Raw genomic sequence first — 144,179 nt, forward strand, 5'->3', positions numbered from 1 at the left:
CTAGGTCCATCCATGTTGTTGCAAATGGTAAGACCTCATTCTTTTTTAGGCCTGAGTGATACTCCACTGAATGTGTATTAGGTGTGTGAGAAATTAAAAACACCAGGGCGCCTGGTTGGCTAAGCATCTGATTTTGGCTCAGGTCATGATCTCATGGTCCGTGAGTTCAAGCCCTGTATCAGGCTCTGCATTAACAGTGAGGAGCCTGCCTGGGATTCTCTCTCTGCCCCTCTCCCACTCATGCTCTTTCTCTCGAAATAAATAAATAAAACTTAAAAAAAAAAAAAAGAAATTAAAAACACCCATCAATTTAGTCTCGAGCCACTAGTGTCTGTCACCCCCTCAAACCTCACAAGCCCTGGGTCATGCTTCGCACGCAGTATGGCCTCTCAGCTCCCGTTTTAGTGTTACCCATGAGTGGGCTCCGTTGTGTGGAAGGAGCTAAGTTTGTAAAGATCTGCTCTGGAGTTTTGGGTGGCTTACTTTTGGTCTTCAAATTCTCCCTTCAAGCCATCTGAGATCCAAAAGGGTCTCTACCCATCAGCCAGGCAGTTCTAGGGAAGGAGCGGCGTGTGGAGACAAGGGTAAACTGCTGGATGGTGAGCTGCCCCTTTGTCTGACATACCGCCATTCGTTCATTCAGATCCCAGGTTCAGAGGCAGGCTGGGTGGGAGGCAAGTGGAGGAGGGAATCTGGGAAGTTTGGGACCAGGGAGAGACCTCAGATGGCGATACCGTTTGGACAGTCAGAAACACCTATCACATACACGTGATGGTTTCTGGGGCTGGTAGGAAGCCGATAGACAAAGGCCAAAGTTAATCCACTGTGCATTTTTAAACAAGTATTTTAAAGGTAGGAGCAAGAAAATCAGAAATTAAGTAAGTTGACCTTACGATTTTGAATTCGTCCATCTCAGTAATGAACTCAATGGGAATTTTTAGCTTGGTGGTGGGTAGAAGCCCCAGTGCCCGGGTGAACCTTCGGCTACTGTGAACCTCTCAACATTTTTGTATGGTATTGCCGATTCATGACGTTTTTCCAGGGCCAGAGTCCTTTGCTTTCACCTAATCCGATTACTCTAACACGGATTAGTAGAATTTTTATGTGGTTTAAATTCACATCGTTTGGAAAGAAATTGAGCGCTGACAGTGTACATGATGGCCTCTAGCGGGGACAATATTTGTTTGCAAAGATGTCGGTAGAGAAAGCCTCCAACACCTGTGTGTCTGGCCACAGCTGACAGGCCTTTCATAGTTTGTGAGATAGGTCAAGGCAAAGAGAAACAAGAAGAGAGAACATCAACAAGAACTTCAAGCCAAGTAAAGGCAAACCAACTCACATATGAAGAAATAATCATAGCATGGTCCTCAGAGACCCAGTGACACATCAAGTCAGGATTGTTTTCCTATCGATTCTGTTCTCAGGAAGAGGCCCAGAAAGAATGAATATCCACGTCACAGGCTTCTCTAAATGCTCGCTGCCGGTCAGGGCTCACTTTTCCCCCCAAAAGCAGTTTTGACTTTTTGGGTCAACCCTGGTAACATCTGTAGGGAAAAACAAACAGAAAAACCCACAACTGACTTTTCTTCCCTTCTAGGCTTTTTTGGCTGGCCCGACAATTACATTGACACAAAACAGATTAATGGGAGAAAAACAAGCTTTAATTTTGTCCATATAAAAGCTCGCAGAAATATGAGATTCCCTGAAGTGACCAAAGCCAACAGCCTTTGGTATCTTTTAAACAGAGAAACACTTATTTGTGAAGAATTGAGAAGGGGTTTGGGCTTGGGGTAGCAAATAAACGAAGAAGTTACGAGGTTTGTTTATAAAGCCTTGGTGGCCCTGAATGCCCTATTTTGGGGATAAGGATGCCTTCCACCCTCCAGGTGCAGGGAGGGTAGCCTTCACATGAGGAGTTATTTCCTGCTTTCAGGGGACAAAGGAGGGTCAGAGTGTCCGTTTTGCACTGTTTCTTAAGTAACTGTATATATTTTTAAACTTTATTTACTTATTTTGAGAGAGAGAGAGAGCGAATGCACAAGTGGGGAGGGGCAGAGAGAGAGGGAGAGAATCCCAGGCAGAGGCTCAATCCCATGAACGGTGCGATCATGACCTGACCTGAAATCAAAGGGTTGGATGCTTAACCAACTGAGCCACCAGGCACCCCTGTTTCTTAAGTAACTTTGACGCAAAATGATCAACATACCAAAGTGGCATATTTTGGGGTGGCCAGCCCTGAACCCCGTCAGTTCCCTCCTCTGAAACTTCCCGGGAAGTGCACACATTAAAGCTGAGCTGGTGGTTGTAGAGAGCAGAATCAGGTTAGTAGCTGAGTGGTAAGAGGTCTGTGAAGGAAGAAAAGAGTGTAGATTAGAATCAGGATGGACAGATAAGAACAATGGAAGTAATTTTGTGCACAGCTCATTAAACCACCTCCCAGTCCTGGGACTTGATCAGTGCAAAAAAATGGCTGTGCTTCATTTAGCTGATGCACAGAGTTCATCTTCTCTTTCAATAGATGTACATTAGACGCTACTTGTCCTGTTTGATTTACATCACAGCAGCATTTTTCACCGATGATTGCATATGCTACTCCTCGCTGGACAGTGAGGGCTGGATGAACGTGGAGGACAGCAGAGGCCAAAGCTGTTAACTTCTGACTGGGTAGCTCCCAAGTTCACGTGATGGTGTTGAACTCTTGTTCTATTACCATGGAAAGGTTTAAGATCACCTTTTCCAATTCATAATTCCCACAGCTTGGGAATGAGATCTTCAATGCTACAAAGACCTTGCAGTGGTGATACCCAAGCAGATTTTCTACTCTGGGATGTTTATGTGGCCTGACTTCATGAACAAGGGGGCCCAAGTCTGCAATTTGACCAAGACTTAAAAAAATTTTTTTTAATATTTATTTTTGAGAGAGCGAGAGAGAGAGAGACACAGAGCGTGAGTGGGGGAGGGACAGAGAGAGGAAGGCACTGAATCTGAAGCAGGCTCCAGGCTCTGAGCTGTCAGTACAGACCCTGACACGGGGCTCAAACTCACGAACCATGAGATCATGACCTGAGCCGAAGTTGGACGCTCAACCGACTGAGCCACCCAGGCGTCCCGAAATCTGGCCAACATTTAAGGAAGAGTATGTAGTGGCAGAAAGAGCCAGACATTCGAGTCCATATCATGCTAACCATTTAGCTGGGAACCCTTTACGTACCTGTACCTTTACATACATACCTTTACATATATAAGATAAAAAGACCAATGTGATTCAAAGGTAAGGTCAGAGTGGAATCTGTAATATCTCAGATCTGGGGCTTTCTGTGACCTATCCTACTAGTAATGTCAGCATCCACACATCTGCGTTTTCTCAGTTTTTAAGACCAGAACATCTGACACGGGAAGCCTGTACTCTGGCTTTGGCAACTTTACTCTTGGTTTTGTCACCTGGCCAAGTTAGACTTTTGGTCCACTCCCATATAGCCTTCCATATAGTCAGCTTACCATATGATCAGGTAATCCAATCCAGGAGGAGCTAAGATACCCCAAGTCATACAAGGGTAGCCTGAGAACTACCTAAAACATTTGGTGACTTGGCAAACATCTGTGCCATGGGAGGTAGAGCTAAGAGTCATTTTCAATCTCCTTGACCTGTTGGAAGATGCCATCTATGGACTCAAACCATGGGGTTTGACTGCAACATCGTCCTGGTATGTGACCCAGGAAAGGTCCAGTGGCATGTCTTTATCTGGGAGAGGGACAGTCCTTGAGCTCCTATAGAGGTTTTCCCAGACCTAAATCACCCACCCGAAGAAGAGGCGGCGGGATCTTTTTCTCGTCATGGATACCACACCTCATCGTTCACCCATTTCCCATTACTTACTCCACCAGGTGTTCACTGGCAGGAATGAAACCAGTTCAGGTTCTTTCACACTATCTAGATGTTGACATAATGAGCGGTCATATTCATCAGTCCCTGCAGCCAGGGTTTAGTAAACCGGTTAAATCTAAGGGGACCTGACAAATGACAATAGATTATAGGGAGCTCTGCCCATCCACGCTGCGGTGCTTAATACAGCCTTATATTCAGAGAAAATCATGGCGTCTACTAAGACATTACGTACTGGACCTAACGCCTTTTTTGGCATTCCATTAGGACTTGAATCCCAAGACCAATTTACCAACACGTGGAATGGCAAACAATGGGCATTCCAGTCATTGCCCCAACAGTAGCTCCATAGCCCCATAATTTGTCATGGGATGGTGGCCAGAGATTTGAAAAAATGGACATTGCCAGAGGAAATGGTGCTTTCTTATGAGGTAGATGTCATGTTAACCTGTGATGATGTATCCTCCCTGTCTCAAGCAGCCATGTCACTCCAGGAGTCACAAGGATGGGAGGTAAATGCTGTCAAGATCCAAGGTCAGGGTCAGTCAATACAGTGCCTGGGTGTCCTTTGGTTGAGTAAGACACAGGTGATGCGGGAGGCAGTTATCCATAAGATCTGAGTCTTCCCAATCCCTACCACGGTAAGGGTATTACAGGCTTTTGTTGGCTTATTGGATTACTGGAGACCTTTTATTTCCCATGGAGAGCAGCCGTTAAGACCTTTATATACCTTGGTTAGGAAGGGAAGTTGATGGGATTGATGTGCTAACCAACAAAAGGCTTTCTTAAAGGCAAAAATGATAAAGGCCCTGGGGGTACTGATGCCACGTTCGAGTTGTGAATGAGCTGTGAGTTCATATCCAGAAGGGCTGTCTGGGGCTCGTGGCAGGGACAAAATGGGAAACGAACCTCCTTAGCTGTGGCCCATCTCAGTTACGGAAGAGAACACCAGTCAGGTATAGTCCCATCAAGAAACAACTATGAGCTGTGTATCTCGTACAGCAACAGCTAGCAGTCCTGCTGCCTGACCTGCTTGTGATGATGGCAGAAACCTCTCTGCAGATGGGAGGATGGATGAAAGACATGTTCAGCAAACCTAAGAGTGCCTGTGCCCAGGGAAGCCCCTCGCAGAAATGGCACCCTTCCCCCTAACAGACATTATTCCCCAAGGAAAGGAAGGGGGAGGCTGGCCTCCAGCACCCACATGGCACACTGATGGCGGCTGCCGGGGAAAGCCCACCCCAAATGAAGTCCCTCTGCCATCCCACTGCACTCTGATGTGCTTTGGTTCAGAGAAAGAGATTTGGGAAGGATGCGCTGAACCCGATGCAGCCGTCCAAGTATGGCAAGGGTCCACTCAGTACCCACCCACACCACCAGGTGGTCATGAGGCAGATCCACAAGCTGCTGACAAGGACTGTCCCTGATGCCACCGCCGGTGACAGCCGGGGCACGTCGGTCAGACCACATTGCAAATAGATGGCACAGGCCCTCTGCCAGTATCGGAAGGGCACAGATATGCGCAGGGCTTGTACCAAGCTTTGCCTGTAAGAGAGCCAGCCAGGCTGCAACTATAAAGGGATTAATAAACCAGAGGGCATGTGTGGGACTTGACTCAGATACATAGGAATCAAGGGACTCACTGTACCGGCTGTGAGGGTCAAGAACGGGCAGAGGCCCGGGACATATTATGGACTTTGCATCTGCCGGACACTCCATTGCTGCAGGACTAACTGAAAGGATGAATGGACTGATCACAAACATTTTCAAGACTCTGTCACCAAACGGCCTCCTCAGAGGATGGTCTCTATGACTAACGGCAATTCCACGCCGTGACACCTCACCCACAGCAGGACAGGTATCAGCGTACGGTGGGTAACCAACAGCAGCCCCACGCCTGGGCGCTCAGGTGCAGGACTCTCGGGAGGTTGAGGCCTGTCTGGTTGGAGGAGGGACTCCGTTTGCAATTGCTACAAGCCCTCCCACCTGGTAAGGCTTCCGTTCATTGGAAGTTAGCTTGGAGTGCCTCTCTAGGGAGCCTGGTGTCCTAATGCCTTGGGGCCAATGGCTCACAGCTGGTATTATTCTTTTTAAAAATTTTTTTTATCAAAAATTTTTTTAATGTTTATTTTTGAGAGAGAGAGACAGACAGACAGAGCATGAGCAGGGGAGGTGCAGAGAGAGGGAGACACAGAATTCGAAACAGGCTCCAGGCTCTGAGCTGTCAGTACAGAGCCCGACGCGGGGCTCGAACTCACAAACTGTGAGATCATGACCTGAGCCGAAGTCGGACACTCAACCGACTGAGCCACCCAGGCGCCCCACATCTCGTATTATTCTTAACCCCTGGACATTGGTCGGGGCCCAACACCTGCAAATAACTTCTCAACCTCCAACTCTTCATGATGAGGCAGGGTTGTTAGTATGGGTACCAACCAAGATGACAATATAGACACACCCTCTCATTATATTAAGGAGCGACATCTATGGTATCATCCCCCAGGGAAAATCCCTAAGCCAATGGTGGTGTTGACTCACGGGGACCAAACTGCTGTGCTGCTCTGAAATGAAGATTTGTCAAAGCTATTGTTGTAAAACATTTCTCTTATGGCCCCTACCCTCACATTTCTGATGTTCCTTTCCTATCACGTCAGGAAACCTCCTCCTGTCATGGGCCACCACTTACACTGAAGTTCGCCATCCCCCTGTGGAAAGGACCTCTTTACTGGGTCGCTGGGGAACCATTCTTTTTTTCCTTTGGGCTTAAAGGTATATTAATGTTGCTGTCGTGGCACAGGGGAGCAAGTCACATCCTGATATCTGGCTCTAGGGTCATCACAGAAGAAGGACAGGAGATTGTACGTGCTGTAAAGATGGCAGGGGTGGAGTGTAGGAGTGCTGACAACATTGACTCCATCTTGGGCCTTCCATCTTGTTCATGCCCCATGACGACCGCCCTCAGGGCCACATGTTCCAGGCCCCATGGAGGTTAATGTACACCCTGCCTGGAACGTGGGAGGGCTTGTTCTGGTCTGCCCTAAAGTGGTGCGCAGAGGGCATGTATTACTGGAGATGGCTCGTGTGCCGAAAGTCCCACTTTGGGTAACTAGTGGAGATCCTCTGGTGCATAGACGGTGCCACTTTAGAAAACTGCCCTGTGACCTCACCACCATGCCCTGCACTCCAGAAAAGCTGGGGATTCAGGTTGGTCTGGGCAGAGACGAGGGATGGAGAACGGCCACGTACCTCTTGGATCCTCCTGTCTGCCCGATCTCCACGTCAGTAAGAACCTGGAACGAAACTCTGCGTAAACGGTACGCACAGTGTCTTGCTTCAGTTTTCAGTCTCAAAGTGCCTTCTCTGTGTGGAGGATACTTTGCTGACCTTCTTCCACTTTCTATCACCGTCTGTTTCAGGAGCCTGGGGATTGGCTCTAGAAATGCTTCCTTAAAGGTCACCTGTAGGGGCTATCTTCCAATTATCTCAGAAGTGATGAGCTGGGTCTTTTCTGGCATAGCTTGCATGAATCCAGAAGGACTTTTTTTTTTTTATTTTTTTTTTTTATTGCCGTGTAGGTGGTCAGCAGTACTATGGAAGGTCCTTCCCGGTGAGGTGACAGTGCATGTTTCCTTCTACAGATCTTGTGATCTCTTGGTCTTCTGGTCAAGAGCGATGGTGAGGCTTGTCTGTCAGTGGAGGCCATGCCTCTTTACCTGCTGGTGATGCACCTCAAGGATGCTAGTTAGTTCTTATATATAGCTCGTCATAGCACACATGGTTCCCTTAATTCCCACAGTGTCCACTGAATCCAGGAATGGAAGTGTTTTTGTTTTTGTTTTGTTTTGAGAGAGAGATAGGGTACAAGTGAGTGAGGGGCAGAGAGAGAGAGAGAGAGAGGGAGGGAAACGGGGCGCACACAAAGCAGGGCACAAGCGCACCTGACGTGAGGCTCGAGTTCACGAACCATGAGATCGTGACCTGAGCTGATTGAAGTCAGATGCTTAACCGACTGAGCCACCCAGGTGCTCCAGGAATGGAAGTTTGTGTTTATCTATTTACGTATTTATAATTTTTAAAAAAAATGTGTATTTTTCAGAGAGACAGCATGTGAGTGCGGGCAGGCAGAGAGAGGGAGACACAGAATCTGAAGCAGGCTCCAGGCTCTGAGCTGTCAGCATGGAGCCTGAGGCTCTGGGCTTAAACCCACAAACCATAAGATCGTGACCTGAACTGAAGTCAGATGCTTAACCGACTGAGCCACCCAGGCGCCCCAGGAACGGAGGTTTTTAAATGTCAGGAGGCATTGGATGTCCAAGCACTCTTTCAGAAGCGATCAATCCATCTCTCCTATTTGGAGTATTCTGGATCTTTACAAGGGCCAGGGGCAGCATCTGGCCACTTAAGTCCAGTTTCTTGACTGGTCTTTTCTAGAGTCCTTTTTATGTCTCAATTTTTATGTTCCACTTGCCCTGATGATCGAGGAGTCCAAAACTGTAACGAGTATCTCCAAGTCTCTCCAAGCAGATGGTTTATCTCTGCTGTAAAAGGAATTCCTTGGTCTGACTCGATCCATAAAGGAATGACAAAACACGGATTAATCTGTTATTAGTTTTCTTACACTACTGCGGCAACAGCATATCAAGTCAGCTAGCATTCAGTCTGTCCACCAAACGTACAAAAACCAAACAGTGAGAATAGCCCATGCCTGGGGGCAAATCTATAAAATGCATTTGGAACACTCCCAAGGGCGTTGCGGCCCTGGGAGGACTTCCCAGGGAATGTCAATTTCTTCTAGAAATTTGGTGAGGCTGACAAGTGGGCACCGGGAAATAATCTGGGCAGCAATTTTGTGGATGCTGGGGCGGAATCAATTGTCTTTTAGTTCCTTACCTACACCCCACCTGCGCATGGGTCCCATTCGATGGGAGAGAAATACAAGCCAACAAGTTCAAAAGAAAGGGGCTACAAAAGTCCATTTGGCCCAATGGGGAATCCATCTGGTAACTTGTTTGCTTTGGCATCTTTTAGGATCCATTCGTCTTTTTCAGATTGGGGTGGGGAGGAGACATCAGTCGAGGAGAAAGGCGGGCTTAAAAGCTGGGCGGAGATAGGAAGGGACTTTTCTTGGGCTGCACACTTAGCAGCTCCGTCGGCCCTATTCCTTTCTAAAGATACGACATCCATTTCCTTAGTGTGGGTTGAACAGTGAACAATGGGGATTTTAGAAGGAGGGGAATAGCTTGTAACGAGGCAGCAATCATACGCACATTAGCAGCAAGAGGACTGCAGAGGTTAAGAATCCAAGGGATTTCCAAATTGCGCCAACAGCACGGCAGACCCCCAAAGCCTATCTGGAGTCCGTGTGAAAACTGGCAGTTTTCCCTTCCACCGACGTACAAGCTGTGGTGAGAGCTAGCAGTTCAACTGCTTGGGCTGATTTTATAGCAGGTAAGGAAGGAGTATGGTGCCAGTGTTTCACGTGGGGACACTATGGCATAGCCGTTTTTTACATTTCCCTGGAAATTTCATTTCTGGAAGCCATGACAAACTAGAGGTAAATCTGGGCTGCCTCTGGGGAGGGGGGGCCGGCGGGTCTAGGAGGTCCCCTGGTGGCTTTGAGACCATTTCTATAGTTGCAAGGCAACCATCATGGTAGGGGGTGCAGGGGGCGCAGTGAGCATGGTCGCTGGATTGAGAGCATCAGTCACAAGGACTTGGTCATAGGTGGTCTGTTGCTGTGTGGAGAGATGCTGTGTCTTACGAACTTGTCAGAGGGCAGACCCCTCACGGGGAACGTGGGCGAATGGGCAAGCCTAATGAAAGGCTTTGTCAATCAAGGAGGAAATGGTGGCTATAGTGGGCAAGCGGGGGAGCCATGCCTGATGCCACAGGGCCTGGCAGACATGAGCAGTAGGCCACAGGATGAGTCTGAGAGGCAGAGGCTGTCTTGGGGCCCTGTTATTTTCATGGCAGTACAGATAAAAAGGTTCGTCAGAATTAGGTAAGTGGAGAGCTGGGGGTGTGGACGATGTCTATTTTAAGGCTTCAGAGGAGGTTAATGGCTTCAAAGGCTGGTCAGCAAACTGGTTCTGGGGTGTTCTCTGGGAGGAGGACATACAGAGATTTAGCAAGGGCTGCAAAACTAAGAATCTACTGGTAGCAGTAGCTGGTTGCCCCTAGAAATTTATGTAACTGTTTTGGTTTTGGGGAGAGAGACAACATTGACTCAAGGCATTTTAGGGTGAGCTTTTGAACACCCTGAGGACATCTCATGTCCTAAGTAGGTAACAGTTGCTTGGACCCACTGAAGTTTAGATGGGGAGGCCTGATGGCCTCGTTCAGCTGGTGCCTTTAGAACGATGAGGGGGTCTGTAAGAGCGGTTGGTCTCGTGTCTTTACAGCATAACAGATCATCAACAAACTGAACAAGAGGGGGGCCTTGTGTGAAGGCTACAGAATCCCAGTCGGCTTTAAGGACTTGGGAAAATATTGAGGGAGACCCATAATATCTTTGAGGTATGCGAGTTCACGATAACTGCTTCCCTAAAGAAATCTTGAGTCAGGGCACAGTGGGATTAAAGAGAAAGCCAAGCAGAGGTCAGTCACTGTGAACCAGATGGCTTTTCTGGGAATTGAGGTAAGAGCAGTGGCCGGATCAGGGACACAGGGTAAGGAGGGGGTGCAGGACTTTATGGCTCTTTGGTGTTCCAGAGGTCGATAGATTTGGTTCCTGTCCGAGTCAAATTTACCTTCTTTCTTTACTGGCAAAATTGGAGTGTTACAGGGTGAGACAGTAAAGACCAGTACAATCTCCTCCCAACGAATCTCCTACAGGCTCAACTCCTCTCTCTGTGTATCTGGGGATAGGGTGCTCCTGGATGGAAAACGGCTTACTTTCCAAGAAACGCACCTGGCTCGGCACTCAGTGACAAGCCAGACTCACCTCCATGTGTGGCCCAGAGACAAACAGGGCGTCTTTTCAAGACCCCTCCTCTCCAGAGGAATCTAAATCAAGATGAGTTACCATGTGGTCTGAGGGCAGAGAAATGAGCACCTGTCTCGTTATGCTTTACGGTGGCGTTGAACTTCTGTAACAACTCTGTACCAGAAAGGTTTGCCAATGCGCAGTTGGACCCCAGCAAGGCATGCTGGTTGAGGTGGTTGAGACAGGGGCCATGGAATGGGTGCCCGGAGTCTCTGGTAGCTTGAATAGAATCAGGTGATAGGCAGAGATGAATCCTCGGAGGGGCTGGTAGGGCAAATCACACCAAGGTCAGTTTAAACATCCAGTCCCATAAGACGCCTGGGTCCCCGAGTTAAGCATCTGACTCTTTTGATTTGGGCTCAGGTCACGATCCCATGTTCGTGAGATCGAGCCTTGCGTTGGGCTCTGTGCTGAGTGTGGAGCTTGCTTGGGATTCTCTCTCCCTCTTCCTCCACCCGTCTCCCCAGCTTACATACACATTCTCTCTCTCTCCCTCTCTCTCGTGCGCAAGTTCTCCCTCTCTCTCTCAAATTAAAAAACAAAAATCCAATTCCAGGTCCTCTATTTTCAATTTAACAGTGGGCTTGGGTGTGACTGAGGATTGGCTGACCTATGAGTTGATGGTGAATTGTCCCACAGGAGAAAAACTGACCTTCTGGGGACACCGAGGTCCCAGAGGATTGTTTCTTTGACTTTTCTCTTAAGGGTAGGACAGTTATTGTTCCAATAGTATTTGTTATACTATCTGCGAATGTCTAGGGGCAGATAGGGAGGGTCACAGTGGCCTTTGAGTAGCTTTGAAAGTTAGATTCTGTCGCTCTAAAGATTCAAACTGCAGAGAAGGAATAGTTGATTTTAACTTTTTTTTTTTCCTGCCAGCTATTTTCAAAGAATTTAGTAGCTGCTTCTATTGTGACATTTATAGGCTGGCTGGCCCATCCAACTACATTATTTTGAACTTGCCTCTTTATATCAGGGAGAAAGTTTCCTACTAAAGTGGAAATTAAAAGGTTTTTACATTCTGGAGTTTCTGGGTTCAGTGCAGTTACACGTTTGAAGAGTTCGTATAAAGCATTCAGCCAAGGCCTCTGGATGTTCTCTTTCCCTCTGAGCTCACAATTCAACCTTAGACCAATTCACTTGAGGGAGAAAAGCCTCTAATATTGTTCCTATCAAGCCTTGAATATCAGCCTCCAGCTGAGCCACATCCTGGTCATTTGCAGAAGGGCCTTGGAGAATTCCTGGCCATCTGTTTCCTCCGAGAGGGGGTTTTTCCAGGGGGCTGTCTGGCCTGCCTAATAACCCCGGTATAATCACGGGAGGAAAGAACACTCTTAAGCAGGCAATCAAGGTCTCCGGGAGTAGGGTTGTGAATGGCCACTAATCTTCCTAATTCCTCTCTAAATTTGGTAGGATCTGCTGAAAGTGGAGGTAAAAGGCTTTATAATTTCAAAGGTTTGCTGCTGTCCAGGGGATGTGAATTCTTTGTGGTGGGTGTACCAGGATGCATCCATAAAGGACATTGATAGGAAGGCCTGAGGCTGGTAGGGTCTGCGTACAGAGCCCTGGAAAGTAGGAGGAGCTGTAAGGGACAGTAAGCGAGCCTCATTACCTGCCCCAGGTGCTTCTGCTATATATATTCCCTTCTTGACGTTCAGCATTTCCACAGATAACTTGTATACCATGGGCCGGGAAGTCAGGCCAGAGCGCCCTCAGTAAACCTTGTAGGGAAAGAGAAGTTAAAACAGGTAGCTGGGTGTTTAAGGGATTTTTCTAGGGAAGGTGGAAGAGTTTGGGAAGCTAAGGGAACTTCCTGGGGAGCTGGGGCTGGCTTCTGCGAAGGGGGATTTTGACCCAGTGCCTGGAGATCCAAATGATCTTCTGGAGGGTAGGGGACAGGGAGATGGGGAGTAAATCGGTGCACCAGAAGTTGGGGACAGGGGATTTGTGTTAGATGTGGATTTTAATCTTTGTTCCTAGTCTAATTTCTGTTCCTTCGTCTTGTTAAGGGAGCCCCTAATGTTAGGCATTGTATTCCCTGGTGTCCTGTTCTCAATCCGATCTTCCCAGAGATACCAGAAAGATAGCTCTGTAGGAGGAGAGCTCATTACATTTGTTTTTATTTTTTCATTTTAAAATTTTTAAATTTTTTTAATGCTTATTTTCCACAGAGAGAGACAGAGAGCATGAGTGGGGGAGGAACAGAGAGAGAAAGACACAGAATCTGAAGCAGGCTCCAGGCTCTGAGCTGTCAGCACAGAGCCCGACATGGGGCTGAAACCCATGAACTGTGAGATCATGACCTGAGTCAAAGTCGGATGCTTAACTGACTAAGCCACCCAGGTGTCCCACGTTTGTTTTTAAATATAGAAAATTGTCCCATTCAAAACATCCATCATCTGGCCATTGACGAGTGGGGTCTCCATTAGTATATTTATTCCAAATGTGGCTCAATCCAATAAGCCTTTTTAATGGAAAGACCTGGAGGTAACTTCCGAGGCTTAGAATAAATCAGTAAGTCTTAGTCATGGATGCAAGTGGCATCTCCAAAGTGAGTACAGAAGATAGAGCCCCCACAATCCAAAGTCTCCCGGAGTTACCCTATGAAAGCACAGACCTTTGTTGTCACAGGCGAACAGTGTAGTGAAAACGGTGTCTCTGGTCTGTCATGGGAACATGGGACGCCTGCAGTCACAGACCCGCTAATCTGTGACATGGGGCAGGTGCCCCAGGAATGGGGCTTATGGGGCTTTTCTAACATTATTTCAAAATAATGAAAGTTGGGGTGACAAAGGCCCCCTATGGGCTGGGACCCCTAATAACAAACTCCCCTGAGAGCCGGCATGGAAGGACAAAGAGACCACTGCCTGTGACCTCGTGTCTCGGATCCCCAGTCTCTTGGACTGGCCACCAGATGCACAGTGGTACACGTACCTTCTAGATGGTGGATGCCAGCAGGAATACTCTCACTGGTCACAAAGCCAGGCTCTCAGGACACAGGACAAGACAGAGGAAGACCTCATTCACTTTTTACATAGGGGACCCACAGCAAAGTCGGTCTAAAGAGACGCTGGTCTGGCGAGAACCGTGAACTTATCGGTGCCAGGCCGCTGGAACAGCCGGCCGATGGGGCCCATGTCTGTGTTCCACCGTGGGGGTTTCTTCCCTGTGACAAACAACACAAAAGACAGACAAAAGAAAGCAGTGACCATCTGTGGGAAGAAGAGAATCAACAGAGGGCAAAAGTACTCCTGACAAATCTTTACCAGAGTCGCTGTACCCAAGGAACTAGTGCACGCAGATGTTTTCTCCTAAGGAAAGGGCTCTCACTGTCTTGCTTTTAGGGGACCCTGCGGGCAGAGCTCTGGGAGGCTGGGGGTAGCAAATAATTGAAGAAGTAACGAGGTTTGTTTGCACAGCCTTGGTGGCCCTGAATGCCCTATTTTGGGGACAAGGATGCCTTCTACCCTCCAGGTGCAGGGAGGGTAGCCTTCACATGGGGAGCATTTTCTGCTTTCAGGGGACAAAGGAGGGTCAGGGTGTCCTTCTTAAGTAACTTTAATTCCAAAAAATCAATATGCCAAAGTGGCGGCCCATCCTGAACCCCATCACACACATTCACCAAGAACGTGCCCACAATCAGATACTCTGCTGGGTATTTTGCCCATGTTTGTTGAGTGCCCACAGAACCCCGGAAAGCAGAGACAGTGACTCCATTTGTCCGACGAGAAAGCTGAGGCTTGGTGAAGGCAGAGTCATGGTTTCCCAAGCACCTAATACGGGCCAGGCCCTCTGGGCTCAGAGCCCGTGAGCCCAGAGTGTGGAGGCCCCATGGCTGTCACCTCTGATGACTGTCCTGGTTGTGCCCTCTGCTCTGACTCACTCCCTCACAGTCAACTGTTTATACCAGTTACAGCAATCGCCTGCCTTCTAATTGTTTTCTCTAGTTGAGACTCTGGGGACACAGCTCTAACTTGATCATTTTTTTCATAACCCTGGAAAGTAGGAGAAGCTGTAGGGGACAGTAAGTGAGCCTCATTGCCTGCCCCAGGTGCTTCTGGCCTTTGGGCCGGACCCAAAGGAGTTCTCAGTGAATGTGGGTGGGGCCACAGAAGAGTCCAGACTGCACAAGGCAGATAGGCAGATCCCTACCTTTGAAACTACGTGACCGTTTTTTATGAGGAATCAGTGATGAAGTCCTTGAACTCTTCCTGTCCCTTCTGTGAGCCAGGCCGTGGGGCACGAAGATGAGCTGAACATTCTTTCTGCCGTTGCTGAGTTTACAGTCTGGTGGGAAGAAAATACATGGACAGGCAATACCGGCTGAGTGCTGTGACTACTGCATGGGACCAGTGCTGTGAGAGCAGAGGAGATCGAGGGGGGATGGTGAGGCCAGGCCTCAGCACCTCAGATGGCTGTTGGGAGGGTGTTGGAAGGAAGAAATAAGCCCAGAAAGGTGGGTAGAGGCCATATTCTTTAATGGTCAGGGGCTCCCAGCAACTGTGTGGCAGAGAGAGCATTCAGACTGCCTCCTACAGACCTTCAGTGGCCGTTTCTGTTTTAAGATGGCCCAGGGGTGACCCTGGGATGCACGGTTCTTTTGTCTGTGGGACCACTGCCTTCTGGGAATAGGACCTGCTGTCTTCTAGTTGTTGTCCCGTCTCCTGCTCCAACCACGGCCTTCCGTGGGAGCTGCCACAGTTCCAACACGAGCCCCGCTCCCTGCAGCCAACTGGAGGTGGGCTCATGAGTGGTTTCTTGGCATCGCTGGAAGAGCCTTGAGAAGCAGGAGATACGAGAGCCAGCAGGAGTGTTTCTTGCCTGCGGGAGTAGCAGTTGTGCGAGAAGGGAAGGAAGCAGAGGGCGCAGTGAGAGTTCTGGAAGCATGGCGTCCTACAAACCTGAGGTGCTACTCCCTTCCTGCAAGATGGCGGCGCACCTCTTCCTGCAAATAGGCCGGATATCCTGAGAGCTTCCTGGAAAATCCCCTTTGCGGTGTAAAGATAGTCCAAGTTTGGGGCTTTTGCTGCCCATGGCCAGGAGAGTCCTGATAGCACCTAATCCTAAGCAAACACCACTACCAACTGACCCGATACTGTTTCCTTAACTCTATCCATTGAACACCCCTGTGAAAACCTCCCTTCCCTCTGCCACTTCCTCCCCTCACTTCAGAGAAGCAATGCTTGAAAATTATAAAAGAGAAATTCACCTTAATGCTGGGGGACACTGTGAGGGAACAGTTTCCTCTAGAAGCCGTGGTGGCCTCAGTGCGGAGGGCTTCCAGGAAGGTTACATACGATTGTGAAGAGCTGGGCAGGAATCTTTTCATTCCTGACCTTGAGGTAAAGGCCTTACACTGTGAGGCTGGCTCCCCTGGAGAGGTTTCAATCATTTTTAGGATGAGTGCAACCAGGTGCTGAGAAAATGCAAAAGGAATTTGGACTTCTCATGAACAGTTTTCTGAGAAGATCCCGAAGTGCTTCTAACTTTTGTTAAAGCTGAAGCAAGGGTGAATTAATGAAAAGTAACAGGGGGGCACCTGGGTGGCTCAGTCGGTTAAGCTCCAGACTTCAGCTCAGGCCATGATCTTGAAGTCTGTGAGTTTGAGCCCTGTGTTGGGCTCTGTGCTGACAGCTAAGAGCCTAAAGCGTGCTTCAGATTCTGTGTCTCCCTCTCTCTCTCTCTCTGCCCCTCTTCTGCACACATTCTGTCTCTCTCTCTCAAAAATAAATAAACATTAAAAAAAAAAAAGGTAATTTACCACCCTAGGAAAGGGTGGTAAATTGAATAACAAAAAGCACTAACATAGAGAAGTTACCGCAATCGTAGAACAGAGAGGTCATAGTATAGCAGTGTCTTTCATGGTTGAAGCCTTGTTGACCATGTAGGTTTTATTATGATTCGGGTATGGTGAGGCCAACTGATCAGGAGGTGACTGCCATGGGAAAGTCTTTTGTCACAGTTCCCGAGAGGAAGGGGCACGCAGTGCCACACTGGGCCATGCAGGGCAGCACCAGGAGCCGCTGGGACACGTGGCCTTGAGGTGATTAGGGCAGGAGGAGGGTGTCCTCAAGAGTGACAGCCAAAACAGGTGGTGGCTGGGGGTGTGGAGGCTGGACCGGTTGGTTTGCATATGAAAGGTTCCCTGGCAGGCAGGTCTGGCCCCAGGATGTGAACGCATCAGAAACACATGGTTAATACAGGCCTCTGCTCCATAATCATTTATGACTTACATGAGGAAACTTGAAGTGTCTTCTAATCCTAGTGAAATACTTGATCTGTGGTTCCTTTCATATATATCATATATATATATGATATATATGATATATATATATGTCATATATATATATATGATATATATGATACTAATTTCATTGATTTAGTTTTTGTTTTGTTTTGAGAGACAGAGAGTAAGCATGGGAGGGGGGAGACACAGAATCCAAAGCAGGCTCCAGTCTCTGAGCTATCAGCACAGAGCCTGACGTGGGGCTCAAACTCATGAACTGTGAGGTCATGACCTCAGCCGAAGTCCGATGCCTAACCGACTGAGCCATTCGGTGCCCCATATTGATGCTTTAGTTTAAGAAGCTAACGGTTTATGATTGATGGACGAGTAATACTATGATAGCACTTGAATTCTTCTTTGAAAATCCTTTTCACACTTTGCACCTCAGTAATGATTTGTATTCTACTTCCTGTGAAATGACAGCAAAAATTCTTTGCTAAGACTTTGCGCACAGTAGTGATGTTCAGTAGCTTTTATAGGTCAGTGTTCAAAAATTATTTCCGGTTTTTAGTTATGCGTTGATTGTTTTAGCCAAAGGCTTAGAATAGGAGAAATTTCTGTTGTTTTTCACCACACAGTTGTTCACCAAAGGGGCAATAATTTCTGTGAGGTGATGATTTTTATTTTTATAGTTCAGTGCCTGTTAATTCTGGGGACTGTGTTACAGCCTATTAAAGGCACTTGACTTCAGTGTTTGCAAAACACAACCTACTGATCCTTCCTCGTAAACACCTCCAAGTACCTCGCCAGGTGCCCTCTACTGTGGCCCTGGGGGCTTTCCCAGGCTGAACACACCCGATGTCTGTGTGTCCCTGGATCCAGTCTGGCCTGGATCTTTTCACAGACATGGAGACACTTGTTCTGCAACATCAAATCACTCCACCACTTGTGCCATTGCGTTTCAGTTTGTTCTGGGTAGTTGGTGAACACGAGGAGGAAAACACCTACCGAATGACGTGGTCCTTCATTTTCAAGGAAACCACCTGCTGACATCACCACTTCTTCTAAGCTCGTGGGTCACCATGCACTTTGGTTAGCCAAATGACAGAGGCGAAAGAGGGATCTTTTGATGAGAGTCACAGCCAACATTTATAGAGCACTTCCTGTGGTTTCAGGACTCCTTGTGATCCTTGGACGTGTGCCACTGTTCTCCCCACTTCGCGAGTGAGCAATTGAGGGGTAAGGTGGTCAGCTTGCTCGAGGTCACAGTCACGAACTCCAGAGACTGTTCTGAAACCTCCACGGACCGCCTCAGGGTGGCCCTGCAGTTACTTGTATCATGTAACAGTGCAGAATGAGAATCCAATGTATCACCTGTGGAAGGCGTATTAAGTGGACACCCATGGACCCATCTCCCCAACCCTCTGCCCCCACCGGGTGCAGCGCCTCTCCCCAGTGTCCTACAACACCTGCTCTGCCTCACCCACTGCATTCGGGCCTGTCCCCAAAGGCCAGGCTTGTTTTCCTTAAGCAAAACAAAACAAAAACCTTCTGCCAGTGGTCCTTACCATTACAGGGAGGGACCCCTTTGGGCATCTTGTGAGAGCGATGGACTGGACCTACGCCCAGGAAAAATGACAGAGCCACAAGACCTTGGGAAGGACTGGAAGGTTTCACCTGTGCCCAGAAGTGTGGGGAGCAAAAGACAGAACTACTTAGCAGTTCTACTGAGATAACCAATTACAATGAGGGGTGGAGGCTGGGCCATCGTGCGCAAACTGGCGGGGGTCTCACCTTCCTCGGGCTCTGTCCCTGGACTGCTGTTGTCGTCCATGCCTCGCCTAGAACCTTCTCCCCAGGCATCTGGCCCACCACTGTTGTCCTAGTGATCCCATCTCGATGGCGTGGCTATGACACCCCTCTTTGGATGTGATGTAGGCTCTACGTAGGGTATAGTACAAATGCGAAGTAATCAATACTTACCAGTCCATTAGGATCTGGCGGAAGCCCCGCCTCCTCTGTCGAATCTTCTGACTGCACCAAACAATGTGGGCCGTGTGAGCACAGGTGGTCGGGGCGGCTCACGTGCTCCATCCTGTCCTGCCTCGGTGGGTTCAGAGCACACATGCTGGAGCCGATTTTCCAGATTTCAACCTGGCTTGGCTGCTTCCTCACTGTGTGACTTTGGGGAAGTTACTTACCTCCCTGGGCGATGATTTTTCTGTGTCTATCTAACAGGGTTCCCGCAGGGATTAAATTTGCCAAGTATTTAGAACAGTATCTGGCACTGAGTAGGAACTACAGAAGCCATTAGCTCTTGCTGTTATCTCGAGGCCATAATCTTGTCAAATGCCTACTTTAAGAAACTGGCTCTTGTCAGCCCTTTCCAACGCTGTCCACACACGCAGTGGGTGGGGTGTTCGGACACACTCCCCAAGTTTCCGACCAAGGTGGCTGAGAAGGTCACGAACCAGAGGCTGGAAAGCCAAGTGCCTGCTGCTCCTGCCCTAACCACTTGTTTGCGAAAGAGCCTGCCTCCAGCTGAGCAAAGAAACAAGGGCTTGGAGCCGATTTAATCCTCTTGGTCGGCTGCCCCATCCCCACACTCCGAGATGGCCCGGTGCCTGGGCTGCAGTTGGAGCAGGTTTTCCCACTTTAACTTACTTGATCCGGGCGCTGCCAGGGCAGACCGTGACCCCACCCTGACGTGAGGAAATTGAGACTCGGAGGGCAGGGTGATCTGCCGAGCACACAAACCCCCAGCACTTGCCTGGCCCGCACGGGGAAGACACCAACAGCTTCATCCCCCAGATGTCCTCCTTCTTCCACCGTCACTGGTGCTGCTTCTGGCTCTTCTCCCTACCTCAGGCTTTAAAGCCCGCGGTTATTCCCCCAGAGCGGAGTCTCTGCCTTCTTTCTGCTGTGCGTCCCTTCCAGCCCCACCGCAAATGCCCCACCATGTGACGGCCTCCCCAATAGGTCTCCAGCCTGACGCACGCAAGATCCGAAAGATCCGCAAGATCCGAGTTACAGCCTCTCGGTTCCCAAGTGTGTGCCGGGCAGCACCACTCAGCGGTCCCCAAACACCGGAAACTCCGCAAAACCCAAGCCGGCCCCTGTCGTGTCACTGTCCCCTCTGCCACCAACTGCCCCTCCCGGGTTTGTGGTTCTCTGAATTACCAGATGCCCGCTTACTCTCCTGCTTGGTATCTACAGCCCCTGCTTCCTACAGCAGTCTGTCACCTTTGTCCAGGCCATCTCTGGAACATTCCACACACCCATCCCCTTTCTGGTCACTCTGCTTGCTCCCTCAGTGTCACTGTAGTCTCCGGAGGGGTCCCGTACTTCGAGTCCCTCTTGCTCCTGCAACAACTGTGATCTGCATGAGGGACAGATTTCAGAGCGTGCTCCCTAGAGCTGCCTCACAGGAAGGTGGCACTTAACACTCATATTCTGTTATAGGATGACCCTTGTACAACATGAGGGCTCAGGGCGCTGACCCCGATGCAGGAGAAAATCCGTGTGTAACTTCTGACTCCCCCAAAACTTAACTACTAATAGCCTACTGTTGACTGGAAGCCTTCCTGATGACAAACACTTGTTTAATACATCTTATGTATATTTATTATATATTCTTATAGTCAAGCTAGAGAAAATGTTATTACGAAAAATCGTAAGATATATTCACAGTACTGTGCTTATTGAAAAGAAATCCACATGTAAGTTGGCCCGTGCAGCTCAAAGAACAACTGTACTATGTGCTATGATCCTACCTAATAGCTAAAATAAGGGAGTCGTGTGGCTAACAGTTTGAAATCCTTGTTCTAATCTCAGCCCTCGTTGCTATTCTCTCAAAGGCTATGAATCCCCCTGGGCGGTGAGCAAGGACATCTCTCCGACATTTCCCGCCGTCGCAGACCTGGCTGGGTTTCCGTGGCAACCTACCCCACCGGCAGCACCCCGGCCCTCAGGTTTCCTTCAGTTCCCCTAACATCCAAACGTCTGTGAACTTGCCTCCTGCCTGTCTCCTGCTGCCGAAGTCTGCAATCCCATGTCTTACCCCACTCCCGTCTCTGCTGGGTTTCCTGTCCTTCAGGGCCCTGGTCAGTGGCTCCATTCCCGGCTTCACTGTGACTTCACCGCTTTCCCACGAGACCTCCTCCACTTTGTCTCCTCCACTACAGCGAGGGACCTGCCAGGAGAGCTTCCGGCCGGCGCATGCGCGGTTGGCCCTGCCCATCCAGCAGGAGGGCGGCAGGTGCTAGCCCCGCGCTGGTGGCCCCACAGACACCTACAAGCCCTGAGCAGACGCGTACCGCACGGCAGGGCCACGCGTCACTTCTCTCTTGTCAAGGTGAGAGAAAGCATGCTCGGACAGGCAGGGGCTGAGCACAACCTGCCAGGGCTTCACAAGAGAAGGACTGCTGCATAGGAAAAAAAACAGAACATGTTTCCTGCGATTCCGTGGGAGATGAAAAGTGCATTGGGTCCGATGCGGTGACACGCCTCCCACGTTTCATGTTACCGTACCCTTCAAGGATCTGAAGTATGTACACGTTTCAGACCTTATCCTAGATTTTTTTAAGCCAAATTTACAAAGAAACCAGTACTAGGTAACTCTCTACAGAAGGAAAACTGAACACTGAGGGTCTAATTCTTTAAGTATTGTATTTATTAAAACAACCATATTAAAATAGATTTAAGGTACCTCTGACACCAATTACCTTTTCCCCCGCCAGAAGCCTACTGCAAAATTGCAATAAAGTTAAGATCCAAGTTTCTCAAAGAACTTCAGGAATCCTATAACCAACTCAAGTTAACATTTAGCTATGACTAAGGAGTCTGTCCAGCTGTTGGCCAAAAACCTAAATGTGATCCTTCAGACCCAACACAGGCACCAAGGCTGTACCGGGGAAGCAGCCCTCCCCGCTGCTGACCTGCGGATGGCTACTGCGCGGCCGCCCCGGGGGCGGGGAGGGGTCACCTGCAGTCAAGGACTCCACACCTGGGCCCCCACCCCTGCTCTTCCGCCTCTGAATTCCCGGCCTCCCCACCTTCCTTCAGAGCCTCTGGATCTCCTGCCTCGGACACCTCTGCTGAGACCTCTGTGGGCTGGGGGAGCACCTCCCTCCCCTGGGTTAGTCTCTTGTTTACACTATAGCAGTGATTACAGACTCTAATTCCATTTGGCTCTCTCTGCAGCTTGACTGAGGTAGAACTGACGAAGTTGTAGTAATATATTTCAGATGTACAGTGCGACGATGTGGTATCCAGTAGTCCCCCTTATCTGTGGTTTCAGATACCCGAGGTCAACCCCTGTCCGGAAGCACACGACCCTCCTGCTACTTTATCAGAAGGTCAGCAGTGGCCTTACACTATGTCCCAAGGCCCAGGGCACACACCTCACTGCATCACCTCGCGTGGGCATTTTATCATCTCATGGCAGCATGAGAAGGGGGGATACGGTGCAAAAATGTATTTTGAAGAGACCACATTCACGTAACTCTGATTACAGCACATTGTAATTATTCTATTTTATTACTGTTAATCTCTTGCTATGCCTAATTCATCAACTAGACTTTATCATGATATTTATGTGCAGGATAAAGCCCTGGTATGTACAGGGTTTGGTACCATCTGTGCTTTCAGGCATCCACTGGGCGTCTTGGAACAAATGCCCGGGGGGGGTGGGGGGTGGGGGGGGTGGCTAGTGCACATATACACGGATTGTGAAAGGGTTGCTACCATCAAGTTAATGAACCCAACCATCACCTTGCAGAGTTACGCACCCCCCCACCCCCAACCCCACCTTTTTTGGTGAGAGTGCTTCTGGTCTACTCTCTAAGCAAACTTCCATTGTACCAGTACAGTATCATCATCACCATGTTAGATCCTCGGAACTAATTCACCTTGTAGCTGAAAGCGTGTACCCGACGTGGAGAGCGTTACGCTTGGGGAAAGAAGCTGGACGAAGACCAACAGCACGCGGTGTCGCTTCTATGTAGCATCTTTACGAAGTTGAACCCATAGAAACAGGAGGATGGTGGCTGCCAGGGGCCGGTGGGAGACTGGCCTGTTGTCTGAAGCCACTCCTCTGACACCTGGCAGCCCAGCCCTCTCCGGCTCCTGACAAAGACGCTCAGAGCTTACTTCATTCTTCTGAACAAGCATCCTCACCTCTCAGTTTGAAAAATATGGGATAACAGCCTCCGTACGGGAAAACCACAGCAGCAGGAGAAGCGAGTTCTGGTCTACCTCTCTTGTTCAGTTAGCAGTGTAGCGCTGGTGGGTCCCTTCATTTTGGAGGCCGGGCCTTCTCGTCTGCAGAATGAGGTTACTTGACTAGATTTTGTTGAATGTTCCTTTCAGATCTAATATGCCAAAATTCTATGAATCATGCTTCTAAAACTACCTTCTGAAAAAGTTTAAAAAATAAAGCAGCAGAATGAAGCTAAACATGTTTTAAAAATTGTATTTACAGGGTAACCTTTACGAAGTAGCGTTTAAAAATAAACTGTCTCACAACTCAAACGCCCGATAGTGTTGCCCTCACACTGGCCGGCAAATATTTATCATATGTCTGCCGCATGCCGGGCACATATACACAGCGTTTCCTCTCCTCTCCTGTGAAAGAACACTTAGCGCTTCTTCCAGGTAAACTTTCTGCGGGCTCCCTCCTGGCCTGGCTTCTTCCGTTCTCTGACCCGTGGATCGGCAGTCAGCAGTCCAGCTGCAGTGTAGAGAGAGAGGCCTTTATGAACCATGGAAATAGCACGCTGCCTAGCCGGAAAGCAACCAGACCTGTAATAATTTACCAGCCTGGAATAAATCTCATGAGAGCAGTTTGCTTTCACTCTTTTAGGACATTCTCCCCATTTCGAGACAAACACCAGCTACGTTGTTTGAGTCTGCTCTCCTTATCCCATGAGGACCATGGGTTCTTGTAGTTTTTAAGCCTGTTCAACTTAAGTCTGCTCTTATGTGGGCGGGCACTCTTCACTGTGACTGGACTTACGTCGCCGACTTATTATTACAGGTGTGGAAGTTCGAATGGAGAAGAGGCAGAAAAGCAGCACTGTATGGTGAAGTAAGAGGGAGTATATGGGCACTATAGATTAAGAACATGAGTACACAAACACATACAGTATGACTTATCAAACATATCTTAGAAAAGAAACTTCTGGGAGCTTCCACTCTCTTAATCATCAGGAGCAATTAAGATTTCTAGGCAATTAATGAGTTATTCTCAAACATATGCCCCAAATAATGTGCCCCAGTGGTGGCTGGAACCACAGATTTCAAGAATACCAGTGATAAGAAAGCTCTTACATTGCTTTTGCAAATATGTAAACAGACCCCAGTCTTTCAGTGTCTTTCTCACTCTTCCAAAACTAGCACTTCTTGTCACTGCATACAGGTCTAGGTATCTTATTAGGAGTATGTGAATGGCCGTAAAGCAAAGGAAACTTCAATCACTTGTTATGTAAGTTTTTGCATTTACTTGTCTTTAAAAGGCATGGAATAAAACAGTATTTTGGACAAAATGCAGACATGACTTGTCTAAATTCTAGTTTGAATTATAAATAATAACACTTTATTACTTTTTAATATACACAGTAAGTCAAACTAGCAGAACTGCTAAGTAAGGTCCTACAAGTTACTTTAATGACTAGATATGAATCCCACAAATCAGTGGGTTTCTTAAAAATCAATTTGTTTATGGACTTTTAAGAGACTTAAAAACTCAACTAACTTAAGCCCTAAGCGGTGCTAATCTGCAGCACGGAGTGAGGACCCAGCGGCTCCTGTGGGAGGGCAGGGGGTGCAGAGGCCAGCTTGCGTGCCCAGAGAGGAAGTGCAGGCACAGAGGCGCTAAGTGACTCGCCCAGGCCATGCAGCCAGCTAGGAGCGCCTGCAACGCTTTCTTCCCTTTGTGAACAGTTCGAGGGTGACCTTCAGCTAGAACTGCCCTGATTTGTAGTTAAGTGTGAAAGTGGGGCCCTAATGGACATATTGACTGTGTATTCTTTCTCACACTGCACAGACTCTTGTATTCATGGTGGGGTGACAAGAGTGTTGCATTGAATAAGACAACATAAAATTCACAACCACATCACAGTGGAAAAACAAAAATCTCCAATGATGTTGGAAACAGTATGGGCTTGGTTATTACACCAAACGGTTACAAATTTCTATAACAATCACCGGGGGGCGCCTGGGTGGCTCAGTCGGTTGAGCGACCGACTTTGGCTCAGGTCATGATCTCACGGTTTGTGAGTTCGAGCCCCACATCAGACTCCGTGCTGACAGCTCAGAGCCTGGAGCCTGCTTCAGATTCTGTGTCTCCCTCTCTCTCTGCCCCTCTCCCGCTCATGCTCTGTCTCAGAAATAAATAAACATTAAAAAAATAAAAACAAAAAAACCCATCACCGGTTCACCTGTGAAACATAATGGAGTAGCGCTTGCTACACTGGATAAGAGGTTAGGCCTTAAAGGCCAAAAGAAACCTTCCTGGACGCCGGGAGGACCTCCTTTTCTTTTTTTAATTCAAACTCACCTCACAGAAATCAAAACCGTAAAACACTGTTATGATCCTGGAGCACGAAAAGAGAAGGCAGCAATCTGCGATACCAAGTACTCTCTGATTTCCAGTAACTGGTGCGGGACTCCGTGACCACTTACAGATGGCGCGGAGACAGCTGCCCCCCACCCCCAACTCCCACCTCAGAGCGTACCTTGTCTCATCCACTCGACCTCTTCCTCGGTGACAAAACTGCACAAGGCTTTGGCCATCGCCAAGCGTATGGCTCCCGCCTGCGAAGACCGCCCACCACCCGACACGGTGCAGGTCACATCGTGTTTTCCAAGCCGGTCCAGGAAGTGGAAAGGGAACATCAGCTGTTCTCTAAAACGCACCACAAGGAAAGGAAGTTTACTGTAAAGATACCCGCTTTAGGAACTGCTCATATTCTCAACATGTATACAAAGCGTATGAGGCTTGCCAGAGATCATACTTCACGGCCAAACCTATTAAGTGAAGGACGACTGGTATTTCTGATACTTGGAATGCGAGGTTGACTCCTTCTTCCTGGATACGGCGATATACGCTCTCTCACTGCTGACCCCTTTTCTCTCATGAGAACCTTGCGAAGCTCAAGGATAACCTCGTAAAGAAGTCTCAAAGTGGGGGACCTCCCCTCGTCAGCTGAATCTGTCTGGATTCGGTCGGCAAGCAACATCAAATGCCATCTGGACTCGCTGAACAAGGTGTACCATAAATACCTGTCTAGTGTATGCTGTTAATCCTGGCGTGGTTGGTTTTTAAAATTCTTGGCACCACATTCCACTCCTCTCACCCCCACGCTCCCCCCGCCGAAACACCCATTCCTATTACCAGTTCTCGAAGTGGCGGGGTCCCACTACCCGCCGGGTGCCAGGTGACGCCGCACAACCCCAGCCAGGCCTGCTTCCCGCAGCAGTCAGGGAGTGCCCACTCGGGCACGGGCAGGCACCCCCGGATTAGAGACCGGAACACAGACACGACACGACCCTGGAGCTTCTCTCGCTCAACCCAGCAAGTATCCGAACATCATTTATGTACCAGGTACAGTGTTTACCACTGCCTCTGTCGGGTACTTGGATTTTGCTATTTTTTCTTTAAAGTTTTTTAAACCTTTATTTATTTTGAGAGAGAGACAGAGTGTGAGCAAGGGAAGGGCCGAGAGAGAGGGAGACACCGAATCAGAAGCAGGCTCCAGGCTCTGAGCTTTCAGCACAGAGCCTGATGGGGGGCTCGAACTCACGAACTGCAAGATCACGGCCTGAGCCGAAGTCGGACGCTCAACCGACTGAGCCGCCCAGGCGCCCCTGCTATTTTGCCTTAATACCTCTACTGAATATTTAGCAAAGCCAATTTATATTGCATTTGCTTGCTTTATCTGACAGTGTGGCTTTCTGGACCCCAAATAAAGCTTATTGTCCCACAGTGATGCTGAAAGACTGATGCGGACGGGACATTCACACTGTACTCCTTGGACTGCATGAGCAAAATAATCGCATGCAAATAAATGGGCAGAACCTTCTCTCTGAACAAGACCTTCCAAGAACATAGTTAACTGGAGTTTGCAATAGCACTGCTTCAGTAGGGATGCTGTTTCCATCGCACACAGAAGGTCTCTGCACTGCCCAACGCAGGTAAGCGGTCAGTGACAGGTACGTGACATTAGTAAGAGAAGCTCTGGTCACCCACTTGTTTGGGAGCATAAACATTTATCTGTCTTAATTCCTAAGACTCTAAGATTCCCTAACAAATGCTTACATAAAGAAACCTAGACTAAAATTCAGAAGACATACATTCTACCATCTACTCCAGATATACTACGGTGACTGAGATGGACCGGTCAAGGTAAGACAGACCATCGTGAAGGGCCTGGACGGTTGGGAAGCTGGTGCACACGGAGGAACAAAACTAAATTTATACGCAGGTGAAAAAACACCCAAAGGGAAATGATTATCTACAGCTATCAATTTTCGCTCCTCTGGACTGCAAACGAACATAGGCAAAACCAGCCTTCATCTTCTCGCAGGCATCTCAGAGGAAATCCTGGGCTAAAAGAATCAAATTTGGGGTGCCTGGGTGGCTCAGTTGGTTGAGCGTCCGACTTCGGCTCAGGTCATGATCTCACGGCCTGTGAGTTCGAGCCCCATGTCGGGCTCTGTGCTGACAGCTCAGAGCCTGGAGCCTGCTTCAGATTCTTTGTCTCCCTCACTCTCTGCCCCTCCCCTGCTCATGCTCTGTCTCTATCTCAAAAATAAATACACATTAAAAAAAAATTTTTTTTAAAAAGAATCAAATTTGTTTTGTTCTTTGTTATATAACCAAAGTTATTTTGAAAAAAAATAAAAATAAAACGATTTCCTTTCTCTCTTCTCTGAACACTACCCCTTATGGCACCAATTCAAAAGCCTGTAACTTAGCATCTGTACAAACACATACTTTTTTTTTTCTGTAACCACTCAGAATGCTAATCTTATCTCCCCTATTACATGGCTAGTGCTGTGTGAGGAACGTGTTTCTTTTGTACAGATGATCAACTCAGAGTTGTTTTAATGGTTGGCTGATGGAGCCAAGGCCTTTCCAAATCAGAAGGGCTATTAATCCTTGTATCCCACAGTGCTAGGCACATAGTAACAAATGTGTAAGTGACACATGAACGAATGAACAAGTTTTCTGATAACCCTGGGAAGGCAACACAGTCAGTGCTCCCAATGATCTGTCTGCTATGTTTGTGCACACAGCCTGAAGAAAGGGCCCCAGAGAGACAGCTAGCAGTCCAGCGGACTTTCAGAAGAGCATCTGGGAGATGAAGTCCAACTCTCTCCTACTGACTAGCCAAGTGACCTTTAAGTATCTGGGCAAAGGTCACACAACTAGAAAACAGAACTAGAAGCAAGATCATCTGATTCTCCGTTCAGCTGTCTTCCTACTGGTCAGTGGTCGCCTCGCTGCGGAATCTGTAAGCTCTCGAGCTGCTTCCGCATGAGGAAAGGCCAGCCCACAGCTAGCACAGCTGCCCCAAATCCCTGCAACCGCTTAAAGACGAGATGGTCTGGGGGCCCATTCCCACCAAGACTAGCCTTAGGCTTCCCAGAGAAGAAGTTTCTTAATGACAGAAATCGTTATCTTCGACAGCTCTGATCTCTTCACAACGCCCAGAACAGGACTGCATACACGGACAATCCTTAGCAGATGCCTGCTGAATTCAGAGTGAAAAACAAGTTCTAAGGATTGTAAGGCTACCATTTAATTATGAGACCAAGCCATAAACTGAGACTTGTTAAATCATCGGGAGCTCTATCTGAAAGCAAACTGGCAGTCAGGGTCAAATGCCATTGCTCCAAGCAGTTCCCAATGCTCAAGTTCTGGGTCTCTCTTTGGCTTTTCTGAAGGGAAAGAAGGGCTTCCTCCACCCATCTCCCTGCAAGAGGGACGGCAGAATTAGTTTACTCCGTGAACTACAAGCTGAACGGACTTGGTTACTCTTTGACCCAGACACATATGGCAATAAAATAAACATACATTCCCTGAAGTAAGTATGCAGTCCAGAAGCTTGCACTACACTAACAGGGTTCTCTTTTCCTTACATAAGCATGGGGATCGTAAGAGCTCCTGCCCCCTTTCACCTTAAATAGCACAGTACACATTCAGGGAACAGGAGGATTAAAGAGGAGGGCCTGATCATGCAGAACTTGTGTTACCCGTGCATAAGGACAGTAACTACTAGAAAAATAATAACCGTCTCCAAAAGAGGCCTTTGGATAGTGACTCACAGAGATCAAAGAGGAGCATGTTTCCAGGACTTGAATTCTGATACCTGTTTATGATTAATGTCTGTTTCTCCATGGGCTACAAAGTTCCAAACATAAAGCTGCCATATTTAGCCCTGGGAACTAAAGCAAAGCCTGATGAGCTCCTATTTTAACACATAAACGTCAGGTTTCATTGCCTGCTCAATATATAATCAATTTCCTCTGAGTAGGAAAAAATCCAAAGTGACAAAGCAGACTTTGTCTAATATTTTCCATGTAAGGGCCAAGGTTGGTTTTTGTTGTTTTGTGTGCATCCACCACCCCCCCCCCCAAAACTAGGGAAACACAAGGTGGTAGTCTACTCTTCTTTCATTCTGGCATAGTCTGCATTCCAGAATGTGAGCTACATCCCAAATACTCCACTTCCAGTAGGAGCTGATGAAGAGAGGAGGAAGATTCAACTGATGAGGAATTCTAGAGATGCTTTTCCAAAACCTGAAAAGCTACATAAAGAATAGTGGTAGCTTCCCTCTAGCTAGTTTGATAAATTAATCACACTGGTAAAGAGAAACCATCATTCAGACATACATAATCGGAAAATCAGAAGCCCCCTTAATATAAAGAATAAAGACGAAAAGCAAACGCAAAAGCAGAAACTAACCTGTCTTGTGTCACTGGGAAGTAAAGCAGATAATCGATTCCATTTACTTTTATTCTTCCACTTCCATGCTCATAAACAATGGCTTCTGCTTTTGCACTCTTTCTTTTACCTTTAAAATATAAAATTTCTACCAGGGAAAGTCTTTTAAGATATTGGCCGTTAGGCCAATGCTTTGAGACCGATAAAACAACATTAGATTCCCCCCCCCACACCCCAGAATGACAGTATATACAGGGGGCGTAGGGAAGTTCTAGAACTACTGTAAGTCAAACAAAAACAAAACAGGTGACTACACCATAATCCATGTAGTAAAGCTTATTATGGGGTAGTTTTGTTCCTCAATTGCGTTTTAGTAATACCACAATGATTTTCAATCAGTTTCAATAAGCAGTGAGATAATTCCTATGTATTTATGTTACTTGAGAAAAACAACCAATTTACAGTGTTTGTCGTTTACAATCCATCAGAGTGTATTTAATCCGACAGCTTTTACAAATATATGAGGGGTATGAAAAAATATCATCGGTAGAAATGAAAGGATTCCTCAGGAAAGGTCCCATTTCTTTGAAATCACTCGTTTCTTCAATTTTGAAGAGCTGCAGGTCTATCATGTAACAGGGTCGGTCCTTAAAAGCAGCAGCAAAGTGAACGTCCGCCTGGCCACAAGGAAGAAGGGAGGCAAGGACCACGTTTCACGGATTCGGTATCTGACAAGCAGATTTCCCGAGCAATTTCATTTTACACAGGAAACCTTTATTAGGAACATTTTTTCTTTCTGGCAGTTGAAAAGGTGAAAATAAAAAGATTTAACATAGATCTGTGAAAATAAAGTGTTAACGTGATTGTGTAGGCACACATCCACATTTTTTCTTGGGGCCTTAAAAGGTTCAGATTTTCAAAACTTCAGTAGAGCCTTGAAAATCAGAAAATCCAATGTGGCAGCAGTGGAAAACAAAACAAAACAAAACAAAACAAAACAAAACAAAACAAAACAAAACAAAAAAAAACACAAAGAAAAAAACCCCCAAATGAACCAAATGAATACCAGGGAGCAAGAGCAAATAAAAATAACTATAGTTTCTCCATTTTCACGAAATTTATTTTCTCTCCCCAGAGTGTCATTACCTTCGCTTGTGCTGAAGGCCGTTCCTTGCCCGTCATACTGCAAGGGTTCAATCAGCTGTTTTCTTGATTGAACAGTTACACTCCTACGAAACCTCTGCACAAACTCTTCTTCTTCGGCACTGCACTCCACTGTCAATAACCTTTCTAGCAGTCGAATGAACTGTGCATACTGCAGACAATAAAATAAAAATTCATTAGAAGATGCAAGTGTAATTGCATTTGCTAAGTTTTTTCTATTTTTGTATACTTGATCTTTCCGATGTTGCTTTTCTTGATGAATTTTGACAGGATGACACCCGTGCACCTTCACATGCTGCTTTTAAACAGCATGCAGATGCAACGCTTTCCCTGCGTACCCGCCGTGCCCAGGCTTTTCTCTTAAGAAACAAAAGACACTTACCATGCAAAGAAAAGTCCATTTCTCTGTATTCTAATTACATGAAATGGAGACTTAAATTCGTTTAAAAACATATTTAGATGATCTTCAAGTGTAATTTCTACTCTTTTAATAACTGGATCAAGAGGAGGTTCCAAAATAATTTCCAGTAAGTTATGTATCGTAAAATGGGAAGAGTTTGATTTTGAGAAAATGTACCTCTTAAATTATATTTCATAATATATTTGGCAAATATATCTTTAGCTGTTCAAGCTGTGTTACTTTAATGTTTATGATTTCCTTTAAAACCGAACAATCAAGCTATTTAAAAATTCAAGAGATACTTGACTTAAAGGGCAACCTCTTGAAATAAATTATCCCTGCTACTCTGTGCGTTTTTTTTAATAGTTCTTGAACATGTGATTAGAAAGTAAACAACTTGGTATTAACCCCTTAAAATTAGAAGCCACAGTAATCACTATCTAAAGTGTTTACGCAGAAGGAGACAACTAACACCGGAGATCCTTAGTTAATGTGCAGTGTGAGACTCAATTTTTGATAACCTTATGTATGTTTTTGTCAGCCCTAAAAATCATACTCCTCTGTCACCTCTGACTTCATTGTGAACATCCGCCATTAATAATTTGAAATGTGGAGAAATCTCACCATCTCACAGATGGCTCCAATGACTGCTTCCTGTGCTGTTACCGCACAAGAGAAGGGAGTTTTCTGAGTAAGGGTGACATACTTTGCCACCTGTGGTACCCGGCCTGACAAAGCTCCGTTCTCGCCCTCCATTTACAGGCCTGCGTCCTTGGCTCTCAGCGCTTCTCTCAATCCCACCACACACTGACTGTGAACGTACAAAGGAGTACCTACAAGTACAGCATGGCCTTTCTCCAGGACCAGGGTGAAGGTTTAAGAAGTCCCTGCCTCCCTCATCTGGATACCAGCCATCCGTTTCAGGATTTCTGTTGCTATCCAGGACCCTAAAAGTATAGAAGACTATCGTATGCACTACATATACTATCTATGCATGTGATATACACGTATTATATATATATATATATATATATATATATACACACACACACATGTATATAAAATGTATCTATTTATTTTGTCTTTCCTGTTGCATACCTGTAATGAAGTCCTTGGGATGTCTTCAAAATGGGAGAAAACAAACAAAAAACTAACAACCCCAAACTTGTAGTATAAAGATCAAAGCAGCCAGAAAACAGAGGACACAATGAAATGACACGTTCAATGAAGAAGTAAAGAGAGATTTTTCAGTTAGATCCATGCAGCAATACTGACTTGGCAGTTAGGATATTAGAAATTAACTCCAGATCCCCCGCTCACCAAATGCCTGACACCTTGTTAAGCAAATTGCAACGTTTCCAAATCATTAATTTCTTCAATATGTTAAATGAGAAAAAGAGCAATTTAAGTACATGACTTAAAATCAACACGGGTGGCAAGGTACTAACAATGTTAGCCAGTGCCATGGAAGAAAAAAACCCTTCTTGGAACAATCTGTGAAATTTACATTCAAATCTTCTAGAATAATCTAAATTTGGAACACCCACATATGTAAAACATCAAATTTCCTCTGATAACATTGGCATGTATTAGAACATTTAGCAAAAGGCTCCAATTAAAACCTAATGCGGGAGCACCAACTTTATAGGGTAGAATACTCCCCAGGGAGCTGTTAAAAATAGGAATTCCAGGAGGACACCCCTAGAAATTCTGAGGTAGGTCTGAATCTTGGGAAACCGCGTTTTCTAACCGGCATTTCAAATGACTGATGCAGGTGGTGTTACAGATTCCAAGATGAAAACTACTGTCCTTACAGATCCTGCACGCGGGTCAGCCGGGGAGCAGCAAACTGCATGAAAGTAACCAACTGTGTGCTCCGTTCTTTTCTGACTTAACCTCTGAGGATTCCTTCTACTTACCATTAGCTTATACAATCAGCTATCTGCTCTACCGGAGAAAGTGAAAACTGACATCTGCCACAGTCCCCTAGAACAACTGGCCGAGCCACAAAGGCACTTACACACGAGGATCTAGACACCAGGCATGTCACTTTCCTGACCACAGTAAGGCCCTGTGGCAGAAATCAGCTGTAAATATGTTCTAGAAAGGAAAACTGTCTTAGGAACACCTGCATCTGAGAAACATTACTATGACGATCCTAAATACAGCAATTGTCTGCATTCTTATGGCACAGGTCCCCTTAAATTTAAAAGATTAATTACTCACATCTTGATCTGACAGTTTTTCCACTAACATTTCTTCTAGTTCCTCCTTAATCAGCCATCTGCTGCCAATCAGGTCTCTGTTAAAATATCACATATATTCTCTTTTAAATTAACCATGCAATTAGAGTTGTATCACAAAAGATCACACATGTAGTAGCGATTCTTGATTAGAAAACAAATTTTTGTATTCTAAAGCCTTAAAACCCAAGTAAACTATTTTTGAGAAGTGTTAGCTCATGCCCTTGTTCTACTTTAGAAAAGATACGCAGTCTAGCAAATGTTTTGTTTGAGGATTTAAACATGCCACTGTGGAACTCATGTGATACTAAAAGGTACCAGGGTTCTTAAAAATTTAAATGGTGCTTACTTTTCATAATTCACTTCAAAAGAGAAGTTATGGACACAAAGTTAGCCTGTCAATGGACTAAAGTAGTGTTAAGTCCAAAGAGCTAGGGGAAGGATTTACGACTTAAACAAGGGATGCTCAAACACTTGTCTTCTGCCTAAGAAAAAGTTAAGTGAATAGGCCAAAACAACCAGGTTGACAGATCTAATCCATCACAGTCTTTCACTGTAGATCTAATCTGATTCCACTGCCACATGGAAGTCCAAGTCTTTGTTTTTGGTATTTCAGTGAATAGGCAGCTATATAAACAAAAATTCTAAGGACATCATCTTCAAATATAGAAATTGTCATTTAATACATAAATCTGGAATGCAGATTTAACTTTAATATCTACTTCCCCCCAAACAAAAAACTCACCTATTATTCTGACTCCTAACTTGAATGATTAATGCTGAAATAGCAAACAAATTCCTAGGCTTTAAATATGCCTAAAAACACCAATGACAAGTGTCATGTTTTTCATTCAAATTTTTCATGTTATTTTTTTAATGTTTATTTATTTTGAAGAGAGGGAGAGAGTATGAGCGGGGGAGAGGCAGAGAGAGAGGGAGACACAGAATCCGAAGCAGGCTCCAGGCTCTGAGCTGTCAGCACAGAGACCAATGTGGGGCTCGAACCCAGGAACTGTGAGATCATGACCTGAGCCGAAGTCGGACGCTTAACTGACTGAGCCACCCAGGAGCCCCAAATTTTTCATATGTTTTAATGCAAGAGAAGAACTTACTTGGTTTTAGTTTTTTCTGAAAATAGACCTTTGGCTTGCAACTGATTCTGACGTTTTTCTACATCTAGTAGCTTTCCATATGCTTCCTGTGGCAAATAAAATATACACACTAAAATAAGAGATACAGTACATTATTTCTACTTCCTACCTTCCCTGTGAGCAGCCTTCATTTCAGAAGTGACCTCCTCACATAATCTAGCTGCACAGCAAATAATACTGAAAGTGCTTTTTAGTTATACTATTTCTCATTCAAACTAAAGGACAGTAATTTCAATGAGAATTCTGTATCACATGCAGTGCCATACTTTAACTGATTTTTAAATAACCCTATAAGAAATTTACTCTGTAAAGAACTCTATATAAAAAAATTCCAGTGAAGTTGGTAAAAACAAAACAAAGCTATGAACTATCTTCCTTTAAGTTCCATGAGTAGGACCAAAAATTTTCCTTTAAAAAAAAATCATAATTTATATAGCAATATGCACTTTAAACTTAGGGAATTAACCAATAAAAGTTATGGCATTTGTAGCTGAACTACTTATCTAATATTCAATATTTACATAATATTTAAGTCCTCACCATGTTAGTCTGTATCTTAAAAAGTTTGCTACTACGTTTATTTTTCATTATTTGATTTCTTTCCATTAATTTACTTTCTAACAAAGACTGAGTATTATGTCACTTGTTAAATTATAATGCAAACGGGAAAAACTGCCATTTTGTTAGAACTTGTAAAAAGCAATAATCTGGCAATGAAGATTTTCTAGAAAATACATTTTCCAAGAAATGAGTTGACAAAAGCAGAATCACACAAATTGTCTCCCAGTTTTTTTGACTGAGCAAATTTAACTGAGGACTCACATCCACTATGTGTGTACTCATTTATAATTTTTAAAAAATTTTTTAAATGTTTTACTTATTTTTGAGAGACAGAGTATGAGCTGGGAAAGGGCAGAGAGAGAGGGAGACACAGAATCTGAGGCAGGTTCCAGGCTCCAAGCCATCAGCACAGAGCCTGACACGGGGCTCAAACTCCTGAACCACGCGATCATGACCTGAGCCAAAGTTGGACGCTTACCCAGCTGAAGCACCCAGGTGCCCCCATGCATTTATAATTTACCTTCATCTACCATACGGATACCCAATGAGTAGACATTTTCAAAGCATGAGATGGAGGTGACATGACTTTTATTTTCTTTCTGGGAATGACCCCTTCCAATATCATTATCTAATGTCAGGTAATGAAGACACAGCTTATTACCAATGGATATGTCCATTCATATCTCAGTCTTGAGATATCATTATCTAATGTCAGGTAATGAAGACACAGCTTCCAATATCATTATCTAATGTCAGGTAATGAAGACACAGCTTATTACCAATGGATATGTCCATTCATATCTCAGTCTTGAGAATTCCAAATTTGTGAGATGCGACTTCTTACACACACACACACACACACACACACACACACACACACACACACAATCACAAGGTTGTTGACAGAGTCTGTTCTAGGAAAAGGGTACGTGTCCCTTTGCCCCGGTGTGTGTATGTACCGGTGTGTACATTAACAGTGTATGTGAGTATCTCAAACAGAGTGAAACCATTGCTGGGTCAGTAATTCAAAGGTAAATTCCCAGGGAAGACGCAGCAGCACACAAGCCTAGCACTGGTTAGAAATACAACCTCTCAGGTCCCAGCCCGTACTTTCAGATGAGGAACGTCTGAGGGGGCGCCCAGCGACCTGTTTTTTTGTTTTTTTGTTTTGTTGGTTTTTTTTTATTTTTTAAAAAAAAATTTTTTTTTTTAACGTTTATTTTATTTTTGAGAGAGAGAAAGACAGAGCATGAACGGGGGAGGGGCAGAGAGAGGGAAACACAGGATCGGAAGCAGGCCCCAGGCTCTGAGCCATCAGCCCAGAGCCCGACGCGGGGCTCGAACTCACGGACCGTGAGATCGTGACCTGAGCTGAAGTCGGATGCTTAACCGACTGAGCCACCCAGGCGCCCCCCAGCGACCTGTTTTAATGATGAGCCCAAGTGATAATACACTGCAGTTTGGATGTGAACGCTAGAAGTACCAAGAGTCTAGTTCAACATAATACAGCGAAGGGACAAAATCAGTTAATCGTACTCTAGTGTGCACATTAAGTGTAACAATGTCTACAACTACATCCGAAGTACAAACGTATCACCTGTAGCGGCACAACTACAGCAGTCTACCCCAAAGAAAGCAAAGGCAAATGTGAACCACCCACGTGTAGCATGTGTGCCTGCTACTCAACTTACAACAAAAGTCTACCACTTCTCTCGCAAGAATTATGGCGAAGCCTCATTTGACTGTTTGTGCTGCGGGTGCTTTTAACTCACTTTAAAAGGCTAAGATACCGGGTTGTGACCCCAGCTGGATACCACCATATCAGAATCATTTCTGTGCAACTGTTTCTAGAAAGTAATTCTCAAGTGCTCTGAACAGGTCAATAAAGGAACAGGTAAACCAAAGGAAGAAACGACAACCTACAAAACGAATCCTGCCCCACTTTACGAAGCAGAACAGACACAGTGCCGAGAGCACCTCCCCGTGCACCTGGCACGAACCCGTCAGCAGGCAGGACATGAGCCACGCTGCCGCACCTCGGCGTCTGGGAAAGGGGTGGCGCCAGTCTCTCTGGTCTGCTCCAGAGTCTGGAGATTCTGAGAATACGTAAGTCAGACACGTTGTATCTTTCAAACACAGCTAAAAAAATTGTCCAAGAGAACACCAACAATAGTAGTAACGATGCCCTCCCTGTTTGTAAGGCTCTTTTGTTATTTTCTGTAATAACTAAGGCAATAATAATAATAATAATAGGCCTGCCTCACAGTCAAATTTCAAGTCAGTGTGTAGGCTGCTAAAGTCACCACCATTTTCCAGGGACTCTGGGTCAATTTTTAGGCCCATACTCTTCTTCCCATTTTTTTTCACTATACTATTATTACCTTCCAGGGTTATATTTAGCTCCATAATAATTTGTTAAATAGTCCAAGTGAAATAATCAGACAAAAAGTGTGTAATATGAAAAAAACACCCATGAAAAGTACATGCCAAATTTCAAAGACGGTACGTTCTATTCATTTAGGGAAGATGCTTATACTTTGATGGTTGTAACCCATCGATTTACACGATTCTCATTACACCACCCCATATACTTCTTCAAACAGGAAAACACATGTCAAGTACTTAGCACAGTGCTTGACCTGTAGTAACGGTCAAGAAGTGACAGCGGGGGGCCGGGGGGAGGGAGGTGTGGCATTCAAGAGTCTAACAATTGAAACAGTTTTACTGGTGTACCATTTCTATTTATTCTTTCTCTTCTCTATATAATAAAACCGCTCTTGAGATTCTATCTTGGTTAGTTAGAGACAACAGCTCTCTGGAAAGTAGATTGTATAGCTTCAGCTCCCTGAAGAGATGTGTGCTAACGTGTATCTAAAAATCCTTGAGGGTATAAAATATGCCAGGAACTGTCAACATCACAGATTATCACTGGTAGCTTCTGGTATATTGTTAAGTTTCCACTTAATTTTTAAAGGACACTAGAGAATCAGAGTGACCCCACCTACACTAAGTTTATATACTGTATTTAATAGTATAATTTTCAAATATGACAGGAATAACCCAGATGTGAAATGCTGAATCATTAATCACAGCTATGATTAATATTTCATAAAATCAAAGCAAGCCTATCCACCCCTCGTGTCATCAGATTTCCATAATGTATGAGTCAAATTTAGAAGGTGCCTAATTTGAAAATACCAGATGCTCAGGTTGCAGAAAAAGGATACTTAAACCAAGCCCTCCCCGAGCATAAGCAATATGGTTTTTAGTATCCTTCTAAAATCTGTTTTGGCTGTATTAATCATGTAGAAATTCCAATTTTAGGCAAGGTAAACAAATAAAAATTTCTTGTGGGGGTGGTATAGGAAGTCAACTGTATTTTGATACATACAATAATAAACTAATAGTAATTACCGTCTTAGATACTAGTTAAATAACAGAAAAGTAACCAACTTAAATATGTTGTTTAAAAAAAAACCCACAGAGAATTCAATTCCCTAACTAGCAATCTTCTCCATTTTTTGGCTATTGGCATATACAAAATGAAATGAAACAAACATAATATATAATTCATTTGTCACAGTTACTGCTATTTACCTAATATTCCAGGTGACATACTACCCTAGACCCTTGCTATCACTCTGTTAACACAATAGGGCTACAGAGTCTTAAAAGAGCATGCAGAGATAATGTCAGCACCAATCCGGAGCTTTTTAAAAATCAGCACTTGGCATAGTTTTAAAGGAGTTCTTTCATAATACCTCACTGTGAGAAGGATCACTATTTTAACTCCATTTTTAAAGATAAGGACATTATACCAAAAATTTTAAATATTCACCACAGGGTTACAAAGAAGATGTAAACGACGTGAGAATTTTGTCGTACTAAGTGCCCAGGACTTTGGCTTATTGGGAGTCTGGAATCTTCACATAATGAAGCCGCATGCTTCTGGGGCTGCTGTTCTCGTGCTTTATGAACACAGAAGGTTACCGAAGTCATTTAAAATAAACCAGAGAATTTCTAAATAAGTCAGCCTTCCTTCAAAAGGCAAATGAATCCCATTTATGCATAAGTTATCAGGATTAGAATTACTTGGTTTTCTTTCAAATTTTAACCTTTTGTTTTTTTTTCACTTCAGCAGAATAGTTTAAATACATAATGATCTACTTATTCCTTAGTTTCATACTTTTTTGGGTACAAATTCCCTATGTGGCCATGTAATCCCTTCAATTTATAGAAATACTTTGAAAATCATCCATTGTTTACTCTAAACTAGTCCTGAACATGAGGTTTCTATAAGATGCACAATTCCCAGAGCCGTTTTTAGAGATGCACAATCGTATCTTAAAAATTGGGGTGAGGGGGCTCCTGTCAAAGTTCAGCAAATGCCTAATGTATCTGACACCTGTTTGCAACATCAGTGCCACCTTTCCCAAGTACTGGTCTCATGGGGCGTTAACAGGTGTTGTGGGTAGGAAGGGTTCGTGACCCATTGTTTGAGCAGCAGTGGGTCACTGCAACAGGTTTCTTTACTGAAGGACTTTATCGTGCTGTCGCGTAGCTCCTTGTTAGAGCTCCCCAGGGTGCAATACCCAGCACTGCCAAACTCACTCAGTTTCAGAACCTTTCTCATGACGAATAGTTGATAACTTGTGTTTCTCAGCAACCACTTTGGGAAAGGCTGCAGTAGACACGCCCGGACTTAACGAATCATCTTTTACAGAGGGTTCCCACTTCAGAGTCAAATAATCACCTCCCGTAATGAAATTTAAATAGTTTTCAACTCACTTTTAGTGAGCGAACTTAAAATTTTTCAAAAGCGTGTGTCTGCATTAACGAGTGACCCGGAATTCACATTTCCCTACAATTAAAGGCCCTGCCCAAACTCGACCATGACTGTCCAGGCTGCAGGTGCAGTTGTCTTGCTCATGGGTCCAGCCTTCTTTGCCACCAGCACGGTCGGCCTGGCCAGGCTCCGGCTGCTGTGGACAAGGGGTACGTAGCCCCGGCAGGCTGGCCGACCCAAAGGCAGACCGCCCTTCCGGCCCGTCCGTTAACTATGTACACGCGGTCCTCCTCATCTAGCCCTCGGCTACTCCCAGCTCAGTCGGTCCACGGTACAGCATTTTCTTTTCTGCACAAACACGTGTATTCTCTTTAAAAACTCTTCCCTTTCCTTTACACTTGGGCTTGGCTGTTTCAGGAAAGTTCTCTCATTCTCCCTTTGCTTCCTCTTGCCGCGGCTGAAACCCTAAACTGAAACTCTAAATCATGTCTGAAAAGTATACAAGTGCTACTCGTCACATGGCTATTAAGGAAATGGAAAGCCATCCATTTTGGGTGAAAAAAGACAGATGAGCCAGTGCCAAGCAAGCGTGCAGCTCCCTTTTCAGTACTCAACCATCCTTGGAGAAACTCCCTGAGTGTCTTATTTCTTCTTCCTTAAACCACTTTTTACTGCTTAAGACACAACCTGTTTGTACTGTTCTATACTTTTTGCATTACATAGGTACACCTTATTCACTACTGGGTAAAAGAAGTGTTGTTTTTTTTTTTTTTTTACTTTCCCAGGAACCTGAGGACATACATTGTCTCTGTAGGAAAAAGGGAGTTCCAACGAAGGGGGTAACATCCTTTAGAACGTAAAACACATCTACAAAGTCTGAGACTGCCACGGATCGGCACGTTTCCTCCACTTTACGCTTTCCTATCATGCTTCACTTCTGGGAACAATAAATTGCTTTCTTCTCGTCCTCATCTTCCCTCAAAATCCTCCCGCGTCTCCACAAAGCCCGGATGGACTAATGATAGGCCAGTGGGAGACAGTGTTCACTAAAGCATTATATGTTCTCCCTCACCGTAAGCCACACCAGGACTCTCTCGTATTAGCCGCTGTAAGGTAATAGATAAGCTTCATACACATACAAACGGCGACCAAATACTCAAAACAGGAACGGGCATTATTACAGACGATAAAAAGGTTAACTGATGTCAGAAAGGTCTCCTGGCAGAACTGCATACAGGATCTAGATCTGTGGGGAGTTTTTTTGAGTTCTGTTTCTGCTTTGTTTTGACTGCCATGCCTCACACAATTACAGTTGGCCAAGGATGAAAACCGAGACTGGCTTAGGGTCTTTTTACCTGGTCACATGGTAAGAAATTACACCAAAGGGACACGGTAACGACGACGATACATTTCCAAGTGTTTAGTGCCTGCCTTGGTCTCTGGGGGCCAAGTCCTTGATGCGTGGGACAGCAGCACGGGGCTCGCTCTCCCACAGAATGGAACACCATCCATCCCCCTCCAAGAGAAGGCAGAACAAAGGAGCCGGCAAACACACGAAGCGGCTTCAAGTTGGAACCTTTTACTTTATACCCAGTGCGGCCTTCCCCCACAGAACCACTTCTGTAAAGTGGCCAGTCAGTGAGTATTCATTCAGTCACGTACTGTTTCGAAGCAACAAAGGGTATCTGGCATGATCTGGAAAACGAGGCTGGTAGGACTGCAGTTGTGAATTCATAATAAAACTGGCCACACATGACGCTGAAGTGACTGGCGTATGTTTAGGAAAGCATTTATCCTTTCTTCCCTACAGAAGTTCACCTTAAAACTCCATTCGCGAAAGTTTGGGAGATACAAGGTTTTACTAATTAGCTGAACTAAACGCTCAAGTTAAGCCCGAAGATCTGTGATTCGCGGGTGTAAGCGAAGCCCCACGCTGCGAGGGGAGTCAAACCCCCCGACGAAATAAACCGGACCGAAACTACTGAATTTAACTGACACAGAAAAGCCCAAAGAACTCTGCTCTCTGCGACACAAACTGTATTACTCAAAAAGAAAAAAACAAACAAAAAAAACAACCAAAAAAACACATTTATTAATGTAATTCGACCTTGGAGTCAGACTATGGTAGTGTTTCATCTACGGAGAAACCGACCGGTTTCCGGAGCGGTACCTTTCCAAAACACACACGGCAGCCAAAATAAAAGTTGGGCCTCTTTTGCAATGTGTAATTTCTTCATTATGATGGAATGCAACAAAATATCTTGCCCTTGGGTCGCTCAGTTTCAGCCCAAACAAATGCAAATGGCTTGTCAGATGACAGCTGTTTGATAAGGCTCCTCTACAAGACCTGCATGCTTTACTTTTTTCCGTGAAACTTGGGATGAAAGGCAGAAGGCAGGAAGAGAATTAATGTAGCATACAGTCTAAAGGCAATGCTACAACCGTGATTAAGTAGAAAAGTTAAAAGGCACAGATTTTCCACAGCTTCGCTGCGTGCAACCCATCCGTGTAACAAGTTGACAGGCCGAGCGCGTCAGCTCCATCATCCCCTCCGACAGCTAAAACGCGGCACCGCATCCCTTTTCAGAGAAAATTTGCGTCTGCACCATGAAGCGTTGTACATTATTTCTTAGCACTGCAGGGGGCTCAAGTCCATATGGAACCTTCACAAATATTACCACAGATCAAACCAGCGGCGTTGGGAGGCAGATTTGACATACCTATTTAAATGAACAGCAGGGGTCCTCGGGCAGCCTCGGGCGGCGCGGAGGAGCTCGGCGGAGCGCCAGCCGCGGCTCCATTACTCAGCAAAGACACCCTCTACATTTATCATTCATTTCATTTCTGCCAGGGCAAGAAGCTCATTTGCCCAAGGTCAACAAAGAGCGAAAAGAAGGTTTTCTTTTTTTTTCTTTTTCCCCAAGAAATAAATGTACCTGACAAGGGGGGATTTTTGTCCTGGGGTTTGTGGCGCACAAATAAACACCGGGGCGTCCTGAAACAGCAGAGTGAATGTGTGCCTGGGAGTCAAGCAACCTGAAATCTGACGGGGGACGGGGGAAGCCCGGTGAATGTTTTCGCAACTTTTAAAAATCACATAATGAAGAAAATAAAACTTGACATCGTGTTCTTATGGTGAAACGGGTTCTGCTGTTGAAAACTGGATATTAGCATCCAGGCCTTTCATTCGTGGTACCCTAGGGACTTCCCAAATCTGCCATCAGACACCTCTAGCTCTGAAACAAAATAAAAGCGGGTCCCAGTACACTCAAATGTGGTTGCAAGTCAAAATGTAATAAAATCATTTCTTAGGTCTTGTGGAGTCACAAATTCTAGATTCCTACACTGCCTTCGCTTCTGAAAAGCAAAAATTATGTACGAATAAACAAAAAGCACAGACAACAATTGGACTCTCTCCCACGGTAAAGGCCTTACAGCCCCTGACAGCAGCATATACTTGTCCTCTTTCCTGCTTCGCCCTTTACCTTCGACGCACACGCGGGCCTTATTACTGAGCTGAGCACCTATCCCCTAAAATGATCTTAATTTGGAAGTAACAGCCTTTGAAGGTCAAACCGCCCTGATATAAATTCTGTGATGTTTACCATTAGCAAAAACGAATTAATAAAATATAAAGCTTTTCAACACACTGCCTTACCTCAGACGTCTTAGTTTTAGTTCAATATGAAACATACAAGGTAAGTTCTGACGCTGACTAATCTCTGATATAATTAGTCACTTACCTTATGGTTCATATTATTAATCATAAATGTAATATACTTACGTGCATTAGTGAATAATACGACTGTTTGCCAGTATAGAAGAGAAAATGAAATGGACGGCCATCTTCTCCCCACTGGATTGCTAGTGAAAAGCCAGATGGAAAAAAAATAAACAAAAATAAAAATATACACGGAGAGAGCCCAAAGAGCTGTATTTAACTGAAGGTAAGACATGTCTATAATTCCGATTAACTTTTAAAATAACAAAACAGCATTAATATATAGTATTTTAATATGTAGTTCAGCATGTTTAACATGTAAATATTCAGGATATTTAAAATTCCATATTCGTTAACATAAAACAACGTTTATATCTGGTAACATATTCCTATATATTTCACCATGAGAATTTCTAGAACTTGTTTTAAATAAACACATATAAAATAGCCCAAATCTTCTTGTTAGAACAAAAAAATTTAAGTTTGGCTGTAAATACAGTACGCCCCCATATTCCTTAAAAGGAAAACGGATAAAGTCAATGACATCGTACATTCAGGACATTAGGAAAAAGCACACTATAACAAAGGAAAACACTAAATGGATTTTTCCATGCCACATTATTTGTTCCAACTCTGTGGTGACATACCTCTGAGAGTTTAAACGTCTAAAACAGAAGGGGCCCCTGAAGGTGTTATGTGTAATTCCTTTTGAAATACAGATGGTCATTCACATCTAATAAACACCAAATAAACTGAGGAATGGAGTCCCTGCACTACATAAACCAAACCTAACTCCACGCCCTTTGCCCTTATTTCTACTGAGTTGTTTCTTGGTTAACCATTTGTGGGAACACCAATATGTTAAAGGTACACTCCTTTGTCCATTACATAAGTTGAAAACTCTTTTCTCCCAATCTGTCACCCACCTTTTAATTTGGTTTACAGGTCTTTCATAACCAGTAAGTTTAAAATGTACATATATGTGTGTGTCTATAGCATGTGTACATATAGCATGTGTGAAACATAGCACGTGTGACACAGTCACTTCCTCCATGGCACCATTTCTTGACTGTTTTTCACTATCACCTCTACTAAGAAGTCTTGTTAGACATTTCCCGCTCTAACTGCCTCTGTCTCCATGAAATTTCAATACCACAAATACACTGCATATTTGTTGATGTACATGGTGGTCCTCTGGAGGACCATAAACATTGTAACAGCTCAGACTTTTCTCACCTCCTATGCACCCTTTTATGCCACCTCAGGGACAACATCAATCCTATTGAGCGAGCATGCTTCAAGACTTTGGCTTCCTAAAAACTATTTTCCTATATTTTCTTCTGGAATTTTTATTTTTTTCATGTGCAGAAATTTCACCTCTATGAAATTTGTGCTCGTGAGGCAGAAATCCAAGTTATTACTTTGTCCAGCAAAGAGTCATTATCCCATTACTCTTCTGATACTATGCTTTGTTGAAATACCACCTGTACAATAAGTAGGATATTTTTGTCTTCTGAGGATAGCTGACATTACACATAGGCCACTTTAAGTGAACATACGTAAAATGAAGACCAAAATTTCTAATAAATTATGAAGGAAAGTCTTGATAGGGATCTCAGCTTGAAAAAGAAAACCAAATTCTTATTTGTCAATGGCTATGGATGAATTAAATACTTCTCCCACATCATTTTCATAGACTTCATGAAATCCTGCATATCTTCCAAGATTTAGAACTTTACTCTGCAATCCGTTTTCACTGTGTCGCTAAAGCATTCAAGTCAGAATGTGCCCTAGAAAGATAAATCTCATGGCTGCAGATACGACTCTACTGTAAAACTTGGAGGGGTTTCTGAATTGGGTCTCATTTCATGAGTGTGAGTGCGTATGTATGTGCATGCATGTATATATATTTGATTTCATGATATTTCATTCAATCTAAAGATGTCCCAGATTTTAAGATGCCCTATCCTGTATGTTCTATAAAGAGAGAAGGAAAAAAAGCTGATCATCATAGTTTACGTTAATTGTAAAATGAATCCCGCTGTCAAAGATCTTAAAATTGAAAAACTGTCTTAGAATTCACATCAACAAGCATGCTGACGCTGAGTCCTCTAATCTGGTCCACTGGTCTGTCTGTCAGAATACTGCACCACTACCCCACACGATTCAAAGAAGCTTTTGCTGCATTTTGATAGCTGGTAGGGTAAGTTTCCTTCATTATTCTTATTTCTTTTTCAACACTTCTCGCTGCTTCTTGCACATTTACTCTTTCGAATAAAGTTTCTGAGTTTCCCCCAAAGTCCTACCAGGACTCTGATGAAAATTACGCTAATTAATACTTTGAAAAGAAGCAACCTTGCAATCTTTCCTTACAACAACATGAAGTCTTTCTTCCCAGCTATTCAGATTTTCACTTATGATCTTGAAGCTGCATAATTTTCAACATAAATCTCTTGCATGTTTTTGTTAACTTGTGTCTGTGTTTAAGTTTCTGTTGTTCTGGACACTGCCCCCTCCCTCATTTAACTATGTTTTCTATAAAATTAACTTTACACAATATACTCTCCTTTCACTATTTTCTTAGTAGACTTTTTGGTTTAGAATATTTCACAGCAACAGTGAGAGGAAGGTAGAGATTTCCCATATACTATCTTTGCCCCCACCTATGCATAGCCACCTTCATTATAAACATCCCCCCCCCCCCCCACTAGTGTGGTATCTTGTTACAAGTGAACGTACTCAGTCTGGCCATAGTTTACATTAGGTTCATTCTTGGTGTTGTATACTCAGTGGGGTCTGGATCCACCAGTATAATATCATAGAGTAGTTTCAATGCCCTAAAAATCCTCTGTGCTCCACATACTCCCCTCAATCCCCAGGAGCCACTGACCTTTTCACGGTCTCCATAGTTCAGCTTTTTCCAGCATGTCCTATACTTAGAATCATACAGTAGGTAGCCTTTTCAGTCTGGCTTCTTTCACTCAGTAATTTGCATTTAAGTCTCCTCAAGGCTTGACAGCACCTTTCTTTTCAAAAGTGCTGAATAATATTCCGTTGTCTGTACCTACCACAGTTTATCCATACACATACCAAAGGACATCTCACTTACTTCCGAGTTTGGGCAATTACAGATGAAGCTGCTTTAAACATCTGTATGCAGGTTTTTGTGTGGTCTTAAGTTTTCAAGCCCTCTGGATAAATACCAAAGAATACAACTGCTGGGATCACAGGGGAAGAGGATGCTTAATTTTGTAAGAACCTGCCAAACTATATCTTTCAGGGTGGCTGTCCCATTTTTGCATTTCCACCAGCGAAGAACGAGAGCTCCTGCTGCTCAACATCCTTGGCATAATTTGATAATGTCAGTGTTCCGGGTTTTGGCCATTCTAAAAGGTGTGTAGTGGTATCTTAGGGTTGCTTTAATTTGCATTTCGCTGATGCGAAGCATCTTTTTATATGCTTATGTGCCACGCATAGATCTTCTGTGGTATCTACTAAGAACTTAGGCTCGTATTTAAATTGGGTCATCAACAGTAAGAAATTACTGTTGAGTTGAAGAGTTCTCTGTGTATTTTAGGTAACTGTACTTTATCAGATAGGTCTTTTCCAAATATCTTCTACAACCTCTTTGTGGCTTTTCATTCTCTTGACAGTGTCTTTCTCACAGCAGACAATTTTAATTTTAATGGAATCCAGCTTATCCTTTGGTGTTGTATATAAAAAGCCATGGCCAAACCCAAGGTCTTCTAGGATATTAATTACTGATTCAATTTTCTTAACTGACATAGGCCTATTCAAAGTGTCTACTTCCGGAGTAAGTTTTGGCAGATTGTATTTTTCAAGGAATCGGTCCGTTTCACATAGGTTATCCAGTTTGTAGGTATGGAGTTGTTCATAGTATTCCTTGATTATCCTTTGAATGTCCTGGTATCTGTAGTGGTATCCTCTCTTTCAGTTGTGGTATTTGTAATCCGTATCCTCGCTCCTTTCTTTTAGTTAGCCTGATTAGAGGCTCATCGATTTTACCGATAACATAAAACGGATGTATACAATCTATGATCAAAGAACCAGCTTTTGTTGATTTTCTCCACTGATTTCCTGTGTTCAACTTCAATGACTCCTGCTGTAATTTTTATCATTCTTTTTCCTTTACTTACTTTGGATTTAATTTGCTCTTTGTCTAGTTTCCTAAGATGGAAACTTAGATAAGTGATTTTAGATCTTCTTTTCTAACATATGCATTCGATGCTATAAATTTCCCTCTGAACATTTCTTTTACTCACTCCTCTCATACAGATTAAATATTAGAATTCTCTTGCCAGAGGCAAGGTTAAAGTTTACAGCTCTGGACTCTCTCAGTATGTGTATGTGTATGTGTGTGTGTGTGTGTGTGTGTGTGTGTGTGTGTGTGTACACACACACACACACACACACACACACACATACATATATATACACACACCTACTGAAATAGAACTGTCTGCATGTTTTTTTTAAAAACATGAGTGATATTAAGCTGTATTTACCCTACATACTTGCTATAGACTCTTTGTCTTCCCCTGCCCCCCAAATTCATGTTGGAACCTAATCCTCAATGTGCTGGTATCTCAGTGTGGGGCTTTTGGGAGGTAATCAGGTCATAAGGGCAAAGCCCTCATAAATAGAATGAGGAGTGCCCTCACAGAAAGAACCCCAGAGATCCCTGGTCCTTTCACCATGTGAGGACATAGGGAAAGACAGTGGTCTATGAACCAGGAAGCAGGCCTTCACTAGAGTGAGATTTTGATTTCCCAGCTTCTAGAACTGGGAGAAATAAATTTCTGTGATTTGTAAGCCACCTGGTATGTGGTAGCCTGAATGGACTAAGACAATACTACAGCATTTTCACTTGCTTTTCTCACCCAACAGTGTGTCTTATCTGTACTAACACAACTAGAACTACCTCTCTCGATCATCAGCATATTACTCCACAGTAGGATTCTCTGACGGTTTAGTTAGCTATCCTGAATTGATGAACATTTAGATTGTTTCTAGTTTTTTGCCGACACATAATACTTACAGCTTCCAATCTGATAAGGGATAATGGTTTCTTCTCATTGTTTTATAGAGCATGGTTTCTGATCTGATAGTTTCCTATGTTTACTGGTTGCTTGTATTTTCATTAATGAATCGACTATTTTTCTCTTAAGCTGTTTTTAACTTTAAGAGTACTTATTCTAGATAACAGACCTCTGTCTTGTTTCAAATTTTCTCTAGTTTGTTGCTTGCTTTTCTTTCTTTTTTTTTTTTTAAGCTTATTTATTTTGAGGGGGTGGGGAGGAGCAAAAAGAGAGGAAGAGAGAGAATCCCAAGCAGGCTCCATGCTGTCAGGGCAGAACCCGATGTGGGGCTCGATCTAATAAACCATGAGGTCATGACCTGAGCCCAAATCAAGAGTCTGACACTTAACTGAGATACCTAGGCACTCTAGTTGCTTTTTATTTTTTATTTTTATTTTTATTTATTTTTTTTTTCAGCGTTTTTAATTTTTATTTTTGGGACAGAGAGAGACAGAGCATGAACGGGGGAGGGGCAGAGAGAGAGGGAGACACAGAACCGGAAACAGGCTCCAGGCTCCGAGCCATCAGCCCAGAGCCTGACGCGGGGCTCGAACTCACGGACCGCGAGATCGTGACCTGGCTGAAGTCGGACGCTCAACCGACTGCGCCACCCAGGCGCCCCTCTAGTTGCTTTTTAAATTTATAGTGTCTTTTTTCCAATTCAGAAGTTCTGAATTTTAAAATAGTTTATTGATCTCTCTCCTTTGCTTTTCTTGTGACTTACTGGTATAATCTTACCCATTATTTGATAGTTGTATGTTTATCCTTCAACTAGCCACTTTAATTCTATTCTAGAATCTAAATCTCTTAATTCATAATGAACTTTTTAAGTCTTGACCCAATTCTGTCATCTTATGGATACAATTTTTTTTTAATTCCGTTGAGTGGATTAAGAAATAGGACACTTCTGTCCACAGAAATGCAGACACCTATTTCCATCTATTTTTTAAAGACTGCTACAAAGTTAAAACAGAAAATGAGAATAATCCAAATGTTCAGCTCAAGAAATTTTGTGTCTATGAGCCCTCTTTGAAGAATCTACTAGAAAATGAACTCCATTCAACCAAGAGATGACAAAGGAAACTGTAGCAAAAGCAGTTATGGGCAGCTTTTAATAATTTAATTATAGATGTAAGATTAGAACAAAGATGAGTAAGAGGTATACAGAATAAAATGTTACCCAAACCAAAGGCAAAACAGAAGGAAAGGGTGTAATGCAACACTCTAAACTGAATTAAGTATCCTCAAACAAGCATTTGGGTTTACTGGAACATACCCTGAATCAAATCTTCGAAACATGGGATCATAATGGACAAAAAACTAAAAGAAATGAAACAACTTAATCAGAGAAGAAACAGAAGAAAAAGCTAAAATCATCAGAAATGTAGGGGCACCTGGGTGGCTCAGTCAGTTGAGCGTCCGACTTCGGCTCGGGTCATGATCTCACAGCTTTTGAGTTCAAGCCCCGTGTCAGGCTCTGTGCTGACAGCTCGGAGCCTGGAGCCTGCTTCCGATTCTGTGTCTCCCTCTCTCTCTCTGCCCCTAACCCATTGACATCCTGTCTCTGTCTCTCTCAAAAAATAAATAAAAATTAAAAAAAAAAATTTAAATCATCAGAAATGTAGACTGACTTATATGTTACTCAAAGAAGAATTAGATTAAAATATAATAAAGGACATTGGGGGAAAAAGTAGAAAAACAATCAAGAAAATGAAAATGAGACAAAGGAAGAAGAGGAGTCAGACCACGACTGATGTGGGAAGCAACCAAAGAAGGAATAACATTTATATAATTGGAGACCCAAAGGACAAAAAAAAAAAAATGGAACAGAACTAACATCTATAAAACTTTCTGGATGTAAAGGACCAGAATCTACATACTGAAAGAGCTCATCAGCAGCACAGTAAGCTAACCTTTACTAGTCAATTCAATGACATACTCTCATAAAGTTACTAAACAAAGATAAGGAATCTCTAGGACCACCAGGGGAAGAGGTTAAATGACTCCTAAGGAGAGATAACTAGACTGATATGAGACTTCTCAAGAACAACAGCCAAAGCAAAGCAACAACAGAGCAGCACTTTCAAGAAACTCAAGAAAAGAAAGCGTGAACCAAAGATTTTTCCCTCCAGCCTCGCTGTCCTTAAGTATCAAGGCTATAGGAAAACAATTTAAACACATAAGAGCTCTAAAATTTTTGTATCTATGAGCCCTCTTTGAAGAATCGACTAGAAAACGAACTCCTTTCAATCAAGAGATGACAAAGGAAACTTTAGCAAAAGGAGTTATGGGCAGCCTTTAACAATTTAATTATAGATGGAAGATTAGAACAAAGATGAGTAAGAAGTATACAGAAGAAAAATATTTAAAAAAATAGAATACACACAGACACATATTTTTGTATGTGTACACACAGACATGAATTTATTTGTAATGTTGCAATTTGGTGTTTTTAAAACAGCTCCTGTCCACCAAAATACATACAAGCAGAGAAAAAAAAAAATCGCAATTTATTTGTTACCAATGAGACCATCATGTTACTTATTAGATCATCCTCACACTGGTTTGTGTGGTTTCATCATCCTCGTCATCAACTGGCAGGATGCTCATATCATCTCTGCATGCTTAGCATTTCATCCTTCACTGATGCTGCGGCATGTTTTTGTAACAGAGTATCATTTTCAAAAATTAGAATAATTGATAATTTGAATGTTTCCAATATTCAGATATTTAAATAATGATATTCTACTGTAAATCTAATGTAGTTTTTAAGTTTGTGGCTTTGTATTTTCTAAGTGGGCAGTCCTAACCTCTATAAATAATTGACTTATTCCTAATTTCGATGCCTTTTTTAACCCTACTGCTCAAGCCTTTCAAAACAATACCGAGTACCAGGGCCAAGTGGACACGTACTTATTTCTGAACTTAAGGTAAAGGAATCCAATGACAGGTTTTTTTCATTTAATGTGTTTCTGTTTCTCAACCTGAGAAAGTTTCTGTTTAGTTCCGGTTTAAGAGTTTCATCAAAAAATAAATGCTGGGGGTGCCTGGGTGGCTCAGTCAGTTAAGCATCCCATTCTTGGTTTCAGTTTAGGTCACGATCTCACAGTGTGTGAGATCAAGCCTCGGGTCAGGCTCTGCGCTGACAGCAAGGAGCCTACTTGGGATTCTCCCTCCCTCTCTCTCTCTGCCCCTCCCCAGCTCATGCATGCGTACATTCCTTCTCTCTCTCAAAATAAACATTAAAAAAAAACCCAAAACGCTGAATTTTGTTAAATTACCTTTTTTCATCTATGAAAATGTTTTTTCCCCTGACTCAAATAACACATTAATAAATTCCTAATATTAAGCCATCCTTATATTCCTGGGGATAAAAAGGTTCTGGCACATTTTTCATATAATGCTTTATTTGGTTTGCTATCATTTTATTTAGTGAGAACAGACTACAGGTATTTATGCAATTCATGTCTAGATCTAATAATTGTGTGAGCCTTTAAAGTGACTCTGCAAGCTTTCATTCTTTTTTTCTGCTCTGCAACATGTTAAAAAGTTCAAGCTTTAGCCAAGGTATGACAGACTTCACGGACATAACCTCTGGGCTTTGCTCCTCTCTGACTACCTGTGACTTCTCTAGCTTTGAGTCTAACCAGTATTCTCCTGATTAGGACAATTTGGGGAATCATATTTTTCTTTAAACTACCTGTGTGAGAGTCAGTGGGGTGTGGCAGTGTTTTGGAGCAACGACTGCTGGGGCCTGTGCACATTCTGCTTCAGTCGCTTCCTAGCTGTGTGTCCTTGGTGTTTCAATTCCTTCGTCTGTAAGATGAGGAACACGATGGTATCTACTTAACAAGACTGTTGTGAAGATTAGGAGGACATACATACAAAGCACTAAGAGCTGGGCCTGACTTGCTCTATGTTTCGATAAATACTGGTCATTTTTATTAATTAGGATACTCTTCAAATTAGAATAAAGCTACCCAAAAACAATCTTACACTGTAATAATACGCTCTGAATATTATTTAAAAATTTTCATACTGTCCTTTTATGTTTTCCTTTCTCCTTGACCAGACTTGCCAGAAGTTGATCAATTTTCGAAGAACCAGTTGGTTTTATTTATCCTACCTCTTCTTTCAAATTTCTTCCTTCAATAGAGTTCTTTTCCTGCATTCTTGAACTGAATACTTAGTTCATTTACTTCTAGTCTTTCTTAATGTCTGCCAAATACATGTTTGCCTCTGTATAACACCTGCCCATATCCCACTGGGTTTGCTATGAACCGTTCTCGTTGTTCTACATTTCTAAATAATCTGTAATCTCAATTTGGATTTCCTCCTTAATCCAACAGTTTTATGGTTCTGTTGATTTTAAGTCAGAAAATCTAATCTATATAAATTCTTGGAATTTGTTAGATTTTTCTCTATGACCTATATAATTCTATTAATATTCCATTAGCATCCATACAGAAAAATGTATTCTTTGTACTTGTATGTGTAGCTATAAAATCATGCTGTGTTATTCAAATTCTTTAGAGCCTTAGTTAACAGCTTTTGCTATGAACATTTCAATGCTAAATGCTTGGTACAAAAAGGTTCATGGTCGTCAAAACCACTTAATGGATATTAGATCCTATCAATATAAATTAACATTCTTGTCTCATCGAACCATTCCCCGACCTCCTTGAATTCCATTTCATCTAGTATTAGGTGCTATTCCTTGAGCCTGTCACCAATCTGGTATATATCTTTGTTTTTTCCGATATTTTTATCACTTGCCTGTAACAGCAGAGCAGGATTTTTATGTTAACTCAATCTGGAAGCTTCCATCTTTTAATAAAGAGGTGGCACTTTCCAAACATCATAGTCTAGTCAAATCTAAATTTCCCTGGTATTTTTAAACATAAAAAAATCAGTTTGCCTATGTTTACAAAGTACAGCAACACTGGTAGGTAGGTGGCAAAAGGAAATTTGCTAATTCTCAAGGAGTCCTGTTTAAATACAGTTAACTGCAGTGTAATAAAATCCTACTGCTACTGACACAGTTCCAAAATAACAAGCATTCTGCAGGGATCTCTAGAAGTTTCAGTGTTGCATTCCAAGTGATGTAATAACAAACTTTTAATACTGAGAAGCTGGTGAGATTTGAAAGAAACAGCCTCAGAGGGGCGGATGCATAAGAGATGCAAAGAGTAGAGATACACAGAACAAAGAGAAGAAGACACGTAAGTGAGGAGCCTGTGAGGTTGAAAAATAGACAAGCCACTAAAAATAAGAAAAAAAAGTTACACATTTTTGGGTGTGTATGCCTTGTATATGCAGTTTTATTTCTAAAGCGAGCTGCATCTTTAAATTTGACCTGTACTTGTAACACAGCCTTCACGTATGCTGTCTCCAAGAGCTATTAACTGAATTGGTGTTATAGTTTACAATCAACCACGTCAAAAAAATGAGAAAATATAAAAAGACAGAATGTATTTATAAAAAGACCCCTAATACTTGTAACGGGATTCAAAATACAAGTTCTCATTTCGAAGAGAGAAGGGAAGCAGCAGAATGAAAGAAGGCCTGGCTCTGCACACAGGTTAAGACTTAGCAGAAGTATCAAGGCAACGCAAATACATTTTTTATAGAAATATCTGCTCTCCTACCAATCTCTATTTAATCAGCTCTAATTAGATACTGAGTAATGAATGCTGCCTGCACATCGAGCATCTGCGGCTACCGGGCTCTTCTCTACCGGGCACATTTTTGCTGCCGAGTTACATGCTTACTAAGAGTCAGTTGTGTTCGTTCCCAAGCCCGTTTATTACAATTGTACCTCCTTCTGTAGTTACGTGAGTTAAGTATTACATAAATGGATGAAATATGAGTGGAAACAGAAAAGAGTTTTCGCATCTATGAAAACGAAGTTGAATGCTTTAGAAAAACTGAAAGGCAGGTTACCAAAAAACCAAGTTTGTCCATCTTCAGTGTGGTTAGAGAAAAAGTCTGCAGAAGTGAAGAAATATTTTGCACTCAGATTTCTTGGAAAGTCTAAGTTCTTTGCTCCACCGTGAGGAAACCAAACCTAAAACACTTTGATGATACGTCAACGACAGCAGGGTTATGCCAGAGAAACAGGGAGAAACAGATACCTACTCAAAGAAAACTACCCTCTAGGGTTATAGGAAAAGATTGATGAATAAATGTAAATTTATAGCAAGTGTTTTTAAGAAGTGATTTCTGGCTTTAGTACTTTTTAAATTAATTGACAACTACCACCAGTCCACACAGGGGAACAGGCTTTTAATGTAAATTAGACAACAGTAAATACATGATTTCCTGGTTTGTATGTCTTCTTCAAGATTTAATTTTACACATTTAAAAAATAAAGAGAAAAGCTTAAAAGAAGCCAGAGAAAACAGAGGGCCAGGCAAGAATGATGGCTAACTGCTCATCAGAAACAATGCAAGACAAAAGACAATGGAATTATATCGATAAAGTAAGGAAAGATCAAAAGGGGGGGGGGAGGATCTATATTCAGTGAAAATATGCTTCCAAAATGAACAAAAGTTTTAAGTTTTCAAGTAAAAAAAAAAACTGCATTAGGCTTCAGCAGATCTGTTCCCCACTCTTCCTCAAAAAAGCATATTAGAATGCAAAGAGATTAGTATGACATCAGTATAGGCATGAACTCTAACCTGACCTGATTGTAATGTAACTTACTTTAAGAAAACAGTTTGCAAATTGCAGTCATTTCTCATTAGGTATAAAATATCACTGGCTGACTTCACAATGGCCATGACACAGGAGCGCATCTCCACCGTGTGCGAGCGGCTGCAGATACGCAACGTAACACTGCAGTACGGGAAGAGCTGTTCATTCATTCTTGAGCCAACTTACCTCTCTGTTTGGGAAAAATCTGTTCAGGATGCTGTAAAATAAATTAAAGTACATTAGGTAAATTACTGTAACATAGAAACCGAAGTGAAATTTTTAAAAAATATTAAGATAACTACCTTCATTATTGGCCTGGCTTGCTTCTCAAACAAACCACTTGGAAAAAGGTAAGCAATAGCTCTCTGAAAAGACACACAAAGGTTCATTAACAGTTAATATAAACACAAGTGACTGAGTGCTTACTACATGCCAGATTGCAAACTAAGAGTTTCATACACATTATCTCATCTCATAATCTTTTCAATGGGATAGTAAAATCACCACATCCACATCCCCCCAAAGAAAAATAACTTGTAACTATTAAACTAGTTATTAACAACTTTGAAACACAGAGGTGATACTGCAAACTTCTCTTTTTTGAAAGCAAACGAGAGGCACTCGTCTATAACCTCTGTGCTCAAGAGCACCCCTTCGAACTCCCCGCTGGCGGTGCAAATATCAAAGACCGAACACCGAAAAGAGCAGGCTCTAAGTCTCATCCACCGTGACAGCCCCGACGTTTTCTGACACTCTTTGAACTCTTCCTAGAAGTTGTGAGAGGCTTTTAAGCTACATTTTTTCCAGCCAAGTTCTCCTAAATGTCTGTTTCTCAATGGGGATGCTACTGGCATTTTGAGTGGGACAGCTCTGGTGCAGGCAGCCCTCCCCTTCCCCTGGACTGCAGGTCACTCAGCACGCCGGCCCTTCTCCACAACCTATGCCAGTAACATCCCCGGTGCCTGTGACAAATCTCACCCCCACGTTTCCAAATGCCCCTCGCCTCCCCGTACGCCGCCACCTTGACAACTGCATAAGCCATTCATTCCAGCGTCGTCTTCTCCAGCACCGCTCCTCACAATGAAAAGCAAACCACGTGCATTGTCATTTCTGTTGAAGGGTGTCGGATGAGAAGTCTGTGGCCTTGGATCTTATTAGCTCTGTATCTGAACTCTAAATGATCTGGCAGCTCATGGGAACACAGTGCTGCTCTTTTAGAGAGGCTGTTCTCACGATGGGCCTCTCTGCCCACCCTCACAGGAAATGTGCTAGACCAGATTCTGCCCCCGAAAGTAGGGGCCTGTAATTTGGGGCTTGTAAATTCCATTATATTAGGGAGCCCGTCTGTGACTCTGGGTCGAGCTTCATTCTCCCATTCGGCCTCTTGGCAATAAAACCGACACTGAAGACACTCTTAGATCAAACATCAGAGGGCTCATTTTGTGAACTTTTTTTCTTTCTAAAACCAGAGACTCCTCTGCCTTCCTTCTCTGAAGGAGAAAAGGTGGACTTTTTAATAAGTGATGTTGAGAGAACTGACTGCCATTTGGAAAATGATAAAAGTGGATGCAAACCCAACAGCATACACAAGAATAAACTTCAAATGAGTCAGACGGCTAAACACAGAGAATCAAATCAAACAAGTACTAGAAGAAAAAACATGGTGAATTCCTTTACAAGCTACACCCCCACAGGCAAAACCAACATACAGCTTATTCATGGATTTATAACAATAAAATATGAGAAACACTCAGCACCGCCCCCCCACCCCCCGCCAAGGTTCGTTGCATAAATGATGGCACACCCTTGCCATCAAGCACTCCAGCCATAAAAAAAAAAAAAAAAAAGACAGGTAAAAGCAAGATGCAAAAGAAATGTACTTAGAGTGTGACCTTTGGTGTAAGAAAAAGAAATAAGATAATACACACAGGAACGGGGGGGGGGGGGATATACATCGGCTTCTTTTCACACGGAAAGGTAAAGTGGAAACTAAAAAAAAACATCATCTATTAAGGGGTGGGCAGCAGCAGGTGAGGGGCACAGGGACGAGTCCTCTGAAGCGTGAATATGTCATATACATTAAAGACTAAAATTTTCAAAACAAACTCTAAAACTTAATGCAGACATAAACAAATAAACCTAACTTCTAATGACAAAAACAATTGCAAAGAAATCCCCAACTTTATTTGGAAGGCTTAGCGTCAGGAATATTAATACTAAAATTCTGAAATATTATGTGTATCTTACATAGCATAAAGTAAATACATATGTTAATTTTACAGTGACCAAAATTTTACTGTAGAGGAGATACAAATATAAAAGAAATGTCAGTTTGAATGAGACAAATCAATACACACTCATGATCTTTAAAAAATATTATTTCCTACATTATTACTCTAATATTTAAAAGATACTAGTTTTTAGTTGTGTCCCCTGAAAGCGCATAGAAGCAATGAAACTCTAGGAACAATGGGTGGCCCCTAGCATCCAGATCTTAGTTTCTAAATACAATTTCTTAGTACAAGGAACAGCGTATGGCAGAGAAATGGTTAGGCCTTAGGCAGGAAAAGTATAAAATAAGCCTGAGACACTTTCCTGTGCCAGAAAACAAGGAAGTGCTCAAAAAGACAGAGAAGCCAGCTTCAAGGAGCTCCCACTGGCCATACCTGGGACAACAACGCGAACATCAAAAAGAACAATGACTATGCCTTGTAACATGCTCAATATGTACATGTTGAAGAGTGTGCTTGTGAACACACACACACACACACACACACACACACACACACACAGGCTCACTGGCTTTCTCTTTTTTCCAGAGTTCTGAAGTAGGGGGCGAGGAGAAAAGGAAAGCCTCTGTATGAAAGAATACCAGTTAAATAAAAATAGAAGGAATGGCGGAAGTAGAAAATCATTGTTTTATAACTTTCAAGGTAATCACCAATTTCAGCCAAGGATCACCAGTGGATGCTAAAATCATTGGCTGAAAGGTTACTGGGGAATGGAATATTCAAATGAATCCAAAGTATCACCCTAGAGATTACCTGCCAGTTACAAGGCGGGGAAGAAGTTCCTTTTACAATAAAGAGGTCTAGCAGTTACTAGTTTTAACCAAGGGATAAGATGTACAATCAATAGTGGGACAAACTCACGATGTACCTCCCGGTGTGAGGGAACAAGAAGTACACAATATCATGGGAGAACTATCTGTATATACTCTAAATCTAATCACAAGGAAGTAGAAAGCCAGAATGTGGGATAACTGTAGAAGACAAATAGTCTGAGTTCTACAAAACTAGCTGGCTATAAAGGCATTTGGGAGAAAATTGAGAAAATTTAAGTATAGACTATATAATGCATGACATTATAGAATTATTATAATTGCATTTAGGTACAATAGTGGTATTGTGGAAAAAATGGTATAAAGGTTGTATGTATTTAGCGGTACATGCTGAACCATTTAGGGGTTAAGTGTTATATCTGCATTTTCAATGGCTTATTCAAAAAAAGCTTTAATGTATAGAGAGAAAGGGAACGTGGCAAAACGTTAACTGGCAAATCTATGTGAAAAGTATACGTATATATGTATGTGCATGTTTGTATTCGTTGAATATTCAAATTTCCTGGAAATTTGAAAAATGTAAAATAAAAAAACTGAGGAAAATGTTAAAAATTAAAAATTAAGTCAGCCAGATCTTTCCAAATCTAACCAGTCTCAGCAGGGCCACCAAGAGCCTACAGCACGTGTGGGCCACCTAGACTTCAGGCCTGGTTCCCACAGTCGGACACAAGGCTGGTCAGACATCTTGGCCAAGGGGCTACTGACTCCAGGCCTGGGGGAGAGTATTAGCGGGGAGGACTAAAGGACAGCTCTTCAGCTGGGGGTGAGCGCTCCATAATTACAGGGAGGAAATCCAACCAACTTTCAAATTCGGTTCAAGCTGTTACTGGCATCATTTTCAAATATAAAACTTACCATTAACTTAGAAGTCCAAGAAGAGAATGAAAATGTAAAGAATTCCATCCCACAGCTGGATTTCTCATGAAAACTAAGACTCAGATAAGTCACGAGGAAGTTAATTGGCAGAACTTGAAAATAAAGTGTTGACTGCAAGGGGTGTCTACGTCTTACAGGCAATCTCAGTTTTAAAAAAAATAAAAGCAAGCCAATAAAGAATCTGCTAGATATACTCTGCAATTTCCTGAAAGGATGAGGAAAAGTAGCACTGTCTTAAAAAAAAAAAATCTCAGCTAAAAGCAAATTAACATATATTTACTAATTCATAATTCCTCACCATATTATTAGGTGATAATATAGTCTGAGATGATAAAATACCTACACGATGGGATGAGTGAGGTGAGGGATGTAGACACTGTAACGTAGTATTAGGCTACTAATGACCTTCTGATATGGCAGAGAGAGGATCATGTGCTTCTGGACTGGGACTCACCACAGATCACTGGAACCACAGAAAGCAAAACCACAGACAGAAGGGTAACACTGTACTCAAGGGATAAATCAAGAACCAAATTGACTGCACAGTCCTCAAGTGAATCAACTAGAAAATAGAACATTTTATAGACAATTGGGGAAACTGAAATACAGATTAATATATAAATGTTCTCACACCCTGCTACAGACTATATTCAAATTAATTTTGTTAAACGTGATAATGGTATTGTGGTTGTACGGGAAAACATCCCAATTTTTTGGAGATATGCACTCATGCATGAAGGGCTAAAGTACCCTAATGTTTGTAATTGACTTGAAGAGAAAGTAGTTCAGCCACAAAATAGGAAGGTGAAGTAAATATGGCAAAATGTCAAGTTATTTAAACTAGGTGACGGTCATCGGGTATGCACTGTACAATGATGTCTCCTTTTCTGTATGACTGAAGTTTTCACAAGAAAAAGTATACAAATTCATGTTTACTGCTATTGCTATTAGCCTAGAATATTTCGCTTTTTCAGTTCTGGTTCCTACCCCCATGTTTAACAAACCTACATAAATACATAGATGTGTGTGTGTGTGTGTGTGTGTGTGTGTGTGTGTGTGTGTGTATACACAGATACATACACACATACAAGTGATGAATCTTATTCTTTTACAATTGAACTGAAATTGTTTTCAGTTCAGATATAAGCAACTATTGTCAGATATAAGCAACTGCTGTTTCAGTCAGATATAAGCAACTATTGTCTACACTTCTAAATTTCTATTGATTCTTTCGGTGTATTTTTGAACTGTTTTCAAAACCAATATTTCAGGTATTTTGAATTGTTTTAATGAAAGACAATATAAAATGAAATCACAGAATGATATTACTTATACTTCCAAAGTGTTCTCTTTCTTTCAAATAAGACAAGGCAAAAAATACAAATTCTCACTTGGGGGGAAATGACGGAGCAATCTTCTGGTCAACACAGTCCAAAGGAAGTCTCTCCGATAATGGAAATATTCTATAATCTGTGCTGGCTGATACAACAGCCAGTAGCCCACGCGGCCATGATGCACTTGACACGTGGCAAGTGTGACTGAGGAACTAAACTTTAACGTTAGTTCATTTTAATGAACTTGATAGCCATTCCTAGTCTTCTCTTCTGTGAGGTGAGGGCATTTTAATACTCTGGATCTGTGATTTGATTCCTTGGGGGCTTGGATGGGGAACTCAGCATCAGGGAAAGCTGTAGAAAGTCGAATTTCCTGACATTTCTCTTGATACCACTGAGGCCCTCTGCTACTAACCAGAATGACTTTAACTTAACTGTGTCTCAGAACTTGGATTCTATACCCCATTTCTGCCTGAATTTAAATGCTGGGGACAGGAGGCAGAAACATTTATATACAGTAAGTGGCAGGAAAACCTAGGCATATACATACACACACGAACACTCACGTGAGGTGAAAATGAAAGTAATATCACAAGACTCGACAGATACCCAATTAGTCCTCTTGTGATGTTTATTAATTCAGGGGCCCTTATTACAGTTGGCGGCTCCTGCCACCCCCGTCTGTTCCTTTCCAGTTAATCTTAACTTGCTACTGGAAAGAAAAAGATGTAAATACCGAGTTGTGACCAACACTGAAAACTCCTGCTTATTTTGCACCTCTTTCCTCCTAGGAACAAAGCAAAAGGAAGAAAAAAACAACCAAAATGACAAGCATCCCCTTCTTTCTTGTGGCCTCGGAACGCCCACCTGATGGAACAAGGTCATCCTCCAGAGCCCATGAGAACAGAGCCTCGTCTGCAACATGCCCTCCAGGGAACCCTCTCCCAGTGTCTGCAGCGCATTCAGTCCAGGTCCCCACCGCCACCTTAAAGGCAGAAATGGTGAGAGGAGGCAGGCACCCATCAGCTTTCTCTACCGCTGCTGGTAGTGACACAGCTCCTGGACACTGTGCACGTTTGCAAAGTATGAGACCGTGCGTGTGTGCTACAGTCTGCTGTGCCAGCACCAACCTCCGAGCACGGTGTCACCCAAGTCATTGCCATCTCGTTACAGAAGCTCTGCCATCAGCTGTAAGGGTACTGGCCCCTGCAATGAGAGCGAGACCCACCAGGGAACACGACAGCTTTCCTGCTTCCTGCCTTTCAGACTGTCTCCTTACCCAGGGATAAGATTTCACTTTCCTTGACCAGGATGACTTGTGTGTAATCAAGGCCAGGCAGGCACATCCCAAACCCCTACGGGGGTCTGTTAGGGCACGGGGACCTGACACTTTAGCAAAAAGGGATTTGTGCAAGCCCTTCCAAATACGGCATCTACCTCTCCACCTCTCTCCATACTGCCACTAATTTGCCCCTTTGGCTTCCTCAATCAGTTTCTCTCCAAAGCCACAGGCTCGAGAGACTTCCCCAAGCTCTCCCTGCAGATGGCATACAGCTTCACCCTCACTCCTTACAACGACAGCCTCTGCCCCGCACCTGAAAAACATCTCATAGAAGATAAAGTCTTCCACGGACTCATGCCTTGAGTCCTCGGGGCTTCCCAAAATGCACAATACCTAACAATAGTATTCCTAATTCAACATAAGGCTAAGGACCGTATTTCAAATAAGTATAACAAAGAAGCAGCAGCAAGAATGGTTACGGGCAGAAGGGCTTTTTCACACAAAATTTTGAATTAAGGTGGGGCGCCAGTGTGGCTCAGTCAGTTGAGCACCTGACTTCGGCTCAGGTCATGATCTCGCGGTTCGGGAGTTCAAGCCCCGCATAGGGCTCTGTGCTGACAGGTCAGAGCCTGGAGCCTGGTTCGGATTCTGTGTCTCACTCTCTCTTTGCCCCATCCCTGCTTGTCCTCTGTCTATCTTTCAAAAATGAATAAACATTGAAAAAAATTTCTTTTAATTTTAAATTAAGGTAAAGATTTGGTTGGGAAAGTTTTAGAAGTACCAGAAATGAAAATGAGAAACAAAGGCAAAGAAAGTGTTAAAATACTTTTTAAAAAAAGTTTTCCTGATGTTATTCAGAAATATCTATATTAGCATGATAAAAAACGGAGAATTGAAATATTAAGATAGGTGAGGTTAAGTCAACCAGAAAATCAGTGAAGGAAGGCAGTGAGAGAAATATTTGACTCTCTGCTAATGTAAACTCGTCACCTGTAATGTTCCAGGGTTCCTGGCACATGTGTGGCACTTACTGGGCACTAGAGAAAAAGCACCAGCAGGACATGGCCTAGGACCTCAAGTATCTTAAAATTAGAGGAGAACTGGCAGTTCACATCTGAACTGTGGTTTAGCCCACTTGAACCACATGTATCAACTACAGTAGAATTAACAGAAGTTTTCTAATCATCTGAAATAAGCATTGTTTCACTTCTAAGCAATCTACATAAAAAACTATTACATAAACTAAGAAACAGCCAATTCTTCCATAGAAACAAAAAACAGAAATATATGCATTTGACCAGTGAACGACACAGGTTTCAATTCCTGTGAGTCCCTGGTACGCGCTGAGTTGTGTTCTAATAAACGCAGTGCAGTACTTGTAAATGTATTTTCCTTGTGATTTTCTTAACACTCTCTTTTTTCTAGTTTGCTTTATTGTAACTGCATAGCGTATAATACGCACAACATACAAGGTATGTGCTAATCAACTGTATCGATACAAGGTATTGATAAAGCTTCTGGTCAACAGTAGGCCATTAATAAGTAGCTAAGTGACATTTAGGGGAGTCAGAAGTTCTCTGAGGATTTTCGACTCTACAGGGGGTTGGCACTCCTGAACCCTGTGTTGTGGAAAGGCCAACTGTGTATCAGTAGGGGATCAATTTTCTTCAAGAAGCTTGAAAACAATATTACTAGCTCAGTATCGGTATTTGTCTTAGGTTAGCATTTGGGTTTCAAGAGAACCTTTTCTTAGTAGGAACCAGATTCTGGGTGTAGCTTGTAGTTAACACTCGTGTGCAAACATCATCAATGTCTACGATTATATACCTGAAGTAGATGCCAAATCACTGCCTTACTCTGATTTAAGGTTGCTGATGACTTAATCTTTCAGACTTAAGTTCACTCAGAAGAAACTCTGAGCCATAGGGATAGGGGAAAAAAAAAGTATTTTCTTATAATAAGTTCTAGATTAACATTTCCTATATTAAGTTCTGGAATTCAACTTGGCAAAGTTCTTAGGTATTTTAAATCTTAGGTGTTACGTCAAATTTGAAAACAATGTTATATACGTGATGCAGGTTCAATAGCTGGTTGTCACAAAAACAAAAAAACAAACCACAAAAATTCTGCTTCTTTTGGAGATAAAAAAAGTGGAGCATACATTTAATGATAAGTACAGAAACCTTTAAAAGTTTAGAGGCACCTAAGTGGCTCCATCGATTAAGTCAACTCTTGATTTCGGCTCAGCTCATGACCTCACGGTTTGTGAGATCGGGCTCTGTGCTGACAGTGCAGAGCCTGCTTAGGATTCTCTCTCACTCTCACTCTCACTCTCACTCACTCTCTCTCTCTCTCTCTCCCCCTGCCTTTCCGCCCTCCCCCTCGAAATAAAATAAAGATTTAAAAATATTTATTGGACGACAGCATGGTTTACCTGAATCTAAAACAAAAAAATACTGACAAAAATAAAGAATGTAAATTTTTAAAAAATTCATCCACATAAGTCACGGGGTAAGGTAATTCTCATCTCGTAAATATGTTTCTTACATTTCTAGGTGTCTAACTAGAATACTGGGTAATTCAAGCGTTCTCTAAAACGAAGGCAAAGTATTTAACTACATTCTTAGGCTTAAATCAAAGTATAAAAGGACTGCAGGCTCAACCCAGGAGGAGCACCGGGTCAGCAATGCAATCTCTATTAATTAGGTATCCCAGCTGGGCAGTGGGTTTGCAGCTGTTAACTTGATCAATGACTTACCTAAATGTCATCTCTACTGATTCGCTTATAAATTACCAGCAAGTGAGACTAATGTACAGGTGCTAATTTATTTAAACTGTTCTCTACAGTTCTACATAGCTTTATAAACTGCATCTGGCACCTAATGTTAGCTGTCAGTTGTACTTAGACATGCCTGTCCTAACGACTCTGTTCATTAGAAGTGAGCACAAATTATGAAATATTGTGAAAAATGATACATCAAATGGAATGGGCACAGCAAATCAATTAGAGAAACTTCATACAGCATATTCACACTTAGGAGAATAAAACATTCTGGTTTCAGAATGAGGTCTATAATACCAATTAAAAAGTAATTGGTAGACTTCAGCAGTGTTATATATCAATTTGCTGGCTTTTTTCCTGAAATGCTATAGTAATGTAGAACTTAACTTTTAATTCCCAAATAAAGACATTAGTAAATGCAAGTGCAATTCTGTATCCATAACGTTTAACACAACCGAAATGTCTCCAACTTAAAACTGGTAAGTGATACTACTTAATTCAAAACGGGAAATGTAAATAGCAGTGGTCCTCAACTTCTTTGGGTGCTGATAGCATGATTTTGAAATAACTGTAACTCACTGTCTACTCTAGCATAACAATGTGTTACAATGTCACTGGACGAGCCTTTTGCCTTGGGTCACTAAGGAAAACGGATGCAGCCCTGCCTCCGTTACACGCTGGGGGCTTATTTCTTTACAGTCTCCGTACACATAGTCTTCTCTTGGCCAAGTTGGAACCGTTTCACATTGAATACAGAACCCACTCGGTTCACTATTCAATCTGACAGTTCAATCCTCCTCATGGTAACCGTACGGTTATAGACCAAAATATGTTTTACATGTTGATCAACATTTGGCAGTAATCTGTGAAAGGTTTAAGGAACAGGAGTTGAGAACCACAGGATTAAGACAGATTTTCAAAACATTCAGCATAGCATTTAAGTATTTCCAGCAAGTGACCATATACACTACTGACTGTGAGAGGGGACCGACCCTCTCAGATCTGCTGGAGGTAAAGCAGCATCACAGTGGTTCAGTGGGGAAGTGCAACGAGTGGCTTCTTCCTTTTCAAAAGAACTTAAAATAGTAGGCAAAAATTAAACTATCTCGAAATGCAGAAAATCTACTTTGCCCATGACTAATTTCTTTCTAGTTAATTTGTTATTTCACAAACTAAAAATTTTTGTCACATCAATACAATACCAAGATTGAGCATTAAATACAGCAAAGTAATTTTGCACCCACACAAAAAAATGCTAGCCAATATACAGTGCTGTAGCTTTAATAATAAACTTCTAAATAATGTAACTTTTAAGTAAATATTAAAAGTGACAAGAATTATTTTTATTCAGAAAATTTTATAACATATATACCTCTTTTTATTTTGCAAATCCACAACTGTAATCTTTTTTTAAAATATTTTTTAAGTTTATTTGAGAGAGAGAGAGAGAACATGCAAGTAGGGGAGGGGCAGAGAGAGAGAATTCCAAGCAGGCTCTGCACTGTCAGTGCAGAGCCCAATGTAGGGCTCGAACTCACAAACCGTGAGATCATGACCTGAGCTAAATCAGGTGGACACTCAAGTGAGTAGACACTCAAGCGAATGAGGCACCCGGGGGCCCCTGTACTCTTTTTATTTAAAAAAAATTTTTTTTTAACGTTTATTTATTTTTGAGACAGAGAGAGACAGAGCATGAACGGGGGAGGGTCAGAGAGAGAGGGAGACACAGAATCCGAAACAGGCTCCAGGCTCTGCGTGGTCAGCACAGAGCCCGACGCGGGGCTCGAACTCACGGACAGCGAGATCATGACCTGAGCCGAAGTCGGCTGCCCAACCGACTGAGCCACCCAGGCGCCCCAGCCCTGTACTCTTTTTAAAAGCCTTTATACACGTTATACATACATAGCATGTAAGATTAGCAAGGTATAATTTCACATATTCTATATGCTGCACTCAGTAGGGCCAGATTTCTCTTCAAGTTCAGCCTTCTGCAATCAAGTTCTAAACCTAGAAATCCACAGAAAAATGCCTACAAAGAGCTGAATTAGCCTACATAAATTCACGATTTTACTTCGTAGGAAGGACACGCAGGTCCTCACGCCAAGTTCAGTGGCTGTTAGTTTTAATTCTCAGGCCTAACAAGTTTAGTTATGCCAGAAGGCTGGAGGGGAGAGCAGCCAGAGGCAGACTCACAGACATCTTGACAGGAAAGGAGATGGCAGGGATCAGCAATAAAGCATAGCCAGGCCATTCAGTACAGGGACAAACAGGAACGACGAGCCACAGTCAGGGTTATCAGAGCTCAACAACCATGCTAAAAGGAAAATCCTGAGGCATAGTAAGGTTAAATTACACTCCCTATACTCTGCTAAATAAGGCTGGGGAGACCATCATTTATTTTAGAAAATGTTACCCAAAAAATTAATCTTCGAAAGTGTGGAAAAACCGGCTTTGCATACAGAAAGACCTGGCCAGCTCTGGATTCCTGAACAGTAAATACTGACCCCATAAGGTTTTTATAAAGATTGAATGTGGTAATGTATACCAGGCTCCCAGACAGCATCTTGCACATACATAGGAGGTTTTTGATAAGTGGTGGTATTTTTCATTACAGATAATAATTAAAAATAGTTTCCCTTATCTGGAAACTTCACTTTTGCAGATTATCTAATTTCCTCATCATATAAAATAAGAGAAAAATTACTGTACCTGGTTTTCAATTCTTAAACACATTACAAAAAAGCATTACAACTTCTAAATATGTAAAAGCAATCACAGTTTTCTTCCAAAAGATTATCTGGAAGTTTAAAGCATTTTCCTGATTTTGGGTATCTGAAATTTATTTGGTTTTGTCTTTAGAAATAATTAAGCACTGTGTCAGTATGGAAACGCTACATAAGACTCATCAGCTATATACTCTTTCAGGTTATATATACAGCCAAATCTCAAACACAAATAATAGGTTTGAAAACACACACACAAACAGGAACTGCAATAGGTATATATACTTTTAATTCTTTGGTTAAAGAATTGAGCTGGTTGTCTGTCCTTTTTTGCTTTTACATCTACTTAGATGCCAAAGACAGTCCACTAAATTTAATAAAATGCCCAGAGCTAATTGATTTAAATGTGAGACTTAGTGAGGCAGATCAATCACTTGCAGGGAAGTCCAACACGGCAGAATTATGTCACTGGGGTCACCATTCACTTCCACACGGGCATTTAGGCAGTGTGCTAGGTGAGACCAAATCCCAACCTGTGGCTACAACGTAATCTCTTGTTCCATTCACTCAGTGATAAATCAATATACTCAACGGCACTTCCTATTATTCTCCTCGACATCCAGTCTTAGGTGGGATGGGAGATGTGTGTGACAAAGGTAATTAGAGAACTAGTGAATGATTCAAATTATAGTAGATTTTACTTATGACATTTAACAGTAATGAGAACAATAACACGCTGCATTAATCTCATACTCTACTTATATTCTGAGGTAGGCAAACAGGTATTATTTTAGAGATGAGAAAATCAAGTGACAGAGTGCTGTGACTTGCCAAACATTATAGTGGTTAGTGACACTGCAAGGAATCTCCTGATTCCAGGTTCTGCATCTTGCAAAAGCATCACTTCAACTACAATGAATCTCTTTAAAAAAAAAAAAAAAATCAACTTAAATTTAACAAAGTCCTATATATTCCGTAGATATATGTATTCCTTACAACACAAGAAATTCCGCTTCATTTTAGAAAATTTTAAAGAAGGAATTGGATGGCTTTCATGTTAATTCATGATTTTATCACTCTATTGGCTAAATCTAAGGGAGATTTTTACTATATTCTATTAGCAAAAGGACACAAAATAACATCAAGTTACCTTCACCACCTGCATACACACATGCAGTTTTAAAAGTACAGAGAAGCTGTCACCTCTCACATTCACATACTGATTTTAAATACCTCTTCTCCGGAAAGCAATTCTATATTGTAAGAACCAGAACAAAACATATTGTTTCAACCTGACTGAATGATAGGATCCTTTTAGATTCCTCTAATAATACAAAAAGAATACGCTAGATAGAGACACCCATGTGTGTCTGTGGCGAACACCTTAACAAATTTTAAAGATATCTTCATATATGAAAGTTGTTTTCAATCTTAAGTATTTTTGCTTAAGTACATTTTACAGATAGTTTCAGCTATCATTATTTTAGCAATTGGACTAGTACGGAAAAACCAATTTCTAAAATATATAAAATAACAAATCGTTTAATCTGAATATAATGGCACCTAATTTACCAATGTGAAAATTACACAGTGAGTCTAGACTTTCAAGCAGGTAAATGAATTAAATTATAGACTGTGTCTGCTACCTAGAAGTTAAATCCTCTTGAAAGTATTTTTAACATCCCAAACTAATATTCTGATTAAGTATCTAAGCAATGAAATAACCACTCCAAACAACACAGTTAATTTTTAATACTAACAGTGTGAAAATGGTTATCTTCTCAGACAGAATTACAAAGCCACTGAAGGAATTTATTTCTTTCAATAAGCTAAATATGCCCCATATGCCCAGAAAGGTAGTAAAGATCCTCAAAAATGCCATAGTGGTAAACTCAGTTGGGTAGTGGGATCCTCTTGCTGACAACAGTTACTCAGGGGCACACAGGTCCCAAGAAGAGAGAGGAGAACCAGTTTTATTGTTTTTTTTTCTTAATTTTTTTTTGGAATCTTTATTTTTGAGAGAGAGAGAGAGAGAGAGAGAGCGAGCGCGCACATGAGTGGAGGAGGGGCAGAGAGAGAGAGAGACACACACACAGAGTCAAAAGCAGGCTCCAGGCTCTGAGCTGTCAGCACAGAGCCCGATGCGGGGCTTGAACTCATGAGTGGTGAGATCATGACCTGAGCTGAAGTCAGAAGCTTAACCGACTGAGCCACCCAGGTGCCCCGAGGAGAACCAGTTTTAAATGCAAACAGCAGTAAAAAGAAAACCAACCACAAAGAAATCCCAGGCCCAAATGAATTCAACCAAACATTTAAATACCAACTCTTCACAAACTCTTGTGAAAACAGAAGAAAACACCCACCAACTCTTTCAATGAAGCCAAATATTACCCTGAATTCAAAATGAGACGAAGACATTACAAGAAAACCACAGATCAGTATCAATCAGATACAAAAATCCTCCACAAAATGCTAGCAAACTAACTCCAGAAACACATAAAAAAGATGACCCACACAAAGTGAGATTTATTCCAGGAACACAAGGTTAGTTTAACATCCACATCAATTTATGTAAATAAAATAATAATAATAATAATTAGAAAATCAGCATTTGTTTCCATCAAGTCCAGAACAAATCTGTCGGTAAAATGAGACCCTCCTTTATGACTGACTTTGCGATTTGCTATGTCATAATATTTTTTTTTGCTTATGCTTATCTCTTCAGTTTTACAACATGAAAGTAGCTGTTACTACTCTAACTTAATAATGATAAAAACATAAAAAAGTCAACTACAGTGACATACCACACCAATAAAAGGCATGATCGTCTCAATAAAAGCAAAAAATAAAAATAAAAACCATTTGACAATATCCAGTACCTCTTTACAATAAAAATATTTAATAAATTGGGTATGGAATTTCCTATGCCTGATAAGAGTATCTGCAAAAAGCCCATTGCTAATGTATTTATTGGTGAAAGACCGAATGCTTTTCCCCTAAGATCAGAAACAAGATGAGGATGTCTACCCTTGCCATTTCTGTTCAACATTACTGGAATGTCTAGACGTGGCAATTAGAGAAGAAAAAGAAATAAAATGGATCCAGACTAGAAGGAAAGAAGTTAAGCTGTTTCTATTTGCAAGTGAGAGCATACTGCGTGCAGAAAACTACATGAACCACCACAAAACAAGTAACAAAATGGCAATAAATACATATCTATCAATAATTACTTTGAATGTAAATGGACTAAGTGCTCCAATCAAAAGACATACAGTGACAGAGTGGATAAAACAAGACCCATCTATATGATGCCTATAAGACACTCATTTCAGACCTAAGGACACCTGCAGACTGAAAGTGAGGGGGAAGAAACTTCATGTAAATGGATGTCAAAAAAAAAAGAGCTGGATTAGCAATACTTACATTGGACAAAAACAGACCATTTTTTTAAGGTTATTTACTTATTTATGAGAGAGTGTAAGCAAGCGGGAGAGGGGCGGGGGGGAGGGTGGGGTGGGGAGAGAGACAGAGAGAGAGAGAGAGAGAATCCAAAGCAGGCTCTGTCTGCACAGTCAGGACAGAGCCTAATGGCAGAGGTTGAACTCATGAACCGTGAGATCATGACCTGAGCCAAAATCAAGAATCAGACACTTAACTGACTGAGCCACCCAGGCACTCCACAAAAACAGACTTTAAAACAAAGTCTATGAAGAGAGACAAAGAAAGACATCATATAATAATGAAGGGGACAATCCAACAAGACAATATAACAACTGTAAATATATATATGTACCCAACATGAGAGCATCCAAATACACAAAATGCTTAATAACAAACATAAAAGAGCTAATTGATAATAACACAGTAATAGTAGCAGATTTTAACACCCCCACTCATAGCGATGGATAGATCATCCAAACAGAAAATCAACAAGGAAAACAGCAGCTTTGAATGATACACTGGAACGGATGGATTTAACAGATGTATTCAGAACATTCCATCCTCAAACAGAATAAACATTCTTTTCAAGTGAATGTGGAACATTCTCCAGAACAGATCACATATTAGGCCACATAACAAGCTTCAGCAAATTCAAAAGGATCAAAGTCATACCATACATCTTTTCTGACCAAAATACTATAAATTTAGAAACCAACCACAAGAAAAAACTGGTAAGAGCACAAATAAATGGAGGTTAAATAACACGCTACTAAACACTGAATGGGTCAACCAAGAAATCAAAGAAGAAATCAAACAGTACATGGAAATAAATGAAAATGAAACACAACAGCCTGAAACCTTTGGCATGCAGCAAAAGCTGTTCTGAGAGGAAAGTTTATAGCAACACAGGCCTACTTCAAAAGCAAGAAAAATCACAAATAAACAATCTACTCTTACACCTAAAGGAACTAGAAAATGAAGAACAAATACAACCTCAAACGAGCAGAAGTAAGGAAATGACAAAGATCAGAGCAGAAATAAATGATATACAAACTAAAAAACAATAGATCAATGAAACCAGGAGTTGATTTGTTGAAAAAAATCAACAAAATTGATTAAACTCTACCCAGACTCATCAAAAACAAACATACAAACAAAACCCAAAAAATTCAGATAAACAAAATTACCCATGAAAGAGGAGAAATAACAACCAACACCACAGAAATACAAACAATTGTAAGAGAGTATTATGAAAAACTATATGCCAACAAATTGGACAATCTAGAAGAAATGGAAAAATTCCTAGAAACATATAACTTACCAAAACTGAAGAAACAGGAAATAGAAAATCTGAGCAGACTGATTACCAGCAAGAAGACTGAATCTGTAATCAAAAAACTCCTAACAAACAAAAAGTCCAGGGCCAGAGGGCTCCAGAGACAAATTCTACTAAATATTTAAAGAAGAGTTAAGACCTGTTCTACTCAAACTATTCCAAAAAACAGAGGGAAAATTTCCAAATTCATTTTATAAAGAGAGTATCACTCTGATACCAAAACCAGATAAAGACACCACAAAAAAGGAGAACTATAGGCAAATATCTCTGATAAACATCGATGCAAATATCTCTGATAAACATCCTTGCAAAAATCCTCAACAAAATACTGGCAAACAGAATCCAACAATACCTTAAAAAAAAAAATCATTTACCACAATCAAGTGGGATTTATTCCCAGGATGCAAAGGTGGTTCAATATTTGCAAATCAATCAATGTGATACATCACATCAATAACAGAAAGGATCATCTCAGCAGATGCATAAGAAGTATTTGACAAATTATAACATCCATTCAAGATAAAAGCCCTTAACAAAGTAGATTTAAATGAAATATACCTCAATATAATAAAGGCCATAAAAGAAAAACCCACAGCTAACATCATACTCAATGGGGAAAAACTGAGAGCTTTCCCCCTAAGGTTAGGAACAAGACAAGGATGTCCACTCTCACCACTTTTATTCAACGTAGTACCAGAAGTCGTTGCCACGGCAATTAGACAACAGGAAGGAAAAAAAAAAAAAGGCATCCAAAGTAAAACTTTCACTATTTGTAGATGACATGATACTACATATAAAAAACCCTAAAGACTCCACCAAAAAACTAGAATAAATGAATTCAGTAAGGTCACAGGATACAAAATCAATGTGCAGGAATCTGCTGCATTTCTACACACTAATAATGAAGCAGCAGAAAGAGAAATTAATACAGTCCCATTTACAATTGCACCAAAAACAATAAGATATCTAGGAATAAACCTAACCAAAGAGGTAAAAGACTTATATTCTGAAAATTATAAAACATTGATGAAAGAAATTGAAGAAGACACAAAGAAATGGAAAGACATTCCATGCTCATGGATTGGGAGAACGAGTATTGTTAACTATACTACCCAAAGCAACCTACACATTTAATGCAATCCCTATCAAAATACCAACAGAATTTTTCACAGAACAAAAAAGTCCTAAAATGTATAAGGAACCACAAAAGACCCTGAATAGTCAAAGCCAAGTTTAAAAAAGCAAAGCAAAGTTGGAGGTTTCACAATTCCAGACTTCAGATTATATTACAAAGTGGTAGTGATCAAGATCATATGGTACTGCCACAAAAACAGACACACAGATCAATGGAATAGAAAACCCAGAAACAAACTCACAATTATATGGTCAATTAATCTTCAACAAAGCAGGAAAGAATATCCAATAGGAAAAAGTCCCTTCAACAAATGGCGTTGGGAAAACTGGACAGCTACATACAAAAGGATCACTTTCTTTCACCATATACAAAAATAAATTCAAATGCATTAAAAGGGTGCCTGGGTGGCTCAGTCGGTTAAGCATCTGACTTTGGCTCAGGTCATGATCTCACGATTTGTGAGTTCGAGCCCCACTTTGGGTGAGCATGAGCCCTGCTCTGGTGAACACAAGCCTGCTTTGGGTGAGCCCTTCTCCCTCTCTCCTAATCTCTCTCTGTCTCTCCCTCATGAGATTCTCTCTTCCTCTCTGTCTCTCCCACTTTCTGCCCCTCGCTCACTTGGGCCCCCTCTCTCTTAAAATAAAACAATAACAAAACAAATAAAACAAAACACCCAAAATGGACTAAAGACCTGAATGTGAGAATTGAAACCATAAAAATCCAAGAAGAGAACCAAGCACAGGCAGTAATTTCTCAGACATTGGCCACAGAAACATTTTTCTAGATATGTCTCCTGGGGCAAGGGAAAGGAAAGCAAAAATAAACCACTGGGGCTATATCAAAATAAAAGCTTCTGCACAGTGAAGGAAATAACAAAGCTGAAAGGCAACCTATGGAATGGGAGGAGATATTTGCAATTCATTAGTATCCAAAATAATAAAGAACTTCTATAACTCAACATTCAAAAAGCAAATAATACGATTAAAAATGGGCAGAAGACATGAACAGACATTCCTCCAAAGAAGACCTCCAGACGGCCAACAGACATGAAAACAGGGAAATGCAAATCAAAACTATAATGAGATATCTATCACCTCGTGCCTGTCAGAATTGCTAACACCAACAACACAAGAAACAGCAGGTGTTGGGAGAGGATGTGGAGAAAAAGAAGCCTACTTGTACTGTTGGTGGGAATGCAAACTGGTGCAGCCACTCTGGAAAACAGTATGGAGGTTTCTCAAAAAGTTAAAAATAGAACCACCCTACGACCCAGCAATAGCACTACTAGGAATTTATCCAAAGGATACAGGAGTGCTGATTCATAGGGGCACATGTACCACAATGTTTATAGCAGTGCTTTCAACAACAGCCAAATTATGGAAAGAGCCCAAATGTCCATCAACCGATGAATGGATAAAGAAGATGTGGTTTACATATACAATGGAATATTACTTGGCAATGAGAAGGAATGAAATCCTGCCATTTGCAACAATGTGGATGGAACTGGAGGGTATTACGCTGTGTGAAAGAAGTCAGTCAGAGAAAGGGAGATAAATGCTTTTACTCATATGTGGAACTTGAGAAACTTAACAAAAGACCATGGGGGAAGGGAAGGGGAAAAATAGTTTCAAACAGAGAGGGAGGCAAACCATAGGAGACTCTTAAATACAGTGAACAAACTGAGGGTTAATGGCGGGGTAGGGGGAAATGGGTGATGGTCACTGAGGAGGGCACTTGTTGGGATGAGCGCTGGGTGTCATATGTAAGTGATGAATCAAGGGAATCTGCCCCTGAAACCAAGAGCATACTGTATACACTGTATGTTAGCTAACTTCACGATAAATTATTTATATCTATATATCTATATCTATCTATGTATCTATCTATCTATCTATAATAGAACTACCCTATGATCCAGCAATGACACAACTGAGTATTTACCCAGAAAATACTAAAACGCTAATTCAAAGGGATACACACATCCCTATGTTTATAGCAGCATTATCTATAACAGCCAAATCATGGAAGCAGAGCAAGTGTCCATGGATAGATGAATGGATAAAGAAGATATGATACACACATACACACAGAAGAATATTATTCAGCCATTAAAAAGTATGAAATCTTGCCATTTGCAATGGCATGGATGGAGCTAGAGAGTATAATGCTACGTGAAATAAGTCAGAGAAAGACAAATACTATATGATTTCATCTATATGGAATTTAAGAAACAAAACAAAATGAGCAAAGGAAACAAAGAGAAAGGCAAACCAAAAACCAAACTCTTAACTATAAGGAACAAACTGATGGTTACCAGACGGGAGGTTGGTAGGAGGATGGAGTTAAATAAGTGATGAAGGAGTGCACTTGTGATGAGCACCGGGTGTTGTATGGTGTTGAATCACTATATTGTACACCTGAAACTAATATAACACTATGTTAACTATAATGGAATGCAAAATAGAATAAAAAAAACTTAGAACAAGTTACAAAGTTGTTAAATTTTAAGTATCTTTGTTAACTATGTTGGGACATGTCTAGCAAAAATGTATCATTACTACTTTTATGAGAGTTAGAACAACTCAAGAGTGGAACAATAATAGAGTTCTAACTCTCAACTCTCAAATCATTTAGAACATGCCCTGACTTTGAAAATTTATGTATAGTTAAGATAATAAAAAACACTTGACTCAGGTTTACTTATGGAATTTCCTGTATACTTGACTATATTTCCATCATCATTTTGCAAGAAAGTGGAGTTTAAGACTACACAACTGGATAAATGTTTCCAAATTGTGTATAAGCATTCATAGTGACTCCTAGGACCTTGAAACAATAAAGTTATCCATTTCTCGTTAAAATCTAAAACTCACTCGGCTTTATAATGCTTGAAATACACAGTAGCATCTCTCTCTTCGAAAGCCTGGTTCCAACATGCAACGCATAGTGGTATTTGTCCTTATTCTGACAGTTTGATTAAAATTTACACAGAGCTAAAGAATTCAAGCTGGAGAAAAGTAATTTCAACAGTTAAAACTACAGTAATTAGTTTCCCAACAGAGTAACTGTACTTACATCAATATCCTCTTGCGTAAAAGTTTCTGGATCTTCTCCCATCATGTTGGCTAAATGTCTCTTTCCTATGTTGAACTCTTCAATCTGCTTTTTAATAAAATCCACTGTGTAAGTTTCACGTCTTAAGGCTGCAACATTTTTCTTTGCTGTTACACCTGTGGTGTGTCTTAGCCTTAATATCTAGCAGAAAATATAAACAAAAAGAAAAAAGGTTTTAAAACAAATAATGATCTTGTAGGCCACTGTCTCTAGATAAAACAGGATGTTCAAACAGTTGTCTTTATTACAGTACTCAGTTGGCAAGAGTCTGGAAACAGGTAAAAGGCCTGTTAAGAAAGCTACTAGAAATTGTTCCCCACTCAAAAGCTTGCTTTTTAAAAGCTTCTGCTTACATAGCAGTTTAAACTACTAGCATTTCAACACATTAAAACCCAAAATACCTATAAGTGATATGCCACCTCCTTATCTATGACAAACATCCACATTTGATACTGATTGGTCAAAGACAACTAGTTGTGGTATCTGACACACAGGGAATAAAGAGTAAAATGCCACTCCCTTAAAAAGAAGCAAATGTAGAGGCACCTGAGTGGCTCAGTCAGTTAAGTGTCCGACTCCTGACCTCAGCTCAGGTCACGATCTCAGGGTCCTGAGTGCAATCCCTGCATTGGGCTCTGTGCTGGGTGTGAAGCCTACTTAAAAAAAAAAAAAAAAAAAAAAGGCAAATGCACATGCAGGCAGAAACTAGCAAGCAGAAGACATGGGAGGGAAGGGACATGCACTTGGGAATAGCATACTTAGACCAGTCACCTGGTTCAAGGGTACAAATACAGCCCATCTTTCAATGCCTTAAAACAGTTTAGCTTAGCTGGAGACTCTTCTGCGGTCCTTATTTTAGGCTGATACAGTGAAGAGACTGCTTCACTAAACACCAAGATTTATCATTAATTTGGTTCCACATGCGGGTTTTGGAAGTCATATGACAAAATGTTTCTGTCCATAGCTAAAACAACCCATGTGTAATACAGGTGAACCCACTACACTTCCCACCAATCACCAACCACAGCCCGTATGAGAAATGGAAGTCTCCCGGATTCACTAGGAGACTCATTCACTGAAGTAATGAGTTCTACAGGAAGAGTAAGATTAGGGAAGAAAGTGATGAGTTCAATTTGGGGCATGACAGGTTTGAGATGCTTGATGGGCATCTCCAAAGAGATAGGTGTCCGCGAGGCAGATGGCTCTGTGGGTGTGTGCACAGGAAAGATCTGAGCTAGAGATGCCGTCTGTTAATAATCAGCATGGGACATGATGTGACACCATCAATGGAGGGGAAATGCAGGCATTAGTGTTAGAATAAGAAACATCTATTCTACTATGCAAAGAAACAACACAGTATGTGAGAGAAGGCAGGCAGAAAGGTAAGATTACTTATGCCTTACGGCCATTATTTTTATAAAACGGGACGCGAGATGGGTCTGCAGAGTAAGGAGTGACAGGTTTGACGGACTGAATACCTCATATTCAAAGAGCAACAATACAGCAGTTATAAAGGAGGAAGGACAATTAAAGGAAGAAAATTAGAAAAAGAAATTTAAGTACCCCTTTATACTGGATGTGTGCCAGGAATATAATACCAAAGAAACAGTTATGAATCTACATCTATACAACAGCTACAATATTTTGTCAATTACCTTTTTGTTTCCTATAGATTTCCTTTGTATGTTTCAGTGGAATATTCAATGCACTACTTGGCTCAGGAGAGTTCCATCTTAGGGCAGACTGTACCCTTCAGCATTATAAAGTGTTCCATTCCCAGGCAATACTTTTATTTTTAACTTAATTCTACTGGATCATAATATTGCAACCCTTTCAAAGTTCAATTTGTATTTCCCTGGAATGTCACTGCCAGTACTTTTCATTTAAATTTTGAATAATTTTAGTTTTTTTTGACCCAATCTGAGTTTTTAATACATTTAAATGGATTTCATAGATATTCTGTCTCATTTTTCATCTGATTTTATCTTTATTGTTTGTTATGCTTTCATTCCTGTTTTCTTTCTTTTACTAGATGGTCTGTAGATTTTTATATCTGTTTTTTGATATGGCAATTTGGATATTATAGAGCCTGCCTTTATTTCAGTAGTGATTACCTATGTCTCTGAATAAAATGTTTAAATGTATTTCTTCTATCAACTTCAGAAAGTAATACTCATTCAATTCTCACCTATTTATCTTTTCTTTTTCGACCATAAGAATTATGTTTTTCTGTCCTCCAACCGTATCAGCTTCACTTCTTTCTTACTTTTTGCTCCGCATTCTGTATGATTTTTAAACCTTTATTCCTTGGAGACGTGTGTGTGTGTGTGTGTGTGTTACAGTGTCAACTGTGCAGCCACTCTGAATTTTTAGCTTCTTAAATCACTGATCTATCTTCAAAAATCTTTCCTTAACTATTTAACTGTATATTCTTGTCTTATCCCCTGTTTCATACAGCTCTCTCTCACCCAACATTTTTAAAGTGTCCTTGACATGGGGCGCCTGGGTGGCTCAGTTGGTTAAGCGTCCGACTTCAGCTCAGGTCACGATCTCGCGGTCCGTGAGTTCGAGCCCCGCGTCGGGCTCTGGGCTGACGGCTCAGAGCCTGGAGCCTGTTTCCGATTCTGTGCCTCCCTCTCTCTGCCCCTCCCCCGTTCATGCTCTGTCTCTCTCTGTCTCAAAAATAAATAAACGTTAAAGTGTCCTTGACAGTGTGAAGGAGTTATAGCAAAAAAATTCTTCCATGTTGCTGAGTAAATATTCTTTGTTTTCTTCATCTCTCTCTCCTATTCGGTTCCTTTTCTTATTTTGTTCTGACAACATTTTAGTATCACCTCAAGCAAAAGAGTTGATTATTGGCTGGAAGACTCATTTTTTCACTTGATCTTCACTTGATCTTGTGTCTGTCTATATTCTTCGAGTTTGTGACAGCTGGCAGCTTTCTTAGTTTTAACATGAGTCTTAAAAGACTGTCAAAAAAATTTTATTGTTGTTCATTTAGAAAGAACTTTTTAAAAAAGTCCCTACTTTGTTATTTTTCATAAAAATCTCTTTAGGATCTTTTCAAAGACAAGTGTACTGCCTAAGAATATGGCATTCTGGAAATTCATATTTATTAAAGTTACAAAGCCATTACAGCATCAGTACCAGAGTACTGAATATATTTATAAATGTTCTAAGTTATTCTAGCAATGACTCACACAAAAGTATTTACATTCAAAAGAGACCATTATTCATTAGTACAATCCACTAAGTCAGATGAGGCTGAATCTGAATCAACTAGATCTTTAGCTATGAGCAGTCAGAATTCCGGGAGAGAATGTGCTTTGCTACTGGTAAGTACAAATCCCCAACTAAATATTCTATAGGTTCTATTTCCGACTGAAAAGCTGTGGCAGAGAATTTTCCTCACACTCTGTTTTTACGGAATGGTATAGATACAAGTTGACAGATTTGTTTCTTTTTTAAGATAATCAGTGGGTCAGACAACTATAATTTCAATCAAGCAAGTTTGCCAAAGAAGCAGACACATCCTGACAGAGCAGTGATGTTCCAAATTTGGCCAAATGCCAGTGCCACACACTACTCTAATGATACTACAAGAGTATTGAGGAGTTTCCTTTTCGTTCAATTGGATAAAAATGGAACAAAGAAGAATGCACCGCTAATCTGAACAGAAAAGGCAAAAAAAGAAATACTTCGAGGAATAAAAGATAAAGACTGAAGTCAGATTAGAGAAAAGGTGGAAAGAAACAATATAAGGACACCAAGAGAGAAATGATAGTAACCTTTCTGAATGAGTTTTTATTTTCATCAAGTAGAGGTCTCTGGATGCAAGCAAAAGAAAATATAGTCCTGCTATAGACTAGCAGGACTATAGTTGAAGCAGGCAGCTAAAAAGCAGGAACTCCAATGATCCACAGCATGCTCAATGAAGTCTTGGCCACTAAGATAAAATGCTATTCCAACGGTCCTTCTCTCTCTGCTCAAGATCTCAAGGGAAGGACTATCTAATGGGGCTACCTTGGGTCAGATGCCCCAGATGATGGTTCTTCCAGGCTGTATCTAGTGGGGAAGAACTCATTACTCCTGAGAAAATAGGAGTGCCCTGATGAAGGGGAAATGGACACCAGGTTAGACAAACAAGGAAATGTCCTACACTACTCGAGCAAAATTCACCATTTATATTCACTCCACAAACTTATAGATTTAGAGCCTTAACATATTTACCAAATAAAATATATGGAATTTGTTGGAATCATGATTTAAACAAACCAACTATAAAAGATTACTGTTGGAACAACCAAGGAAATTTGAACACGTAATAGGTAATAGATGATATTAAAAAATTATTGTTTTTTCTGTTAGATATGTGCATAGTGGCATGGAAGCTATGTTCTTTTATTTATTTAAGAAACTTTTTTAATGTTTATTTTTGAGAGAGACAGAGAGAGAACGCAAGCAGGGGAGGGGCAGAAAGAGAGGGAGACAGAATCCAAAGCAGGCTCCAGGCTCTGAGCTGTCAACACAGAGCCCGATGCAGGGCTCGAACCCATGAACCACGAGATCATGACCTGAATCGACGTCGGGCACTTAACCGACTGAGCCACCCAGGTGCCCCAAGGAAGCTATGGTCTTTAAAAAAAAAATCTACCTGTTAAAAAAAAATCAAGTATATATATATAAGTAATATAACAAAAAGCCTGAGATTTACACAAAAACCTACAGAAAAAAAAAGGTAGGAAGATAAACAGGATTGGTAAAACATTAATAATTGTTGAAGCTGATTGACATATACATGGGTTCCTTACAGTATTTTATTTTTGCAAATGCTTGAATGTGCTTTAATTTTTATAATAAAATTCTAAAAAGTAAACTATTTTACAAGTTCACTGAAGAAATTTAAGGAACTACTATGGGCCAGGCTATACACTGAATTTTAACAGAAATAACTGTCAAGCAGAATTGAGTGGTGTTAAAATGAGAATGTTGCCATACTGAGAAAAGCAAACATGAAACAAGGTAAAAATGCAGTTTTCTTATTTAAGCTACTATCTATCTGGCAAAAAAGAATGTGGCAGGTGTTCACACATATACAAATGTGCAAACACACATGTACACATGCACATATCCCTACATGTAAGAACTCCTTACATGTTTAAATTTTTAAAAAACGTTTATTTACTTTTGAGAGAGAGAGAGAGAGAGAGAGAGAGAGAGAGAGAACATGAGTGGGGGAGGGGCAGAGAGTGAGGGAGACACAGAATCCGAAGCAGGCTCCAGGCTCCGAGCTGTCAGCACAGAGCCCCACGCTGGGCTCGAACCCACAAACTGTGAGATCATGACCTGAGCTGAAGTCAGATGCTTAACCAACTGAGCCACCCAGGTGCCCCTAGAACTCCTCACATTTAATTCAAGAAATGATCCATGAGCATCTAGGAGGTGTCTGTGGCCACTGCAGGAAGCATCAGAGTAGGAATACAAAGGTTATGCTATTTTTCTCAAGAGGTTTAAAAAACCAACTGTAAGGGAAAGACCTAAACACACGAGATATTGAGATAATAAAAAAGAAGTAAATGTGGGTCTTTCACAGTTGTAGGCAGCTTCCAAGATGGCTTCCAGCGAGTCTACTGATTGATATTCATCCTGTTCAATCCCCTCGAATGCGCACTTGAGTAACTTGCTTCTGACGGATAGAACACTACTAAAGTAATAGAACGTCGCCTCTAAGATTAGGTTACAAAAAGATGGTCTTCCCTCTTTCCCCCCACTCTGTTGATCAACTGATGGAAGCCAGATGTGGTGAGCTGCCCTACAGAGGCCCACGTGGCAAGAACTGAGGGTGGCCTCCAACCAACAGCCGGCCCAACAGCCTGCCAAGATATAAATCCTGCTAACACCTACAAAGAGTGAGCTGGAAGGTAGATTTCCACCCTCCAGCCTGGAGAGGACTAAAGCCACAGCCAACACCTGGACTGCTGCTTTATGGGAGACTGTGAGCACAAAACCCAGTTAAGCTGTGTGTGGAATCCTGACCCCCAGAAACGACGACGTAACAAATGTCTGTTGTTTTAAGCTGCTAAGTTTGGGGGTAACTTGTTCCACGGCAATAAATAATGGGTGCATCATCCTAATTACAACAATGAAGCACAGTACAAGGAAACTTACTTATTTGCTTTATAAGGACAAAATAGGTGGGAATGATGGTAGCATCTATTATCAGCCTCTCTTTAAGTAAGAAACTACTACATGAGGAAAATGCTACTTTTAATGTCAATATTTTACTTTTAATGTCAATATTTTTCATAATGGAGTAATGAGGAACACACTAAATCTATCCTTTAAAGGACAGGGTGAGATCTCAAAAGAAACAACTTATCCCACCAAGGGGTTTTTATCTCCATTGCTAACAAAATGGGATTTTTAAAAAATTCAAAGTTACCTGGGCAAAAACATAACTAATTTACAGAACTGCATACAGCATTTGATACAAATGCAAGTCGATTTTTAAATTTGTTTTTCAAAGAGTTTTTAAGCAATTTATCAATAAAGTTTATTAAGACCCTACCGTAAACCAACTGGATGCTGTGATAAATACAGGATAAGAACAGATACTTAAGACAAGGACAACAACGTTTTTCCAATAAAACCAAAATCTACAAGGGCTAAGCTCCCAAACTGCCACTGATTGTGCCTGTCATTCTTCGGCAGATAGTCCAATCCCACAAGGGAAGTATACTGGCTCAATAAAAACAGAAAGTGTAAGCACTAAGCGTTTAGTAGAAAATAAAGAGGGCATCTCCTTGATATTTGGCAATACTAGCTTTCAAAATAGAAACTGGGTGGCTCAATCGGTTAAGCATCCGACTCTTGATTTTGGCTCAGATCGTGATCTCACAGTAGCGAGATCGAGCCCTGCGCTGGGGCTCCGCGCCAGCCACGGAGCCTGCTTGGGCTCTCTCTCTCCCTCTGCCCCTCGCCAGCTCGTGCTTGTTCTTGCTCTCTCTCAAAAATAAATCATAAGTAAAATAAAAAATAGGAATTGGCCTACTGGTTTACTTATTATGAAAGTCACAAATAAATAATACTTCGGGAAACTAAATCAGTATTCTTGTCTTATACTGATAGAGGGTTTAAGAATTCACGGGTAACCTTTGCAGGACACCATGACTGTCAACTGCTTATAATAATGCCAGTGCTACTCTCATTAGCGAAAGATAAAAAGAAAAAAAGAAAAATTCAAGTACCTTAGTACAGCAAAACTGACCATAACCTGGGCCCTGCCAAACTTTCCCGTCTCTCACCATTCTTGTAACTACACCAACTGTAACTGCTAGAAGAACCAATTATTTGTTGTTGGCAAGAGTCCACACACTCTGTACACATCTGGCCCCTTCTGTAACCTATTTCATCTTCCTAGAACAGAATACCTCTCTTTTATCATGTAATTCCTCACTGCTCCTGAAGACTCTATCATCTCCTTTGAGAAACTGCCCACCGCACCACTCTACGTGTTACAACTCATTTGCATTAGGCACTGCACATCTGGGCTCTTCTGTATTTACCTCTGCAAATCTCAGTACACTGTATGTAAGTCCCTGATATTCGGGGGTTCATAATCTGAACTTTTGCCATTCACACGTAAGACTCCTTCTTCCACCCCAAATTTGCAGTTGTAGAGAAATTAATATGAAATGCGTATACCACAAGAGTGGTATGCAAGAGGAAGTCTGCTGGTGAGGGTCCCAATTGAGCCCACAGGAATCCTAGTTTACCAAAACTTGTTTCTTTTTCCTTGTGGCATCAGTGCTCCTCAAACTTTTCTGACTGTGACCCACAGTAATAGCTATTTATATCACCACCTCGTCACACTTTTACATATAAAAAAAAACTGCAAAAATACCCTGTACGAGATGTTTTTATTATTATTCTATTGTTTTATGAAACATGGCCCCTAAGAGAAATACAACTATTAATGTTGGAGACAGAAGTGAAGAAACATTAATATTTAATTAAGACAGACAAGTTCTGTGCCAGAAAAAAGCTTCATAAATGTCTTTAACCATATATATGGTAACAGTAAGGGTCTGACTGGGGTCAGTTAAGTCTTTCAGTTATGTCTGAGTCCTACTTCACGTGGTAAAACATGAGCTGTGATACTATTCACGAATTTGGGGATTTGGCAGTCTCAGGATCATCCCTGGAGAGTGCTATGGGTCAATACTGTCTGGGTAATTATTCGATAATGATTTGTTTACTTCACAGTGCCTGGCTCAAGTAAAGTGCTCAGTAAACATTTGCCATATGGGGGGAAAAAACCTTGAAGAGTGGTCAGGGAGATGAAAATTAAATTTTTCACTCATCTTAATGGAAAACATACCTGATGGCAGTAGAAAAGGGGGCACTCTCATACATGAAAGATAGAGCATGGATTGCTACAGCCTTCCTGGAAAGCTATGTGGAAATACCTATTAAAATTTAAGATGTATTACACATACTTTGTAACAAGAATCTCACAACTGGAACTCTCTACTACACAATTAAAAGCAACAGTACCAAGAATTATGCCAGGATGTTTACTGAACTCTTTATTCGTGGGAAGAAAATGGGAACAAAATAAATGGCCATCAAATATTAACTCTGACACATTCATAATAAAATATTATATAGCAGTTAGATACATAACAGGTGACCTGAAGGAATTTCTACTATATATGTAAGTTGGAGAAGCAAAATGTAGAATGGAATCTACTTTTTTGGAAAGCATGCATGTGCATGGATGTTTGCATGCAATAAAAAGAACATAGAGAAAGACACAGGAGGATACGCATATTCCAGAGTTTGAGGGAGAGAAAGTGAGCATTCTCCCCCAGACACATATTAAGTGTCAGCAAAAAAACATTATATATGCAACAGTCCCTTTTATAGATGACTATGCATACACAGGAAAAATATATTCAAATAAGATGCAGGAAAAAAATAAAAACTTCCAACATATTTTTCACCGAGAAAGTATTAAAAAACAAATGATGGACAAATGAATAGGTGGACTGGTTGATTTACGTTAAAATAGACTATTCTTTTTTTCAAGTTTTTTTTTTTTTTTTTTTCACGTTTGTTTATTTTTGAGAGAGAGAGAGCTCAAGCAGGGCAGGGGCAGAGAGAGGAGGACAGAGGATCCAAGGCAGGCTCTGCGCTGACAGAAGCAAGCCCAACGTGGGGCTCGAACTCAGGAACGGGAAGATCATGACTTGAGCTGAAGTGCAAGGCTCAACCAACTGAGCCACCCAGGCACCCCTTTCAGTAGTTTCTATATCATAATAATTGACTTCTTCACAATACTTGGTACTTCTTTATCACTTTCCCTACTTCAAACATTCACCTGTTTTCCATGACACCACACTGTCTGGTTTTCCCCCTACTTCTCTGGCAGCTCATTCTCAATCTCTGGGAGGCTCTTCTTCCTTGACTGTTGTCCTTCAGGGCCCTGTACCTCTACTTATTCCAATTCAGTACACCTTTACCAGGTGTTTGAATTCACTCTTAAGGCCTCAATTACCATCTACAAGGTAACAGAGGATTGTAAATCAGTACTCTTCTTGACCTACAAACTTGCCAATCTTTGAGCCCAGTGGAAATCTCCACTTGGACATCCCAATTATAATTGTATAATAAATATAATTCTATCCAAAACTGAACTCGTTTTCTACCCTCTCAAATCTTGCCCCTCCTGTTGGGATCCCATATCAGTAAATGGCATCATCACTCAACCAGCTGTGAAGCTAGAATCTTGGCTTTTCACTGCCCCCAGGATGAGCGGAAACGTTCAAGTTCTGGGCTCCACCTCTCCAGAGACAAGGTGTCGGGAAAATTAAGAAAACAGAAACTGCACAGATGCAAGGCACTTTTAAAGTCGCTATCAATCCTATCCACTGTGTGACTTTCTCCGTGAAGTCTTCCAGACCACTCACTGCAGGAGTCCAGTTCTCATTCACCGCCTCCGGCGCGGCCCTCCTTCCCACTGGACCGCGGGGAAGGCGGGAGGGACCGGACCCTACTCCACACCTAGGCACAGACTCCCCTTTGCCTGGCAGCCAACTCAAGAAAGGAGGTCGCTCTAGTTCCGTCTGCAGGTAACTTCCTCACTGCACACCCCGCGAAAACCAGACACAACCCCAAGTGGCCGCTGCAAGCCAATACCCATTCCTCTCTCAACCGCACAACTCTACTAAATACCCAAGACCCTAGGGTCCCCGTCGGAAGGCACGCGAGACGCCAGGGGAAGGTAGCGGCGCCGGCTCCACATCCTCGCGCTACAACGGACCAGTGTTTCCACTTCTCCACTTCTCTCCGGTACCTACCTGCAACTCAGCAGCCGCGGCTTTCCAGACTCCCTGTCTGAGGGCAAGGCTAACCCTACCTCCGAGAAACAGCCGGTAGGAAACCGCTGCGCCCCAGAACACACAGGGAGCCGCCATCTTGGCTGCTGGAGACCAGGGCTGGAGGGTGAAGGGGCGGGGCCTGACGGCTGCGCAGGCGCCTGTGGGAGACGGGGGATCCCGAGGGTGTAGGGAAGGAGGAGGGGGCGTGCCCCGTGGGGCGGGGAGGCTCGTCGCTGATTGGGTGTGTGAACCCCCCGAGGGGCGTGTCCGGCTCCACCCCCTGGAGTAGCCAGGTCGTAGTATCCCCTAGTTCGTAGTAACCACAAGCTGAAAGAGTATTGGCCTCTTTCCGAAGGAGGCCTCTTGGTCTCTTTCACCTACTGCAGCTGTTGAATTCTGTCGTTGTCTAAGTCTGGGTACGACTTCCATGTGGTTCTTTAACCCACCCTTCCTTCCCTGGCCCAGTGCTGCACCTCTAGCAGGCTCTTCCGGAACGCGAGAACGGGCGCATCCCGCCCGCATCTCCCTCTGCAGTCTGTCTTCACCACGCTCCAACCCGGATCCTGCTCTCCTTGCTCACGCAAGAATGGATTTCAGACCTTGGCTCCTATCTATCTTACTAGTAGGGTTTTCCCCTCCTGTATACCTTTCCACGTTTTTCAGGGTCCAGGGTCTCCACCCTCCTGAGCAGCTGCCAAACCACTCTACGTTCCAGGGCACACACTTCTAATTGTATAACGTGCAGACCATTAACAGGTAGGGATGAAACAGTCTTACCCATCTTTGCACACCACTTCCCATAGTGTTAGTCCTAAGCCTTACTTGCAACCAATCAATTATATCCACAGTCATGGAATAGAAATGAGTATACCTTGCTTTATGAGACTTGTGTGCTCTTGAGAGTAACTCCCAGGGTGCTTCCTACAAAATGCATTTTAAATAATGCACTGAACTGCTCTGAAAGGACTTCCACACATTTAGACTTCAAGGATTAGTAAAATTAAAACACAAACATACACACACAAAATCTGAGTTCAGACAGAGTAGTCAAACAAATAAAGACACCATAATTTCTTAAAACACATTTTGCCATTAAAAAGGTAGAAATGACATAATCTCAGGGGGGAAATGCGGGGGTGTTCCTTTAAATGAAATGCATTTCATTGTATTGAAAAGCTCACTCTGTTGTTTTTCTGTTAGTACCTTTTAGGCTAATAACTTCCATCAGAAATTGGCAGAGGTCCGCAAACTAGCGTTTGGGAACCAAAACTTTATAGCTCATTAAAATAGATGTCTTTAAATAGCAATTCCTACACATTGTCACAAAAAATGGTTTTAACTGTGGAAATTAAGTATAAAACAATCAAATAAGTATGTGAATGCAGAATTTTTACTATTTTTTTTTTTTTTTACAAAATGACATGTTGGAACATATAAGAATGAAGTAGGTTATGTAATTAAGGTTAGGAATTATGGAGGTTTTTTCTTCTATTTTTTTTTTTTTTGGTCTAAATTCATGTTACAGTCTTTTACTAGATTACAGTAAGGTGAATGTAGTACATTTCCTACCTCTAGGGGCAACACTTGGACTGCTGCCTTAAATTTCCTGCGTAACCTTTGAGTTTAGAAAAAATATACCACTAATGGTTGACATTAGGTACATAGTTTGGAGTCAGAAAGAATGATTGGAATCAGGAATGTGCTGATAAACATTTAAAATGAAAGAAAAAGTGTGGTTTTGCCAAACAGCTAAAGCATAAGATTCATTTAATTTTTCTCTCATTTACTGAGCACCTATTATGTCAGAGGCATCAGGCATTCTAGGCATGAGGATCATAACGTCCCCAAAAAGTCCAATATGGTGGTGTCACATCTAATGTGAGGGTTTGGTTCTAAAGTCAGCTTGTAGGGTAGACATCAGGCAAGTCAAAATATTGAACTAATAATAAGTGCTGCTGAGCTGTGAGCTAGCAATAAGTTAGGTGCTCCTGGTGGGAGTGTTCTAGTACAACCCTCCTGAAATCTACCAACCAATCAGTGATGCTAAGGGGAGTACACCCTGCACTCCATCAGTTACATTCCTAGGCATATACCCTGCAGAAATTCTTACACAGTGTATCAAGAGACATGTAAAAGTGTCATCAGCGAGACCCCTGCACTCAGGAAACTCCTAGAAGCTTCTGCCTAACTACAGATTTTATCTTTTAGCAACTAACAGATTGCTGGAACAAGAAAAGAAACCTTTGAATATGACCACCCCCCCCCCCCCAGGACAGATGCCTGGGGAGATGAATCAGGAATCATAAAGTGACTGACAGTTACCTGAGCTTCATGATAATGTTAAAAATCCCCACCCAGGGAGGGACATAAGCCTCATTAGATGACATGTAATATATGTATAGGCGTGTTTTCTGAGTGGGAATGTGTAACTTGATGCCTGCCCATTACATTCAGTGATGAGACCTGCCCCTCTGAAGATTCATCCAAACCCCAATAAAAAGAACCTGCTGACCCTTGTTGCAGGAGTCACAGCTTTGGAAATTATTCCCCCGATCTCCTTGGTTTGCTGCAAATAAAGATGGCCTTGTGAGGCAACTCCCCCTGGTATCGTCTCTGTGTCTAACTCACCAAGGAGTGCACACATATTGATACACTAACATAAGAGTGTTCATAACATTCTTTTGTGTGTGACAGCAAAAGTAACCTATCTATGGATCAGAGGATGGGTGGACATCAATGACAGTGAATGAACCACAGCCACACAATATGGTTGGGTTTAACCAGGTGGAGGAAAAAAATAGAAAGTCACGTATGCTCACCTAGACTGATTCCATTTATGTAAAGTTCAAAAACAGGTAAAACTAGGCAAGATATTGTTTAAGGGTCTATCTGTATGTAGTAAAACCATAATGAAAACCAAGAAAATGATAGACACAAACGTGGGACTAGGAAATAACCCAGGAAGGAGGGAGAGGGTGCTGTGAGCTGTGCACACAGAGGCGTTGGTGCCCCTGCCACTGTTCTTTGTTTTTAGATGACTGGCAGATACACAGGTGTTCATTTTCTTCTTGAATTTCTAAAAATATAGATACATATAACAGTAAGTTGATTACATATAACAGTAAGTAAGGTGAGTTGATTTTATCTCACCTCCCACCCTGCCTTACACTGGATGATGTAGCAGGATATGGTAGGAGTCTAAATTGGTACAATATTTCTTTTTCCTGTATTTCTCATATCTCATTTCCTTACTCCTTTCTTCTTCATTATCTCCTCTTCATCTCCTACCCTCTCTCTTCTCCTTCCCAGTGTAAATAGCTTAAATGATGAATGATGTGGTTTCCAGAAAATTCACACACACACACACACACACACACACACACACACACCTTTAAAGGATTCCTGGAACTTCAGAGCTTTGTGAGTCAATATGAAGAACCTAGAACCTATAAAAAACACAAAGGTTTCATGGGTCCACAGATAACAGAGATCCGAAAAACCTACATTTCTCATTGGAGTAACCAAGGAGTGGATTAGACCAGTGACTCTCGAAAGTATTGTCCCCAGAGCAGGAACCTCAGTATTATCTGATTGTATTGTGTGTTAAATTGTATCCAATTCAAAAGATGTTGAGGTCCTAACACCCAGGACTTCATAACGTGAACTTTTTTGGAAGTAGGGTTATTATAAAGGTAATCGGGTAAAAATGAGGTCATTACAGTGGGTCTCCATCCAATATGACAGTAGTACTTGTAAAAAAAAGGAAATTTTGATTTAGAGATAGACATGTATAGAGGGAAAACAATGTAAAGACACAGGGAGAAGATGGTCATCTGTAAGCCATGGAAAGCGTGAGGTTACCAGAAGCAAGGACAGAGCTCTGAAACAAAATTTCCCCCCTAAGCCTCAGAAGAAACCAGCCCTACTGACATCTTGATCTTGGACTCTCAGCCTCCAGAATTGTGAGACAACAAATTTCTGGTGTTTAAGTCACCCAGTTTACAGTACTTTCTTATAGCAGCCCCAGGAATACATCCAGGGTATTGGCTTTTAAAATTGGTTTTTCAGTACTCCTCCTTTTGAAAGGTTGAGCCCCTCCTTTTGAATATGAGCTGCATTTAATGACCTATCTCTGAAAAATAGAATTTGGATACTAGTCACAAAAGCTGGCTTCCTGCTTGCTCTCACTCTCTTGAAGCATCCACTCTGGGAAACTCAGATGCCCTGTGGTGAGACAGACATATGGAGAGACCAACCTAGTAGGGAATTAAACCTCTTGCTAACAGGGAGTGAATCATCCTGAAACTGGGTCCTGCCCGCCAAGTCTTCACATGACTTCAGCCTCCATCAACAGTTTGACTGTCACCTCATGACAGATCCTGAGCCAGAACCACTAGACTCCTGGACCACAGAAATTTTGACATAAAAAAATATGTTCTCGTAAGCCACTAAAATTTGGGATAATTCGTTATGCAGCATTAAAAAACAAATACCCCAGGGAATTTGTTAGAAATGCAGATTGTTGGGTACCAGTCCAGACCTATTACATCTGAGAGGGGGACCCAGCATAAAACCGTCCAAATAATTCATGATTCTTTTTTTTTTTCTTTTTTAACGTTTTTGTTTATTTTTGAGACAGAGAGAGACAGAGCATGAACGGGGGAGGGGCAGAGAGAGAGGGAGACACAGAATCTGAAGCAGGCTCCAGGCTCTGAGCCATCAGCCCAGAGCCTGACGCGGGGCTCAAACTCACGGACCGTGAGATCGTGACCTGAGCTGAAGTCGGATGCTTAACCGACTGAGCCACCCAGGTGCCCCATCATGATTCTTATTTAGGTCAGACTCCATTACATTTCATCTGTGTCAATACTCCTTCAACTTGACCATCTGGACTGACCATACATGTCAGATTCCTACATGTCTTTTGTGTGTGTGCATGGTTAAAAAATACATACCTTAAAATTTACCATTTTAACACTTTTTAAAGTATACAATTCAGTGGCATTAAGTATATTCACAGTGTTGTGCAGCCACAACTGCCATTCATCTCCAAACTGTCAATCTTCCCACACAGAAACTTGAGCCCCATGAAACACCTCCCAGCCACCCTCTTCCCGACCCCTGGTAACTGCCATTCTATTTTCTGTCTTTATGAACTTGACTATTTTAAGTACCTCTTGTAAGTTGAATCACACAATGTTTGTCCCTTTGGGCCTGGCTTAATTAACTTAGCGTTATGTTTTCACGTGTCACCCATGCGGTACCATGTTTCAGGGTTTCGTCCCATTTTAAGGATAAATAATATTCCATTGCATGTATATACCACATTTTGTTTGTCCGGCATTCATTAAGGGACACATGAGCTGCTTCCACGTTCTGGCTATTGTGAATAATGGTGCTATGAATGTGAGGGCACGAGAATCTGTTTGAATCCCTGCTTCCGATGCTTTTGGGTGCATACCCAGAAGTGGCATTGCAGGATTCTTTTTAATGGGGCCAGATTTTTAACGTACCCTCCACAGGCAGGTGCCCACACAACTTCAGCGATGTTTAGATCTACAACTTAAAAAGTTTTAATGACCTAGACCACTCCCAGCTAAATAAGCAGTGTACGTGGGGTAAGGAAGTGCAAATTTCACTGAAGTGTAAAAACATTTATGAGAGGTAATTTTAGTACATAATTGCTATATAAGAAGCTTCTATAGCAGCTTAAAAACTGAATCTGTCTCAGCCTACAAGTGAATCTATTCTCCCAGGATGCATATATTTTACCATGTTAATTGAATTTTAATTAATAAAAAATAGAACAAATTTCTTCTTTGGTGTTTTCCCCCACTGTGTTCAATGTGGGCTCAATCCGTCTACATATGCTCTTTACCTATGAGCTGTCAATTACGGTTGCTATAAAAGACACGGCACTTAGGGAGCTGTCAGTCAATGCTGTTATGATGCTTCGAGAATCATTTCTCCAGGCTTCATTATCAAAAACAAAACAAATTTACAGGGAACATAAAGGTGGATCAGTCAGACCTTTTGCTGTGCCTTGAAAATGATTTCCAACATACACAGGTGCAGGGGCAGTGTGCTTGGGGCCAGGGTCTTCTCGACCATATTTGTAATTATTTTGCATAGATTAAGTCATTTTTTTAAGTGCATGTAGACAGTGGAAGTAGTTATTCCAATTGGGTGGTGGAATTATAAGTGTTTTTCCCTATTGGAAATAATAGCGTGTGGAAAATGTCCTATGACATTATGTGTATTTCTTTCATCCATGAGCTAAGGATGCATTCGGGCTCCAAACAGGACTTTCTTGTGATGAACGCCAAGTGGAGGTAAAGAAGGTCTAGAAAAAAGGAGTTGTTTGACTGAATATAGTTGAGATACTAGGATGTCAGAGCAAAAATAATAATAATAATAATGAACGTTAAGAATATAATCAAATAACGACGTTTTGAGTATAATCAAAATCAATAAAATCAGTGCAGGCCCGGTTAAAACAAATACAGACTTAATAATCAAATTCCAGAAAACTAGAGCAAAATAAACTTGAGGCAGAAAGAGACCATTTTAGGACAAACAGGAAGTGCCACTTTACCCAGCAGGGAGGCGCCTTAAAAAGTGCATTGCTGGGGCGCCTGGGTGGCTCAGTCGGCTAAGCGTCCGACTTCGGCTCAGGTCACGATCTCACTGTCCGTGGGTTCGAGCCCCGCGTCGGGCTCTGTGCTGACGGCTCAGAGCCTGGAGCCTGTTTCAGATTCTGTGTCTCCCTCTCTCTGACCCTCCCCCGTTCATGCTCTGTCTCTCTCTGTCTCAAGAATAAATAAACGTTACAAAAAAAAAAAAAAAGTGCGTTGCTACTAAGACATTGATCCAGCCTAACGATGTAAATAAGCAGAAGAAGATTTCATCTGGACCTGAAAAAAGAAAAAGAAGAAGAAGAAGAAGAAGAAGAAGAAGAAGAAGAAGAGTTCTGAGGTGTAATTTTCATTCTGACGCTGTTGAGGAAGCAAAGGGAAGAGCAACATGTTTCTAACCTATCAGAGAAAGCGGATGGGTTGAGATGGACCATGAGATGCGATTCTAAGAAACGTAAAAGAGAGTTATAGAAGTTATACATCATATGCAAATGAACACGCACAAAATGTTAATTTAGGGAGCATTATACAACATTATATGGCATTAGCTGGGGGCTGTTCTGGCTTTCTGCCTCATTGAATCATAGCATCCTTATGAGGGAGGCACTATTATTTTCCTCATATTAGACATAAGGAAGCTGGGGCGGGGGTGTGTTCGGTAACTTGCATAGTGTTCCACAACTAGGAAGGCATGGAACCAGGCACCATGGCGCCCAAGGACACACACGCAACCACTCTTCCAGATTATGCCCGGTCCTGGAAGAACCGTGAGTTCGTCAACAAGGGTGTCTTTAGAACCCTCACTCTCCCCTTTATACATTGTATCTGCTTGCTGTTAACCATTCTCTTTAGGGACCCCGTTCACTGGTCCTCTTGCGTTAGCATCCTACCCCACTTAATTCTGTCTGCTGCTTTCATACTTCCCACGCATCCCATCTCCTGTGGAAGGACATGAGAATACACCGGTTTAGATTGCTCTTCAGAGGTCGAAAACTGGTCACCCTTCACGTACGTTTTCCTTGGTCTGCACAGGGGTGTGTGTGTGTGAAGTTTAAATATGGATGCTTTAAGTTGACCACATACCCTCCATTCACCATGTCCCCTCCACTCTTGGGACCCCACTCAGGCTGTTCCCATGCATGTTCATCCTCTACCCTGCTTCCTACAGTGCCCACCCTGAGTGCTACCCACATGCACTCGTTAAGTGTTTCCTGACGTAAACATGAACCCCAGAACTATTCAGATTTTGCCTACTCAGAGATAGCAAGGGCTCTAGGGCCCACAGGATTCTTCCAGATAGGCCAACCAGGAAACTGGATATTTCATATTTTGGAGACATAGATAAATCTGCCCAGTATGTCTTCTGACTCGACTGCCCAGCTGAAAAGTGGAAATTTGGTACTTTAGGAATTGCAGTAAGAATTTAATCTGCACAAAAAACTATTTTAGCTTTATCACCCGATATTTATTGATACATACTTTGAAATTCTCTTTGATAGGAACCGTCTGGGTATTAATATGATACCTGCCTTTCAAGGGCTTATCAACACATATAAAGAAAAAGATATTTACACAAATATGATCATTCTAGAAAGATTGTGATACAGTCATGAAAGAATTGCAAAGTAATTTGGGACTTTGAGAAGGAAAACATTACTTCCTGCCAAATGGATCAAGATGGTTTTATTTCCTAAATGTTTTATAGAGCTGCAAATCAAAATAAGAAAACCATCTAACTCATTTCTTTACCATTATGCAGAACCACTTCCAAACCCTCTCTGAAAGCAATTAACCTACCCCATTTTATAATACCTACAAAGTAGAATTTTCCATCTCAATTTATCAAATCAGGCGATTAAAAATTATTCTTCAATATCCTTAAATGACTCTTAAGCATTTGCATGCCACCTTTCCGATTTCCACTGAAGACACATTGCTGGCCCATTTTCCAAGTGTTTTCCAAAATCAAGTATCATATCTGAAACCTGAAATTGTGTCCAATTTCAAGAAGCATATCACAGCCTGGTGTCTGATTAAACTATCTCATCTCTTTATGAATAGTTTGCTGTGATTAGATTGTAAACACCTGCATGGTGTTATTCTGGCTTTAGACTCAAAGGAACATTTTATCCTGGGAAATACAGATTCCTGAAATAAGCATATCAGTTTTTGAACCAAACTGTTAGAGTTACATTCTTAAAGACCCAATTTGAAACTGACAAATATTTAGGCTTGTGTGGTAAACCCATGGTTTCCTGTCATCTTATTTAGATGTCCGGCACTTTTTAGTTGTAGATCTCTGAACTCAAGGCACAAACTTGCCAAATATTCATATTCCTTACAACTTCTTATCCAGTCAGTGCAATGTGTTTCTTTACGTCGTTAGATTCAAGAGTTCAACTGAAGAATTCAACAACTCATGCAGTTATGTCAAAGGTAAGATTGATGGCATGAGGTAGCACTACTTCCAGATTTTTTTTTTTATACACATTTGGCCTATTGTTGAAAAGAGAGAATGTGAGAAAAGAAACGAGATTTCGGTTTTCGTCTTCTGTCTTTTGTGGGTCCATAATCAGTAGTGTAGATTCATAGCTTCCCAGCAGCAGGGAGGAATTCTTGCCAGACAATGGGTCCAAGCATCGTGTTAATAACACTGTGTCAGTTTGTGTTCACTTTCAGGCAATTGAATCCACTCTAACTGGTTTCGGTAGAAAGGGATTTATTACCAGGTATTTAAAAATCATTGAAAGGGAAAGTGGATCAAGCTGTAGCCGTACTTTGAGGAACATCTCTCCAAGGACGACTGCTATTACGAGCATCAGCCAACTGGATATGCCTCTTGCTCTGCTCGTCTTTTCCACTCAAACCAGTTACTGACTTAAGTTTCACATGGATCCCTCTGATTGGTAGAAACTAATCCATACCTGGAACTCAAGCTGCAAGGGAGTCTTTAGCTTTCCTGCTTTCATAGTGGATGCTTACATGAGATGAATCTGAAGTCCTTTTATAAATAAATCCCTTGAGGGCAGGGTCCATGTCTGTTTTGTTCATATTGTATCCCAAAGCTGGACTGTGCCTGGCACAATGCTAGGCAATCAGTAAATGCTTGTTGGCTAAATGAATGATCACATGAAACATAAATTGTCTTTTTCTCCTATCTCCACCATCCTTCAATGCTCAAGGTTCATATACTGGTTATTCTCCAATTTTTGTTTGATGTCATATAGATATTTTTGATAACTTTGTCACTTGATTTCCTTTTCCTAAATTAAGGATGTAGTACAAACTGAGAATTTGGGAACATGTTTGGGTGCACCTTCTCTTTATTCTGGCAACTAAATTTATTTTGATGCTTACTTGGCTCCGTGTAAGATTGGCCATTACAGTAACAGTGTGGTGGCCCGATGGGCCCATTTTTACTTTTATTATGCAGAAAAGTATCATTGATGATTTTTACGCTTCAGAAAATGCCTTCCTTCTATGTTTGGAAAGTGGCATCTTGGACCTTGAAGCAAGGCAAATGCAACATGATTAGTCAGAAAACAATGACCATCAGGTCAGTTTTCCAAACAGCGTGTCCTTGATGTGGCTTTGTTTCTGTGATTTGAGGTGAAGGATGTAATAAGAAGACCTGCCAGTTTCTTGGCAAATGCCTCTCTCCTTTGTTTCATATACGTAATAGGGTTGTTTTTTTTTTTAACTTATTTTTAATTCCTGAGTTTAGAAACGCTGATTGTTTCATTTCCCAAAAAATTTCACTGGTGTTTCTTTTTCTGTTCAGACATCTCCATTTCGTGTTGTGTGCAGACCCAGCATGCACATATCTCTATAAGTGAATTATTGTAATGATTATTTAATTGAGGTACCCAAAGCTCAGCACCTTTAGGAATTAATTAAAATGAATGTATTGCACATGATACACAACTCCATGTTTTATTTTACAAATTTCCATTTTGTGAGATTTGTTTTTCTCCATAATTAGATTTATTACCGTGTCTAAAACAAAATGTAGACCTTAACTTCATTCAATAATCTACATTTTCCAAAGCATTTTTTATATATTTTACCTCGTTTGATTCACATAACAGTCTAATTAGATTTTAAGCATACCAGAAATGGTCAAGTTCAGATACACTGGCTTGCATATTTTAAATGTTAAAAGCACATATTAACAATGGGAAGGTGTTATTTTATCTTTAGATAGAAAAAAAAACCACCTATTAACACTATGAAAATAAAATACCTCAAAGGAAAAATAAAACATTAACTAGGTAGATTGGTTGTGAAAAATGAAATTACCGTTTAAGTTTCTTAGATGTTCTTAATTTATTCAGAGAGAGAGAGAGAGAGAGAGAGGGAGAGAGAGAGAAGGAATCAAAATACCCTGACTAATGTGAAAAAATCCTTTAATGATTTCTGACATAATTTCATCACTGAAAACACTAATTTGCGCTAAATACTGGTATCCAGGTTTCATGAAATACCCCGTTAGCCGGGGATTCAAGCTGATTCTCCAAAATCAGAGTAAGAATGAATAAATAAGGATTTAGAAATACAACTGGGTGAGGTATCCCTTCTGTCTTTTCCTTGCCATTTTCCTTCTTTAACTTACAATCCTTTCCACATAAACCCTCTCTCTCTTAGCTTGATATTAATGTGTCTTTTTTCTTGTTGTGGTAAAACACACATAACATAATATTTACCATCTTAAGCATTGTGGGGTACCGTCTAATGGCATTAAGTACCGCTGTTGTGGCAACCATCACCGCTGTCCGTCCCCAGAACTCTTTTCATCTTGCAAGCCTGAAACCAGGAACTCTCAATTCACCCCCTCTCCCATCCCCTGACAACCACCATTCTGTTTTCTGTCCTTATGCATTTGACTACTTAAGGAACCTTATATAAGTGGAATCTGACAGTATATGCCTTCTGGTGACTGGCTTATCTCACATAGCATAATCTTCTCCAGATTAATCCATGTTGTCGCATGTGTCAGAATTTCCTTTTTTTTTTTTTTTTTTTTGTAAATGTTTATTTATTTGGGGGAGGAGGGAGATGAGGGGCAGAGAGAGGGAGAAGAGGATGTGAAGCGGGCTTTGTGCTGACAGCAGAGAACCCGATGTGGGGCTCGAACTCATGACCTTCAAGATCATGACCTGAGTTGAAGTCGGACGCTTAACTGACTGAGCCAGGCACCCTGAAATTTCCTTTATTTTTAAGGTGGAATAAATTCCATTTTATGAATATACCACATTTTGCTTGTCACTTCACCTGCCAGTGGACACGGGTTGCTTCTACATTTTTGCTATTGTGAATAATGTGCTATGTGGTTACTATTTGCATGGACTATCTCTGTCCATTCTTTCACTTTCAACCTGTTCGTGTCTTTGAGCTAAAGTGAGTCTCTTGTAGACAGCATATATTGGGATCATGTTTTTAAAGCTATTCTGCCAATCTGTCTTTTGACTGGAGAGTTTAATCCATTTACATTTAAAGTAATTACTGATGTGGTGCCCGGGGGGCTCAGTCAGTTGAGCGTCTGACTCTTGATTTTGGCTCAGGTCATGATCTCACAGTTTGTGGGATCGAGCCCCACATCTCCCTCTCTCTCTGCCCCTTCCCCACTTGTGCGCTCACACCTTCTCTCTCAAAATAAATAAATTAATTAAAAAAATTATTGAGGAGAGACTTCTGTCATTTTACTATTTGTTTTCTGCCTGCTTTATTACTTTTTGTCTCTCATTTCCCACGTTACCGTATTATTTTGTGTTTAGCTGATGTTTTCACAGTGAAATGTACTAATTTCCTTTTGTGTGCATTCCATAGATATTTTCTTTGTGATCACCATGATTACATGTAACATCCTAAAGTCAAAACACTCCAATTTGAATTTATACCGTCTTAACTTCAGTAACGCCGAAAACTTCTCCTATACAGATCTATCCCCACTACTTTCAGTTATTGATGTCAAATTATGTTTTTACATATGTGTGTCCAAAATGTAAACTAATAATTGCATTTTTTTTATGCATTAGTTTGTAACTAGGGTCACAAACCAAAGTTAGAGTAACACTAGCTTTTAGACCAATGATTTTTTTAAATGTATTTGTCTCTTAAATCATGTAGAAAACAAAAAACTGGAGTTACCAATCAAAATTACATTAATACTGGCTTTTATAACCGCCCATGTATTTACCTTTACTGAGGTCCTTATTTCTTCATATGGCTTTGAGTTGTCTCATGTCCAGTTATTTCAACCTTCAGGATTCCTTCTAGCATTTCTTACAGGGCAGGTCTAGTGGTAACAGACTCCCTCGGCTTTCGTTTATCTGGAAATGTCTTACTATCCTCCCTCACTTCTCAAGGACAGTTATGCTGAATCTTGGACTCTTGATTGATGTTTTTTTCTTTCAGCACATGAATGTATCAGCCACTGCCTCAGGTTCCAAAGTTCCTGATGACAAGTCTGCTGATTATTCTATTGAGGATTTTTATTTGTTGAGAACCACTTCTCTCTTGCTGCTGTCAAGATTCTCTCTTCATCTTTGGCTTTCAACAGCTTGATTGCAATGGGTCTTGGTGTGGGTCCCTTGGAGTTTATTATGCTTGGAGTTCATTGAGCTTCTCGTTTATATTCACGTCCTTCATCAAATTTGGGGAGTTGGGGGCCATTATTTCTTTAATCTTTCTTCCCCTTTCTCTCTTTTTTAAATTTTTTTTTTTAACGTTTATTTATTTTTGAGACAGAGAGAGACAGAGCATGAACAGGGGAGGGACAGAGAGAGAGGAAGACACAGGCTCCGAGCTGTCAGCACAGAGCCCGATGTGGGGCTTGAACTCACGGACAGTGAGATCATGACCTGAGCCGAAGTTGGACGCTTAACTGACCGAGCCACCCAGGCGCCCCTCTCTTCTCTCTTTTGAGATTTCCACAATGTGTATGCTGATTGGCTTACGGTGTCCCACCTGTCCCATAGACTCTGTTAACTTTTCTTCAATCTTTTCTCTTTCCTCAGATTTGATATTTTCAATTTTTCCATATGCGGGTTTGCTGATTCTTTCTCCTGCCTGCTCAAATCTGCCTCAGAATCCCTCTGATCCCTCTAGTGAATTTTTCATTGTAGTCACTGTATTTTTCAGGTCCAGAATTTCTGATTCTTTCTTTCTTTCTTTTTTTTTTTTTAGGTTTTTAAATCTCTTTCTTGTTATTTTCATTTTGTTTATACAGCATTTTCTTGATTTTTCTCCCTGTCTGCTTTAGTTCTTTGAGCATCTTTAAAACAGATGTTTTAGAGTCTTTGCCTAGTAGGTCCATCGTGTGTTCTTCTCAGAGACAGTCGCTGTTGTTTTTTTCCCCTGCTTTAAATGAGCCACCCTTTTCTGTTTCATTGAATGTCTTGTGTTTTTTTATTGACAACTGGGCATTTTTATCTAATAATGCGGTAACCCTGGAATCAGATTCTCCCTTTTCCTCAGGGTTTGCCAACTTTTGGTTTTGTTTTTATATTTTGATTGCTGTAGACTGTATCTGTGCTGGGGATCAGCCTGAGGTATAAACTAAAGGACTTCTCAATTCCTCGCTGAGGCTGCAACTTTCCCTGGGCATGCCTGATGATTTTCTAAATTTCCCCATATGTGTGGTTACTTTTGAATATCCTAGACCTTAACTATCTGGCTGCCAAAAGAGGGAAATGAGAGGGAACAGAAAACAAAAGAAAATTTTGAAAGACACTGGCCCTTTAAATCCTCTGACAGTCATTTCAGCCTAAAGAGGAAAGGCTTCTAACAGCAGAGTAAGGAAGGCAACAATGCTTCTGTGTCTGCGCTCAGCTCCAGCAATCAGTGATCAGAGCAAAGATCCCTGGTATTTGGAGGCAGAGTCCTTATTATCCACCCTGGCTCCCTCAAGCTGTATGCAAGCTGCTCCTGAGACATGTGCACAGCTGTCTTTGTGGGGCCAGAGGATGGGAGATGGGTAGTTGCTACAATGAAATTGACTGAAATTAAGTGCAATTTACCATCCAGAAAATTTACTTCCCCTGGAAGTAGCAAGCCTTCAATAGACTCCAGAGTTCCAAAATGGTTATATGAGACAGATCCTGCCAGTGCAATTACTGTCTAGGTGGGGAGACTGATTCCTACTCTGACATCTTCCCAGAGTCCTCCCTTTATTTTTATAAGGTAAAAGGTAGCTGTCTCATTATTTGTTAAAATAGTTCTCTTTGTTTTGCATTTTTAAAAAATTACAATGTTTCCCCATAGATTTCTGCAAAACTCTTAATAGCTTGTCCCTGAACCAATTAAACAATTTTAAAATAAGTACCAAACCCTATATTAATAGGGAAATAGACTGATATTTTTGCCAAAGGCAAGACATTTTCCCACTAACATGTTATCTATCACATTAAGGAGCCCGATTGTTGTTTGTTTGTTCTGTTTTGTTGTTTTACAGGTTATGAGCAAAACCCGTTTTAGGAAAGGCGACGACAAACTTTGGCAAGGGTCATCAATATCTAGACCATATTTCTATGCCGAAGGTCCTTAACACTGAAAAAAACGCTGATGTCTGGCACCAGGCCCAGAGATGGTGATTGAATGGTCTGGGGTATGTCCTGGGCTTTGGGAGTTCTGAAAGCTCCCAGGTGATTCTAATGAGCATGGGAATCTCTGCTCTGTGCTTTCTTTGTCTCGTGGCCATGAGCATGCTACTCAAAATGACTGCACATTTTTGTACTCTACCAGGACGGAGCTCATGAGTTCTGAATGAGCTCTTATCCTCACTTTACAATTCCAGGCATATTGTCTAATGTTCCTATGTGTATTGGACACTGCTGGGGCTCAGCCAGATTCAGCTGGATCTCTTTTATTCTTATACACCCCTCGTTTGGCTTTGGTATGCTTTTGCTTGTAACTGTCCACACCTGTGTCTTTCTTTGGAGGTCTGCCCAAGGTCTGCCGAAGTCACTTTGGGCACAAGTACAGAAAGCAGGAAATGCCTGGGAATTCTTGCCTCCTCAGGGGAAGCCCCTGGCCAATGGCTGACTGGTGCGGCCAACAAAAGCCCAGCTCTCTTGCCTCCGGTTCGGATACACTGAGGCAAAATTTGTAATCCAGTTCCCCTGCCGGATCAGGCTCGTTCTTCTCTCCAGGGACTTTTGCCTGAGATCATACCCTGGCTTGCACTTTGCCTTTCCGTGTCTTGCTTCCTCAGTCCCATATTAGTTTCTCCTGGGAGGCACTTCCTGAATAAATCATTTGCACACATATCTTTGTCTTGGTATCTGCTTCTGGTGGCTCCATGGTAACTAACCCTAGAAGTAGGTTAGTTAAGAGAGGAAAGAGAAAGTAATAAAGACGGAAACACTGATTGGAAACAAACAAACTTATTCCACAATGCTTGAAGAAATTTCAGGGTCAACAAAGAGGACTTTCTATGTTTAATCATTTGAAAGTTAAAAGATGATTTTGTGTGTTTTTGAAAAACTGCCCAGGGATATCACGCTATGACTGCTGATGTTTTCATCTATTAGGGAACAGCCCCAATAGCAAAATGTTTTCATATATGCAATCATCAGTATCGAGTTTGCAGAGATGAGTATATGTGTTCTGCCAGCATGACTTAACCAGGCAGACTTTTGCAAACTTAACGTACCCTCATCATGTTCTTTCGTTACTGGCATGAAAAATTGACATGCTCACACAGGGACATGGTTCCATGAAAAGTCAGAGCAGACAGGCTTTGTCTCCCATTCATGCAAAGAAAACACTGGCTTATTTTTAAGTAGGTCATGATAGGACAGGAATCATATGGACCAGTTGCGGATAGAAAGACATAGCGGTCTTCAGCCTTGTTTCGGACACGTGACGCTCTGGAAAGCACCACAATTACAGATGCTCATTTTTCCCCCCAAAGGTGGCAACCTTAGCAAAGAAGCAAATGCTCCATGAAGGTTAAAAGTGACCTGAGCCTTCTAGTTTCGGTACGCAACTGAGGCCCATAGCAGCATAAAGGGAGCTGTTTTCCGAATACACAGATTCTGAGCCTGAATAAAAGGCTTCGTTTTCCAGAGCTGTCAGTCTGATGCAATTCCCAACAATTAGATTTACTAACGAATTTTATAGAGCAAAAAAAGAAAGAAATCAAGCAAAATGTCCAGATGTCATCTGTTAAAAATGTTTTATTGAGACAATAAACAAATAACATCAACAAGTACTAAAATTTTAATTAAAATATGATTTACAATGTTGCTATATACCATCAGAAGCATTCTTATTGACGGGAAATAAGATTGCATTGCTTGTATCCTTAGGACACTCAAACATCCCATTTGACTTTGTGGGTTTTCCCCCCCCCCCCAAGTAGTGTGCTCTTAAGATGTACTTTCCATGCCCATGAGCATGAAGATTTTCTTCAACACTTTAAAACACAATGGGAGTATCAATCGTTGCCTTTCATTGCTGGCTACATCACTAAATAGATGTATATTATGTTCTCGAGCCTTCTGCTCAGAAAAATCTAAGTATTGCATTTCTGTCAATTCATTGATTGAAGAGCTTCCCCCTCAAAATGTTGACAGCTGTTTCAGACGTTTATAAAATAACTTGGATAACAGCTGCAAACGGATTGGCTAAAGAAGATTTGGAACCATGCAATTAGCATTCATCAAATGCACACATTTCCATTGAAAAACCTCTTCAACCCAAAAGTTGACTATCAGGAAGCTGATGACTCTTGTTAAATCTGGGAACAGGCCTTGCTAACACTTAACTTTCCATTAGCTGATTTAAAAAGGAGCATATTAATATAGTTACTATTGAATACCATTGAATAAGTTATTGGTGAATGCTGTCTGTAAGTAACACTGCTTTGATTTTTGTCCTTTATCTTTCAGACAAGCATCCGTGTGAGAACGGCAGGCCATGTCTTAATAACGTAATTCACTGGTAAATTCCTCGTACTTGAGCAGATATATTTTCCAGAGACAAAGTAGAAATAAACCCAGCTAATTAATTACCTTATGGACAAAAAAAAACATTCTTCGCAAGAAACAATAATGTATACATCTTGTAGTCACCACTGTGTTAGAAAGTGTAGTAAAAGCCTCAAAAAGTTAACAGTGGATGGGTAGTGTGGCATGACTGTGGCAGATTTTCCCTTCTGTGTATTGTAGGTATTTTATTTGAACATGTAATTCTGATATGATTGAAAAATAAAATGTGTATTAAAATACTTTGAGTACTTCAAGGATGATACAACTGTACTTTCAGAGCCAAAAGGAGCACTAGCCTTACTCAACTCTCTTGAAAGGAACTTCAGTTTAAAAAGAACTTCCCCAGGGGGCGCCTGACTAGCTCAGTGGTTAAGCGTCCAATGTCAGCTCAGGTCATGATCTCACGGTTCATGGGTTCGAGCCCAGTGTCAGGCTCTGTGATGATATCTCAGAGCCCAGAGACTGCTTCAGGTTCTACGTCTCCCTCTCTCTCTGTCCCTCCTGTGCTTGTGCTCTGTCTTTCAAAAATAAGCAATGTACGGTAAAAAAAAAAGTAATTTAATAAAAAATTAAAAAAATAATTAAACCTAGAGTGGCAGAGTGGTCAAAAAAGGCTTTTACCCTCTTGTGCTGTTGGTGGGAATGCAAACTGATACAGCCACTCTGGAAAACAGTATGGAGGTTCCTCAAAAAGTTAAAAATAGAACTACCTTACAATCCAGAGATAGCATTACTAGGTATTTACCCAAAGAATACAAAAACACTAATTCAAAGGGATATATGTACCCCAATGTTTACAACAGCATTATCTACAATAGCGAAATTATGGAAACAGCTCAAGTGTCTATTGACTGATGAATGCATAAAGAAGATGGGGTATATATATGTTATATTATATATATGTATATATATAATATAACATAATATATATAATATAATATATATATATAACATAACATATATATATAACATATATATAATGGAATATTATTCAACCATAAGAAAGAATGAAATATTGTCATTTGTAATGATGTGGATGGAGCTAGAGAGTATTATGCTAAGCAAAATAAGTCAGAGAAAGACAAATATCATATGATTTCACTCATATGTAGAATTTAAGAAACAAAACAAACGAGCAAAGGGGAAAAGAGAGAGAGAGAGGCAAACCAAGAAACAGACTCTTAACTCTACAGAGCAAACAGATGGTTACCAGAGAGGAGGTGGGTGGGGGCATGGGTGATGGGGATTAAGAAATCCACTTGTCATGATGACCCAGTAATGTATGGAATTGTTGAATCACTATATTGTACACCTGGAACTAATATTACATGGTATGTTAATTAACTGAAATTTAAATAAAAACTTTTTTAAAAGGCTTTTTTTAAGTTTATTTATTTTGAGAGAGAGCAGGGGAGGAGCAGAGAGAGAGAATCCCAAACAGGCTCTGCACTTTCAGCATGGAACCCAACGCGGGGCTCAATCTCATGACCCATGGGATCATGACCTGAACCGAAACCAAGAGTCAGACACTTAACCAACTGAGCCACCCAGGCGCTCCTAAAAAAGGCTTTTAACAATAGGAATGGTTCATAAGCAATTTAACAATTTTGCTACGTAATATATATGGAGAACCCCTTGCTATAACCATAAGACCTTATAAAATTTATATTCTCATGAGTATGGGCTAACTTATGTTATCTGTAAATTCATATTGAAGGGGGAGTTGAAGTTCTAACCCTCCATTACCTCAGAATAGGACTGTATTTAAGACCGGATCTTTTAGAAAGTAAATTAAAATGGGGTCATTAGAGTCGTTCAGGTCCAAAATGACTGGTGTCTTTGTAAGAAGGGGGCTAGGACACAGACACATACGGAGGGAAGGCCACGTGAAGACACAGGGAGCAGATGACGACCAGTTGCAAGCCAAAGAGAGAGGCCTCAGAAGAATCGAACCCTGCCGGCCCCTTGATCTTGGACTTCCAGCCTCCAGAATTTTGAGAAGATAAATGTCTGTTGTTTAAGCTACCGGTCTGTGGTACTTTGTTACAGCAGCCCTAGTAAAATGATAACAGTCATCAAAATATCGTGTGGATGGTTCAGGAAGTCAGTGAATGGCTTATATACATAAATCAGGGCAGATCAGGTACACGACAGAGGCAACTCACACAAAAGCCAAAGTCTAGAGCTAAAATTCACCTTGAGAAATCTTGAAATCTGCAAAAACCTTGGGGGAGGGATTGGACACCGACAGGGAGATCGGGCCAATATTCCCCAGGCCTTTGCTATACTTAACATCCTGGAGGAGTGTGGGGGGGGGGGTTCATCTTGGCAAGTGCTTGCTTACATCAAAAGAAGGCGTGTGGGCCAACTCCTTTCCACTGCCTGTTTTTGTCAATAAAATGTTACTGGAACACAGCCACAACTATTTGTTTACATATCATCTATGGCTGCTTTCGTGCAAAATGGCAGAACTACATGGTTGCTACGGAGGCCATATGGCCTGCGAAATCGAAAATAGTTACGAAACTTTACAGAAGAAGTTGGAAAAGTTTGAAATGAAGTGAATATTACAACAAAGTCCCCCTTCTTTCCAAACACATGGTGAATCTGCAGCCATTCGGGCCCCTTGAGTTCAAGGTGATTCATGTGTACCTGAGAGGGAACTCTGCCAGCCACGGCTTCCGGGCTCACCTCCTGGATCAGCGAGCTCGGGAAAGCAGAAGGGGAGTGCTTGGGAACCCTTGGAAAATGCCGTTTCCACAAAAGGAAGGAAGGAAAGGCAAGCTAATGAGGAAGACAGGCGGAGTACGAGGGAGCAAACTGAGGAAGTTGTACGAGCCCAGAGATAGCGAGGACATTTATCAGGGAATTCATACAGAAAGATCCCAAGGCTGGGGCTTCTGGGTGGCTCAGTTGGTTAAGCTTCTGCCTCTTGATATCATCTCAGGTCATGATCTCACAGGTTTCTGAGTTCGAGCCCTGCAGTGGGCTCTGCACTGATAGCACTGAGCCTGCTTGGGATTCTCTCTCTTGCTTGCTCTCTCTCTCTGCCTCTCTGCCGCTAGTGTGCACATGCTCACACACACTCTCTCTCTCTCAAATAAACATTAAAAAAAAAAAAAAAGAACCCAGGTGCAGGAACCACCGTGGAGAGCACAGTTTTGTTCTGGAAGTAGAAGTGCTCTGTCGCCCAGATGTCAGCTGGAATGAAGTCCCCCAGACCCTGGCTGTCCAGGTGGGCTTGACTCAAACCTTTGTGGATGTCCTGCCCTCCTTGCCTTTGAAGATTTCTAAAAATTCCTAGGAGCTTACACCCTTTTGATCACCTTTGTCTCCAAGCTCCTCATTTCAGAGAAGCTGTCTTATTTATTACACATCAATCCAGATGGTACATTCAACCCCTTCTGTGAATGTTTCATGTGCGTGCACACACACACACACACACACACACACACACACACTCATAGAAAGCATTCATCAGAAGAAAATATTCTACTATAAATTTCTGAGCCATGGCTCATATAGTTCCTCAAAATTGTTGTCCTTAAAAATACTCTTTGGCTATTTCACCAACTGGGACATTTCTTGTGATTGCATGTGGTGGCATCCTGTCCAGCCTCAGACCAGCTCACTCTCCCCAACTAACTTGTCTCTACACATCTTTCCTCTCTCCTCTTCCTGCCTCTCAGAGATGAGGATGCAATCCCATTTAGCCAATCTCTTTGGGGGTCTTCAATGTCTTACCACACCGCCTTCTTGATGCCAGTGGTATTGTTGAAAGCCTGATTTATTTTGGTCCTTTGTATGTGATTTGCTTTTTCTCTGTAAAGTTCTGAGAATTTCCACTAATTATAATTTATTTATATATATATATATATGTGTGTGTGTGTGTGTGTGTGTGTGTGTGTGTGTATTTGGAGTGCAAGCAGGAGAGGGGGCAGAAAGAGGGAGAGAGAAAGAATCCCAAGCAGGCTCTGCAATGTTTGTGCAGAGCCCAACTCAGGACTTGAACTCATGAACTTGTGAGATCATGACCTGAGCTGAGATCAAGAGTCGTACACTTAATCTACTGAGCCACCCAGGCACCCCTATCATTTCTTTGTCAAATGCTTCCTCCCCTCTGTTTTCCCCTGTCCTTTTGGTGCTCCTGTTACCAGCACATTGATCCTTTACTACTTGCTGATGAGAGGATTTCTCGACCTGATCTTCAGCTCATAAAATCTGCTTCCGGTGGAATCCATGCTGACATTCACCCCTTCCATTCAGTTGTTTCAGCAATTACAGTTCTGAATTATTATTTCCACTTGGTTTCTTGTTAAAAATAATTGCCTGTTATTAGATAGAATTTAATATTCCATGTTCTAGAAGGAAAGAAATAATGAAAGACCTCAGGTTGGAAAAGTTCACAGGCTGGGTAATAAAATGAATCCTTCCTCTGAGTACAGTACCATAAAATTGAAGAATCTCAAAGACAAGGAGAAAGTTTATGTATCAATTCTATCATACTTATTTTAAATTCTCATAGCCCATAAATTAATTTGGTAGAGTTATTCAGTGTATCTTCTTGGTTTTACTTTCAATGGGAGTAATTTGTAGATAGCAGCCATTTTTGACCTCTTCTTTACTTAATGATAATCTCTTGGGTGATTTGTGAAAGTATGGTGTTGGCTATTGTTTTAACTTAGATATTCTTTATTGTAAAAAGTTTTATTTTATTCTTTTTTAGTAATCTCAGTACCCAACATGGGGCTTGAACTCACGACCCTGAGATCAAGAGTCACACACTCTTCCAACAGAGCCAGCCAGGTATGCCTTATGTTAGATGCTCCAGGAGGGAGCATTTTGTTTAGTTTTCCAAGAGTTTTTATTTTTCCACTGTATTTAGATGTTAGTGTCAACCATATACTGTCTAAAGCATATAAAACCCACATATAATGTAGTTTGCAAGTACCGTTGGTCCTGATTGCTTGCCATGAGCAACTTTTAGTTCACACTCAATTTACTAGGAAATAAATGTCCTGAATTCTCTTGTAGGAAAGTGCAGAGACCCTTAACTTAGTCTGCCTTTTCTCTTGAAGGCTGATTGAAACTTGAAAGTTGTCACATTCATATCTTAAAAGCAATGCAAATATAAGATTACTCCCACCCTAGGGACCACGGCCGAATCCAATATTGTTAACAGCCTATTCAGACCCTCTGCTCCTCTGGTGTGGAGAGAAGCTTCTGGTCTCTCTGGTCCTGTGTTCCTTTCTAGGAATGCTGCTGTAGGCTCACCATACCCACCTTTTTACCTTCACCCTTTGCTGTGACTTCTATCCTTTGTTGGGTGACCATGGCCTGAAGGCCACATTTCTCCTTTATAATTTTGGACTTCTCTGTGGGTGCAGTGCTCAATATGTATACATTAATTGGGTTGTATTAATTGTAGGTGTCATTCAAGCATTTAAAAATGTTTCCTTTACATCATGAAATATGCAACACATGCATATTCACTCAGTGCATCACGAAGTCTTTAAATCTGCCTTTCATCCTCGTCTCCTTTATGTCTCCGTGCTTCGTTCCATACTATTCTTTGGTTCTGTCTTTCAGGTAACTCATTCTTTCCTTGGCTATGTCCATCGGGTCTACTGCTAAATGGATCAATTGAATTTTAAATTCCAGTTGCCATATTTTTCATTTCTGAAAGCCCTGCTTGGCTTTATTCAAAATTGTTCACTCTTTTGTCATGTTTTCAAGCCTCTCTTGAGAAACACATCAAATATATTTGCACCATACGTTGGGTTTTTAAATTTAATATTTAAGCAAAGGTTCCCAAACTTGAGTGTGCATCAGAATTACCTGAGAACTCGTTAAAACACACATGGCTGGGCGTCACGCCTAGGACCTGTGATTAGCAGGTCAGGGCAGAGCCTAGGAATGTGCAGTTTCAACAACTTCCCTGGTGATGCTGATGTTGCTTAGTTTAGGGACTATGTTTTGAGAATAACTCATCTAAAGTATTTGTAGGTCAGATTTTTCAGCTATTGTTGGTGCTATGCTCAATCATCGTGCTTGTGTTTTTGTGGTTTGTTTTGTCTTGATTGAAAACATTCATTTTCTTTGGATTTTCTTTCCTTTCCCTTCCTTTCCCTTCCTTTCCTTTCTTTCCTTTCCTTTCCTTTCCTTTCCTTTCCTTTCCTTTCCTTTCCTTTCCTTTCCTTTCCCTTCCCTTCCCTTCCCTTCCCTTCCCTTCCCTTCCCTTCCTTTCCTTTCCTTTCCTTTCCTTTCCTTTCCTTTCCTTTCCTCTTTCTTTCTTTCTTTCTTTTTTTTGGAGAGGGAGGGAAATACTTGGGACCTTGGATAAAGGTGCATTTCTGAAGAAAGGATTTATGTTTGCTCTTGCCAAATGTTTGGGAACACTCCCAGAGCATTCTAGGTTAAATTCTTGCCTTGAGGTTTTTTGAAACCCCTAGTTAAGTTGAATTCAGGGTATTTCATTGCCTTAAGGATGGGTTATAGTTTTGCTACTTAATAACCGGTTTGAGATTGGTCATGTCTTTCTAGACCAATGGAGTAGGGGAAGTGTCTTTTCTAGTTTAACTTTACTGTGAGAGTGTAGTCCTTTGATGTTCCAGGTTTGTGGGGTGGCGAACAGGGTCCTACTTACTCCCATTTTGGGCCTTTTCTTCTACTCCTGTTCTCCCGAGCTGTTGAAAATTGATGATGAGGCTCACCAGGTCACCACAACTCTCAAGTTGAAAGCAGACTGAAGCTCCCTGCTGGCCCCTCTGTGTGTTCTGAGTTGCAAACATTCTCTCTTAATCCATTTCATCTTTTTACTTTTGTCGATGGTATTTTTTTCAACATAGAGCAAATTTAAATTTTAGTAGGAAAATCTAGGAATTATGTCCAATTTTGTCTGGTTTCTGGACTTTATGTAGAAGGTCATTCTCCAATAAAGATTTTTTTAAACTTTCTTAAAATTTTTCTCTGTTGGTTTTGTAAACCATCACTGATAAACAATTGTATATATGCATATACATACATATACATGTACATATACATATATATATCTCATAATGCAGGAAGCTAAGTTTGATTTACTCAAAATGGATATTCAGTTGTTCCATTATCCAAATACTGAATAATTCATTCTTTACCTACTGATTTAAAATGTCACATTTTTCATGTATTAAATAGATACATATTTCTGGATTATATTCTGCTATAACAAGCTATTTGTCTATTCCTGGTATAATAATATGGCACTTTAATTATAATAGTTTTCAAGGACATTTTCATATCTGATAAGACATGCCTCTACTCATTATTCTGTTTTTCAAATATTTCTTGGCAATTCTGATGGAATTATTGTTCCAGATGAAATTTAGAATCAATTTATTATGTTCCTTCAAAATCCCTTTGATATTCTGACTGAAAAAGCACAATGTTTATATATGACTTTGGGAGGACTGACATTTTTATGTTATTTGAATCTTCCTGTCTAGGAGAATGGTATGTTTTCCCATTCAGTTGGGGCTTTATTTCACGTTTGTCATTAATGCCGCATAGTTTTTTTTTTTTACAAGTATATATACATATATATATATATACATATGTATATATATATGTATATATACTTTTTTCTTGATGAATTTTGAGTTGTCATTTTTGCAAATGGAATTTTATTTTCAATTCATTTCTAACTAGTTATGGCTAGTTAGAAACAAAGATATTAATTTGTAAATCTTTATTTTTTTATTGAGATACAATTGATGTGTAATATTATATTTGTTTCAGGTGGTTTTTCTCTATGTATACAATCATATCGTATGTAAATATTGCCACCTAACTCTTTCCTCTCATTTTGTTTTCTAGATTTATTCCATTAAATAGACTGTCCAAAGTACCGTAGCAGTGAATAATACAGATAGTAAACATACTTGTCTTGTTCCTGACAGTCAGAATACCTGTAAATTTTCAGAATTGTTTACTATTGATTTCTGAGAAATACTGTTCAAAATATTTGAGAAAAATTCTTTACTTTTATTAAACATTTTGGTAATAGGTATAGAATTTTGTTCATATTTTGTACCTATAAAAAATCACCACGAGTTATTTGGCATTTATTTATTTATTTATTTATTTATTCATTCATTCATTCATTTATTTATTTTTATTTTATTTACAGAGAGAGAGGGTATGAGCAGGGGAGAGGGGCAGAGGGAGATAGAATCTTAAGCAGGCTCCACACTCAATGCGGAGCCAGATTCAGGGCTCAATCCCACGACTCTGGGATCCTGACCTGAGCCCAAATAGAGTCAGACGCTTAGCCAACTGAGCCACCCAGACACCCCTGGCTTTTATTTTTGATTTATTAACATAATATTTGAATATTTTAATGTTGAAGCATCTTATCAATCCAAAAATAAATCCTATTTATTTATTTTATATCATTATAAAATGTACTGCTTGACTGTATATGATTAATATCTTTCTTAGAATTTTGGTTATTTATTCTTATGCTATTGCTTTCTCACGTAGAACATGGTATGTATCTGCATATAATTTATGGCAAATTCATTTTGGATTGTTGCTCATCTTCAAATGAGATGAGTTCTTCCTGGACAAGTTGTCTATGGGAGGTGCAGGTCAGACATCAGGCAGGATCACGCCCCAGGCTGGCAAGGATTCCTGTGACAGAACCCTGTATGACTGTTCTCTCGGCTGTGACTTCTCCCTAGACAAGAAATATAAGTCCTGCAGTCAGTTCGTGAGGCTCAGCACACTGTCCTCCCCTCCCACTTTACCAAGACACCTCTTTCTGCAATGGTGCTCTATGTGATGGTTTATGCAGCATCACCCTCTCTGCTTCTGGAAGCTCCCCCATCAAACCAAGGCCAGGGACATTAGATCAACCAGCCCTCAAGAATGATTAATTTTTCCCCTCTCAGTGGGTCACTTACTTCTGAGGATAGTGATTTTATATCTGTCAGGGTCCAGTCAGGAAAACAGAACTCCACAAGTTATTTTAGCAGTGAGTTTCATATAAGAGCTGGATTAAACAGATCCTGGGCAGATGGAAAATGGGGAAAGGGACGCTAACTTAACAGAGCGATAGGAACTGCAGGAGGCCCCCACCACTCTTAGCTCTGGAGGAAATCGGAGGAGAGCCTAAGGTCATTATAACCTAGAGGCTTGGTGGGCGGGAGACACAGACCTCCATGGAGAAGCAGTTGTCAGCTATTTCAGAGGGGATAGGATGATGCTCTGGGACTGTAGAAGAAAACCAACAACTGGAAACTGGAATTAACTGTGGCACCAGTGGTCACCATTCCTTCTTCCTTCTGGTCCTTCTCTAGCACCCCCTACTGGCAGACTCCAGCAGGAGAAATGTGGTTTGCAGAGTACCAGCTAAGGGAAGTGTGGCTGAGAAGCAGGCTGAGAGCAGATTCATGATGGGCTTGGGTCACCAGAGTCTACCTGCAGACACCTCTACTGGGCAGCTTCACACTTCTGTTTGACCTTCCCCACTCTTGCCAGCCCTTCCTCACAGGTGCACGGTTACAGATGTCTCCTCATTTCAGTGGAAACGGATTTTGCTTCTGTTTCTTCTTTTAATACTCTTATAGGTACCTATTCTCTTAGTACTCCAGCATGATTTTTGAGAAGGGGAAAGGGCAATCCTCTTTACCCCACCATTTAAAAACTTGAAGAAGTCATCAGGGCGCTTGGGTGGCTCAGTCAGTTAAGCGTCAAACTCAATTTCAGCTCAGGTCATGATCTCACAGTTTCATGAATTTCAGCCCCATGTGGGGCTCTATGCTGACCCTTAGAATCTGCTTGAAATTCTCTCTGTCTCTCTGTCCTTCCCCTGCTTATTCTCTCTCTGTCTCTATCAAAATAAACTTTAAAAATTATTTTAAAAAAATTGAAGTCATAAATGAGCTAGTGGCTATGTAAGTTCCTTAAACAATTATTTATCTCTCTGAGACTTCTTAATAGCATTTTATTAGGACTTTCTTTTTCTTATGTCATTGAGAACATGATTGTCTTTTCTCAGTCTAATCAGATGCATAAGCGTTAAACTTTCTTCTGATTTCTATAGACATTTCCAGAAATAGGTTTTTCTTTTATACTTTGAGAATGATGCTCTATATCCCCTGATGAGTCATAAAGAAGTATACACACACACACACACACACACACACACACACACACACACACTAAACTAGAATGAGGCAGAATCCATCTAAGACTTGATTTCCACCAGTTAGCAGGGTGTGTAGATTTCCCCAGGCTCCAGGCATTGGTCATTTTTATTTTGCTAGAATCTCATTCTCATTTGTACTTCAGAGTTCAGATTGAATTCACGGCACAGCCCTGCTCCGAGTGTGTGGCGGCTATCTGTAAATGTCACTGTGTGGTATTGCGACGGCTGAAGGCTGGGGAGCAGCTGGTCAGGTGGCCTTTCCTCTAGCTTCCCCTAGGGACGCCAGAGGTGTGGATTGCACACCCTTTCCAACACTCACATAGGAATCCGTTAGGAGGAGGCTTAGATGAGATGCAAGGCAAATAGATTTCAGCCTAGGTCTACGTGCCTGGGCTAGCACCCCGGCCGCGCTGTTGAGTAATGAGTGACTGGTATTGATGAAATGGAGAATGAGAGGCACGCGCCTAACCAGCTGAAGGTGGCCGGGAGCCACACCCACTCAGCCCCATCTCAGATGACCCATCCTGAATGAATGACCGGTGTCTGGGAACCTGTACCGGGTCATGAGACTCATCTTTGCTGTTAACGCGTGTGCTGTATCGTCCGTCCCGCATCCTTCTTTGTTAGTTTCGTTTAACATTTTTATTTTGAAACCCTTATAAAGAGTAGCCCCCAAATAAGATATAATTACAGATTAAACATTACAAGATTCAGAATAGTTATAAAGAGTTGCAGGCTGAAGTCGCAGTTGCAAAATTAAAAACGTTCTTGCGGGTTTCATGTACCCCTCAGTCAGTTCCCCTCAATGGCAACATCTTGCATAATTACAGAGCAACGTGACACGGGGAAATCGACAATCCACAGAGCTTATCAGTTTTTACCAGTTCTCTGGCAAAGTTCTGCTGTAAAGTTCTACAGCGCTTTGTTGGGGGGGGGGGATCTGGGGAGGAAGAGAGACAGAGACAGAGACTGACAGAGGGAGAGAAAGAGAGAGAGAGTGTGTCCAGATTTATCTCCCATGTAGATTCATTCATGTACTCATCACCATGGTCAAGATACCCAAGAGTTCCATAATTATAAAGGCTCTCTGATGCTCTCTCTCTCTCTCTTAAGATTATTTAAGAGAAAGCACAAGTGAGTCAGGGAGGAGCAGGAAGAGAGAGAATCCCAAGCAAGCTCCATGCTGTCAGCGCAGAGCCAAGATGCAGAACTGGAACTCAAGAATCGTGAGATCATGACCTGAGCCAAAGTCAAGAGGTGGATGCTTAACCGACTGAGCCACCCAGACACCCCTCATGCTATCTCTTTATAGCCTCTTCTCACAGCTACCAACCCCCTAACCTCTGGCAACTTCCAATCTAGTCTGTCTCTGTGATTACATTATTTTAAGAATGTTAATATAAATGTAATGACACAAACATCTTGAGTTTTGTTTTTCTTTTTACTCGGCATGATTCCCTGGAGGTTTATGCAGGAGGATGTATGGGTCAAAAGTTTGTTCCTTGTCACTGCTGAGTAGCACCCCATGGCGTGGATGTACCACAGGTCGTTTACCATTTGTTTGTTGAAGGTCCTCTGGTTTGTTTCCAGTTTTCAGCTATTATGAATAAAACAACTAACAGGGGCGCCTGGGTGGCTCAGTCAGATAAGTGTTCGACTTCAGCTCAGGTCATGATCTCACGGCTTGTGGGTTCGAGCCTCGCATCAGAGCCTGGAGTCTGCTTCCGATTCTGTCTCCTTCTCTCTCGGCCCCTCCCCCACTTGCGCTCTGTCTCTGTCTCTGTCTCTCAAAAATAAATAAACGTTAAAAAAATTTTTTAAAAAAGTATTTTTGTATGGGTTTTTGCGCAGACATACATTTTTCTCTCTCTGGGATCAATGCTGGTTGTATTATAGTTACCGATTTCGTTTTATTAAAAACTGCCAAACTGTTTTCCAGAGCAGTCATACCATTTTTCATGACCACCAGCAATGTATGAGTGACCCAGTTTCTCTACATCCTCACCGGTGTTTCGTGTTAGCTCTGTTTTTTTTTTTTAATTATTTTAGCCATTCTAATAGGTGTGCAATGGTATTTTGTGGTGATTTCAATTTGCATTCCCCTGATGACTAATGAAATTGAACAGTTTTCCACCTGTTTATTTGCCATCTATGTATCCTTTTCAGGAAAATGTTCCTGTTTTTGTCTATTTGCCAACAAGAATTTTTTTTAAAGATTTATTTATTTTTGAGAGAGAGAGAGAGTGTGCAAGTGGGGAAGGGGCAGAGAGAGAGGGCGACAGAAGATATAAAGCAGGCTCTGTGCTGACAACAGTGAGCCTGATGCAGGGCTTGAACTCACGAGCCAAGAGATCATGACCTGAGCCAAAGTCGGACACTCAACTGACTGAACCACTCAGGAGCCCCAAGAATTTTTTTTAACAATGAGTTTTGAGACTTCCCTACATATTCCAGATAGAAGTTCTTTGTTGGGTATGTGGTTTTCAAATATTTTCTCCTGCTTGGTGTTCATCTTTTTATACTCTTAATGGGGTTTTTCACAGAACAAATGTTTAAAAAAATTTTTTTGACGTTTGTTTATTATTGAGAGACAGAGAAAGACAGAGCATGAGCAGGGGAGGGGCAGAGAGAGAGGGAGACACAGAATATAAAGCAGGCTCCAGGCTCTGAGCTGTCAGCACAGAGCCCGACGCGGGGCTTGAACTCACAAACTGCGAGATCATAACCTAAGCCAAAGTCGGAGGCTTAATGGACTGAGCCACTCAGGCACCCCATAGAACTAATGTTTTTAATTTTGTTGAGCTCTAATCTACAAAATTTTCCTTTTGTAGATCATACTTTTGTTGTCCAGTATAAAAACTTGTGTTGTTTTTTTCCCTCGAAGTGTTACATTTAATTTCAGGTTTGTGATCCATTTGTATCTTTTGTAAAGAACTGAATCTGGTGTTTAGTGATGCCTATTCTGTCTTGTCAGTTATGTCACGAACACCAGCTCATGACTATTCCTGCTAGTAGAACATACTGGGCATCCACAATGTCCTCTTCCTCTTACTGCCTGGTTCTCTGACATGTATGTGATATGATGTGATATATGTGATATGATGTGATATGATGTGATATATAGCCCCTAGGAACATTTTACAGACTACTAAGCTCAGAAATAATTTACCATCTATGAGCCAGGTGATTTTCTGATTCTTCTTCTTCTTTTTTTTTAATGTTTGTTTATTTTTGAGAGAGAGAGAGAGAGAAAGAGAGCATGAGCAGGAGAGGGGCAAAGAGAGAGAGGGAGACACAGAATCTGAAGCAGACTCCAAGCTCTGAGCTGTCAGCACAGAGCCCGATGCCAGGCTCCAACTCACGAACCACGAGATAGTGACCTGAGCCGAAGTTGGACGCTTAACCGACTGAGGGCCCCAGGCGCCCCATGATTCATTTTAAATTACATTTTTTTAGGACGCCAAAAGCAAAAGTTAAGTCAAAGTGGTTAGCATGCCAGTTTTCTCTTTCTGAATGCAAGACCACAGTCGTACCTGGTTATCACCTACTCGAATTATGGCCTTCTACAGGGAAGCTTGTAGCTTCAAGCTGAGTATGAGATCCCTCTGATGTACCTCCCTTTCTACAATAATCAAGGCTTTAAACTTGATTTGGGTGAAAACTGCTTCCCCGCCCAGCTGGTGTCTTCTGTAGGAAGGCCAAGGAAACGGAGCATGGCCCTTTCTCTCTTCCCTGGGCTTGGCTCCCCATTTGCCGGTCAGAGCAGAGAGCACCAGAGAGCAGGAGAGTGGTAAGTGAGGAGAAATGTCTTACTGGTACTTTCCTAAGATGGTATTGTGCCCCCGAGCCTGGTAGAGTTGTCAAAGTTAATCTTTATGTTGGTGGCATTTCTGTCGATTCTTTGGATATTCGTGTCATTGGGGACCTTCGACTTATAGTTCTTTCAACCTAGGGCAATGCTTTCCTTTTGGCTTGATTTGTACAATAGACTAGAGTTAATTTCTTTGTTGGCCAGCCCACCCTATCCAGAGAAACCTTTCGATTTTCACAATGAAGCTTGTCTTCTTAAGTCATATAAGGCAGTTGTTGATATAATCACCTTTGGCAGATAAAGATCTGTTAGAAACAATCTAACCTCCCTTCAGGGGAAAGGACTGAGCAAAGGGAATCACTGTTAAGAGGGCTGTTATGGCCTATAGGGCTTGTAACAGTCACCTATAGCTGTGTAATAAGGAACCCCAAACTCAGACAACTTGGGCTGAGCTCACTGGGCTGCCTCTGTGGTCTGTTCCCAGCCTGACTTTTCTTGGCAAGCTTTCCTCACCTGTCCCAGGCCTCGACTGGGAACATCTGTGATGCCAGTTCCGTGTGGTGTTTCTTTGTCCAGCAGGCCAGGCCGGGCTTGTCCACATTGTGCCAAAAGGATTCCCAGAAGCAGCAGCAGCAAGGCTTCTGGACGCCTGGGCTCAGAGCACAGCCAACCTCACTTCCACTGCTTTCTGCTCTTCAGAGAAGGTCACAAAGGTCTCCAGACACAAAAAGTCTCTGGAGAAAGAGACTCCACTCTGGATGAGTGGAGTTACAAATTACGGCTGCATTTAGAGATCTACCATAATGCTTTAACCTGTATGCCTCCTTCTCAACGCGCCCAAGAGAATCAGCCAAGGACCAGAAAATAGGGGGCCAGCAGTAGCCAAGTCAATGTACAGGACAGGTCATTAACATCACTTCTTTGACCACTTACAACCATCCTGAGCAAGAGTGCCCAGACCATGAAGACAGTGCGGCTTGGGACCAGGGGAGTTAGGACAGAAGGATAGCAGGTTCATGCCACGTATCTCTTCTCCTTTCGGTCCACACTGTCAGAAAAATAGGCCCTTCGTTTCCTTTTGTAAGTATCACATTCGAAGACTGGTTAATTTGGGCTCAGGAGGACTGAAATAGGCTTTCGGTAAATAGCGCCCGCTGGGACCAAAGCCATTCTGCAATGAAATTCAGGGTCAATTAGTGATATGGTAGGCCGATGTATATCCTACTTCCCATTTGTCTGATCCTCCGTGTGGGTAGAGAAGGTGTACAGAGCACGGTCCCCATCTCCCACCCGTGTTTTTTTGGAAATTCTGTGGTTGCCACAAATGTATTGGGCTTGAGTTTAAGAAGATACTTGCTTTTTTCCTGACCTCGCATCCACAGCAAGTAACTTTTTGAAAAGACATGTGCCAAATGTACTGAAATGACCTTAATCTCATTTTCCTGTGTACAAGCGAAGGTTCAATGCAAAACAGTAAGTATGAGAAAACTTTCGGCCTATTAGCCTAACTATTTAGGGCTGTTTATTTTGAACTGTTTTCAAGGTTTCAATAACATAAACATATCAGCTGGGAATGATACATTTCTACCCATTTCCATCCGCCCACTGAGGTGGAAAAGCCAGTATATTTTTATAACTTAAAAAAATCAGTTATTTTCCCAGGCAAATGCACATGTGGAATTTTCAAGGCATTTTCCAATGTTACACCTGCATTCTGGAGAACAGAATAAGCTTCTTTGTGTCTCAGGAAGGGGGAAAATACCAACCACAGAATACCTCTTGGCTTTGCACAATGACACTATTTAGTATGATATGTATTTAAATCGTAGCTGTGAACCAGGATTTGGGCACTTAGCCAATATCTAATTACTGACATTATTGCTGAAATGGCAATATAATGTGGTGCAATATGATGATGGAAACTTGACCCAATCTGTCTAGATTTTTGGCACGCTGCTGAATATTATCGATGCTTGTTTCTCTGGGTGGATGACAGAATCATGCAAAGTGTTAAAAAAAATATGGCAAAGGCACACTTCACTCCTTTGGCTACAGTCGCACGTTGTGGTAATTGTAGGATGAAACTGGATACCTATAATCTTATCAGCTGAGTTCATAAAGTATTTGAACTTCTCTGGTCAACCACTATCTCTGGGACCTCCTTTAAGCCGTTTTATATTCTCTAGAAAGAACAGAATGCATTCAACACTACAGACTGCTGAATTACCCTTGTCCATTTTCCTTTAGAGTAGCAGTTTATTGTTTTCCTTTTAATGTTTATTTTTGAGAGAGAGAGAGACAGAGCGTGAGCAGGGGAGGGGCAGAGAGAGAGGAGGGAGACACAGAATCCGAAGCAGGCTCCAGGCTCCGAGCTGGCAGCACAGAGCCCAGCGCGGGGCTCGAATTCGTGAACCACGAGATCATGACCTGAGCCAAAGTCAGACACTCACCCGACTGAGCCACCCAGGCGCCCCAGCATTTTATTCTTAAATGTGCAATTCCTATTTTTCCCAGGAAGATTTTTGTGAGTCATGGAGAGAACGTTACTGACTCCTGTGTTTTTTGTTTGTTTGTTTCTTTTTCCGGCAAGGTGTCCCGGTGCCAGTGAAAACAACGTGGGCTTTGCTGTCAGATACCAACGATTCAGTTCAGAATCCACCACGGCCACTTTCTAGCTTTTCAGTTACAACCCCCCTGGTACTTCAGCCTCTACCTTGGGACAATAGCCCCAACAATGGGGGTGGGGGGTGGGAGCAACAAGGAATGCTGAAACCTTAGCAGAGAGAAGGCGTGTTCCACATAGTAGATATTGTTACAATTGTACTTCACGCAGAGCGTGTCTGTGTTTGTGTGTTCTTCTTTTCGTTGTGTCCTTTGAAATGTTCATCTACTACATAAAGCATTTTGTTTGCCCGTTGAACTGGTTCCCACATTCTGTTAGGCTTGTTAGTATTCCTGATAGCTCCTTAGCCAGCAGCACTTTACAGCAGTTTGACACCTAAGTGCATTCTGTGGGGACAGAGCACGGTTAACAGTGTTGAGTACTCACGGGATGGTGTCGGGGCAGGGGGAGGGGAAGCACTGCCCTTGGAGGCAGGACCTGTGTACTTTTGTTTTTGAAATTATAAACTCTAGTGGATAATATGTCTCCCGATTAGCCCACAGAACAGTGTATGATAAAATACGACCACTTTTTAAAATGTTGTTATTTTGAGTGCCACCTTAACTTATTTAAAAATGTTTTTAATTACTGAAAAACAAGGCTTTGAATATTATTACTTTAGGAACCTCTTGTCGGTGGAACTATACAGTATTTGTCTTTTTGGAACTGGCTTATTTCACTCAGCATCGTGTCCTTAGGGTTCATCTACATGGTGGCGTAGGGCAAGATTTCCTTCTTTTTAAGGCTAATAAGTATTCCATTGTATGTATATACCAGCTTTTCTTTATCCATTCATTCAATCGGTGGACATTTAGGCTTTTTCCACATCTTGGCCTTTGTGCTGCAATGGGTCACCACTTAGGGATCTTGATTTCAATTTGGGGGAATATATATACCCGGAAGTGGGATTGCTGGATCATATGAAAGTTCTATTTTTTAAAATATTTTTTGGGGGGGAGAGCACAAGCAGGGGAGGGGCAGAGAGAGGGGGACAGAGGGTCAGAAGTGGGCTCTGCGCTGACAGACTGACAGCAGTGAGCCCGACATGGGACTCGAACTCACAGACCGTGAGATCATGACCTGAGCCGAAGTCGGATGCTCAACTGACTGAGCCTGGAAGTTCTATTTTTAATTTATTTCTACAGTTTATTTATTTAGTTTGAGAGAGAGAAAGAGAGAGCACGAGCAGAGGAGGGGCATAGAGAGAGAGAGAGGGAGAGACAGAATCCCAAGCAGCCCCTACACGGCCAGCGCAAAACCCGACGTGGGACTTGATCCCAGGAACGGTGAGATCATGACCTGAGCTGAGATCAAGAGTCGGATGCTACACCACCTGAGCCACCCAGGTGCCCCTTCAATTTTTTTAGAAAACCTTCGTACCGTTTTCCACAAAGGCTGCACCCTTGTACATTCCCACCAACTGTATACGAAGGCTCCAGTCTCTCCACATCCTTGCCAATATTTGTCATCTTTTATATTTTGGTAATAGTCAAACTCCTAGAAACAGAGCGGAATGGTGGTTGTCATGGCTGGGGGGAAGAGGGAATGGGGAGTTGTCGCATAATGGTGAAAAGTTTGAGTTATGCAAGATGAATAAATTCTAGCTCTCTGCCCTACAATATTGTACATACTGTACTGTGCACTTAAAAATTTATGGGGTGCCTGGGTGGCTTGGTCGGTTGGGCGTCCGACTTTGGCTCAGGTCATGATCTCACAGCCCGTGAGTTCGAGCCCCGTGTCGGGCTCTGTGCTGACGGCTCAGAGCCTGGAGCCTGTTTCAGATTCTGTGTCTCCTTCTCTCTCTGCTCCTCCCCCGTTCATGCTCTGTCTCTCTCTGTCTCAAAAATAAATAAAACGTTAAAAAAAAAAATTTTTTTTTTTTTAATTTAAGAGGGTGGGGGCGCCAGGGCGGCTCCGTGGGTTAAGGGTCCAACTGTTGATTTCAGCTCAGATCATGATCTTACTCATTAGATGGAGCCCGGTGTGGGGCTGCTTGCACACAGCCTGCTTGGGATTCTCTCTCTCCCTCTCTCTCTCTCTCTGCCCCCCCCCCCCCGCTCATGCTCGCTCTCTCTCTCTCTCTCTCTCAAAATAAATAAATAGACATTAAATTTTTTAAAAAATATTTAAGAAGCTACATTTCATGTTAAGTGTTCTTACTATGGTAAAAAAGTCATTGTCACACAAATTTATTCTAAATTATGTAAAATATTAGTACACTGGTGAAAAACCCATCGATGTACAACACCAAGAGCGAACCCAGATGTCAACTAGGGATTTGGGGTGATAATGCATTGGGGTAGGTGCCTTGATTGTAACAAATGGGCCATAGGGTGTGGGGTGTTAATAGTGGAGAGGCTGTGCATTATGTGGGGGCAGAAGTATGTGGAAACTCTGTACTTTCTTATTAATTTTGTTGTGAACCTAAAACTGCACTGAAGAATAAAGTCTATATTTATTTATTATTTTTTTAAGCATATTGATTTATTTTGAGACTGACAGAGAGCACCCATGGATGTGTTGAGACTGACAGAGAGCACCCATGCATGCGGGGGTGGGGGCGGGGCAGAGAGACAGAATCCCAAGTGGGCTCTGTATCGTCAGGGCAGAGCCCAGTTCGAGGCTCAAACCCATGAGCCATGGTGTCATGACCCGAGCTGAAACCAAGAGTCACAGGCTTAAACATCAGAGCCACCCAGGAGCCCCTAAAGTCCGTATTTAAAAAATGTTAGGGGCCCCTGGGTGGCTCCGTCAGTTAAGCGTCCGACTTAAGCTCAGGTCATGATCTCCCGCTCCGTGAGTGCGAGCCCCGCGTCGGGCTCTGTGCTGATGCCTCAGAGCCTGGAGCCTCCTTCGGATTCTGTGTCTCCCTCTCTCTCTGCCCCTCCCCTGCTCATGCTCTGTCTCTCTCTGTCTCAAAAATAAATAAAAACATGAAAAGAAATTAAAAATGTTATTAGGACATCAATTCCTTGGCTCCGCCCATGTCAGAGTACCCTACTGAAGTCAGTGTCACATATTATTTTGTACAATCCCCTGCCTTGGTTCCACTTCCCTTTGAGCCATGGTGCCATTTTCCTGCTCTCTTTCACTGGGTAATTTGGCAAATGCTCTCCTCCTATCCTGTCTTAAACCCAGTCTGCTGACAAGGCCAATGAGGATTTCCGCTTGGCTAAATGCAGCACTGATTCTCAGTGGTTACACATAGCCGTCTGTCACCGCTGATTGGTCCACCCCTGAAACACGTCCTTCGTCGGGCTCCTAGCTTGCCACAAGTTCCCGATCTTCCTCCTACTTTTGCCCATTCTTCTTCATCTCTCTGCTTCTTGAGGTTGGCGTGCTCGGAGCGTAGTCCTGGGACCTCCATGCCTTTCAGCCTGCACTCACCTCCCTTGAAAATCTCATGCAGTTTTAGGGCTTCACATTTCAAATTGGAATCTTCAGTTCTGAACGCTCTTGAATGATAGCCTGGTAAATCCCACTGCCTGCTTGACCCCTCCATTCGGGTGTCCAGTATTCATCTCTTACTTACCATTCCCCAGAGTGAACCAATGACCTCAGCCTTTCCCCCAGTCCTGCGGCACTGCCACCCTTTCCTGCCTTTCCGGCATTCAGACCAGAAACCTGCAGGTGCTCTTGACTTCTTGTCGTAGCCCATATCCAACCCAAGTGGAAATCCTGTGGAGTCTACCTCAAAAATGTACCTAGAATAGGGGCCCCCTGGGTGGCTCAGTCGGTGAAGTGACCCACTCTTAATCTTGGCTCAGGTCATGATCTCATGGTTCATGGGATCTGGCCATGGCAGAGCAGAACCTACTTGGGATTCTCTCTCTCTCTGCCCAGCACCTCACTCCCACCCCCCCAAATTGATAAATAAACTTTGAAAATATGTATAGATATACTTAGAATAGACTCATGACTCATCACCTCCATGCTCCCAGCCTGGCTCAAGCGACTATCTTATCTCATCTGGACCGTTTTAATAACTTCCTGAGTCACCTCCCTGCTTCCACTTCTGCTGTCTAGAAATGTCAGTCGGGTCCTGTCATTCCTGTACTCAAAATCTTCCAGTGGCTCCCATCTCACTCAGGGTAAAAGGAAGGTCTTTGCAATGTCTACAAAAGCCCCACAGGATCTGCCTGCTTACCAACCCTCCCTTTCCTCTCTAACCTTAGCTCCTTCTGGGTCCCCTTGCTTCTCCAGTCTCACTGGCTCTTTTTTGCTTTTTCTCAAATATGCCAAGTATGCTCCCATGTAGGACCTTGCCCTTGCTCCTCCCACGCCCTGGGTCCCGCACACCCCAGACACTCACCCCTCACCACAGTTACTCATATGACACCCCCCAAGAATATTTGCAAATGTCCCCTTTTCAGTGACACACCCTTGACCACGTTGTTTAAATTGCAGCCCTTATTCTCCTTCTCCTCTTCATGTTTCTCCAAAACACTCATCATCATCTCCTTATTATATCCTTGTTTGCTTTGTTTCTTGCCTGTCTCCTCATCTAGGATGTAGGGCACTAGACCGTGAATGTCCATGATATTTTCCCCACTGCTATGGCCTTAGTGCCTGAAACCCATAGTAGACACTCAACTAATACATGAATGAACGGATTTAGTGAATGAAAGCCTATGTTTCCTTTGACGGAAGTGTTAGCCCCTCCTGGTGCGAATGACAGAGAAGTACATAGTTGCTCTTGAAAATGTTTCCAATGCTAAAATTTTTAGAACGATCGTTGCTGTAAATATCACGGGCATATCATGCTACTGCTCAAAATGTAAACATTATTTCATCAGAAAGAAAGGTAGTGATTTGCCCTAAACCCTTGCTCACCTAGGTGTTGAAGGGTAATTAAAGAGCCACGTGCAATATGTCTGTAGAAACTGAAAGTCAAACTAAGTCTTATTTTTGAGTTTATGGCTTGATTATATCAATTTGTCTTCCTTCTACTTTTATTACTTAGTGAATGAAAAATGAGTGGAAACGTTTTTTTTTTTTTTTTACACAATCCCTTAAAGGAAGTTTTTAAGGTTAGGAAGATGTGTCTTAATTTTTCAAAGCTTTCCCTGAGCATAGAATTCTTAATTTTATGTTAAGTTGAGTTCAGAATGGAATTTCAATGATGCTATTAGTGTTGAAGGCAAGGTGTTCTGGTGGAAAGGAATTTTTGTTTGTTTGTGTTGGTCTTATCCCCTTCGGCCTTTGTCAATAACGGGCTCTGAAATTTCAAGGAACTCCCATCACTCTTAAGTTTTCGGGCTGCAAAACAGGAAGAAGAAAAATTACTGCTCTTTTATAAGAAGGTTGCCATTTTTATAAATGGATGTTAAGGCAGGTAAAAATACTTTAAAATCTAAGAAGTTTACAGTTTTGTGTAACGTGTACTCAATCTGTATTATGTGTTCGGCACGCGAATGGAAGAGTAGTCTTTGGGACTAACAGCGTAAATGCGCTTCTGCAGGGAACATCTCCACAATGTGCCACCCTGTCCACGCTGCCGTCCAGATCTAACCTCTACCGGTTCAGTGAGGCAGTCTGGCTCCACGCTAAAGGCCCAGCTTTAAATGAATGAGTAAATATCGTAAGACCCAGCTTCCGGGACTCCATATTTTTACGTATTTTAGAAATGGGTAGAGAATTAAATCATCAGGAAAGGAAGCACACAGACAAAAGCATTTTTAAATGATTCTTTTAAAACTGAGTAAACTAACTAAACTAACCGGAAGTTTCTGAATAATGAAGACATGCTTTATATTTGACACAAGTAGGCTGATTTTTTTTTTTTTTTTGACGTTTATTTATTATTGAGAGAAAGAGAGAGACAGAGCATGAGCATGGGAGGGGCAGAGAGAGGAGGAGACACAGAATCCGAAGCAGGCCCCAGGCTGTGCCTGTCAACACAGAGCCGGAGGCAGGGCTTTAAGTCATTGACTGCAAGATCATGACCCGAACCGAAGTGGACGCTTAACCGACTGAACCACCCAGGAGCCCCTGATTTTTTTTTTTTTTACATCCCCATTCATTCTTTTTCTCTCTCATTTCCTTTTACTTACTCTCCTCTTCTCTGTCTCATATACTGAGTGATAAGGAATAAACTGATGTCGATAAAATTTGCCTCTTATCTCATCCGCTTGATCAGTGCATATTCTCCCCTGCTCAGTGTGCCTTGTGGGGTTTTAGCTGTCAAAAGCCTTCCCCATCAGTCTGTTCTGAAGTGCTTCATTCTCCTGTGCATGGGCCAAGATATGGATATTATTTAAGTTTATATAGGCTGAGAAGTAGCTATTATCTCAATCTGGCAGTAAAACAGTTGATTACTTCCTGAAGTACCTCTTTAGATCAAGAATCCTCCTGATATAAAAAAAAAATCTTTAAAACATGGTTTTAAGTTGCAGAAAGTGAAATTAACCAGCCTCAGCGTACCGCTCCGGCCTCTTCCGGGCTCCGTTCCCAAAGGCTCCTTTTTTCTCCCAGAATGCCACAGAATTGGGGAATGCAGGTTCAGTGTATAAGCGCCGATGTGTTTGCTTAAAGATGAAAAGCTGCGGGTTCAGGCTGTCCCCAATGACCCGGGAAAGACCACTGTTTTTTTCTCCGCTCATCTTTCCCACATAGAGCTCAGCATAGCATTAAGAGAGCAAAGAAGCCTTGGAAAAAAAGGCGCTTATATGGACGTTCCGACTATGATTATCCATTCGGATCATAGGTCTCTGTTTTAAGTATTTGAACTTTAAAAAAAAAAAAAGTCAAACTGCTTACAATTGGTAGGAGTGAAAACTCCCTGCCTTTTTTTTTTTTTTTTTTTTTTATGTTGCTTCACCAAACGTTCCTATTTTATAGAGGTTTAATGATGGCACATCCTTTCTCTGTTTTTAGGTATGACCAATTCCATCGCTGTCTTTGCTCTTCTTAGGATCTGGGACCACAGCAGTCACACTGGCAGATGTCTCACGGAGGGACGTGCTCATATCACTGCTTGCACAAGACTGCATTCCATTTGAGACGGTGCAACGTCATGGTGGTCAGCAGAGGAAAACATCTGATTCTCGCCGAAGTGATTATTACTAGTTTAGTGTTAGTTAATACTGAGATTATAATTCTGCCTCGGCTACTAACTTATAAAACCTTAAGCTCAATGACCTCCAACTCTTCCTTCTGGAAGTATATTCGTACTGCTGCCCACCTATAGAATCAGGGATGTTGCTATCGTTGTTAAGGTAATAAAGGGCCTCTTGGGTGTTTTCGGTATTTTTCCTTTACGTGTATGTCTGAAAATGTAAATCTCCCTATCTAGTGTAAAATATTCTTCACCGCCTCTGTATGAGCCAGAATATTTGAAAATAAGAAGTAAAATATTCATGACATAAAGCATAGGGCCCTTAATTTTTAAATATTTTGGCATGTTTTAGGGAATATTAACAATGAGGTCAATTCCTTGCTGAAAACGAGTATTTCTATTTTTGTCAGGTCCCCGGGGAAGGGAAGGTTTCTCTTCTGGTTCCATCACCCACTAGAACACATGGTGCATGTGACAGCAGCCAGGTCTGTTTGCTTTATCAGCATTGTGCCTGGCATCTGAGTGAGCCCAGACTCCGCCTTCAAATGGCTAAGCTTTTCTCAGTTCAGAGACAAAATTCCTGTCCTCTGACCATAACCTAGCGGTCTGGGTTTAGACACCACCCACAGACCACGCGTGTAATGGGAAGTAATATTTTTTCATGATTTTAGGAGTTTGCTCTGGAGATTGAAAAAGGAAAAGATCTTTTTAAAAAAAAAACAGGGGTGCCTGGTGATTCATTCGATTGAGCGTCTGACTTTGGCTCAGGTCATGATCTCACGGTCTGTGAGTTGGAGCCCCACATCAGGCTCTGTGCTGACAGCTCGGAGCCTAGAGCTTTCTTTGCATTCTCTCTCTTTCTCTACCCCTCCCTCACTTGTGCTTTCTCTCTCTCTCTCAAAAATAAGCACTAAAAACAACCACCACCACCACCGATTTCCCCTTTACTTACAGAAACAGTGTTAGAGGGGCCTTGGCGAAAAGGACAAACTGTCAGTGGGCAGGTTCCCAGCGCTGGTAAGGGGTTGAGGCCAGAAGAGTAAGTTGTTAACTTGGCAAATCACCTTCATCAACTTAGGAATGTGGAAAGGCCGATCTGGCGCTTTGGGTCGGCTTCGGTTCCATGCAAACCTTATCTGAGGCAGAGAATAAATTAGTATGACTTTGGATGTTAGCAGACGGCAGCCAGTGAGGAGAGGCAAGACGTCAGGAATGCCTGAGTGGGAAAGTGGTTTGAGAAGATACCAACATGATGGGCCCAAAGGGATAAATTTGGCCTTTTCTATGTCAGTGGATGACAAAACTTTCGAGGACAGCTAAGTCAGGCTGTATGGTAGTGTACCAATAATTCACTTAGTGAATTAGGTATTTATTGATTACCCTTGCCTGTGGGGCCCTGGGTTAGGTACCTGGAATACAATAATCAATTAAAAAAAGAAAAAGACAAGGTGTTTACCTTCCAGGGACTTACCTTCTGGTGGGAAGCAGGATACTAACTAGATAAATTCATTGGGATGGTGAGTTATAATTAAGATGAGGGGGATCTTCTCTAAATTGGGTAAAAGGTGAAAGAAACAAGGGAGGCTTTTCTGAGTAGTGACATCTGAGCTCAAGGATGAAGAATGCATAAAAGTCATATGCACAAGACATGGAACAAAGAACATTCTGGAAAGCTGGGAAGGGGGCGGGGCAACAGGCACAAAGCTAGAACAGACTAAGCAAGGAGAATAGCACTGAATGAGGTCATCAGGTTGAACAGGGATAAGATCATGCAGGGCTTTGGAAGTTCTGCTAAAAATTTTTTTATTTCAGCCAAAGTGAAATGGAAACTTCTGAAAGATTTTTTTTTTTTAAGTTTATTTTGAGAGAGAGAGAGAGAGAGAGAGAGAGAGAGCAGGGGAGGGGCAGAGAGAGAGGGAGACAAAGGATCTCAAGCAGGCTCCACACTGGCAGTGTGGAGCCTGATGTGGTGTTCACACTCACAAACCATAAGATCATGACCTGAGCCGAAATCAAGAGTTGGTCGCTTAACTGACTGAGTCACCAAGGTGCCCCAAAACTTCTGAAAGCTTTTATTTTTATGTGTTTAAAATTTTATAAATGTTTATTTATTTTTGAGAGAGAGAGACAGACAGAGCATGCATGGGGGAGAGACAGAGAGAGAGGGAAACACTGAATCAGAAGCAGGCTCCAGGCTCTGAGCTGTCGGCACAGAGCCCGACGAGGGGCTCGAGCTTACGAACTGTGAGATGGTGACCTGAGTGGAGATCATGACCTGAGTGGAAATCAAGAGTCGGTCGCTAAACGGACTGAGCTACCCAGGCGCCTGCCCCTTCTGAAAGCTTTTAAATAAGAGAAGGGGTGATCCAAAGCTCGCTCTGACTGCTTTAATGGAGAATAATTGGAAGGGGACAAGAACAGGCTGATGATGTAGTAATAGGCAAAAGTAATTACACCTGGACTGGGTTGTGGCAGTGGACGCAGACAGAGGGCTTAGGGGTGCACGTGTTCCTACATAACCGACTAGAAGCAAATGAGAAGAGCCGCCCACACCTTGATAACGCCCTGCAGATCTCGTATGATCTGAGGAGGCACATCCCATCACCGACGTGCTGATCAGAGGAGAGACCGCAGACAGGAGTCCAGTCATCCGAGTGATGAGTGAGTCAATACAGCTGTCTTCCTTTCTGATGAGCCCGTGTTCATGGAGATCATTGTCCCCATGTTCTTTTAGAACAGAAGCACCCGGAGAATGACTGTGATTGGTAGATCCATTTCAACTTGGCACTTTTGAGCCACTCCGCTGGCCTACACCGTCTTCCTCAACACCTTTCCAGGAACCACCCACATTCTAGCACCACCTTCCAGGCTGGCATAGGCGTGTGTGTGGTTCCCAAGGCTCGGCCCCCTTCCGCTCCCATCGCGCCTCGAGTTTCCCTTTCGGTATTGACCCAGGGAGGTCAAAAAGATTCCACTCTGAGAATTTGGAATTGAAGGCAGGGAGAAGTCAGAGTGAGGCTGTGAAAATACCCTGCTAATAGTAGGAGAAATGTAAATGAAAAACACTTACCAAAAGATGACTTTTATAGTATCTACATTATTATACTAACAGAAGTAAATTGTATTTTGATTGTGGCCGGTTGAAAACCACATCCTACATGTATGAGGTATATAATCAGCTTAATCAGTTGCTGATCCCAGGACAATTTCATCCCAGTGTATTGGGAGAGTGCAAATAACATAGAGTTTATTCCATTCTTCTTAGTAATTTAAATGTCACTTTGTTAAATGAACTTGAAGACAGATTTGCATTACTTCAATGCAGGGTTTCCAATAATAATGTAACACTTTTTCCCCCCTCTTCCCGTACCAAGGCAATGGCTTAATATAAAAAGCAAGTGATTAAATTCAAAACATTTTCCCAAATGAGTGTCTGTTAGTGTTGTGATTTTTGGGGGGGCGGGGGGGGGCGTAAGGGATGGCATTCTGGGGTCAACTGTATTTTCGAAGTCTCACTAAATGTGCCAGTTATTAAGCTATTGTTTCTTGATCCATTCTCTAGAACCCACTTGCATAATATTTACGATACCGGGGCTGGGAATCAGCAAATCACACTCTGCCAGTTGGGGGTGCTAGTCGAGGGAGGTGCGCTTTGGAGGTGGAGGGGGTTACTGGTCCTTTTGCGGTTGCCTCCCGCTCCTGTAACCTTGCCAGGCTCACCTCTCCGCTCACACAAGCAGTGTTCATTCAAATGGTGGCGTTGAACCAAGTCAGTGGCTGTGCCGAGGCTCCCAGGACCAGCTTTGTGCCCCGCAGTGGGCGGTGCCCGCACCTTCTCAGACCATCAGGGCCCAGCTCTGCCCAGCCTCTTCTTCCGGCTTCTAGCTGGGGGAAGGGGCTGCTTCCTGCACCTGCTACCCCTGTCGTATCTTACTGTTTCCCTTTTGCCCTTGCAACTCTCGATATCTAGCCAGCGGTTCTTTATGTTCGATTATCTCTGTGAATGTGAAATGACCTCTGATGTGGTTTCCCTCTGCCGGCTGGACACCGAGGGATGCATACGCATGGTGCCGTAAAGTCACAAAGATGACTACCTCGCGTGGGGCTTTGAGATTTCAGCCTCCTTCTGATGCCCGAGACGACATGGACCAGGACTTGGTGTCGCTGAGATGTGACCTGTGAAGATAGAGACAGACACTGCAGCCTGGTGTGGTTGCTGCTGGCTGAGAAACTCTGTTCCCCCCAAACCTTGCTTTATATCGAACAGGTTGAAAAAGTCCGTGCAATACGAGCCCTATAGGAATGATAGAAATGGGAGCCACAGAGGTGGCATTTGCTGATTTTTTTTTTGTTTTTCCAGCTGGGCACTGCTGAGGATTCTTAAATTCTCTGATGATAGAAGAGAATTTTTAGCTCTGGGTTTGAGTGACTGCAGCTCAAAGCCCCAGATTAGCTTTTAGAAGCCGTTACTATACTTCTTGTGGCCAGAGTTGCATCTGGAATTCAGGGAACTATGGTCAGCTGTAAGGTCCTTTCCTTCTTCATTTATAAACACTCTGGCAACAGAACGCTAAAGAGGAGCTTATAAAAAACCCGTATAGGGACACCTGGGTGGCTCAGTCGGTTAAGCCTCTGACTCCTGATTTCAGCTCAGGTCATGATCTCATCGTTTGTGAGTTCGAGCCCCATGTCGGGCTCTGTGCTGACAGCGCAGAGCCTGGAGCCTGCTTCCGATTCTGTGTCTGCCTCTCTCCCACTTGTGGTTTACATTTTGCGTAGTTGGTTTCACATTCCACTTTGTTTCCAACTGTTCTCCATTTCTTGGCTTCCTCTGGGACATTAGGAAGTGACACTGCGATGTGGTAGAGAGAATTTAATCATACTGAAGCCTCTCCATCCCAGCAGCGCTGACTGCCCCATTTATATGGGCCAAGACTTTCTGCTTTGGGGGCCACGGGGTTTCCAGCCCTGAGCCTTCTCTGGGCATTTCAGAGATCTCCAAGCCTCCCCATATAACCACGGTGTCACCCAGAAGAGAAACAGGCTTCTGATCTCGTCCACTGATCCCTCCCGATCTCGTCCCCTCGTCCCAGAATCAGTGTTTTAAACAAAGCTCAAATGCAATCCCGCTCCTGTTTAAAAGCCTCCCATGATGCCACATTACCTGTAAGGTAATATCTAGGCTATCATCTGATCTTCCGAGATGTCGCCCACGTCGGCCATGTCTCCTGGTAGCCATGCCCTTTTATGGGCCCTTTGGTGCTGAATCTGGGTTGCCAGCAAGCCTTTTAAGGCGAGGTCATAAGAAGCCTTGAAGCTTCTATCTTCTCCTTTTGGGACACCCACTCTGGGGGAAGATAGCTGCCGTGGAAAAAGTCCAACTCCCCTGATGCCACCGTCCTATGAGGAAGGCAAGGGTAGCTGCGTGGAAAGGCCCTGATATTTGCAAGGAGAGGGAGAGAGGCCGGCCACCCCCCGTGTTTCTGTCAAGCCTTCGGATGACTCCAGCGCCAGCTACCTACCGACTGCAAGTATAGAGAAATTCCAGCGAGACAAACGGAATAAGGAGTGGTTGCAGATGGAAGCGTGAAGGACAGAGAGGTGGGGGCACTGGCCAGCATATCTCGCTCTTCCTCTCCTCTCAAGTCTGAAGGCCTCCCAATTCACGTGCTTTCTCTAGGAGGGCTACTTTGGGCTTCCTCCAGGCACGGTATCAGCTTCGAACAGCAAGCGACATCAGAGGCAAGCAACGGAAGCTACCAGTTCCTTAAGGCTTGGGAACCGGCCGTGTCACTTTCACCACAGTCTCTATCAATCAAGTAGTCCCAGAGCCCATTTTCAAGGGCAGGGGACACAGACATCTGCTCTCACTGAAAGAAGTCTCAGGATTCGGGGCCACATTTACAGACTGCCACAGTCTGACCCGTGGCCGCAAGTTATTTCTGTTTCTCTTGTGCCCAAAATACTTTCCCCCTTCTCTCTTTTGCACACACCCTACCCTCGTCGCAAGCTTTTAATTAGTGGTTTACGTGTTCGCCTGCCCTCCGAACTTTCTTCAAGACAGATAAGGTGTCTAATTCATCTCTGGATCCCTTGTGGCTGCTATGCTTATTACCCAGCATACAATCTATATCCAGTAAAGGTTGAACCACCATAAATTACTTGTCCACACATACAGTAAGTGGATTGTAATCAACATAAATTGAGAAAGGAGAATATCAGCTAATGGTTAGATTAAGTCCTGCATTTAATTACATATTTCCCAAACAGGTATCTCCTTCTTTTCAACTCATTATGATCATCGTGAAAACGAAAAGTAAATTTGAAAAGCTTGGGGAATGTAAACGGAAGCTACAGAAGGCTGTTCGTAAGCCTTGCTAGGGGAATGAATAATTATCTTAATATTCACCATCGTGTTCTTACTGCTCATGCTTTATCTTTATTTTTGCCTTCCTCTCCTACTGAGCAAGGTCAAGGAAAGGGCAAGAGTCAGAACGGTCCAACCACCTGGTGTGACTTTACTCAGTAGGCAGGTAGTTCACCAGCTCCTTCAACCTCTCCCAATCAAAAGCACTTCGATCTAACATATCAGAAGTACACTGAAGACAGCAGGTCAGTCCTGGCTCTGAGCCATTGTGGACAAGGGGCAGGAAAGGAATGAGGGAGTAGAAGTGGGGTTGGGGGAGAAGCTTTGATTTAGAGTAAAAAAAGTCAAACCAAACCTAACTCAGGAAGATGTCCCCATGGGCAATGGGTCTTCTCTAAATGGATAGCAAAGGGAACTCAGGGAGAAGTTTTGCTCTCCAAATGTTGTGATGTCCGCCCCACATCTGCATTCTGGAATTTCTTAACCAGTCAATGCAGAACCTGGTGCAGGATTGAGTTTCCAGGAGGACCCTGGAAGGGGATAAGGGTTCAGTGATGAGGGCAAGGAGATAGCCAGGAGGGAGCCATTATTCATTCATTCCTTTTGTCACAAACAAGTATCGTTGTGCAGCCCTACTCTGTGCCAGGCACCGAGCCAGGCTCTAGGAATAAGATAGAGTCCAAGACAGTCAGGGTTTCCAGCATTGAAGAGCTTGAGCTCCAGTGAGGGAGACACACGATAAGGGTTAAGTTAAAAATCCACGCACTGCTTGTGTTGTGGTGAGTTCCGTAAAGGAAATCAACAAGGGGATATTCTGGACAGTAAGCGGAGGGGGTGGTATTTTAGGCAAGAGAGTCGAGAGAGATCCTTCTGAAGAGGAAACATTTCAGTTAACATATGAGGGGCAAGAAGGAATCCGCCATACACAGCTCTGGGGAAGGAGACCCTGAAGCTAGAAAGAGTCCTGTGGGTTCTAGGAACTGACAGAGGTGGGCAGGGCCAGATCCTGCTGCCCTCATAAGCCAGGCTAGAGAGTGTGGGGTTTATTTTTATTTTTATTTTTTTTTAATGTTTTTACTTATTTTTGAGACAGAGACAGACAGAGCATGAGCAGGGGAGGGGCAGAGAGAGAGGGAGACACAGGATCCGAAGCAGGCTCCAGGCTCCGAGCTGTCAGCCCAGAGCCTGACACGGGGCTCGAACTCACAGACTGTGAGATCATGACCTGAGCTGAAGTCGGACACTTAACCAACTGAGCCACCCAGGTACCCCTGGGGTTTATTTTTAAATGCAATAAGTAATCATCATAGGATTTTAAGCTGGGGAGTAAAATAATTATGTTTTAATAACATCAGCCTGGATGCCATATGAATAGACTTGGAGAGGCCAGTTGTCAGACGATTCCAATGGTCCAGACAGGATACGAAGGTGGCTTAGTCACAAGTGTGACAATAGGGATGGAGAGAAATGAATGGATTTAAGGACTTCAGAACTGTGTGGCCCTTTCTTGAGAGCCAGTTTGGGTGGGATAATCTTAAAATCCATATGGAAATGTCCAGGCAGGGGGACCTGGGTGTTTAGGTCAGTTGAGCGTCCGATTTAAGCTCAGGTCATGATCTCACGGTTCATGGGTTCAAGTCCCAGGTCAGGCTCTGTGCTGGCAGCTGATAACCTGGAGACTGCTTCGGATTCTGAGTCTCCCCTCTCTCTCTCTCTCTGTCCCTCCCTAGCTTGTGATTGTCTCTCTCTCAAAAAGAAATAAATAAAACTTAAAAAAAAATTTTTTTTTTAAAAGAAATGTCCAGGCAATGGTTAGATAATAAGCCTGGAGCACAGAAGAGAGTTCTGGAGATACCAACACAGAGGTTTAAATGCACAAAATCAGGGGCGCCTGGGTGGCTCAGTCGGTTAAGCCTCCGACTTCAGCTCAGGTCACGATCTCGCGGTCTGTGAGTTTGAGCCCCGCGTCAGGCTCTGGGCTGATGGCTCAGAGCCTGGAGCCTGCTTCCGATTCTGTGTCTCCCTCTCTCTCTGCCCCTCCCCTGTTCATGCTCTGTCTCTCTCTGTCTCAAAAATAAATAAACGTTAAAAAAATTATAAAAAAAAAAATAAATGCACAAAATCAGATGAGCTTACTGATGAGAATATGTGATAGAGGAGAGAAGAAAACTCAAGACCCAGGCCCAAGGTCCAAAAGCCTCCAATGTTTGGAGGTTATAAAAGATAAAGACCAGGGGTAGGTTGGCTGAGGCAAATCTTTGTCTTTGTTCATACTGTTCCCTTGGTCTGGAACGCCCTTGTCTCCTTTCTTTGCCTAGTAAAATCCCGAGTACCTTTCAAGACCCAATTAAAATGTCACCACCTCTGAGAGCGTTTTCTGACTCCCTATCCCCAGCCCCACCATGGCAGAATTGGTTGCTCTCTTTCCTGTCCCCCCACTGCTCTTTGTTCCTGGGCTCTCTGGGTGCTAAGAACACTGTGCTCCAGGCAATTGTTGACTTTTCCATTTCTTGAAGAGAGTTGGAGCTCTTTGGGGCATATACCGTGGCTTTATTAATCCTTATAAATAAGTACAGTTCCAGTACCTAGCTAGCCACAAATATTTGTCAAGTGAGTAAACGAGTGGAAGAACGGTCTACATCGTGTACTTTAAAACAATATCTGCAATCACCTGGTGGCTCTGGGCTACTTGAAGAGATTGCCTAATGTAGGTTAGAAAGAACGTACTGAGAGAAAGCTCATTCATCTGTTGATGAATGCTCACCGCTGAGTCATTGACCTCATGTAAGAGCTCTAAGGTGTCTTGTAGAAGTCCCCGCAGAGGCACTGGAGAGTCCTGTTGAACGTGAGGCAGTCAATGATGTGCCAACCTCCAGCAGAGATCCAGATTCTAGAATGTAAAGATGCAGAAGGATGCCGGAAGAGGTTGTCCTTCTCTGACCTGCAGATCCTTTCCACGGAGCTGACTTCCCGCATGCAGGTGATTGCTGGTGGCCGGGAACCCACCCTCCCAGGAAGAGGGAGAAAGAGTTTTGCCAAAGACGGCTCGAACAGGTCATGCAAAAGCAGCAACAGATCGTGGTTCTGCTCACTCTTAAGTTGTTGCTGTTCTCCGCACTTCCTGCAAAACTGAGCCCCACCCTCTCCATGACCTCGCTGTTGCTGTCCCACTGAAACAGCTTTGAGGCAGGAATGGACCGGCCTGGCCACAGCAGTGTGTATGCACACCTCCTGGTGACGCGTGTCCAGGCTGATTTTTCTTGTTAGCACCATGGCACGGTGCAGAGGCAGGGGGTCGTGGCCCTCTGCTCAGCCTGCAATCACTGCCACCCACTGACTCCCACAGGGGGGTCATCTTGCCCTTTCTTCTTCATCACAAGCCAGGAGATTGCCTTACCAACTCCTCTAAGACTTCATCCTGCAAGCAAAGAAACAAAAAACCAAGTTTATTGACGGTGGTTAGCACGGAGCCGTAAGAATCCCGTGTAATGGCACATCCAGAATTGAGAAACGGAGCGGAGCTTCATAAAAGGATTCTTTACCACCACGCGGGCAAAGTTTAGGAAAAGCAATAAGGGCCGGTGCAGTATCTGTGGCTACGAACAGCAGGAGCTTCACCACACCTGAACTTGACCAGGGGCAAGGGGAAGGAATGATCGTCAGATGTGTGTGTATGCATGCGTCCATGTGTGTGTGTGTGTGTGTGTGTGTGTGTGTGTGTGTGTGTGTGTGATGGGGGCGCATAGGAAGTATGGGTGTGAGTTGGCTGAATGGAGTGTGCTGGGAGAAGTTGTGGCCTTTCTCAGAAGACAGGGACTTAGGGAATAAATGCCTTTCCTCCACGCTCTGCCTTCCCTCTGACCTCCTACCAGCATCCTCTCGTGGCTGAACCAACCAGAAGCCAGAAGCCAATGGGGCCCGTGGGTACAGTCCATACAGGTGAACCTCCCTGGCCGTGGGGCAGGTTGAAGGAGGAGCAGCGAATTTGGAGGGGCACGTGGAAGATTTCCCAGCCCAGACCTAGCTAAACGCTTTGTCACATTTGCCAGGAATTTCACAGACCAATCCCATACGTGTTCTCGCCTTAAGGATTTCAGGGTGAAAAGCTATCTGCTCTAGTCAACGTCCAGGACTTTAAGGCTGAGAGAGAGGCACTTGTAAGTGTCGGTGCCTTCACGGGTGGTCCTCTGGCAAATAGGCCTCCGTAGCACTTACCTGTTCTGACGGAGGTAATACTGATCCTTGCCCTTTTTCTTGCTAGGGCCCAATGACCTTGATCTTACCTTTCCCCTGGACCTTGTCTTAAGATCATTCTTGTAAGGATTTGGCTCCCTCTAGTTGGTCATTTGAGTCGTTAGCCCCTTCCTGCATCCCTTCTGTCACTGAACTTTGGCTGCTGTCTTGCTCTCCTGGTGTCTGACACGGGCAGTCTCATGTCCACCCCCCTAAATGGCTTGACTCTACTAAACAGGGAGACAGGAACTTTCTACCCATAGACTTCATGCTCGGGGAGGCTTGACTCATCCCAGGCCTCACCCGTTCCTACACTGACCGCCTTTTGTAGGTCACGCTGGGCCCGGATCCCGGAAAGCAAGGCCGTTTTCTTGGGTGTCCAAGATAATCACACTGGGGTCAGGTAAAATCGATTTCAATCTTAGAGCCGCTTCCTCATCTTTTCTGGGCCTCCGTCTGTTAACCCCATTCACCGTATCTCCCGGGACCAAACATGAACCCTTTCCTCTTTCTCAAGACATCTTGGATGATGGGTCCTACGTTCGGTCTTTGATTCGATTTGTTCCGGGGATGCTGGGGTCGGTTTTTGTGCTTCATCTATGGAGCCAAGGCCTGGTTCCTACCCCCGCATTTTGCCCTCCATTTTTTTTACATTCACGTCCACAACTCTATCCTGGTTTGACCCTTTCTCTTCACGTGGATGAGGTCCCTCCCGGCACGGAGACGGATTGTAATGTTTTCTGCTGGGTGGCAGTTTCCGGTGCACCACTCCGTCCAGCCTGGCCTCTAAGACTGAGGCCCCGTAATAGTATTTTGGAGGTCTAAGCATTTCCTGAAGAGCTTTTAGTGTCATTCTCTCCCATTCTCCCAAGTACACAATTTTACATCGCAATCTAAGACGAGGGGATGTCGTGTATATGTTAGATGCAAGCTTTTGTGTAGACAGGGTATTTCTGGGACTTCAAGACATCTTCTAGAAGATACGGTATTTTGTGTTCTAAAAAGAAATTTTTTTCAAATGAGAAAGGCATTGCACATTCCAAAGTACCTTTGGCAGTGCCTTATGAGCTGTGGGTGGGAAGTCACAATATGGGGAAGTCATCTAGCAGTTTCCTAAGGTGCAGCTGAAGTTAATGCTTCGGGTAAAGTTATTACCCTTCAAAGAGACTTCAAGATTTAAAGAGTAGAGAGGATACCCAATTCAAGAAGGACCATGAAGTCATTTGCTGATACCATTTCCCGGAGTGGAAATCAGTCCTGACATCTTTTACCTAGGAATTATGCGTATGTCATTTCTGGAAGTCTCTCTGCTTAAAATTATACTAGCATTTTGTACAGGGCTTTATACAGAATCCATATACAGTCAGTGTTGACTAACATTGAGTGTTTACACGCTTAAATTCTACTCCACACCTCTAATACTCACTTCTGCTCAGTGCTTTTCTTACACTGCTATATTCACCACCATCACCGCCATGGTCATTCCTGACCTTCTTTACTAGCTAGGATGATTTTTCGTTGCAACAGAAACTCCAACTCAAACTGGCCATCAACAATACATATGCTATGTCTCCTCAGGAGATTCTGCAGATGGCTGGCAGGGTTGACTGACTCAGCAAATTAATAGTGTCGCCAAGGATCCAGGCGCTCACCATCTCTCCTCAGTGGGGTAGCAAATAACGGCACCCATTCCAGGTGACGTTCCAGATATGACGTTGTTTAGGGGAAAAAAAGAGCTACCCTCCCTGCCTGTGGCTCCATCTGAGAAGAAAGGACCTCTCCCCAGAGCTTCTTGGGACGCTTCTCCTCACGACTCATCCATAGGGTGGAGTCACAAGCCCATTCCCAAGTCAGTGACCAGCATGACTATTGTTTATGCTTCCTCTAAAGTGGAATGGCTCCGGGCGCCTGGGTGGCTCAGTCGGTTAAGCGGCAGACTTCGGCTCAGGTCATGATCTCGTGGTCCGTGAGTTCGAGCCCTGCGTCGGGCTCTGTGCTGATAGCTCAGAGCCTGCAGCCTGTTTCAGAATCTGTGTCTCCCTCTCTCTGACCCTCCCCCGTTCATGCTCTGTCTCTCTCTGTCTCAAAAATAAAAATAAAACGTTAAAAAAAAATTAAAAACAAAATAAAGTGGAATGGCTCTTGGGGGGATCAGCCATGATGTCTACCACACATTTGTATAGTGACTTCTGTTTACCTCATGCTTCATGTACCTACCCAATAGCATCTCTGTGAGGTAGGTAAAGCGGGTATTATTGTCCTCACTTTACATATATGTAGATGCTCATAGAATAGTAACTTGTTTTTAAAAAACGTCTTTTCTGGGGTGCCTGGGAGGCTCAGTCGGTTGGGCATCCGACTTCTGCTCAGGTCATGATCTCGCGGTCCGTGGGTTCAAGCCCCGCGTCGGGCTCTGTGCCGACAGCTCGGAGCCTGGAGCCTGCTTCGGATTCTGTGTCTCCCTCTCTCTCTCCCCGACCCTCCCTTGCTCAAGCTCTGTCTCTGTCTCAAAAATAAGTAATCATTAAAAAAAATTTTTTTTAATGTCTTTTCACAAGAAATGGCAGAAATAAAATATCACTATTTTAAAACCCCAGATAAAAGAATGGATCTAGCTAGTTGATCGCTAATGGTGGCTAAATCACTAGGTCAATAGCTGGTGACAAACATTCCAATGGACAGATCAGTTTGACGATGCCTGAACCTATTAATCGCTCTTAATATCACAAAAAAAGAGAGACAGCCAGATAGCATCGCCTCCTGATGTGACATAATAGGAAGTACACAACATGAACCTGAGTCTCACCAAGCCTCCAATTCTACTCACCGGTTAATGGGAGATACAGGAGACAGAAGAGTACATTGAGATCCCGTTGGAATGCAACGAAAACCCAAAATGTAGGCAACTCTACAAAACAACCAACATGTTTTCTTCAAGAGATACAGTGTATTAAAAGAAATTTAGGAGACGCATCAGCTAAATGCAGATTGGATTGTGTTTCAATCTTAAACAGAGTTTTTTTTTTTTAAGTTAAATGTTTTATTTATTGTTTTCCTTTTTAAATTACTAACTACCAGTGTTATATTAGTGTCAGGTGTACAATATAGCGATTCAATAATTCTACACATTTTATAACATTACACACGCAAAATTTTAATAAAAATTATGAGACCATGTGGGAAACCGTAATGGTGGTTGAGAATTTGATAGTATAAAGGAGTTTTTGTTAATTTAGTTGCATATCATAATAATAATAGGGGCATATTCTGAAATATTTATGGATACAATTATACAATGTCTGGAATTTGCTTTCAAATAATCCAGTGCAGGTTGAGGAGTGGTGAGTGAGTGGGAAGCAGATGTTTGGCTTTGTGTAAATAACCATCGAGCCTGGGTGATGTGCACGTTGGGGGCTATTGTTTCTACTTTTGTATATATTTAGATATTCTCATAATAAAAAGTAGACTTATAAAAAGAAAAGAAACATTCTCCTGCCAATATTCTTCTACCCACTGTCAACAAGGGAGGTTTACTGCAAGTTTGTTTTTCTCTTAATGGCATTTGCAGATCTGGATTTATGAATTGACTGGCCTAGAAAGGGTACGGTCCTTCTTTTATTCTAAAAAATTTTTGAATGTTTTTATTTGTTTTTGAGACAGAGAGAGACACAGAGCATGAGCAGGGGAGGGGCAAAGAGAGAGGGAGACACAGAATCCGAAACAGGCTCCAGGCTCCGAGCTGTCAGCACAGAGCCCGACGCAGGGCTCGAACTCACGGAGTGTGAGATCATGACCTGACCTGAAGTCAGATGCTTAACTGACTGAGCCACCCAGGCACCCCAGGGTATAGCCCTTCTAATAGTGTTTTTCTTTGTGTGACTTACTTGATTGACATGTAGATTTCATCATTTTTACCCCTCCGTTCATTTGTAGACTTACGCTCACTTATGAAATAAATATTTACTGAGTCTCTCCTCTGTTCCAGTTAAAAACTAATCATTGGGCATACAGTAGTGAGGTAAATATGCAAGAGTGAGCCCTCTTAAAATCTACAGTCCCAATCCTGAAGCAGTGGGTGGGTGAGAAGGACATAGCAGGGCCCAGTGTAGTGCTGGGAAGTTTGTATTTCACCAGTCTCCTGAAATAGGCCCCCGATTTGTCTTCCTACCCATAGCCCAATCTCAACTCAAATACCAGATGGGAACTGACGATCAGACCTGAGTTTGCTGAAATCACGCATCTATTGAGGATTAGAGAGTAGATGATATAAAAATGCCCTTTTACAAATGGTCCAGATGTTTTCCCATTTATAATCCCTCACCAGAGGCTGTAGGTTAACTCCTATAACATAAGAAAAGTTGTATATTTTGCTAAAAGTTGTATCACATGCTAATGTGCCAGGAGGTTTTAACAATTTGATCAGAGTAAGACCCGGAAATTCAATTACTGGCTTGTATTTTGTGGAGGGAGGATAACAGAACTGAAGTCTGGGATGTTCTGTTGATAAAATTAAACTACAAACAAAATCAAAATACCAAACTGTATAACCTCGCTTATTATAGTAGCATTGTTTACAACAATGGATCATTTCATTAATGTTCCATATCTTGTGTTACACATGTATTCAAGTCTTTGCTACCAGATTCATTTATCTATATATCTATCTCTAGGCTAGAGACTAGTTTTTTTGTTGACTACATAAGTTTCTCTCTGTTCTTTTTCTCCCCACCTGGCCACTTGTCGCTTCCCATGTGGAATGATCTCTCAGAAAGTTTTGGTAAGAGGGGCAACTGAGTAGCTCAGTCAGTTAAGCATCTGACTCTTGATTTCAGCTCAGGTCA

General features: G+C 42.3%; 1 protein-coding gene across 1 annotated transcript; it reads right to left on the reverse strand.

The window, feature by feature from the left end:
• Positions 1–23,550: 23,550 nt before the first annotated feature.
• Positions 23,551–87,533, reverse strand: MRPS9 (mitochondrial ribosomal protein S9). The gene is made up of 11 exons (XM_007097771.3): positions 87,370–87,533; positions 76,970–77,149; positions 56,167–56,229; positions 56,051–56,081; positions 44,133–44,212; positions 34,963–35,048; positions 33,834–33,909; positions 31,190–31,358; positions 30,065–30,173; positions 25,830–25,999; positions 23,551–23,824 (listed from the first exon to the last, which is right to left on the reverse strand). Exons 1-11 carry the CDS (start codon positions 87,484–87,486, stop codon positions 23,733–23,735), a joined length of 1,173 nt encoding a protein of 390 aa, XP_007097833.2. The 5' UTR covers positions 87,487–87,533; the 3' UTR covers positions 23,551–23,732.
• Between the last annotated feature and the right edge of the window lie 56,646 nt (positions 87,534–144,179).

Source organism: Panthera tigris, chromosome A3 (genome assembly GCF_018350195.1).
Source record: "Panthera tigris isolate Pti1 chromosome A3, P.tigris_Pti1_mat1.1, whole genome shotgun sequence".
NCBI lineage: Eukaryota > Metazoa > Chordata > Mammalia > Carnivora > Felidae > Panthera > Panthera tigris.

Coding starts and splice junctions, on each gene's coding strand:
- MRPS9 (XM_007097771.3), bottom strand. CDS start 87,486: ATGGCGGCTCCCTGTGTGTTCTGGGGCGCAGCGGTTTCCTACCGGCTG. Junction 33,910..34,962: donor TCAGAAAAAACTAAAACCAA/GTAAGTTCTTCT, acceptor ATATTTTAACAG/AGACCTGATTGGCAGCAGAT. Junction 26,000..30,064: donor TTCCCAGTGACACAAGACAG/GTTAGTTTCTGC, acceptor GGTGCGTTTTAG/AGAACAGCTGATGTTCCCTT.